General features: G+C 49.1%; 3 protein-coding genes and 1 non-coding gene across 4 annotated transcripts; 3 read left to right on the forward strand and 1 right to left on the reverse strand.

Moving 5' to 3' along the window:
- The first annotated feature begins 31,950 nt into the window (after positions 1-31,950).
- LOC130480454 (dual specificity protein phosphatase 10-like) lies at positions 31,951-51,560 on the forward strand. The gene is made up of 4 exons (XM_056852985.1): positions 31,951-32,029; positions 44,272-45,440; positions 50,723-51,022; positions 51,285-51,560. The coding sequence occupies exons 2-4, from the start codon at positions 44,285-44,287 to the stop codon at positions 51,548-51,550; spliced, it is 1,722 nt and encodes a 573-aa protein (XP_056708963.1). The 5' UTR covers positions 31,951-32,029; positions 44,272-44,284; the 3' UTR covers positions 51,551-51,560.
- Positions 51,561-59,715: 8,155 nt separating this feature from the next.
- On the reverse strand, positions 59,716-69,822 carry SPINDOC (spindlin interactor and repressor of chromatin binding). Its single transcript, XM_056853471.1, has 8 exons — positions 69,712-69,822; positions 67,176-67,190; positions 66,292-66,601; positions 65,060-65,167; positions 64,876-64,971; positions 63,214-63,333; positions 60,836-60,895; positions 59,716-60,137 (listed from the first exon to the last, which is right to left on the reverse strand). Exons 1-8 carry the CDS (start codon positions 69,820-69,822, stop codon positions 59,716-59,718), a joined length of 1,242 nt encoding a protein of 413 aa, XP_056709449.1.
- Positions 66,584-66,663, forward strand: TRNAS-GGA (transfer RNA serine (anticodon GGA)). Its single transcript has one exon. It is a non-coding gene; the product is annotated as a tRNA-Ser (tRNA).
- A 12,975-nt stretch (positions 69,823-82,797) lies between the features above and the next one.
- LOC130480849 (zinc finger translocation-associated protein-like) lies at positions 82,798-96,151 on the forward strand. The gene is made up of 5 exons (XM_056853472.1): positions 82,798-82,843; positions 85,542-86,012; positions 87,739-88,161; positions 90,766-91,191; positions 95,616-96,151. The coding sequence occupies exons 1-5, from the start codon at positions 82,798-82,800 to the stop codon at positions 96,149-96,151; spliced, it is 1,902 nt and encodes a 633-aa protein (XP_056709450.1).
- The last annotated feature ends 11,117 nt before the right edge of the window (positions 96,152-107,268 follow it).

Here is a 107,268-nt window from a genome sequence, read left to right on the forward strand (position 1 = left end):
TGACTGTGAGCACGGCAGATTCTTTAAAGGGAGCGATGAGTCTTTATTTCAGGAAGGTGTTAATTATAAACTGGTGAAATGTTTCTGAACTTAAAAATAACTGTTCTTATTCATCTCGTACGTTTCTGCAGCTAGCAATTCAAGGCCCCTCAGACAGACACAGACATTTGACAACGTTCTAGAAGTCTCGGTGGGTTCAGAGGGAATTGTGGTTTTCCCATTCGTTCCTTTGAGATCCGCCTGGAAATGTGGCATTCCCACCTACTGAATAAAGCCAGCTAAGGTCACAAAGAAGTCTTTGTCTCATATGACTGCAGCTGACCCTACCCTAGCGTGGAGAGGCAGGTGACTCTCCATGTAAAGAATCTGAACTCGCGGGAAATTCTGGTTATTCCCACTTTTTGTTGTTGTTGCTATTAATATTTTTTATGAGCGAGCAAGTGTGATGTTAACACATGAAGTTGCCTTATCCTGAATCAGAACCTTGTTCCTGCAAGGTTAGTATTGTCTACTCTGAGTGGCAGCCGCTCTCCAGGGTTTCAGGCCAAGATAGGACTTTCACATCGCCTGCCGCCTGGTCTTTTTAACTGGAGATGCTGGGGATTGGACCTGGGACCTTCCACATACCACGCAGATGCTCTGCCGCTGAACCATAGCCCCTCCCTCTGAGGTGATTACTATTTCAAGCTGCAGCTTGAGAGATCTGGGTTCGAACTCACCCACAGAGGAGACTGTCCCATCTCTTAGCTGAACCTACCTCTCATGGTTGTTGTGAGGGCAAAATTGGGGAAGGAAGAAGGAATCTAGACAAAACAGTAGCTACGCCACACCAACACTGTAGTTAAACCTCAAAATACCAAAGTATGTGTCTGAGGGACATATACTCATAAATATAATTTATCATGTACAAACATTATGACTTCCTATACAAAGATAGGACATTTTGGAGGACTTTCATTCATAGGGTCGCCATGAGTCGGAAGCGACTTGATGGCACTTAACACACACACATACATACTGACTAAAATACATCCAAGGTTACAGTCCACAACAATTCAACTGGCATAGAATCAAGAGTCCTGTTGCAATCCTTTAAAATCCTAATCCCTAATTCCATTGACCTTGGTCTAATGGAATGAGGAGTTTGTCAGATCATATATTATTCTGGACAAATAAGACAAATGTGAAGTTCCGACGAAGATCTTTACGAAACGGGATTAGGAACGGGCAACCCGTCATATTTATCTCATAGTACTGAAGAAGATTATTTATTGCTATTTTTCTATTAATACTGAAGAGATTATTTACAGCTTTATTTAATAACTGATCTACTGGTGTTGCATCATTGAGGAAATATCCAAGACATATGAAAGAACAAATTTAAAGGATTGCAACAGGACTCTTGCTTTTATGCCAGTAGAATTATTGTGGATTGTAACCTTGGATGTATTTTAGTCAGTATATATAGGTAGTCATAATGTTTGTACATGATAAATTATATTTATGTATATGTCCCTCAACCACAAACTTTTGTATTTTGAAGGAGGAAAGAACCCATTCATGCTTCGTGGAAGAAGGGGGTAGAATGAAACCACAGAAGTAGATGGACAAGAGTTCAGCACACAGCTAGTTACAATCAATAAGTTCATCATGCTTATTTTAGCAATGTCTAATGGAAAAAGGCCGCCCCCACCCACAAGAACAAATGCAGGAGAACAGAGGTGTGGGAGGGGTTTTGGCATACACTTCCCCATTCAAAAACATAGCATTGAAAATTCGCCAAAAGATAAGGGGGAAATAGCCCAATAAGAACTGAGTATGATCCAGGTGGCACAGCAGGTTAAGAGTCTGTTGGATTTATTGATTGACTGGTGGTGGAAAGGGCCGTCAAGTTGAAGTGGACTCATGGCAACCCCATAGGGGTTGCAAGGCAAGAGACAGTGGCTTGCCATTGCCTGCCTCTGCATAACAACAACCCTGGGCTTCCTCAATGGTCTCCCATCCAAGTGCTAAACAAAGCCAACCCTAGGGTGGCCCAGCTTCCAGGTGGGACCTGAAGATCTCTCTACCTGAGACCCTGGTGAGCCGCTGCTGGTCTGAGTAGAGAATACTGACTTTGATGGACCAAGGGTCTGATATCTCTCCTGAGGAGAGATATCAGTTTCCAAATGGCTGCTTTGGAGGGTGGACTTTATGGCATTATTCCCTGCTGAGGTCTCTCCTCTTCCCAAACCCCACGCTCTCCAAGCTCCACCACCAAAATCTCCAGGAATTTCCCAACACGGAGATGGCAACCTTAGCTGACCTTGCTTAGCTTGCAAGATCTGATATGTATTTACCTCATTTGTAGTTTGCCTTTCTGGTTGAGAATCCAGGCAGATTACTCAATTTAAAACAATATTGTAGGAACGACTGAAAACATACAATCAAAGGTGAATAAAGCTGGGTTACAAAACTGGAGAGCAATGCACTAAAAACAGGATAGAAATACAAATAATGTAACGGGGGTTGCCCGCTCTGGGTTGGAAAATACCTGGAGATTTGAGGGGTGGAGCCTGGGAGGGTGGGATTTGGGGAGGGCCCCCCCAGCATGATATAATGCCATAGAATCCATCCTCTGAAGAAGCCATTTTCTCTAAGGGAACTGATCTTGGTTGTCTGGAGATCCACTGTAATAACAGGTGATCTCCAGGTGCTGTATGGAGGTTGACAACCCTAAATGTAACAGCTTAACCGCAACATTGGCCAACGATGCAATAAACTGTGTAATATACATGTGTGTTAAGTGGCGTCAAGTCGCTTCTGACTCATGGCGACCCTATGAATGAAGGTCCTGATTTGTTTTTTTGGCCGTCCACGGTATCCGTAACCCTCTCCTCCAACACCACATTTCAAAGGAATCTACTTTCTTCCTATCAGCTTTCTTCAATGTCCAGCTTTCACACCCATCCATAGTAATATACATACAAGGCACCTAACAATGAAAACTGGAAAAAAAATTTACAGACGTCAAATGAACTGCCCAAGCCCCAGAGTGTTAATGGAATCCTGGAGGGGGAGGTTGTGTGTGTGTGTGTGTGTGTGTGTGTGTGTGTGTGTGTGTGTAGGGGGAGAATTCCCAAATTGTCCCCATCCTCCAATTCCAACTGAACCACCAAGCCATGGCATCTCCCCAAACGTAGCCTGAGGAACGTAACTCTCCTGTTTTCCTGTATCTGACAAAGAGAGGAAAGGATCGCTACAAGCACATGATCCGGACTTGCAGGAATTTCTGGTTCCCCCTCAGGGTGATACCAGCGACCAATTAAATTGCTTTCCCCCTCCCAGCGTAAAGCAGGAGAGGTTATATAGGGAGGGGATGTCAGCACAGACAGCTTTGAGAAAACCGGCTCTCATATTTTCCTGCATTTGGCCCAGGGGGGGGGGAGGAAGAGGAGTTGTTTTATATATGCTGACTTTCTCTGCCACTTAAGGGAGAATCAAACCAGCTTACAATCACCTTCCCTTCCCCTCCCCACAACAGACACCCTGTAAGGTATATATATATATTCCCCCAAAGGTGTGAGATATGACAATGGCTTCCAGTGAATCCTAGAGTTACCCATCAATTCTGTGTTTTCCCTGTAAGTGACATAGGGCGAAAACGCCCGGTTGCTTTAGCCTCCTTTATTCCCTGTTTCAGCCAGGATTCAGACAGGATCAAACGCATGCGTCTCGCCAAACGTGCGTTCGATCCTGGCTGAATCCTGGCTGAAACAGGGAATAAAGGAGGCTAAAGCGACCATGCATTTTTGCCCATAATCTCTCCCTTGTTGAAGGATCGATTCTCTCTGCCAAGGCCTTCCGCAGTGAAATCCCTGAGTGGGGAATGGATACGTCTTGTCTCTAAGTGTATGAGCACTAAGGCGCAGAGTCGTGCGCTGCCTCCCATTTTATGCACCGCTACTGCTGAGGCCTATTTGGAACGGTTGTTAACAGCCTGTGGGAAAATTCTGTTTTGCTGGTGTGTCTTTAGCCAAAAGAATAAAGAGGACTGTGAAAGGCAGCTATGGCAGAATGGAAGGATACCATATTCAGCTGGTAGAGCGGAGCCTTCAGCGATACCTGAGGTATGGGGATGGGTGGGGGGCTCAGTTAGCGATCCTTGTTATGGAAAATGGTGGGTGTTATAGGCATGTCCCGATTTCCACCCGTGAAACATTTGGCAAGCGCGAGAACATCCGTTTCTAACGAGAGACACAGCGTTCTCCCCAACCCCCCAAAAAACGCACATAACTACCATAGCAATAAAACCATTGTGAATATTTAAAAAAATCATCTGAAGTCCCCAGCATAGAAAAATTCAGCCCTGCTGAAGCAGAACAGCTATCATGAATTCATCGGAAGACCACGCCTGCAGAAGAAAATAATCGAGGTAGTCTAATAGGTTCTGTGCGATGTGATTTATTAATCACAAAACAGTTTATTAATACTAGCAATGTGTTTATTGATGATGGCATGTATCCAACAGTCCACGCACGTGCAGCTTTCCTGCATTCCTCTCCATTCAAAGCAACCCTGACTCACCCTCAGCAAAGAGGTGGAAACTGACCCCTTTCTCATGAACACATGAAGCTGCCTTCTACTGAATCAGACCCTCGGTCCATCACAGCCAGTATTGTCTACTCAGACTGGCAGCGGCTCTCCAGGGTCTCAGGCAGCGGTCTTTCACATCACCTAACTGCCTAGTCCCTTTAACTGGAGATGCCGGGGATCCACTGTGTGAACACACTGCTGGACTTGATGGGCCTTGATCAGATCCAGCATGGCTTTTCTTATGTTCTTAATTAAAACCATAAAAATCATTCTGAAAATTAATTAACTAAAAGCACCGTATAATATGGCGCCCACTATAGCAAGAGTGCCGACACCAAGGCAAAGTTCATCAAGCGGAGTCGACAGACCCCTCCCCCAATGTCAGTTGTCAATAACAGTTGCCAATAGGGTTGCCAACCTCCAGGTACTAGCCATAGATCTCCTGCTATTACAACTGATCTACATCCGATAGAGATCAGTTCACCTGGAGAAACTGGCTGCTTTGGCAATTGGACTCTATGGCATTGAAGTCCCTCCCCTCCCCAAACCCCACCTCAGGCTCCGCCCCCAAACCCTCCTGCCGGTGGCAAAGAGGGACCTGGCAACCCTAGTTGTCAAATAAGGAGGGAGAGGAGTAGGGAGGCGAGTACTGATATCACCTGCGGCTAATCTGGAGAACCGGGTTTGATTCCCTACTCCTATACATGAAGGCAGCTGGATGACCTTGGGCCAGTCACAGTTCTCTCAGGGCTCTCTCAGCCCCACCTTCCTCACAAGGTGCCTGTTGTTGGGAGGAGAAGGGAAGGTGATTGTGAGTTGGTATGGTTCTTCCTTAAGTGGTAGAGAAAGTCTCCAGCTAGTACCTGAAGGTTGGCAACCCTAACTTAAATGGACTTAGAAGGGCATGACTCTCAAAAGGTTTGCCTTGTATAGCGCTTCTTCCCCCCCTTCCCTTTGCCCAAGTTGTCAATTTGATCAGAGATCTCCAAGCAGCCATCCCCAAACAAATGTATTTGGCAACAGGACAGGAATATATTATGAAAACTGACTGGGGCCTTTTATGCAGGGACGTTTCTCCGCTGTCACCCCCACCTACTGCTTCGGGGCTTCCTTTTGATTATGCACACCTTTGCTGCCCGTCAGAGGTCACCTTGCTTTCCCTGCGCATTTTGCCCGCATTTTCCAGATTCTGGCTAAAACAGCCTCTGGAAAACACAGGCAAAACATGTGGGGAGAGCGAGGTGACCTCTGACGGTCGGGAAAGGCATGCATAATCAAAAGGAAGCCCTGAAGCAGTCAGCGGGGGTGACTGCGGGAAACGTCCCTGCATAAAAAGTCAGAGTTAATCAAGGCCTGAACAAGGATTATGGTTTCTTCTCACACCATGAGAGCAGAGATTGTTTCTGCACCCTTGATTCCCTTGGGATATCATCCTTATTAGCAAACATCCCTGTCAGGATCTCGGGGTTGGTTAGCATAGTTAGGCCTTAGGCACTTGCTTCCCGAGTAAAAGAACAACTCGTTTCTCTTCAGATCCAAACAACGGAATCCCTTAATGGATAACACCAACTTGATAACAATAGAAAAAAGCAGAATTGTCCTTGTTCTTTTTTTTTTTTAATTTAAAAACTTTATTACATACATAAAATCGGGGGAAAGAAAAAGAAACAAAAAATATCAATCAAAATCACATACTGATACAGATAAAAGTAATAATAATAATTTAAAAAGATAACGAACTCAGCTATGCATATTAAAGCCAGCAAAAACATTACGCGTCTTTCTCTCCACGTTCTAGATTTTTGAACGTTTTTTCCATCCTGGAGATTATTGGGATCCAGACAGCCTCCAGATCTTCCATAACTTTATTGTTTTTATAATAAGTCAGCTTAATTAATACATAAGTTTGTTCGATCTTATCTATCCAGTTATTTATATCCGGGAATTTGTTTCCTTTCCAATATCTTGCATGCAAGATGTCCTTGTTCTTATTCTATATGTTAATTCAAATTTACAATCTTCGGAGGCCTTTTCTGCCAGCGTTCTCATGGGGAGGAGAATTCTCCTCTTTCCTGCACTTCAATGTAGCAGCTTCCTTCGTGGACTCCCTTGTGACTGGCTATTCTGCCCTCCCCAGTCCACAACTTCCATAGCTCTCAGGCTCCTTCCACCTCCAGGGGGAATTCTCTGCTGCAGGTATCTGGACTTCAGCTCTGCTCCTGCCTTCTCAAGCCCTTCAGAGCTCTTTCTCTGTGTCTATTTTTCTGGCTTACTAAACTAGTTCTACTTACAGTTTGAAGGGGGACCTGAAAACTCTTAACTAGTAATGGGATCTTATCACTGTTTGCTAAAAGGGACAATAAGATTGCCCCGTTCCCCCTGCTGCCTGATTGGTTCTTTTCTTGCCAGGCGAAGGGTCCAAGACAACAGCTCTGTTTTCCTTCCTTCTTCTCTAATTGGTTAGCTTTACAAACCCTGGTTTGCTTGTTAGTGTTGCCAACCTCCAGGTACTATCTGGAGATCTCCTGCTATTACAACTGATCTCCAGCCGATTGAGATCAGTTCACCTGGAGAAAATGGCCACTTTGGCAATTGGACTCTATGGCATTGAAGTCCCTCCCCAAACCCCACCCTCCTCAGGCTCCCCCCGAAAAAACCTCCCACCGGTGGCGAAAAGGCACCTGGCAACCCTATGTGGAGGAGTGGGGAATCGAACCTGGTTCTCCAGATTAGAATCTGCTGCTCATGTGGAGGAGTGGGGAGTGGAGCCCGGTTCTCGAGATTAGAGTCCGCTGCTCTTAACCACTAAACCATGCTGGCTCTCTTGGATTTTCTAACAGAGCGGTTCCTCAGTGGGAGAGGCTTCCTCGGGAGGTGGTAAGTGCTCCTTCCCTGGAGGTTTTTAAGCAGAGGCTAGATGGCCATCTGTCAGCAATGCTGATTCTATGACCTTAGGCAGATCATGAGAGGGAGGGCATCTTGGCCATCTTCTGGGCATGGAGTAGGGGGTCACAGGGTGTGTGTGTGGGGAGGTAGTTGTGAATTTCCTGCACTGTGCAGGGGGGGTTGGACTAGATTCCAACTCCATGATTCTATGATTGTTTTACTGCACTCAATGCCATGCTTCCATGACTGGGCAAACTGCTATGTTAACCAGGTACCCCAATACTAACCTCACACAGGCCCTTATCTGGTGAATTCAGCCTGCATCATTATCTCCGATACACCACCCTGCCCACCTTGGTCCAAGGTGTGAGCAATTCCAAGGAGGCGTTATGTTCTGGGAACGGGTGGCGGTGTGGGGGGGGGGAGGTCACCTATCATGTGTGTGTTAAGTGCCATCAAGTCGCTTCCGACTCATGGCGACCCTATGAACGAAAGTCCTCCAAAATGTCCTATCTTTGACAGCCTTGCTCAGATCTTGCAAATTGAAGGCTGTGGCTTCCTTTATTGAGTCCATCCATCCCTGGCTCTTTGCACGCGCCTATGCACCCAAGCAAACGCCCACACGTCACCCACACCTTCTAGTCCCCATTTCCTGTGGCAGGAGCTCTCACATTCGGAGGCTGCTAACAAAGGCAGGTGGGAAGTTATGCAGCGCAAACCTTGTGCGGCTGAGCATGGGCTGGGGATGAAGGGCTGCGAGTCCTGCACCCGGTTCGCTCAGAGGCAGGGTGGGAGGGAAGGCTCAGCCCCAACCCGGTTTTCTTTCTTGAACAAAAGCACACCTGGGCTGCTCCTGAACGAGGGCCCGCCTGCGAAAGCGGAATCCGCAGGTGTGCTCTGCCCCCTGGTGGGGAATGCCCAGCATTGCAGCTCTATTATTGGAAGTGGACCTTGACAGGGAGACACCCTGCCCCCTCCTCGTGAAATTGTGTGTTAAATTGCTTCCCACTCATGGCAACCCTATGAATCAACGTCCTCCAAAACGCCCTATCTTTGACAGCCTTGCTCAGATCTTGCAAACTGAGGGCTGTGGCTTCCTTTATTACTGAGCCGATCCATCTCTTGTTGGGTCTTCCTCTTTTCCTGCTGCCTCGTGAGATTGCCGGAGGAAAATTTCTCCACAAGCTTGATTTTATTTATCCGAGCCTTAATTCAGATGAAGAGTTTATCTCCCATTGCAGGTATTAAGTTAGCGTAGCAGAGATCCACCTTTCTAGTTTGAGTTACTGAACGAGAACAATTTTCTATTGGGATTTTAGTTGTCTTTTTTTTTTTTTACTGTCTGAACCACCTTCATTGGCTTTCTTTTTACTTTTTTAAATTGTACTTAATTTATACCCCACCTTTCTCCCCAGCGGGGACCCAAATCAGCTTACATTGTTCCCCTCTCTTCCATTTTATCCTCCCAACAACCCTGCAAGGCAGGGCCATCTTAACAGCATTATAGCCTATAGGCTCCTGGGCAAAGCAGTGCACTGGAGCCCCTGTCTACATAACCACTTACAGGAATAAAAATGTAAATGGTTGATAAAATTAAAAATATATTTATTGCTACTTCCAACAATTACCGAAGAATCATTCAACTTTAAGGTTGACAATGAAAAAACTGAAATTGTTCAAGATTTTCTATTCCTTGGCTCCAACATCAATCAAAAGGGAGTCTGAAGCCAAGAAATCAGAAGGAGCTTGAGACTGGGAAGGGCAGCCATGAAGGAGCTAGAAAAGATTCTTAAGTGTGAGGATGTTACAGGCAACCAAGATCAAGTTAATTCATGCCATTGTGTTCCCTATGAGGGCCAGTATGGTGCAGTGGTTAAGAGTGGTGGTTTGGAGCAGTGGACTCTGATCTGGAGAACCAGGTTTGATTCCCCACTCCTCCACATGAACGGCGGAGGCTAATCTGGTGAACTGGATTGGTTTCCCCGCTCCTACACACGAAGCCAGCTGGGTGACCTTGGGCTAGTCACAACTCTCTTAGAGCTCTCTCAGCCTCACCTTCCTCACAGGGGAGGGGAAGGGGAGGTGATTGGAAGCCGGTTTGAGTCTCCCTTAAGTGGTAGAGAAGGTCTGCATATAAAAACCAACGCTGCTTCTTCTATTACTGTGTAGGGGTGTGAAAGTAAACAATAATATGGGGGTGGTGGAAATTTCAATCAGCGTGATGGTGGAAAGCGTCACCAAGATGCAGCCAACTTAGGGCATCCCCCACAGCAATTTCCATGCAAGAGATGAGCAGGGGTAGTTTGCCATCGCTTGCCTCTGCATAACAACTCTGGCCTTCCTTGGTGGCCTCCCATCCAAATATTAACTCAGGCAGACCTTGCTTAGCTTCGGAGACCTGATGAAATAGCCTGGCCAATCCTCCTCAGGGCAGAAGTATGTTGACCTAAAACATCACAGAGCCACGAGCAAGCTTCTGAGTCCCACAGAACATTTCTTCCGGGTAGGTGTTAAGGGAGAAGTGGGGGGAGGGAAAGAGGAAAATATATTGATGTGCACACTGGAAAAGCCTCAATCTGCAATATTTGAGAAGCCACAACAGAGAAAGGAATCATGGAATCATGAGCAAGCTTTTGGGTACTGCGTAGATTATCAGTTTTACCACTTGAGTGGATTGTGGAGTAGGTGGCCTGTGGCAGGATGTCCCCTGCTGCACCCCAAGATTGCCTGCCCTTAAATCTGCTTCCCTGCAATTCTTCGCCAGCCTCCACTTTATAGTTTAAATATTTACTTACTTCGTTTATACCCCACCTTTCTCCCCAATGGGGACCCAAGGGGTTCCCACCACTCCCCACTGCTCCATTTGGTCCCTCACAACAACCCTGTGAGGTACATTAAGCTGAGTGCATATGACTGGACAGAGGAAGAGGAAGAAGAAGTAGTAGTAGTAGTAGTAGGAGTAGTAGTAGTGTTGGTTTTTATATGCCGACTTTCTCTACCTTTTAAGGAGTCTCAAACTGGCTTACAATCTCCTTCCCTTCCTCTCCCCACAACAGACACCCTGTGAGGTAGGTGGGGCTGAGAGAATTCAGAGAGAACTGTGACTGGCCCAAGATCACCCAGTAGGCTTTCATGTGTAGGGGGGGGGAACCAACCCGGTTCTCCAGATTAGAGTCCACCACTCATGTGGAGGAGTGGGGAATCAAACCACCGCTCCTAACCACTACACCGCGCTGGCTCCCATCCAAGCTCCCATCCATGGCAGAGTACGCATTGGAACACAACATGAAGAGAGAAAAAGAGAGAAGAAGAGTTGCTTTTTATATGCCGACTTTCTCTACCACTTAAGGGAGACTCAAACCGGCTCACAATCACCTTCCCTTCCCCTCCCCACAACAGACACCCTGTGAGGCGGGTGGGGCTGAGAGAGCTGTGACTAGCCCAAGATCACCCAGCTGGCTTCATGTGTAGGAGTGGGGAAACCAACCCAGTTCACCAGATTAGCCTCTGCCGCTCATGTGGAAGAGCGGGGAATCAAACCCGGTTCTCCAGATCAGAGCCCACCGCTCCAAACCACCGCTCTTAACCACTACACCCTGCTGAGGAAAAGACTATATACCTGACAAAGACATTGGCAACAGTTTTTTTGCTGCAATAGACGCGTTATTCTTTATTCTTTTCCACAAGGCTGTTTACGGCTTCTGTCGCAGGAGTCTTCTGTGATGCCTCCATTGTCTGTGTGCATATTTGTTTAGAATATTTCTATGACGCTTCTTCAGAGTCTGCTTGAGACGGCTTACGATTGAAAACCCCGGTATTAAAACGCAAGCGGTTGAAGCCTCGGCCGCATAAAAACTACCCACGAAACAGAAGCCGACCATTAAAAAGCTGATAAGGGAAAGCCCCGCCCTCCCCACCCCTCCCGAATCTTCCAGAATTCCCAAACTTGAATTTGGCAACCCTATAAAGTGAGTACAAAGGTCTGTTTATAAAAGGAAATAAGCTAACCTGAAAAACAGAATTCATGCTTAAGAACAAAGAGATGAGAACAAAATCCCAAACAGAAAACGGAGAAAACGATAAGAATCAAATACGGAAATTCTCAGAAACACTTCTGAAAAACCTCCACAGCCGATAGTATTTCAGCTATCAAAAGCCTTTCTGAAAAAGGAGGACTTGGTTATTTCCTAACTTGCTGGGGTTACCTGGCCAGCTCGGCCTCACATGAACACACAAAGCTGTCTTATACTGAATCAGAGCCTTGGTCCATCAAAGTCAATATTGTCCGCTCAGACCGGCAGCGGCTCTCCAGGGTCTCAGGCGGAGGTCTTTCGCATCACCTACTTGCCTGGTCCCTATAACTGGAGATGCCATGGATTGAACCTGGGACCTTCTGCATGCCAAGCAGATGCTCTACTACTGAGCCAAGGCCCCTCCCCTAGAGCCACAACCTCCTTCCAAAGGAAGACCTACTGTGAGGGGCTGTGTGGCTCAGTGGTAGAGCCTCTGGTTGGTACGCAGATGGTCCCTGGTTCAATCCCTGGCATCTCCAGTCTAAAGGACTCAGGGAACAGGTGACGTGAAAGCCCTCTACCTTGAGACCCTGGAGAGTCACAGCAGGTCTGAGTAGATTCACTCTTGTGGACGAATAGCCTGATTCAGTCTACATGGGTTTTGCGAGGTTCATTGGAGCACATCACTTGCATGCAGAAGGCCCTGGGTTCAATCCTCAGCATCTCCAGTTAAAAGGATCAGGTAGTGGGGATGATACTTCTTGGCAGATTCTAATCTGGAGAACCAGGTTCGAAACCCCATTCCTCCACATAGGGTTGCCAGGTCCGCCACAGGCGGGAGGTTTTTTTTGGGGAGCCTGAGGAGGGTGGGGTTTGGGGAGGGACTTAAATGCCATAGAGTTCAATTGCCAAAGCGGCCATTTTCTCCAGCTGAACTGATCTCTATCGGCTGGAGATCAGTTGTAATAGCAGGAGATCTTCTGCTATTACATGGAGGTTACCACCTCAAAAAGAAGAACCTAGGTAGTTAGAATGATAGTGTTCTAGCAAAAACAACCTATTATAGTGTAAATCAAGTTGCAAAATCTAAGTTGCAAGTGTTGTTGTTACTACCCTCCTGGACGAATCTAAGGAGGAAAAAACCTCAGTTCCCAACCTCCAGGACTGGCCTGGAGAAAAAAATTGTTTTTGACCAATGCGGCTACCTGTAACTTCTGTATTCAAGCCATTAGAAATTGGCTCAGAGGTAAAGGCAATGCCACATGTCCACCACCAGATGGCAGACTTCAAAACAATTAAGGACTCCTCTCCGATAAGTAAGATTGGAAGCACCATAAAGAGTACTTTTTATTTAATAAGGGGTAGGTTGCCAACATCCAGGTGGGGCCTGGAGCTCTGAAATGACAACTGATCTCCAGATGGCAGACATCAGTTCTCCTGGGGAAAATGGCTGCTTTGGAGAGACTCTACGGCGGAGGTCCCTAACCCTCCCCAAACCCTGCCCTCCCCAGGCTCCACCCCCAAATCTCCAGGAATTTCCCAACCCAGAGTTCACAACCCTGACGGGCTGATTCACACATTACAAAGTCTATGTGTTCCCCCACATGGACTTTGTCAGACACGTTCTTGGAGTTCCCCGCCGAGGACTTAATTCTCAGTGGGAAACTCCCAGGGCACATATGACTGAAAGTCTTTGTGGTGGAGGACGCAAGGACCTTGTAAGGTGCGAACCTGCCCTACTTGGACATGTGACACTTCCTTATACTGAATCAGACCATCGGTCCATCAAGGCTAGGGTTGCCAACCTCCCGCCGGGCTCGGGGCGGCTTACAATATAGACAATAAACTATAAATAGATTTATAAATATAAGATTAAACCATAAAATTAAAACCATAAATCCTAATCTAATCCCATGAGGACTGGTGTTCTGTGGACAGCTGTAAGGATCTGGGTTCAAATCCCATCTCATGCAATGGACAGCACATGGCAACCCTCCCTCACTTTCCCTATGTGTAAAATGGGAGCGATCGCAACCAAAAGGACGATGACGGTGTGAGGGTAGAAACACTCAAGCTTCTACAGCTACAGAACAGCAAAAAATCGAATGCTGGACTGCTCAGGGGAATGCTCAGGGGCGTCCTACACGGTATCCGGGCCAACGAGAAGTCCAAACGTTCTGGCCAGATATCTGCACGAGCTGATTGTGCATCCTAAAATGTGCCCCAGAATCCTTTGCAACGGTCCTTCAGGCGTCCTGTCAACACGGCAAGGGTGAAAGCCGCGTCCTCCGTCGGGTACGGCAGAAGCGGCTACTGGAGTCATTGAATGCACAGAAATAAAGAAACGAGCCGCTTTCTGGTTTCACCAGCTGTACCCTGAGATCCTTACTGGGGAAGAACAACTGTTCAAACGTGGGAAGCAACAACGACATCGACCTTCTCTTCTGAGGTGGCGTCTCCTTGTCACACACCTCTCCTCTGTCCAGAACTCATTTGCCTCTTTCTTTGCTCAGACTGTGGGACCACCCTGCTCAAATGCAGGGGGTTTCCTAAGGAAATTTTAGAATTGTGCCAGGGTGGATGGAGAATTTGGATGTGGGTGGAGCTGGCACAAGAATGCATGAATGTTAAGCCTGTGCTGGAGCACGGCTACAGTGGGACGCTGCTTGCCTGTCTGTCTTTCCTCTTTCCATGGCATAATCACATGAACACATGAAGCTGCCTTATACTGAATCAGACCCTTGGTCCATCAAAGTCAGTATTTACTCAGACCAGCAGCGGCTCTCCAGGGTCTCAGGCAGGGGTCTTTCATATCACCTGCCTGCCTAGTCCCTTTAACTGGAGATGCCGGGGATTGAACCTGGGACCTTCTGCATGCCAAGCAGATGCTCTGCCACTGAGCCACAGCCCCTTCTACCTGCTTGATTTCTAGGGTTGCCAACGTACAGGTGGGGCCTGCAGATCCCCTGGAATTACAACTGATTTCCAGATTTGAGAGCCACAATCATGGGGCCATTATTGTTTATTGATAATCCAGTGTTTTAATTGTTTCAATTATATTTATGATTTTAATTGTAATTCTGTGCTATCAGCTGCCTTGAGCCCGGCTTTAGCCGGGAAGGGCAGGATAAAAATATAATAAAGAAATGGTTGAATAAATGAATAAAATAAATAAAAGATGACAAAGATCAGTTTCCCTGGAGAAAATGGCTGCTTTGGACGGTAGACTTTATGGCAGAGGTGTCAAACATAAGGCCAGAACCACCAAACAGCGCGATTGGTTGCTCAGGTTTGTACCCAGGTCTGTAATCATAGAAAAATTGAGAAGGGCCTTTAATCCTGAAGAGTGGCAGAGACTTTCCTTCCTGAAATGACTTAATCGCTAATATTTGCCCAGGAGAATGTCGAAATGTTAAATTGCTGACAGATATGTGTAGTTTCAGCTTGTATCTATTAGGACTATCCAGTGTTTATCAAGATCATTTGTATATAAATTCTATTTTCTCTAATTAATGTTTCCTTTATATACCTACTGGTCATGGATTGTAATAATAAAGAACTAAACTAAACATAAGGCCCGCGGGCCGGATCCAGCCCCATGAGAGCTCTTATCCATAGGGTTGCCAGATCCCTCTTTGCCACCAGCGGGAAGTTTTTTAAGGCGGAGCCTGAGGAGGGCAGGGTTTGGGGAGGGGAGGGACTTCAATGCCATAGAGTCCAATGGCCAGAGCAGCCATTTTCTCCAGGTGAACTGATCTCTATCGGCTGGAGATTGGTTGTAATAGCAGGAGATCTACAGCTAGTACCTGGAGGCTGGGAGGAAAAAAAGCACCACTGTACCAATATCAAAGGATAGGGAACTTAGTACAGGAGCGAACCATGTAATACTGTGCAAAGGTACAAATTTAATATGCTACAAAAAGTCCAAAAAGTTTACATAAATACTACACAATATATAACATACAATATCCAATATAAATACTGTGGCTAGATACAAACAGCAGAGAGTGACTCCAAGGTTCATCAGTCCTTCAAAAATCTCTTGTACAGTCATGTATATACGTTCCCATGCCGGGTAAGGATTGAAGCCGCAAGGTTTATAATTTCCCCAGTAGGGTAAATAATCAAAACGTCCCAGAAAGGGTACGAGTCAAAGTGTAGCAGTAATGATAATCCAACGTTTACCTACTGGGGAAATTATAAACCTTGTGACTTCAATCCTTACCCGGCATGGGAACGTATATACGTGGCTGTACATGACTGTACAAGAGATTTTTGAAGGACTGATGAAAGTTGCTCTTCTGAGACTCGAAACGATCGTCTCCTCATCCTGTATGTGAAGGCTCCACTTCTCTTCTTTGGATCCCTCACGTTTGGAGGGTATACATCTACCATGGAGTCACTCTCTGCTGTTTGTATCTAGCCACAGTATTTATATTGGATATTGTATGTTGTATATTGTGTAGTATTTATGTAAACACTTGTTACTTTTTGGACTTTTTGTAGCATATTAAATTTGTACCTTTGCACAGTATTACATGGTTCGCTCCTGTACTAAGTACCTGGAGGCTGGCAACCCTACTTATCCGGCCCACGAACCAGCCACCCCCCCAACTCTCAATCTGGGCTGGCAAGGTTTGGCTCAGCCCCCACCAAGTGACATTTATGTCATATCCGGCCCTCGTAACAAATTAGTTCAACACCCCTGCTCAATGGTATTTTACCCCGCTGATCTCTCTCCCCTCCACAAGCCACGCCCTCCCAAGGCCCTATCTTCAAATCTCCAGGTATTTCTCAGCCTGGCGCTGGGAACCCTACCCTGTCCACCGGATCAGTAGCTTCATTCATATTCTTAGCATGACCAACCTCCCGGTTGAGTAGGGTTGCCAGCTTCGGGATGGGAAATACCTGGAGATTTGGGGGGGGGGGTGGAGCCTGAGGAGTTTGGGGAGAGGAGGAACTTTAATGCCATAGATGTCAGCTTTGGGCTCGCCATACAAATCCCACAAACGACTTCTAGGCAGGTTCTCTGTAGAAAGTTGATTTAATGGAAAATATACAGCAAGTTACAGAAACCAACTTGGAAAGATCAAGGACACTAATAGGGGGAACTCTAAGCGTATAGGCAATATATAATGAAAGTGAACATTCTGGACACTACTGGTTGCCCTGATAATACTTGCCCTTCCCATGATAGAGTAAGATAAAACAACCTCAGAACTGAATAACAGTACGACCTTGGAATACCACCTGGCTTAACCGCTGAGTACCAGGCCAGTGCCTGACAATAGAGTCCAATTGCCAAAGCGGCCGTTTTTCTCCAGGGGAACTGATCTCTGTCGGCTGGAGATCAGTTGTAATAGCAGGAGATCTCCAGCTCGTACCTGGAGGTTGACAGAATCACAAAACAAATTACCTTCTGTCCTAGAGTGTGACAAACCAAATAACAGCAGTGTACGGCTTGCCAAATAATAGCCCTATATATCAGCTAAATTCACACTTACAGATCAATTGTAATTGGAAGAATATGTGGAAATGAACCAAATGGAAATGAACTGTATGGATTATATATAAGGATTTGTTTTTGTGGCATGTATTGTCATTTGTAAAAATATTTAGGTGTTATCCTTACACTATGTAATTCATGTGGATAATATAATTAAATGTAGCTGAAATATAGTGCTATTATTTGGCAAGCCGTATACTGCTGTTATTTGGGTTGTCACCACCTGGAGGTTGGCAACTCTACTTCAATGCCATAGAGTCCATTTGCCAAAGTGGCCATTTTTCTCCAGGGGAACTGGTTTCTGTTGCCTGGAGATCAGTTGTAATAGAGGGGGATCTCCAGCTACCACCTGGAGGTTGGCAACCCTAAGGTGGAAGCTGGAATTCTCCCAAAATTACAATTGAGCTCCAGACTACATAGATTAGTTCCCCTGGAGGAAATGGCATCTTTGGAGGGTGGAATCTATGACATTACAACCAAGCTGATCTACCTCCCCTTGGCAAATCTGCCCTCCAAGGCTCTTCCCCAAATCTCCCGGAATTTCCTAACCCTGTCTGGAAATGTTCAGGTAGAAAGTCCTTCTGAATGTCTGTGCTGTGAGTCCAATTGCCAAAGTGGCCATTTTCTCCAGGGGAACTGATCTCTAACGGCTGGAGATCTCCAGCTATTACCTGAAGGTTGGCAACCCTACTTTTTGGTCATTCTTTTCTGAAATCAGCTGCAAAGAGAATAGCAGTTGGGGTTCCACATGGCACAATCCTTCGCTATATTTCCCATTTAAAAATAATAATAATCCAGCCATAAGCATCCTCACAGGCAACATTCTGGGAAATGTTTGCTTGCTATTAACTCCTGTTCAGCTTCTCCCTGCAATTTCCCTTTTGATCATTTGTTTACAGCCCAGCAAATACTTCCTGTTCTCTCACAGCCCTGGCATTCATGAATCAAACATTAATCTCCAGGTCCGGTTTAGCTGCTTTGGCTGCCTTTAAAGCAACAGGAGACCTGGGTTCAAATCCCTGTAGTGAGGAAGGAAAGCCTCACAGCTAGGGTTGCCAACCTCCAGGTACTCTCAGGAGATCTCCTGCTATTACAACTGATCTCCAGCCGATAGAGATCAGTTCACCTGGAGACAATGGCCGCTTTGGCCATTGGACTCTATGGCATTGAAGTCCCTCCCCTCCCCACACCCTGCCCTCCTCAGGCTCTACCCCCAAAAACTTCCCGCCAGTGGCAAAGAGGAACCTGGCAACCCTACCAAGAAGTACAGAAGGATCTCAGAGTGGAAGCGGCCCATTTTCCCTAGTCCAGCTCAGGCAAAGGATCCACACTTGAGGATTTCTTTCCCAATCCTCTGCCTCACAGTATTATGCCTGTAAATGAAGAAAGGAAACCAAGGTAGAGAAAAGTAGGGTCTTGCAGTGGTGACAAGACTTGCCCCCTGTTATTCACAAGGCAGCCTGCTGAGGCCCTCCGAACGAAAGCAAGCACCAGCCTAGCTAGGGTGCTTCAAGGACAGGAGACTGCCGGGGCGGGACTCACCTGAATGGCGATTTTCCAACACCATGACATCACTTCTGGCAATGTAACCAAAAGGGACGTCACTATGTCGCAGGATTCGAAACTCTGTGGTAAAAACCATAGAGTTTCGGGTGAATCCCAGCATGTCCCGCAATGTGGTGACAAAGCTTCTTGTTATGTAGCTTGAAGCGACGTTGCAGCATCGAAATATTAGCTTTGCCCCTCCTCCAGGCCGTGGCAGGAGATCTCCTGCTATTACAACTGATCTCCAGCCGATAGAGATCAGTTCACCTGGAGGTAGGGTTGCCAACCTCCAGGCCGTAGCAGGAGATCTCCTGCTATTACAACTGATCTCCAGCCGATAGAGATCAGTTCACCTGGAGGTAGGGTTGCCAACGTCCAGGTGGTAGCAGGAGATCTCCTGCTATTACAACTGATCTCCAGCCGATAGAGATCAGTTCACCTGGAGGTAGGGTTGCCAACGTCCAGGTGGTAGCAGGAGATCTCCTGCTATTACAACTGATCTCCAGCCGATAGCGATCGGTTCACATGGCCGAGGGAGAACAAGAAAGGACGGACGCCCTCTTTATCCCCTGTTTCCGAGCTTCCCTCAAGCAGTTGCCAGGTTCACTACTGATGGGCATCATAAATGCTGGACGTAGAGGGCCCTTCGGTCCCATCCAGCAAGACTATTCGCCTTACAAAGGAACGATTGAATGCTATACATTGGCACGTGATCTCATAAATAATAATAATATAATTTCTGTAAGATTTTCTGTAAGAGTACACCTGAAGCAATGTACAAAATAAAAAAACCATGCATGTATTAAAAAAAACAACAGTGTTTTTTTGTTTAAAGTGTTTTTTTTGGGGGGGGAAACTGTTTTTTTGGGGGGGGAATTGTGGCCGGATTTTGGCACCTTCTAAATCTGATAACAAAGGCAACAGAAGGGGTGCTAAATGCTTTGTGTGCGAATGAAAATCTCCCTTGAGAATCACGGCCCCAGCTGGCCTTTGTGTGCTGGCACATAATAAAGACCCCCCCCTCACCTCTCGGTTCCCCCCAGGACTTAAAGCATGATGTCACTGCCAACCAATCAGAACACATCACTCTTGCCCTGGGTTGTAAATCTTTTCCTTCTGATTTTTTTTCCCTTTCAGGAGAAGAAGGGAAGGGCGGAGGGGAAGAAAATTCTTGGGTTGTTGTTCTATTGTTTGTCTCAAAATGGAGGGGCTACGAGACCTTTCGTTTTTGGTGGTGGGGCTGGCCGGGATCTGATTCTTTCGTTTCTCAGGGTTCCCTCTCCTACTAGATCTTCTGAGCTGCCAGAGGTAGGGAGGAGTAACCCTGAATTGCTGGTTTAATTTTAAAACACGCTTATCGAAATTCCCTGCGTGGTTGTCAGTCATCCTGGTATTTTTGCTTTCGTTGGCCAGAGCTCTAAAAACCAGGAGCAAGTTTAGCTTTTAGTGAGAGAGGCTAAGAATCAGTCCCCACCCAACCCCACTGCAAGGTTGCCAGCTCTGGGTTGGGAAATACCTGGAGGTTTTGGGGGTGGAGCATGAGGAGGGGGGGTTTGGGGAGTGGGGTATAATACCATAGAGAGCCCGCGTGGTGTAGTGGTTAGGAGCGGTGGTTTGGAGCGGTGGACTCTGACCTGGAGAACCGGGTTTGATTCCCCGCTCCTCCACATGAGCGGCGGAGGCTAATCTGGTGAACTGGATTTGTTTCCCCGCTCCTCCACAAGAAGCTAGTTGGATGACCTTGGGCTAGTCACGCTCTCTCAGCCCCACCCACCTCACAGGGTGTCTGTGGTGGGGAGGGGCAGGAAAGGTGATTGTAAGCTGGTTTGATTCTTCCTTAAGTGGTAGAGAAAGTCGGCATATAAAAACCAACTCTTCTTCTTCTTCTTCTTCTTCTGCCATTTTCTCCAGGGGAACTGATCTCTGTCACCTGGAAATCAGCTGCAATAGCAGATCTCCAGCCACCACCTGGAGATTGGCAACCCTACCTGCAGTAGCTGTGCGGCTGTAGGGAAGGGGAGTCTTTAAACAGTGTTACAACTAGTTTGGCCCTTTAAAAATCTAGCTTCCATGTTTGAATATGTACGTTTGTTCCACTCAGATTGCTGCATTCGTGTATGAAAAGCCTAAGATCTCTAAACCTTTGGGGTTGCCTTTTCGTTCACTTGCATAATTTTTATTCTTTATATTTATTCTTTGACTTCCAGCCCTAATTTTTATCTGGCATGCCACTGAGCTCTTGCAGAGGTGCTGAGCTTTTGAGTGGATGCGGCCATGAGGGCTAGAAGCTTGATACGTTTTTTGTTATTTTTTCGGAGAGTTACAGGAAACCACGGCATGAGATGCCCCTGTTAGGGACGCAGCATATGGGGAAATGCAAGACAGAAAACTGTTCTGTCTCCGTTCTTGGCTGACACACTCCTGTCTGTCTCCATCGCGAAGACCGGGGTGCCAGAACAGAAGGTTTTCGGAATCAGGCAAGGGGCTAGTTACTAAGCCGGCCACTCAGTCGATGTCTGACGCCAGCGATCTCCCTGAAGATGGGTCAGGCCTAAGAGAAAAATCCATACAGCGCCTTGGCTTGTTCGGCCAAGCGGAGGAGGCCCCCTCCCTCCTTCCCCGGTTATGGCACTGCTGCGTCGCGGTATCTTTTATACATTCCAAGCAGATACGTCTATATCCTGTTAATGCAGCTTGCGTGCTGCGTTCATAGCTGTCACACCCCGGCTTTCCCGGGCGGCTTTATGGAATCAGTTTCTTTGTGAGAAGACGAGTCCCAGAGACTTGTGATAACGAAGAGATACGCCGCTTCCAGGAATCCTGTCACTCTTCCGCCGTTCTGTCACTCTCTACTGCACTGGTTCCCAACCAGGGGTCCATGGACCCCCAGGGGTCCGCGAGAACTAAATTAAGGTCCGCGAAACAAAGTTATAAACCCATAATAAATTAATATTTTTAATTAAAAGTTCTCTATTATAAAAATAGATATTCAAATATTATTCTAAGTTTAATGTTTAACTAACAGTTATGATTAAAGTTTATTTTCAAATTCCCAGAATTTTTATTTTGAACCTTGGGGTCCCTGCACTGAACAAAAAAGTCCTAGTGGTCCCTGGTCAAAAAAAGGTTGGAAACCACTGCTCTAGTGTGACCAAGAAATAGAACCTAAAATGAGGCTATGTAGGTGAAGAGGTACCCTCGTAGCTGGGGTCACCGGGGAATATATTGGTCCTGGGGAGGGGCCGTGGCTCAGTGGTAGAGCATCTGCTTGGCATGCAGAAGGTCCCAGGTTCAACCCCCGGCATCTCCAGTTAAAGGGACTCGGCATGTAGGTGATGTGAAAGACCTCTGCCTGAGACCCTGGAGAGCTGCTGCTGGTCTGAGTAGACAATACTGATGGACCAAGCGTCTGATTCAGTATAAGGCAGCTTCATGTGTTCATGTGTACTTAACAGTTTTGACCCGGACTGCATCCTTCAGTTTTCTCTCATGTAAGTGAAAATGTTGCAGTGGTGGGCAGTCAAGATGAATCTTGACCTCTTCCTCTGAAGGTGGATAGGTTAGGCCTAGGATTGCCAGCTCTGGACTGAGAAATACCTGGAGATTTTGTGGATAGAGCTGGGAGAGGGGAAGAACTTGCCATAGAATTCGCCCTCCAAAACAGCCATTTTCTCCAGGGGAACTGATCTTGGGCTTCTGGAGAGCAATTGTAATAGCAGGAGATCTCCAGGTACCACCTGGAGGTTGGCAACCTGACTACTCATGGGGATCCTTTGGGAGGAAGAGGAGTAGGAGGAGTAGGAGGTGGTTTTTATATGCCGACTTTCTCTGCCACTTAAGGGAGACTCAAACTGGCTTACAATCACCTTCCCTTCCCCTCCCCACAACAGACACCCTGTGAGGTAGGTGAGGCTGAGAGAATGTGACTTGCCCAAGGTCACCCAGCTGGCTTCATGTGTAGGAGTGGGGAAACAAAACCCAGTTCACCAGATTAGCCTCCGCCGCTCATGTGGAGGAGCTGGGAATCAAACCTGGTTCTCCAGATCGTACTCCAGTGCTCCAAACCACCGTTCTTAACCACTACACCACGCTGGAGTGAACATGTCCCACTTATCTCAGGTCCTTCTGAAAAATCCTACATCCATATACAGATGTCAAAACAGGGGCTGTCTTATATGAAGCTACTTTACACCCGGTCATGCCATTAGCTCATCTAAAGTAACGTTTACTCTGGCGGTTTATGCATGGGTACCTTCACTCACATTCGCCCCCAGTCTGTCTCAGTTGTTCCTTGGAGTTACACATGAGTTTCCTGTCCATTAGAGATGCCCTCGCTGCCAGCCCTCATAATGTCTGGGTCTGCATTAAGTGAAGGCCTGTTTAGGCAGGCAACGAGGTCAGCGATGTGTGGGAGCAACTTGTCCGTCTGCAGTCACCTCCTGCCTCCTTTATTCTCTGGACTTCTGGACTTCAGTTACCCTGACCTTGGAACTGAGCCTGACCTTGCGTTTGGATTGCCCCTCCAGTACTGATGCCGAGGAACTGGACTTGAACAGCACAGTGCCTGACCTCAGACTGGTTTCCTGATTACACTGTCTGCCTCTGGCCCTTGTATCTGCCAGCATTCCGGACAAATGCATTAATGTTTTTACGTTCCCCACCTTGTGGAAAGGCGGCATAAAAATATTCTAAATAAATAAGATAAACGGTTCTTGTAGGCTATCCTACAGCCCGGATAACCTACAAGAACCGATGAACTCTGACCGTGAAAGCCTTCGACAATAAATAAGATAAAACCTACCGATTCTAAATGGAGACGTTATCCTGAGTCTCTCCCATGCTAATCGAGCACTCTAACCACGAGAAGACACTTGCTGTCAATAGAACAACTACTGATAGAAGTTCTTAGCATAGGGGTGCCCTATAGAAGCCCTTGACATTGTTTTGTAAAAGCAATTCACTGTGGTCGTTTATGCATGGGTACTTTCACTCACGTTTGCCTCCGATCTGTCTCAGCTCTTCCTTGGAGCTATGCATGAGTTTTCCGTCCATTAGAGATGGCTTCTCTGCCAGCCCTCACAAATCCTGGGACTTCCCGTTCCTCTGTTAACGTGATTCTTCCCTCTTCCCTGAGCTGAGCCCAGGTGGAATCTCATTGCATAAGGCAAACCGTGGGACACACAAGCTTGGTTTCTCTCACAGCCAATTACAAAGCAGCTTGTAAAGAGGCGGGGATTCAAATGCTTCCTGCTTCCTGGGAGCTCTTTCTGAGCAGAAGAAAGGCTTTTTAAAACTGAGGCTTGGATTTCCCCCCCCCTTTCAGATTACTCCATTTTTTGTTTTGTTTTTTTGTTTTTCATAAAATGCTTTTTTATGCATCAATTGGGTTTGGGGGGGGGTTCTCTCACAGTAAGCTCTACAAAGTAAGCCAATTACAAAGCAGCATTTAAAGGGGTGGGGACTTGATTTGAGCTTGGAGACTGCTGGTGCAGAGATTCCCAACAGGAAAGTGTGGGTCCAGCGAGCAACAAACCTCAGTTAAAACTCCCATGCATAAAACCATTTATCCTTTTTTTGTTTTGTTATGGCCTCTTATTTCCCCCTCAAAAAAAAAGAAAAAAAAAAGTTCGGGCCCCAGGCCCCTATTTATCTCTTTCTCTATGCAAATGTGCTGAGAATACATAGATGTTCATGCAAATACACAGACGCTGATCACATCACAAGCAAACAAAAGAAACCCTTTCGCTCACAGTCGTATACTCCCAGCTGTTCCCGCTCCCTCCCACCATAATCAGCACAAATGTGAGCGAAGGGAAAATCCAGCCCGGATGCTTCCCGAACATGGACAAGTCTCTGCCAGACCCTGGTAGAGCCTTAGCAGGCATCGAATGCTCTGATCTGGACTGCGGCAGGGCCAAACCCCACCTTTTGGAAGGAAGCACAGCGAGACTTTGCCCCACTTGGACTCCGATGGGGAGGATTTTGACCCCCCCCACACACAGAGACATTGTTTCCTAGTTCCAGATGAGCCGGTTTAATTCAGCACAAGGGTGTTAACCTGGTGACTAACACACCATGTTATTTAAGCCAACACCTGCTGTGAAGTCCCTAGAATGAGAAGTAGTTCATTGTAGCTGCAGGAAAGAAAGAGGGTAAGGGCTCTGTACAAGGATGCCAGCCTCCAGGTGAGACCTGGGGGTCCCCTGGAATTACTGCTCATAGAATTGGAAGGGGCCATACAGGTCATCTAGTCCATCCCCCTGCTCAATGCAGGATCAGCCTAGAGCATCCCTGGCAAGTGTTTGTCCGGCCTCTGCTTAAAGACTGCCAGTGAGGGGGAGCTCACCACCTTCCCTAGGGAGCTGATTCCACTGTCGAACAACTGTTACTGTAAAAATGTATCTCCTAATGTCCAGCCAGTATCTTTCTGCCCATAATTTAAATGCATTATTGCAAGTTCTATCCTCTGTTGCCAACAGGGTTGCCAGGTCCCTCTTTGCCACTGGCAGGAGGTTTTTGGGGCGGAGCCTGAGGAGGGTGAGGTTTGGGGAGGGGAGGGACTTCAATGCCATAGAGTCCAATTGCCAAAGCAGCCATTTTCTCCAGGTGAACTGATCTCTTTTGGCTGGAGATCAGTTCTAATAGCGGGAGGTCTCCTGCCACTACATGGAGGTTGGCAACCCTACACGGAAGTGGTCTATAGGGTGCTTCCCCAGCAAATTAAACAGTCTAATCTACTTTAGGTCAAGTCTGGAGACTGGCACCCCTCCAAATCAGCAGCCAGCCTCTCTCCTCCTTGTCCCTTCTTTCTTCCTCTTTCCCTTCCCTTTCCTTCCCTGGGTCCTGTCCTTAAATTTCCCTTAAAATTATTTCCCTTACTTTTCCATTTCTACCCCCCCTCCCAAGATTGAAAAACATCAACAAAGGGACAAGGAGACACAAACACCCTAGATTCTCCCTAAATGTAGAGATTTTGGTGTCATCGGGTGGGATTGTATTTATTAAATTGATTATAGTTGATTGTATTTGTTTTATCAAATTGTAAATACAATGTTGTACTTGATGTTAGCTGCCCTGAGTCCAGTTAGCCAAAAGAGAGCAGGATACAAATAAAAATAAAAATTATTATTATTATTATTATTGGCTTGGGATGTATGGGGAGGAATAGTCACCCTTAACCAGGATGGCTTAGAACTTAAGAATGTAAGAAAAGCCATGCTGGATCAGACCAAGGTCCATCGAGTCCAGCAGTCTGTTCACACAGTGGCCAACCAGGTGCCTCTAGGAAGCCCACAAACCGGACGACCGCAGCAGCACCATCCTGCCTGTGTTCCAAAGCATCTAATATAATAACAGGCATGCTCCTCTGATCCTGGAGAGAATAGGTATACATCATGACTAACATCCATTTTGACTAGTAGCCATGGATAGCCCTCTCCCCCATGAATATGTCCACTCCCCTCATAAAGCCTTCCAAGTTAGCAGCCATCACCACATCCTGGGGCAGGGAGTTCCACAATTTAACTTCCAGCCTGCAAGTCTGTTTCCATCATCTGGTCCCTTTATGTCATTTCCAAAACAAAAACAGGAGATTTCGATTGGCTGTCCGAGATGGGCTGATGAATCTACCGGGGCCACTGTTAGAAGCAGAATGTTGCTTGGGCCCTGTCCACTGAAGGGTTAATGTGTAGGCACCAGCCAGAAGCTGCCCAGGGAGAGCACCCAGGCGCCAGTCCACAGGGCAGAGTGACGTTTGCATGACACACACCTGGGATGACACAAACAATCCCAATGACCAACACGCACACTCATTCTATTGTGGGAGGCCCACGAGGCGCCTGCCTGTTGAGTCACACAGCAAATGATGTTTTTGTACTGCAGTACAAGGCAAAAGGGCCACCAGATTCAGGACGCAGGGAATCAGACGTGTGTTTTTCTCTCTCCTCCTCAATTTTGTTTCTTCTGATCAATTCCACCTGCATAATTTTGCATGTAAAAACATACATGCACACCCTCTCCTTTGTTCTTCGCCACACACACCCTATCACAATTGTTTTAAATGGGCTATATGTTTTTATATAGGCTTTCCGTCATACTTTAAAGTAGGGTTCCCCAACAAGTGTTCATGGGTGCCACGGCACCTGCGGACACCCTTTCTTGTGCGTGCCAAGTGTGTTTAGGAAGTGGGTGAGTAGGGATGCCAGCATCCAGGTGGGACCTGGAATCCCCTGGAATTACAACTCATCTTCAGACTACAGAGATCAGTTCCCTCGGAGAACATGGATGCTTCGGAGGCTAGACTCTATGGCACTGTATCCGACTGAGGTCCCTGTCCTCCCCAGGCTCCATTCCCAAATCTCCAGGAGTTCCTCAACCTGCATCTGGCAACCCTACCTCTCCATCCTAGCCAGTGGCCAAGGGGTACCTGGCACCCCTAGGATGGGGCCAGGTAGGGCTTTTGCTTGCCAGGTCTTCTGAATGGCTATCGGAGATTCGATTGGTTGTGGAGATTTTTTAAAATATTGCTTTGGCAGCAGCTGCCCTCCATAGTTCACAAATCTTCACTGTGTGACTGAAGCAAAGCTACGTCAATCGTTTTGTGACTGGCTCCGCCTCTTGCGGCAGCCCTTTTGCGCCTGCGTCCACCATGCTGTGTCAGAAATCCAAAGGGGCCCGCAGGCTCAGAAAGGGTGAGGAGGATCCCTGCATTAAAGCTTTGCCTGGACTGCACCGCTTTAGGATGGGGGTAAGAGCCGGTACGTCATAATGCTATCCTGCAAAAAAAATTCCACGTACTTAGAAAAACAGCATTCCACGAGAGAAAACTGGGCTGGACCATTCTTGCTGAGTCTGACATGTTTGCTTTATCAGTACAAGAAGCGGGCTTTGAAGTGTACAGAGATGTCAAACTCCTCCTGAAATCAGAAGTGTATTAGTCCAGGAAAAAAGAACTTCACCATATATCCTGCCGCAATATAAAAATGAAAAAGGGATTCACTCTGGTGTACAAGAAAAAAGGTGGATGCCTCTTACAAGGAGGTACTCTCAAGCTACAATGGATGTAGGGAACGGGCCATGGCAGAGTATCTGCTTTGCATCCAGAAGGTTCCAGGTTCAATCCCCAGCATCTCCAGTTAAAAGTACCAGGCAGTAGTTGATGTGAACACATGAAGCTGCCTTATACTGAATCAGACCCCTGGTCCTTCAAAGTCAGTATTGTCTACTGTGCCTGGCAGCGGCTCTCCAGGGTCTTAGGTAGCAGTCTTTCACATCACCTACTTGCCTAGTCCCTTTATCTGGAGATGCTGGGGATTGAACCTGGAACCTTCTGCATGCCAAGCAGATGTTCTGCCACTGAGCCACAGCCCCTGAAAGACTGCTGCCTGAGACCCTGGATAGTCATGGCCAGGCACAGTAGACAATACTGGCCTTGGATTGCTTCACCTTTAAAATAAACATTAAAAATCTGTTCCCCAATTAATTAAGAGCTCCTTTGCAAAAAAATAATAATGATCAAATGGTTTTAATCTATTAACCTGATCTATATGATGGACTAAATGTTGCAGCCCTGGGTTGTTTGTTTTTTTTTAAATCCCAAATTTAAGTGAAATAATTCAGGTTTATGGGATTCTAAGGAGTTACTTAAGAGCTCAGTAGACCAAAATGGAATTCTCTTAAGATCCAAACAAGTAGGCACAACTCCAAATGGCCGAGATTTGGCCACGAGCCAATAGGATAACAATAATTAAACAAAGAAGAATTTCGCTTTCTTAAACAAATATGAAACCTTGGAGAAAATGGTTTTCTCAAGGGGCTTGTATGTGATCTAGAAGGAGAGGAGTAGCAGAGAAAAAGAGCTGGGGATGGGGAGGTGAAGGGGGGGGGGACTGATACCAAGATGAAGAAGAAGAGGCATATTTGGAGCATAAATAGCAGTGAAGGTAGGTGGTAGGGTTGGGGCTTTGCTGGAAATGTCATGATGCCTAGTGGAGATATTAGAGGAAGGTGAATAGGACTTTTGAAAGTGGCAGATTGCGCAAGAAAGAAAGGGGCATTCTGCGATGAGGACACAATATAATATTTGGAAGGGGAAGTTGTAACAAACAGTTACATCTAAAGGATTAATAGTGTTTATGTTAATGGCTGCCTGCAGGGTACTCCGAATTGTGGCAAATAGCTATAGCGGAAAAATTGACACACCAACTTAATCAAAGGTAAAGCCAATATATCAGACTTTCATGAAACATGGCATGATTTTATTTCATACACAAATGAGAAAGATATTCAGCACGCATCTAAGCCATTCCGTAGATTATGGAAGAGGAATTAAAGTTAAAAAATATAATGATCTTTTCCCCCTCTGCTTTTCATTTTAACTTTGTTTTCTCTCTTTCGAATCAACTATGCCATTAAAGTATTCCTCTCATACCTGTAATTGTACAATATACAAGAATATGTATCAAATGTTAAGCCCTCAATCAATAATGATTCAACTGTAGTTATGTTTTGTGTTTTTGTGAGTATTGTTTGTTGGTGGCTGGTGTTGTATTGATGTTGTTATTTTGTGCGTTTTGGGGACTGTGTTTTGTTAATAAAAATAAAAGAAATAAAAAAGGAAGGGGAGGTTGTCCGATTATTTTCTGGTGGTGCATTTTCAAGGTGGTGCGTTTTCTGTAGACTAGGGGGTCCCCAATATGGTGCCCGTGGGTGCCCTTTTTCTGGCACCTGTCGGGTGTTTTTAGGAAATGGGTGGGGCCAGGTAGGGCTTTTGCTCAGCAAGGCTTCTGATTGACTATTGGAGATTTGATTGGGTGTGCAGATTTTTTTTTTTAAATGTTGCTTTGGCAGCAGCTGCCACCGCAACACAAGGGTTTTCACCAGGGGTGTCAAATATCCACCCCACAGGCCGGATGCAGCTCCTGGAGAGCATTTATCCGGCCCATGAGCCAGCTGAGGATGCCAGACCCCACAGTCCCGATCTGGGCAGGGCCCGGCCCAACCAAGTGACATTTATGTCATATCTGGCCCTCATAACAAATGAGTTCGACACCCCTGATCTACACTGTGTTACTGCGGTTAAGGCGTGGCAATCATATTGTGGCTGGCTCCGCCTCCTGTGGCAGCCATTTTGTGACTGCGCCCACCATGCCTTGTCAGACTTCCAGATTTGCCTGCAGGCTCAAAAAGGTTGGGCACCCCTGCTATAGACAGACAAGCATCCTTTGGCAGTGAGCATATGAACACACATTTAATTTTTTTAAAATTTTACTTCTTTCTCCCCAATGGGAACCCAAAGCAGCTTATGACATCATTTCCCCTTCTCCATTTTATCCTCACTTCAACCCTGTTAGGCTGAGAGTGAGTGACATGCTCAAAGTCACCCAGCAGTTTTCCTTGGCAATGGGGATTTGAACCTGGGACTCTCAGATCCTTCTAGGGGAAGGTAAAATGACTAAACTGAGGCTGTCGTATTTTGGTCACATTATGAGAAGGCAAGAGTCACTAGAAAAGGCAGTCATGCTAGGAAAAGTTGAGGGCAGCTGGAAAAGAGGAAGACCCAACAGGAGATGGATTGACTCCATAAAGGAAGCCACAGCCCTCAGTTTGCAAGACCTGAGCAAGGCTGTCAAAGATAGGACATTTTGGAGGACTTTCATTCATAGGGTCGCCATGAGTCGGAAGTGACTTGATGGCACTTAACACACACACACACTCAGATCCAACACTCTAATATATCCTATACCCAATTTAGGTGAGATATTCCTGTTCTTTTTTTTTATCTCCTGGCCCTGGCGACCAGGATCGCTATGGAGAGGAAGGCAATGGCAAACCACCTCTGTTAGCCTCTTGCGTTGAAAACCCTACTGGGTTGCCATAAGTCGGCTGTGACTTGACGGCACTTTACACACTCATAACAAAGTAAGCACAACACGTACCATTATTGTGGGCTGGATTGTTTTGCAATTTAATCTTGCATAATTGGAGGCCTTTGGCTGGCACTGAAAAATATCCCTTCTCTGTCATTGAGATCTCTTTGCGTCCCTCCCCACCTGAAATGCCTTGCATTGAAAAGATGCAGATCAGCGCTTTTCCTCCCACGAAAATAAAGAAACGGGAACACCTGCTTCATGAAAAGAAACTTTACTGTTTACAATTTGGGTGGGTAGTGGTGGTAAAACTAAAACGAAAGTTGCAATCTCATCCCCCCCACCCACAAACAAATAAGGTAAAACAATGATTTGTTAAAAATTATGATCGTTATTAATCATAACAATTGTTACTCTGATATTATGATTGAAACCTAATTTTTCTCCACAAGTAAACTAATCGTTTTAAAACGCTTCCATGTGACTAGTCATAATAATAATTCTGACATTTATTATTATTGATTCACAATCAAGGTGATGAAAAATTCTGTTATCAGGCTGATGTGAAAAGGCACAAAAGGACCGCTGGGGGGTGGGGAAGGTGGCAACCCCTCCCCCCCAGCCCCAATTGCCAACCTCCAGGTAGGCATTCAAAGTATGGCACCAAATTTTTTTTCCAATATAGGAAAGAGACAAAGCAATAGCTCTACGTCTTGTTTCCGTTGCTATGTGATATATTTATGAACTCTATAGACAACAAACTGATATGAACTGAGCGTTTACGCCGGCATATTTTCACAACTGTGTTTGTTTTGGGACGTCACCCATTGTTGTATATTTGTTGCTTTAGAAGTGTGCCTGTTTTCAATATTTTCATTATATTCTTCTAATTGCAAGTATTGTTTTGCCTCTTTCCTATATTGGAAATATTTATTTGGCGCCATACTTTGAATCCCATGCTCCTGTAAGCACTTGTAAGCCGTTTGTTTGATTACAACCTCCAAATAGGGGCTGGGGATCTCCCGGAATTACAGCTGCTCTCCAAACGACACCGATTATTTATTATTTATGTATTGAAAACATGCATTCCGGTTCTGCTGGAGAAAAATGGCTGCTTGGGAAGGTGGACTGCACGGCATTACACCTTACCAAGGTGAAACCCCATTTCCCCAGGCTCCGCATTCAAACCTCCAGGTATTTCCGGACCTGGAGTTGGCAACCGTACCCCCCATGTCCCCTGTACCCCCACCCACGCACCCCAGGCCGGGATTGCTGCTTAGCCAGCCTCTTTCCCAATGAATGGAGGAGCCAGCCCGGGTCACGTGACGCCCTCCTGCGTAACATTCGCCCGGAGAGCCGGGCCGCCTTCCTATTGGCTGCCGATGATGTCACCCTACAACCCTTCTCTCTCTCTCCCCCCCCCAGTTCTGTTTCCCTCTTCCTCTCCCTTCAAAAAGGTTCTTCAGCACCAAAGGCAAGGAGGAAAGGGGGTGTCCTTAAATTGGGTGCTCTGGGGGGTGTCAGAAGGTCCTCCAAATCCAGATCTGTCCCCTGATCTGAGCATCCCCCTCCCGTCCCTTCCCAGCCAAAAGGCGACCCCAAAGCCTCATGGATTTCACCCTTAGGATCTGATGCAGGTGAGTTTTTTTGGGGGGTGGGGTGGGGGGAGAGCGGTTGTGCAAAGCAAGGTGGAGGTGGGAAAGGTGACATTGCGATTGCAAACACCTGCTTTTGTTTTTTGTATAATTTGGAGGGGGCGAGCGGTCCCCAGTGTCTGGATATATGTATTTGCAATGATGGGATTGCTAATTTGGGGGAGAGGGGCAGAGAGATGGCGTACATGCAAGGAGACAGAGGTGGGGGGGTTGACCGGTCTGTGGAGGGGGGGGGTCTTCCAGGTTTTGAGGATGGCAGCTGCAACGTCAAAGACTGGGAATTGCAATGGGGGGGGCAAGAAGGGGGGAAGGCGCTGGGATCCTGCTTTTTTCCTAAGGTGACAAGGAGTAGGTGTTTGTTTGTGGTGGCTGTCGCCTTAGTTTGTTGTGACAGATTATTCTTTTGGGGCGCGTAGGAGGTGGAAAGGGGGGAGGGAGCTGATGCCGGGCTGCCAGGAGGGTGGAGGTGGCATGGGGGGGGGGGACAGCGAGAGAAGAAAAATTCTGTTTCCCTTGGTAGGCAACAACACGAGGTTAAAAGAAGGAACGGGAGGTTGTTCGGTTCTCCCCTTACAGGTATCTTTACGCCTCCTGAATACTCACGATGACATCAAGGGCTTATTTTAGGTCGGTGATGCCACGGCAATTCTGGGGACACCAAAGGGTAGGTTTTATGTAGAACTGGGCGCAAACTGCCGCTGTAATTCAGGCGCGCGTTTACACGTGCGCACCAGCTCTACCTGCAGGGATTTGCATGCGCCCACCACTGTGGATAACACACGTGTGAAGAAATAAGCGGGGATTTCCACTGGCAGGCCAGTAGCTAGTCCCAGATAACCTTCGGGCTGTGTGAACTTTGTAGACCCAGGATGGGCACAAAATGCATTTGCACATGCGCCCGTGCACAGGTTGCATGTGCAAGTGCGCACACTTCCCCATATGTCAGCAACGTTTGAGCACACCTTATCATGCACCAGATGTATGCCGCTTTGTAGTTCTTATTCATAAAATGTAAACCCTGCCTTTAAAAAATACATCGGCGCTGTCATGAGCTGAATAGATGATCCGAGGCGAGCCATAATCCCTCAGCGATGGGGGGCGGGGGAGATACAAATACTGGTCTTCCTTATAAGGGTGTTGTCGGGATTACTGAATGTGTGAAGTGTTCTAAGCATGCAAAATACCGTGTATCTAAATGCAAACATTGCTATGATCAAAACAGATTGCCTTTAGAAAAATTTACAAGCATATTTGTGCCTGCTTATTTATTATTTCTATTCGTGGAACAGGCTTGTACTCCTTCAGAACTGTCAAGGAGGGGATGATTTTTGGGGATCATGCTTGAGGGACACTGTGTAGACAATGGCAGCTTGTTACATGCACAGTTTGCAGATTCTCTGGTTTTTACCTTAAAGATTCCCCACTGACCCCCTCCCCCAATCAGATAGGTTGCTGTTATCTCTGGGGTAGACCCACACTTACTTTTAGCAAAGGGCGCATGGGATTTTATTGATCACTTGAGGAGTGCAAGCCCTTTCATGTGAGAATGCGCCGCCGTGGACCAAGCAAGACGGTTAAAGCCTCCTTATCACCTTAGGCCCCAAATAGATGTTACATCTGGAGCGAGTCGGGGTTCCCCCAACCCGACTCTGCTGTTTGCACAGCCAGCCATGACGTTGGGGGTGAATTCATCTCTGGATGGCAGCGTGCAGGAGGAGGGGAGAGCTTCAGGCTCCCTCCCACAGCCTGGAGGGGGGTGCTCTTATTTGCCCCACTGCACATGAGAAACTGAGTACTGTATCTGCTTGTGTGAATCTACAAATACCACAAGGTCAATGCAAGGGGAAGGGTGTGTGTAACAATGAAATCGCCTAAGCGGGTTGCTGGCAGAACGGGTGTGTTATAAAGATGCCTTATATAGATTTTATGGTTTAGCCCAATATTGCAAACTCTGACCAGTTATGGCTCTCCAAAGGCCGTTTATGCTTGGTAATTAGCAGCGCGTTCCAGGCTGAAGTGCCCTGCATATTTTTTTATTTCTTCACGCTGAACCGTCATTCCAGATTTCACTGCGAAGCCTGCTTTGCATTTCTTAAGAGCCCCTTTAAGGTGACCTTTTGTATTTGCTCTGCCCCGCGTCAGAAGCATTAACTGAAGGAAGCATGCAGAATCCCAGCCGGCGCTTAGCTATGGAAATGACTATTGCTAATGGCTATGCAAACGAAGGAGCAGGCGAATGGTGGGGTGGAATTTGTTTGACTTGCATCGGGACCCTGAATAGTCATTTTAAAGGTAGGATTAAAAAAACCCAGCATTGAGCAAGGAGCGGAATCGACCCTGCATAAATGGCCAAAGTCTCAGAGGGGTCTTTACCAGTTCTGCCCTTGAGATCCTGTTAACAAGATGTCAGGGTCTGAACCTGGAATCTTCTGCAAGCAAAGCAGAAATTCGACCCCTCGGCAGTAGTGAGTTGTGGGAAAGGTTGTGGGGGTCTAAGCTGGTGGGAAAAGGAGGCCCTTCTAGACAGAGAGAAACGAGAAACTCCCCCAGGTGGATAAGCCACTTTTGGCTGGGTGGGGGCAGTATGGCGGGGAGGACAGTAGTGTGTGCGGGGGCTGGAAGAGCTGCTGGTTTACAGCTGACTCTTCCCCTAGCAGAAAGCACTTCGTGCGAATCATCTCAGAAATCCTTACAGCACCCCTGTAAAGCAGGCCAGTTGCATACCCATTGTGCAGATCGTCCGGGAAACACCCTAGCTTATACCAGAGATCACACCTTCTAGGAGTAACCAAAGACCATACCATCCAGAGATAGTGATTCCCAGCTGGCTTAGTTCCAATATCAAGCTAAACCATGGTTTTCACTGTCCGTAGGTGGGAACCCAAGCCATGTTTGGAGCTTCCAGAGAAACAGCAGGCAAACCTTGGTTTATGGCTGCTATTCCACTTTTGTTTTCCATCTTCTGAGTGCTCCAATATCTAAGAACAGAGGCCTCAGGTGGCAGAGTAACACTCTGGTTTGTCAGTTCAGATGTCCTATCAAACAATGTTTAGTCTGAACCAAGTTTTGCAAACGCACTTCAAAGCCTGGCTTCTGAGTGGTTGTCTGATCGCAAACCATGGTTTCTTTACCTCCTGCCAAACCATGGTTAAGCTTCCTTAACCGTTGTCTGGCTTGGTGTTTGAGCTGAGCCAGTGACTCCATGGCTGAGCTGAGATTTGAACTGGTAGCTGCCAGCACAGAGTGGATGCTCTTAACCATCGCACACCAGGCTGTTGTGCACCGAATCACCCATAGCCACCATTGTGTCCGTTTCTGTTGTGTTCATGATTACAAACTCATGCATTTTGCCCATTGGTTTGGAAAGACTTATTGATTTATTGACTTCACTTTAACAGTCCACCTTTCTTGCTGAGACACCAGATGGATTACAATCTTTAAAGATGCAATAAAGTAATAATATGGCATACAATAAATAAAGGAACCCCATCCTGATCAAATCACAGCTGACTTACGGCGACTCCTTGGGATTTTAAAGACAAGAGACATTTAGAGGTGGTTTGCCATTGCCTGCCTTCACGTCACGTCCCTGGTATTCCTTGGAGGCCCCCCATCCAAATACTTGCCAAGGTCTAGGCTGAGAGTGTGTGACTGGCCCTAGGTCACCCAGCAAGCTTCCATGGCAGAGTGGAGGATTCGAAGCTGGGTTTCCCAGGTCCTAGCCCGACACTTTAACCACTACACCACGCCGGCTCTCAAATAATACAGTAGCACTGCCTAAACGTTGGACAGCCGTTAAAACAACATTTGATAAAAATGTCCTCCTGGATAATTCCATGGTCAGTGCCCCTCCGCCCCATCTCTTTAGGCTCAGGGTCTGTGGAAAGTCCCTTGGCCTCCCTCTCTCACCACCACCCCCATTAACCAACACAGCACATCTGGGGCCAAATGATGAGCTCATGGGGTGAAACACGAGGAGCAGATGCCCTCATTGGGCGGTGCTGCCATGCCGTGAGCTCAGGGTGGTATTTTTAGAGGCAATACCTCTTCGCTCGGTTGAGGGAAGAGCTGAACAGCCGCCCAAAAGGAAACCAGGAGGTTACAGGGCCGCCCTGTGCTTTGGGGTGAGGGTGGGGCCATTTATATGTGCATTTTTAAGGCGCGCTGATCTGAACCTGAAGGGGGTTATGTGTGAACAAGGAGAGCTGCGCGGATGTTCAGGGGAAGAGTGTCGATGTGTGCAAGAACCCTCTTGCAGACGCTAGTGCGATTTCTGCGTGACGGCTGAAGAGAGCATATACTTGTGCACGTGCAAGCACACAAAGGCACAAAGGAGTTGTGTGCATGTGTGGCATTTTTGAGCCTTGCAACTGTGTGCGCGCGTGCCCTCACAAGAGTCCTGCAAGGTAGGTCAAACTGAGAGACAGCGACTTGGTTCTGGGTTTAGGGAGAGGGGATTTGAATACCTTGCTGGGTGTTAACTCTTTGGGTGTGAAGTGTACAGAAGAACACAACAGTGTAGACCGTTCGTGGATCGGGCGCGCTGGACAGAATGTGCATGGCAGCTGGGGTGCGCGTGTCTGTGTGAGCACCTGTGCATTGTTGCGCTACAGGGGAGGAAGGCGCTTTGCACAAGGGTACATGGGAATATATGTGCCTGTGTGGGGGCTGTGACTCAGTTTGTAGAGCATGTTCTTGGCATGCAGAAGGTCCCAGGTTCAATCCCCGGCATCTCCAGTTAAACGGACCAGGCAAGTAGGTGATGGGAAAGACCTCCGCCTGAGACCCTGGAGAGCCGCTCCCGGTCTGAGTAGACAAAACTGACTTTGATGGACCGAGGGTCTGATTCAGGATGAGGCAGCTTCATGTGTTCATGTGTTTGTAAACAAGAGGGACTTTTGTGCTCAATTTGGGGAGGGGGTGGCATACATCTATGTTCCGTACATTATTATAATATTTGCAGGCCCATCAAACGAAGAGGACCCTTTCCTGATTTTCTTGAGCCCAACTGAACTTCTCCGTGAAGAACACAATATAAACGTTAGATTCAAGTCCGGCAGCCCCTCTGATCTATTTTACTGCGGACCGACCGGGCTACCCTCTGAGAATATAAACGTTGATGGTGTTTGAGGGGAGAGCACAGGAGCTCGAGCATGCAATACATTATTTCGGAGGGACAGGGAAGGGAAAAATCTCGCACCCTAATGAAGACCTCGCCAGTCTGAGGAGGGGAAGCCCGGGAGGGAGACCTTAAGGAATCCCCTGGATGGTGCCGCGTCTGGAGGGAGGAAAGCCCCTGGGTTTCTGGTTTAGGAAGAGGGTGGACGCCTGCAGGGAAGACTTGCCATAGGTAGGGGTGAGAGGGGAACGAGGCTGGGCGGAGGTGACGCTTCCCTGTCGGGGAATGAGGCTGGGTGAAGGCGACCCTTTTCTGTTTTGAGAGCCCTTTCCCTGCCAGGCTGCGGTTGCCCTCCACAGCTTGCAATGTGCGGTTGAAGGGAAGGAGAGGGCTGTCACCCCCTGTTAGTGTCGGAGGGGCTCCTGAGCAGAAAGCGAGCCTGTGGAGGGGAAGGCGGCTTGGCGCACTGCCGGAATTGGGGGGTGGGAGGTTGAGGTGGTTTGGGAGGGAGAAGGAGGAGGCCGAGAGCAAGAGTGACATGGGGGGGCGCTGGGATAGGGGTGATGGGGAGGTGGTCTGGAGAGGGGGAAGAGACAGCTGGGCGAGGGTAAGAGATTTAGGGCTGCAGGCTGTGTGTGTTTCAGTTTCTGGATTTTAGGATTGCCATCCTCCAATTGTAGGGTTGCCAACCTCCAGGTACTACAATAATAAGAAACACCTGTGCCGAAATAACATACGTTAGAGATGGGCAGCACCTCCAGGTACTAGCTGGTGATCTGCTATTACAACTCATCTCCAGATGACAGAGATCAGTTCCCCCGGAGAAAATGGCCGCTTTGGCCATTGAAGTCCCTTTCTCCCCATACCCTGCCCTCCTCAGGCACCGCCTAAAAATCTCCAGCTGATGGCGAAGAGGGACCTGGCAACCCTAGCCAAGTGGTAGCTGGAGATCTCCTGGGATTGCAACTGATCTCCAGGCGACCGAGAGCAGTACCCCTGGAGAAAATGGCTGCTTCGGAAGGTGGATTCTATGGCATTATACCCCATTGATAGGGTTGCCAACCTCCAGGTACTAGCCATTTTCTCCATGTGAACTGATCCCTGCCACCAAGAGATCAGTTGTAATAGTAGGAGATCTCCAGCTACCACCTGGAGGCTGGGAACCCTGCCATGGAGTCCACCCTCCAAATCAGCCCATTCCTGCAGGGGAACTGATTTCTGTTGTCTGGAGGGCTGGGGTGGTGCAGTGGTTAGAATGTAGGACTAGAACCTGGGCTGACCAGATTCAAATCCCATGCTCAACCATAGAAACCTACTGGGTGATCTTGGGCCCGATGCAAGCTCAGCCTAATCTATCCTCACAAGGTGGTTGTTGTGCGGATTGAGGAGGGAGGGAAAAGATGTGAAAGGCCGCTTTGGGTCCCCGATCAGTAGGGTTGCCCACCTCCAGGTACTAGCTGGAGATCTCCTGCTATTACAGCTGATCTCCAACCCATAGAGATCAGTTCCCCTGGAGAAAATGGCCACTTTGGCAATTGGACTCTATGGCATTGAAGTCCCTCCCCTCCCCAAACCCCTCCCTCCTCAGGCTCCACACCAATAATATCCCACCAGTGGCGAAGAGGGACCTGGCAACCCTACCTATCAAGGACAAAAGCAGTATACAAAAATAATAATAATAATAAAAGCTGTCATTCTGGGAGATCTCCAGGCTTGATCTAGAGGTTGGGAACCCTGTTGGTTTTCTTGATGTAGCCAAACTGTGTAGGGAATTTGTCCAGGGCGGGCACCTGATTTCCCTCTATCTCTGGTGATACCTGTGACCCCATGGGGACGAATCAAGGCCCATAAAGACGCTAAGAAGTCAAGGGGACAATGGATGCAAATATGAATTTACTGTTTGTGGTAGTAGGGAGAAATGTCTCTTTTGGGAGAGGGGGGTCTGCCAAGCTGGGGATGTTCGGTTGGGCATTTGTGCTGTGGTTTTAAGGCCATGTGATGCACACCCATAAATACCAGCATCCGTTCCGGCTTCTCCACCTCCGACCCCCTTCCCCAGGCGCATGGACGAAGGTTTTAAGTTTCCAGCTGACATCGCAAGTGCTCCGTAGCTGCGTTGCTGCCAGAGATGCGTTTGCAACGTGTTTGATGGGCTCTGGCATTTCTCCCGGGCTCAGATGGCACAAAATGCCCGTAACCCCAAAACGCACGCAGATGCAGGCCCGTACTTTCAAAGGCCTGCCACACACGCACGCACAGGCAGCTTTTTGGACGAGCCAGTTTTGGAAGGGGATTTTTTAAATCTCTCCTTGGCACGCTGCTGGGTGCAAAATAAATGCCTTTGAACCTTCCTCAAGAACGGGGCAGGGAAGTGTGGAGAGAGACTTTATAATATGCTGTTAATGGGGACGGGAGAGGGGGCGGGAGGAAGTGCTTCAAGGATGCTGGAACTGGGGTGGGGGTGATGGTGGGGTGGGGGTGGGATCCAGAATCTTCTACGACGTGCCACTTTCAGCTCCTCGGGAAACCCTGCCATGTTTTCTCTTACATCAGAAAGCGCTTTTTGCTAAATTCGACCCAATTTCTACCCAGAACGTTGTGTGTGTTTTTTAAAAAATGAAAGAAAAATACAGTGAGGGAGGATAAAGGTTTAAGAAATTATTTCTTAGCCCTTATAGGCTTTTTTTTTTTAAATCACATTTGATGCTGACAACGCCTTTTTTAAAAAGCAAGTTGTGCGGATGGTATTAAAACAGAAGGCTTTAAAGGTCTGTTTGTTTCAATGATGAGAGATCAGCTCATGTATGAGAAGGCAGGATCCCCCTGAGAGCCAAATTTCACTCAGATCCCACTTCTGTTAAGGATTTAGGGTTGCCAACCTCCAGGTACTAGCCTTCTATCTCCTGCTATCACAACTAATCTCCAGCCGATAGAGATCAGTTTCCCTGGAGAAAATGGCCACTTTGGCAATTGGACTCTATGGCATTGGTCCCTCCCCTCCCCAAACCCCACCCTCCTCAGGCTGCACCCCAAAAATCTACCGCCGGTAGGGAAGAGGGACCTGGCAACCCTATAAGGATTTGATGTGAGGTTCTGGACATGCCGGATCATTGTCTGGTAGACCCTCATCCCCCAGTCCTTAAAATGGGGGCAAAATAGTACCATTTAAGCACTTGCTCTCAATCTCATAGTCTTTCCAACAGCCCTGTATGGTAGGCCAGTGTTATTGTCTCCGCTTTGCCGATTGGAGTGTTGAGGTTGAGTGTCTTGCCAAAGACTACATTGTGAGTTTGTGGCAGAAGCAGGATTTGAACCAGGGAGTTCCCAGATCACGGCTCATCCTCTTAGGCACAGTAAGCTCCTAGTACTGACCCAGCATAATGACTTTGCCAGGACAAAACATATCCCAGACTGAGAAGCAAGTATGTAAAGCACAGAGCTGCATGGACACCCCAGACTAAAATTAATGTTCTGTGTCAGGGGGATGCAAATTCTGTGCCGGGAAGTGCTGAATTCTAAGCCCCGTGTAAATAGATGCACGTTTGCTCTTTCTGTGTATGTCTCTAGTCTATACAACTATGGGATCAATCCTAAGCAGGTCTACTCAGGACGAATTCCCATGTTAATAAATGGGGCTTCCTCCCAGGAAAATATCCTTAGGTTTGCAGCCATCACGTTGCTAATGTACAAAGTTTATTCTTAAGGTACAAAGAGTCTTGGGCCCCCTAAAAGAACAACAATCACGTGAAGATTTATTTTTTACTTACCGTATTGTAATACAATAATGGGGAGCATTTCTGATTGTTCTTGCAATCCTTTATAACACTGGTTCCCAACCAGGGGTCCATGGACCCCCAGGGGTCCGCGAGAACTAAATTAAGGTCCGCGAAACAAAGTTATAAACCCATAATAAATTAATATTTTAAATTAAAAGTTTTCTATTATAAAAAATATATTCAAATATTATTCTAAGTTTAATGTTTAACTAACAGTTATGATTAAAGTTTAATTTAAAATTCTCAGAATTTTTATTTTGAACCTTGGGGTCCCTGCACCAAACAAAAAAGTCCTAGTGGTCCCTGGTCTTTATAACAACCCTGTAAAGCAGATCAGTGCTATTATTCCCATAATTAGGGTTGCCAGGTCCCGCTTTGCAACCAGCAGGAGGTTTTTGGGGCGGAGCCTGAGGAGGGCAAGGTTTGGGGAGGGGAGGGACTTCAATGCCATAGAGTCCAATGGCCAAAGCGGCCATTTTCTCCAGGCGGACGGATCTGTCGGTTGGAGATCAGCTGTAATAGCAGGAGATCTCCAGCTTGTACCTGGAGGTTGGCAACCCAACCCATCATGCAAAGCAGAAGGCTTATCTTGCTGCAAATCTTTGCAACAGCCCTGTAAGGTAGGCCAATGTTATCCTTCTGTTGCAGGCGAGGCTGAGAGATTGCAGTACACCTAAGCCTGTCGAGCAAGTCCTGGTCGCAGGCAATATTTGAACCTGGGACTTCTCCGTTTGTAGTTCATCCACTTAACCCGTTTCCCGCGATGCGTGAAGGGCAGCCTCCGCTGGCTGACGTACGTACGCAGCTGCAGAGCAGAAAAACAGTGAGCAGGGGAATCAAGCGGCAGTGAAGCACAAGAGGTCTAGCCCGTGAGATTTCTACGCAAAGCTGAATCAGACGCACACTGATCCTTCACAGCAGAAGTGTGTGTGTGGGGGGCGCGATAACGCAGCCTTGTTCAGCTAATTTAACACCTGTACTTTGAGAGGAAACCATTATCGCGACCGAGGCGTAATTGCATAGGCTGGAACTTCCGGATAAATTCTAAATCAGCTGTTTCACGCTGGAATCTCCCTTTTTGGCTCTGCCATAACATATTCTTGTTTTTTTCCAAAACAGGCATTGCAGGAAGTCCTGTTAGTCCAAAATAAAAAAAAACGACGACTCATGGAATAACTTTTATTAATTAGGAGCAACCCAAACCAATATTTTAATATAATTAATAAAAGGTATCCCATGGCTTTTGTGTTCTTGTAGAGTAGCAACTGGTGTGAAATCTGTGTCAGTCATCTCTCTCTGGCGTGCCCTAGGGTTGCCAACCTCCAGGCGGTGGCTGGCGATCTCCTGCTATCACAGCTGATCTCCAGCCGACAGAGATCAGTTCCCCTTGAGAAAATGGCCGCTTTGGCAATTGGACTCTATGGCACTGAAGCCCCTCCCCAAACCCCGCCCTCCTCAGGCTCCTCCCCAAAAATGACCCTGGTGGTCCCATCCAATTCTATGATTCTTCCTCTCTGCAGTGGCTTTGAGCAGCCGAAAGGCAGCTTAAGAGGGCCTTCGGATAGTGCTGTCCGGCCAAGCAACCAGTGTGCGGGCAGAGGACCATCTTTTCCACGCAAGCACGCAACTGGCTGTGAGATTCATCCTAAGCGTCTCAGTGCCGTGGCAATCTTTTAAACAAACAACCAGGCTTCTAGCCCTCATGGGTGCCCACGATGAGCCTGAACGAGTGAGCTGCGGCTGGTGAAATCTCCAGAGCCGAACGGGCTTGCTACGATTGCTCGTTGTCAGGGCCAGGACTCTTTGCTCCTCTCCCTGGCTGGCAGGAACCGAATAAATTAAAGCATGATGCAAGCGTTCTAAATTACCGCCGCTGGAATCCAGGTTCCTTTTTTTCCTCGAGGCACAATTTGGCAGTAATTATTATTTTGAGTAAACACACACACACACACACACCGAACTGGTTGTCTTGATATTGGCTAACAGGCAGAGACTCAACTGGATTTATCTCACCTGCATCATTTTGGATTCCATCCCCATCACGACGATCTGGTTATGTTTTCATCCTGCCCTTCCTCCAGTGATCTCATGGCAGTATACTTGGTTTTATCTTCTCAACCAGCCTAAGTTAGGCTCTGAGCGAGACCGGGCTGCGAGGCCAGGCGGTGAACTTCAGGTCTGAGTGGGAATTTGAACCCAGGTCTACCTGCTCAACATCCGGGATTTACCACACTGGCTCTCAAGGAATATTGCCAGCTGAGATCTAGTGTGGTGTGGTTAGAATGTCAGACTAGGATCTGGGGGATCCAACTCTCCACGCTGCCACGGAAACTTGCTGGGTGACGGGTCCCTCGCTGCCATCCCAACCTACCTCACAGGGTTATGGTGAGGATCAAATAGAGAAGAGACCATGTAAGCAACTTTGTGTCCCCACGGAGCAGAAGGGTGAGATATAAATAAATAATTGCAGTGGTCAGGAAGGCTGAGCAGGGGTCAGACTACAGTATAAATAAGGATCCATAATGAGGGAAGTGGGACTGAGACGTTTTGGCACAGAAATGAACCAAGAACAGGGGTGGAGGTAGATGTAGAGCCAGCATGGTGTAGTGGTTAAGAGCGGTGGTTTGGAGCGGTGGACTCTGGACTGGAAAACCGGGTTTGATTCCCCACTCCTCCACATGTGTGGCGGAGGCTAATCTGGTGAACTGGATTTGTTTCCCCACTCCTCCACATGAAGCCAGCTGGGTGACCTTGGGCAAGTCACACTCTCTCAGCCCCACCTACCTCACAGGGTGTCTGTTGTGGGGAGGGGAAGGGAAGGTGATTGTAAGCCGGTTTGAGTCTCCCTTAGGTGGTAGAGAAGGCATATAAAAACCAACTCTTCTTCTTCATTTGGCTCCACTTGCTCCTGGCTTCCAGCGCCTCTCGAGGAAGTATCCCACCAGGAATTTTCCCAGTAAATTCAAGGACCAATCTGCCCCGATCTTAAACTATACAATGAATTTCCTGCATTGTGCAAGGGGTTGGTCTGGTTGGCGGTCCCTTCCAACTCTATGATTCTATGATCCGTCATCATGCAAACCCAGAATGCCGAGTGTTAGGAACAGATAAGATGTTGGCTTACATTTTAGGAGACCTGTCTTGGGAGGTATTACTTCTGTCCAAGTATTCCAACAGGGTCAGAGCAGCAAGTTTTGCCCCAAGCGCATTTCTAAGTTTCCTTTCAATGACCCCGACTAGAAATATAAGGCTGTCCTTGAAGAGTTAAGACTCTTGGCCCGTGCTCTTCTAACCAACCTATCACCTCTCTCCCCTTTCTTCATGTGCAGCTCACCTTTCCCAATGCCTCCCTCGCCCCTGGAAGAACGGATCGGCGTGTTGCAGCGACCCAAGACCTTGGCCCTGCGCCTCAACCACAGCTTCTCCAACAACGGTGGCGGCGAGAAGCAGCCGCCGCGGCAGTCTCCGGTCCGCAAGCCGCCGGGCCAGGCCTCGCCAGCCCCGAAGGGACCCAGCGAAGAGGCCCTCAAGACTGTTCTGCAGCCCAACCAATCCCACCCCGTTGACCTCAAGTTATCGGCGGGGGGGACGCAAGGCCGGGCGCCGGAGAGGAACCCTTCCCTGCAGCTGGGCCCCCCGCTGAAGGTCTTTCTGCCCCAGTCCAAGCTGAAGAAACGGTGCTTCAAGGAGAACTCCAAGCCGGTGCTGGACACCTCGGCCAGCTCCTCCTGCCTCTCCAGCCCCGCGAGCACCATGCACCCCTTGAAATGCGGCTGCCGGGGCTGCTGGCGGCTGGTGCGCTGCGACGACGCCAACCCCAAGTCCGGCCTGCGCTCTCTGGGCTGCCTCTCCTGCCGCTCCAGCCTGCGCTCCTTGAGCTGCTCCAGCCCGCCGTCGGTCAAGAAGCTGGGCTGCCTGCCCTGTGCCCCAGCGGCGGCCCTGCGGTCCCTGGCGTGCCTGGCCTGCAACCCCTCGGTCACGTCGGTCAGCTCCTCCTGCAGCTTCTGCAGCAGCGACCCCATCGTGGCCTATGACCCCCGGGGCGGGCCCTCGCCGGCCCCCAGCTGCTATGGCGGGGACGATGACGACGACTACAGCGTCCGCACCATCTGGCCGGACGAGCTGGCCAAGAAGATGACCAAGTCGCGGGCCCAGCAGCAGCCGTCCCCCCTAATCCTGGACTGCCGGAACCTGATGGAGTTCACCAAGAGCCACCTGCAGGGCGCCATGCACTTTGGAGCGGCGGATGCTGCGGGGCGGCGGCGCCTCCAGCAGGGCAAGCTGGCCATGCTGGATTTCATCTCCTCCCGGGGGGTCGGCGACGGCAGGGACTCCTCGCTGCAGCGCCTCTGGCCCAAGGAGCAGAACGGCTGCGCCGGCGCAGAGACGCAGACTCTGACTCTCCCCAAACCCAGCAAACCCCAGCAGTCCTCCCCGAATCTACATCTGGTCTTGGACCTGGTCAACAAAGACGGACAGGAGGGGACGGGTAGGAGAGGTAAGCAAGGGTTCACAGAATCATAGAGTTGGAAGGGACCGCCAGGGTCATCTAGTCCAACCCCCCCTGCACAATGCAGAAAATTCTAAACTACCTCCCCCCCACACACACCCCCAGTGACCAGAAGATGGCCAAGGTGCCCTCCCTCTCATCATCTGCCTAAGAGGTCATAGAATCTGCATTGCTGACAGATGGCCATCCAGCCTCTTCTTTTCTGCTGTTAGAGGGTGGAAGCCTTAGACCTTGGTGATGGATCACAAAAGGACCGGTCTCTGGCTTTCGGGCTGCACCCCCAGTGGCCCAGCTGCCCTCACCCCTTAGAATAGAATCATAGAATCATAGAGTTGGAAGGGACCACCAGGGTCATCAAGTCCAACTCCCCTGCCCAATGCAGGAAATTCACAACTACCTTCCCCCCCACACCTAGTGACCAGAAGATGGCCAAGATGCCCTCCCTCTCATCGTCTGCCTAAGAGCTCATAGAATCTGCATTGCTGACAGATGGCCATCCAGCCTCTTCTTAAAAACCTCCAGGGAAGGAGAGTATACCACCTCCCGAGGAAGCCTGTTCCACTGAGGAACCACTCTAACTGTTAGAAAATTCTTCCTAATGTCTAGATGGAAACTCTTTTGATTTAATTTCAACCCGTTGTTTTCTGGGGCAACAGAAAACAACTCTGCACCATCCTCTCCATGACAGCCCTTCAAGTACTTGAAGATAGTTATCATATCCCCTCTCAGTCTTCTCCTTTTCAGGCTAAACATACCCAGGGGTTGGGGAAGGGCTGTGGCTCAGTGGTAGAGCATCTGCTTGGCATGCGGAAGGTCCCAGGTTCAATCCCCGGCATCTCCAGTTAAAAGGACTAGGCAAGTAGGTGAGATCCTGGAGAGCTGCTGCCGGTCTGAGTAGACAATACTGACTTTGATGGACCTTGATGGTCTGATTCAGTATAAGGCAGCTTCATGTGTTCATGTGTACTGGGGTGGGGAAGCAGGGGTGGGAAGCGGGCGAGGTGGCGGTGTGACCTCTGGTGGGTTAGGATCAATACAAGCTGAGCTGGGGCCTGTGTCTCCCTTACGTGAGATGCGATGACGTTTGTTAGCTCGGATGACCTCGAGGGAGAATTAAAAGACAGAAGATAAAGCCTCTAGAGGGTGACGTTGCCTCTGATCTTGGAACCTCCATGAACAGAGGCAGTATACCTCTGAGAACCAGCAGAGAGGTGTAGCCTGCATGTTGTCCGGTGGGTTTTTTGGAGCATCCAGCTGGCCCCTGTCAGAAGCAGGAAGCTGGACAATGTGAACCCTTGGTCCAATCCATTGCGGCTCTAGTAATAGTGTTATTACTCACCATTCTCCCCAGTGGGGACCCAAAGTGGCTTATATCATTCTCCTCTATCTTCACAACAACCCTGGGAGGTAGGTTTGACTGAGTGACTGGCCCAAAGTCACCCAGCAAGCTTCCATGACAAAGTAGGGATTAAAACCTGGGTCTCCCAGATCCTAGTCTGACATGGTAACCACTACACTACGCTGGACAATTCACAGAGGATAGGCTTATATTGACTGCTGTGATATCTAATTGGAATCTCCATGCACAGAAGCAGTCTACCTTTCAATACTAAACATTGGGGACACAAAAAGGGATCCCTGTTTCCTTGATGTCTTGCTGGCGGGCTCCATGTAGGGTTGCCAGGTCCCTCTTCACCACTGGTGGGAGGTTTTTGGGGCAGAGCCTGAGGAGGGCGGGGTTTGGGGAGGTGAAGGACTTCAATGCCATAGAGTCCAATTGCCAAAGCGGCCCTTTTCTCCAGGGGAACTGATCTCTGTCGGCTGGAGATCAGTTGTAATAGCAGATCTCCAGCTAGTACCTGGAGGCTGGCAACCCTAGCTCCCTGGCTGTCCTCCGTTGGAAACAGGGCGCTGGAGCAGAGAAACGTTTGGTCCAGACCAGCAGGACATCACCATTGTCAGGAGAGAGCAGAAAGGCACCCGAGTGGAGGGAAACACCGAAAGCAAAATAGTATTTTTCCCAAGCGTGTTTGTCAAACCAAGTTACATTCTGAAAATCTAGGACATTTGGGGTTAACGCTTCTCCCTTCTTCTTTCGGTGACCTCATCCCAACTGGGTGACCAGATGGCAAGAGGAGGGGGAGGAGGAGGGGCAAATTTCACCACCCCCAGCTCAGCCCCCCCCCTTTAGCACCTGCTCAGAACCTATTGAACCGAAAGAAACTCTGCCCAGCTGGGACCGTGACATCATCTCTTTGACCTTCTTGCACAGTTCGGGGACCCCCCCCCTCCCTGGTTCCTTTTCCCCTCCCCACCCCTACCTAGAACTTAGAGTCACAAGGGGTTAGGGTGTCATTTTACCTAGCAGATGTTTCGGGGCAGGGAAACGGAGGGCCCGGCCCTGCCAGCGTCTGCAAGCAGCTAAGGAAATGTTCCAAAACAAAAAATTTGGCCGAGACCGCAGCAAGTTAGAGGGGAGCGGAAGAAAGGGGGACGAGAACAAGCGACACAAAACAGGAACTGTTCTTGCGTAAAGGAGCAGCTTTGGAAATACACAGTTGCCTTTGGCAGGGAATAGGGTTGCCAACCGCCAGGTACTAGCGGGAGATCTGCTATTACAACTGATCTCCAGCCGACAGAGATCAGTCCACCTGGAGAAGATGGCTGCTTTGGCAATTGGACTCTATGGCATTGAGTCCCCTCCCCAAACCCTGCCCTCCTCAGGCTCTGCCCCCAAAACCTCCCGCCGGTGGCGAAGAGGGACCTGACAACCTTAGCAGGGAAGATCACTAGTTCTCTGTTGACTAAGGCTGCCCAACTCCAGGTGGGGCCTGCAGTTCTCCTGGAAATATTACGGATCTCCAGACTACAGAGATGAGTTCCCCTGGATTAAAAAAGGCACGTTCAGAAGGCTGACTCTATGGCATTGCATCCCGGCTGATCTCCCAGCGTGGTGTAGTGGTTAAGAGCGGTGGTTTGGAGCAGTGGACTCTGATGTGGAGAACCGGGTTTGATTCCCCACCCCTCCACATGAGCGGCGGAGGCTAATCTGGAGAATAGGGATGGTTTCCCCTCTCCTACCCATGAAGCCAAAATTTTTTACAGTAAGAGTTCTCAGTGGAATGGGCTGCCTAGGGAGGTGGCGAGCTCCCCCTCACTGGCAGTCTTTAAGCAGGGGCTGGACAAACATTTGTCAGGGATGCTCTAGGCTGATCCTGCATCGAGCAGGGGTTGATGGCCCATATGGCCCCTTCCAACGCTATGATATATGATTCTTGTAGGAGGGAACGGATCTGCCAGATCCAGCCCGTCTTCTTTTATTTCTTAAAGCTAGCTCCTACTTCAAGGAGCGCACACTTTCGCTCTCTGTCTTTCCCCTGTGCAAAATAATCGCTTGCATTTCTACCAGCAGTCTGAACCGGATAAACCAGTCGTGTCTGCAGGTTTACTGGGATTGCCTGGGCTGAGGATGGTAATTGCTTTGGCCTGAATACGCCCCCATGCTACGACACTGGTTTTTGCAAGGAAGCCCAGGGGGTGGTTTTTGCCAGAATTCTGGCATGGTTATTTCCCCCCCTTCCCCACCCCACCTCCAGTCCTCTGAACCCTACAAACACTGAGCTGTTTTCATTGCTATGGGTGACATGGGGGAGCTAGAGTGGTGCAGCGGTTAGAGTGTTGGACTAGGATCCGGCAGACCCAGGTTCGAATCCCCACTCTGCTGCGGAAGCTTTCTGGGTGACCTTGGTCCAGTCTTACCCTAACCTACCTAACAGGGTTGTTGAGAGGATAAAATGCAAGATAGGAGACAGATGTAAGTTGCTTTGGGCTCCCCCGTGCGGGAAAAGGTGGGGTACAAACGAAGTAAGTAAATAAATACAATTTAGCCCAAAGGTGTATGGTGCTTTTGGGGTTGAGGAAGTATAGATTTAGAAGTAGCAGTTTTGGAACAGCAAAGGTGTAGTGTAGCAGCCAGAGGCTGAGCCATAAAGCAGCAAGTGCCCAGTTCAAATCCTGCCTCTCCCATGCATGCATGCCTTAAGCCAGGGGTGTCAAACATAAGGCCCGTGGGGCGGATCCAGCCCCTTGAGAGCTCTTATCCGGCCCATGAGCCAGCCGAGGCAGACACATACCCCCTCCCAGCATGGTATAGTGGTCAAGAGCGATGGTTTGGAGTGGTGGACTCTGATCTGGTGAACTGGGTTGGTTTCCCTACTCGTACACACGAAGCCAGCTGGGTGACCTTGGGCTAGTCACAGTTCTCATAGCGCTCTCTCAGCCCTACCTGTCTCACAGGGTGTCTGTTGTGGGAGGGGAAGGGAAGGTACTTGTAAGCTGGTTTGATTCTCCTTGAAGTGGTATAAAAAGTCGGCATATAAAAACCAACTCTACTTCTTCTCCCGATCTGGGCTGGCAAGGCATGACCCAGCCCGACCAAGCGGCGTTTATGTCATATCTGGCCCTCGTCACAAATTAGTTCGACACCCCTGCCTTAAGCCCTCCTGCCTTCATCAATAGGACAATGATGTCGGCCTCCCTTACAAGGTTGCTTGAGGGTTTTATGGTTACAACACCTTGGAGACCAACAAGATTTTCAGGGTCTGACGGAGGGAGCTTTAATTCTCAAAAGCTTGTACCCTGAAAACCCTGTTGGTCTCTACGCGCTGCTGGACTTGAATCTAGCGGTTCTACTGCAGACCAACACAGCTACCCTCCGAAACCATCTTGAGGGTTTTATTATGCATGCTAATGTAGACAGCTGGCATGGTGTAGCATTTAGAGTGTCAGAGACCCAGGTTCGAATCCCCACTCTGCCATGAAAGCTCACTGGGTGATCTTGGGCTAGGGCTGCCAGGTCCCTCTTCACCACTGGCGGGAGGTTTTGGGGCGGAGCCTGGGGAGGGGAGGGACTTCAATGCCATAGAGTCCAATTGCCAAAGCGGCCATTTTCTTCAGGGGAACTGATCTCTATCGGCTGGATATCAGTTGTAATAGTGGGAGATCTCCAGCTACTACCTGGAGGTTAGCAACCCTACCTTGGGCCAGTCATGCCAGACTCACGAACCGAACCTTGGGCCAGACTCACGAACCGAACCTACCTCACAGGGTGGTTGTTGTGGGGATGAAGCAGAAGAGGGGAGAAGGATGTTCTGAATTGCTTTGGGTCCTGCACTGGGGTGAAAAGTGGAGTGCAGATCTCTAAATAAACCTGTGTGGCTTGAACACTCAAAATGCGGCCTGTGAAACGCTGACTTCTATTTCGACCGCAGGCAGCCTGGTGACGCCGGAGATCGCGGACGGGCAGGACGATTTGGGCCCGCCGCTCACGCCGGACCTGGAGAACGCGGAGCTGAGCCCCATCCTGCCCTTCCTGTTCCTGGGCAACGAAAGAGACGCGCAGGACCTGGAGCGGATGCTGAGCCTCAACGTGGGCCACGTCCTCAACGTCACCACCCACCTGCCCCTCTACCACGCCGAGAGCGGGCGCCTCCGCTACAAGCGCCTGCCAGCCACTGACAACAGCCGCCAGGACTTGCGCCAGTACTTCGAGGAGGCCTTTGAATTCATTGGTACGGCCTGCTTGGGGGTCGGCAAGCCGGGGTGGGGGGGTCACAGCTGGGTAGAGGCCAACCACACGAATTCCAGGGAGGCCCAGGTTCAAACCCCTGCTCTGTCTAGGGCTGCCGGGTCCCTCTTTGCCATTGGCAGGAGGTTTTTGGGGTGGAGCCTGAGAAGGGCAGGGTTTGGGGAGGGGAGGGACTTCAATGCCATAGAATCCAATTGCCAAAGCAGCCATTAACCCTGCCCCGTTTCTCCCTCCCGCTCCTGCAGAGGAGGCTCACCAGAGTGGCAAAGGCGTCCTCATCCACTGCCAGGCGGGCGTCTCGCGCTCGGCCACCATCGTCATCGCCTACCTGATGAAGCACACGCTGATGACCATGGGCGACGCCTACAAGTACGTCAAGGGCCGGCGCCCCGTCATCTCCCCCAACCTCAACTTCATGGGCCAACTGCTGGAGTTCGAAACGGACCTCAACGCCGGCATCACGCCCCGTATCCTCACCCCCAAGCTGGCCGGGGTGGAGACCGAGGTGTGAGCAAGACGGGCCGCCGTCAATCTCAGGACCTGGGAGGGTGGGTCGTGCAATAAGGGACCGACGGACAGCGCGGGGACGGAGGCCGGGCCCACCAAAGCCAGGCGCACGGGTTGTGGGGTGTGTGGGTCGGGGGGGCCCACAGCTGCTGGACAAGATCCCTCAGAACACCAAGATGAACTTCATCTGCCTTCAGGCCCCGCTGACTCACAAGTGCTCCAAGTACGACAAAAGTCGGTCTCCGTAGGCCTGGCTTCAGCTTGGCAGGACACCTCCTTTCTATGGCCGGTGTCGGCTTCTCGGAACTTTCTTACCCGGGGTCAGGATGGGGAACGGGTGGGGTTTGTGTGTGGGTGTGTGATGCTTCTGGGCTTAATTTATTGGGTTGGGGAGTGTGTGTGTGTGTGTGTAATTTTGGGGGAACTCTGTCCCTTTCCCCCCTCTCCCTTTCATCGAGATGCTGCTTTCCCCCCCCATTTCGACCCTTTTGGAGAAAGAACGGAGGGGGCAGAGCCCCTCTAATGATTCAGATGTGCTTGTAACAGGGAGCGATGCCATCGCCTTTCTCCATTTATCAGCTTTTAATGCTCAGGACTGCAGAATCTCTTCTGGATACAAATTTTCGTGTGGAAGGAGGAGAGGATTTTGGGGAGGGGGATGCAACCTATAACACCTTTCCCCACTTCTTGCCTAGTGGGGACGGGACCTCATACCTTATTTATTTATTGGAACTGCACTGCTGGGTTTTTTTTTTATTTTGAGGTTCGTTTATACCCACCAACCTATTGATAATATTGGGGTGGAATAAGATGGGGAGGCACCGGGCATCTCTTTCCTCTGTCCCTCCCATAAGAGTTTAGATGCTTCCCTCTGTCCCTCTTCTCAGGACAATATAGTATATGGATGAGTCTTCCACTTTTAAGGCCATGGGGTAGGAACACTGGAACTCTTTTTGGGGTGGGGGGACAGGAGTAAGGAAAGATCTCCCTCCTCTAGGGTTTACTCTGGATTTCCTGGAGCAAAGATCCTGGGGAATCCAGTATGGGGGGGGGGGTGTCTTTCTAATTGATCTTGAGATGCAATATACTTGTATGTTTTGGGGGTGGATTTTCGCTGTTTTGTTCCTTGCCGCCTGGTGCTGGAAGGCCAGGGTATGTTTGTATGTGTGTGTCATCAGTTGGCCTGGTTCCCTCGTTTTTGTTAGTCTTCCGGGCATTCCTGCTGTTCCCCCTTGTGGCATTTGAACCCATCACCAGCAATTACTTCTGGAAGGGCAGGGGTGGTGCTTGTGTATGGAATTGGTGCGTCGGGGTGTGTGTGTGTACAGGCAGACCTCATCAAACACTGCCAAAATGGAGGCATCTCCGCCCACAGCTGTGAGACAGCATGGAGGACAGGGGGTCCCTTCCCACAGGAAAAAGTACTACCCGTTGATCAGGATTATCATGTGCCCGTTTCCCCCCACCCCCCATTGTCAGATTTGGGAGGTGTTCCCATCATTCTTCCAAGCGGCCCCTAAGAGTTCTACCCGCAAGCTTTAGCATCAACTCTGAATCTCAGCAAACTAGCATTCCCCGCCAGTGGCGGGCCTACATTTTTGGGACCCTGAAGCTTGAACTGTTAAGGCCCCCCCCCTTGCAACCAGCAACAATAGGGCAACATCCAACGAGGTCCAAAGGGCCTTGCTGCCCTTGCAAGGACCCTGAGGCCCAAATGGCAGAGAACAGGGTGGTGGGGTGGAGTCCTTGAAAATGGGCCATACAGTGAGCCCCTTCCCACCAGCAACAAGGTCTGGGTAACCGCTGATATCTTCTTCAGTGGGGTTGCTCTGTGGCAGATGTATTGGTTCATTCTCTAATAGAGAGGTAGAAGGTCATCAGAGGGGTTCGTTAGGATAAAGAGGTGAAAATCTGTTTTTTGGTGTTAAGATGCACAAGCGCGACGAGTGCAGCCTGAATTGAGAATTTCAGATGTGTTTTTATGGTTCCGATTGGCTCTAGCCTAAGGGCTGAGCTATAGAACTATGAAGCCGTGCACCAACGAAGGATTTGAGGATCCAGCTGCCAAAATGTAGGCTAGGAATAGATTCTGGGGAGCTCAGCAAGCCCTTACAGCTGGGGGTTTGGGCGCTGCAAGTCCCCGAGAAAATTTTGAACTTTGACCAATTACAGAGATATTTTGAGGCCATATGAAATGGGTATTAGAGCATATCCTAAGGTCAATATTAAGTACAACCCATTGGCTTATGATCCTATCACTAAAACAGCCTTATTTTAATAACAAACACTTTAAAATACTCCATCGATTTGGTTGAAAAATTCACTCATTAAAAAAAAATATTGCTTCATGGCCCCTCCGGAATTAAGAGCCCTGAAGCTTCAGCTTCATTAGTTTCATAGTAGATCCGCCTCTGTTCTCCAGCCTGGAAAATGTACAGTTGCATCAGGAGGTGATTCCATAGGGTAGCCGGTACTTCCAAGAAGCTAGCCTGTCCTGACCCCCACCCAGATGAGAGGGTGTTTGCCGGAGTCAGTTTGACAACACGCAATTGTGTAAATCAGTTGTGATAAGATTCCCTGATGTGCACCCTGATTAATCTGGGGCCACGTCTGAAAAGACCGTTGTTACAAAAGGCCACAAAGATGCATTTACAAATAATCCTCCCTGCAGCCATCATAGGAAAGCTGGATTTCTCTCCAACCCTGCCCACTCACTTGACGCTGGTCTTCAAAATCCCTGTTGTAAACAGTTGAGCATGGGCTGTGGGTGGGGAGACACCTATAATTATATAATTCAGTTCCAAAAGTAGATGGTGGGGAAAGTGAAGGGCTGGATTTGTTCTGCTAATATCAGTGCCAGAGGCAGGAAGGAAAGCATCCCCATTTATGGAACAGGAAAAAAAAATTATGGCTGTCTCAGGCACGCACACATCTCAGCAGAGGGAAATCTCCACACTTGTCTTTTTGAAAGTGAGAAATATGGACATTTTGATCATACCCAGCCTTGCTAATAGGGAAGGGCTGTGGCTCAGTGGTAGAGCATCTGCTTGGCATGCAGAAGGTCTTAGGTTTGATCCCTGGCATCTCCAGTTAAAGGGACTAGGCAAGGAGGTGATGTGAAAGACTTTCTCTGCCCAAGACCCTGGAGAGCCTCTGCCAGCCTGAGCAGACAATACTGACTTTGATGGACCAAGGGTCTGATTCAGTAGAAGGCAGCTTCATGTGTTGCTTGCACAATATATGCACCACGACAAAACATTTGTGGGGTTGGTTCCGGACTAGTGTTTCCATGGATGCAATAACGTCCTGACTCATGCTCCTGTGGATACAGTAACTTCCACTCTCAGCATCGGATTTTGCTGCCTCCCCCATTTTGTGGCAACCCCAAATGTCCCCCCCCCCATCCTGTTCCTGGGGAAATAGAAATATACTATTGTCCCCCAGGAATAGTATTTCGGGGCCGTTTGTGGAAGAGGTCAGCCTGAAAAATCATTAGCGTTGTTAAGCGAAATTCCCTTTACTCCTTTTCTCCCTGAACTCCCAACAGTTTGCAGAGAAATTTTTTTGATCAAAGAGAAAAGGGGGGGAAAGGGCAGGTTTTTCAGAATTCCACTCTGTACGTTCTCAGAGGGAGGCTGTGTCTTTCTAAACCTCCCAGTCCTCCTACTAGAGCACCACCCTGTGGTGTGTAAAAACACAACGGCAAGGGCTGAAGTTGCAAAAAGGGGCGTTGATTTTTCATCAAAGAGAAATCCCTCTTTTAAAAAAGAATGAGTGCACTCAATGGCTCTGTCTAAAAAAAAAAATGTGGAGAAAAAAGAAATTCCCCTCCCAATAAACAACACCCCCCCCCCCCGGGTATTGTCATCCTTTCCTGGGAGATCAGAAGCAGCGAAAGTTTCCCTTCTCTTAGCAGACTCCTCTCAGGAGATAACCACTCAAGTGGCCAAATTTTGCCTCCGGTCTAGTGGGATTCGTAAGCGGCTGACTGAAAACCTTTCCCCATAGAACGGGTGGGGAACATCGGGGTCAGTTTAAGGCCCATGGAATCATTTGGCCTGGCCCTTCGTGGGTCCTGGCAGATCTCTCAGAAGGATCTAAGACTGGTGATCCACCCCCTCCCGTGTACAGGAATAGCCTCTGTTCAAGGCAGATGTGAGTTTGTTTTGCCGAGAAAAGGAACATTTTGCCCCCTTTGCAGAAGAGTCGTTAGCTATGGAGCTGCTAGGACTGCCCAAGAAACTAATTTTTAAGTTGATAATTTTGTATGGCCTGCGAATGATGTTATAAATATCCAAATGGCCCTTGGCGGAAAAAAGGTTCCCCACCCCTGCCATAGAAGATCTTTCCTCCTCTTCCTCAAATCATCCCTCCCAGAATCATCACTTTTATTATTTTATTCAGAGCTGCTATTGTATCGAAATAAAATTTGATTGAACGAACAACAACCCATTAACATAAAACAAGTATGCTCTGCAAGCAAATTTCCTTGCACCCATGGTGACGCTAGCCGGGATCCAGACTTTGGTGTGTCCTCATGTTCTCTGCCACCGTTTCAACTCAACGCCACCCCACACCAATTGGTGGCAGTTGCACAGCAATGTGCATACCATGGCTTCCCCTTTTCTTAAAAAAGATTTGTCCTTCAAATAACTGGAAACACCTTCCCCCCATGCAACTGGGCAGGAAGTAGATGCAGTCGGAACCCCGTCAGGGTTTTTCTTCCCCTTCCAGCCGTTTTTCTTTGGCTCTTGTCTTTGTTATTTATTGGGCCCACGTGACGGGCCTCCGGTGTAATTTATTAAACGTGATCTCTGTTTTGTAACAAGGTGGTCTTTCTCGGGGAGTGGGGACAGGCTGTGTGGGGGGGAAGAGGACGGGGACCAAAAAAAGTTGGGCACACAGGCAGAGCTACAGTAGGGTTGCCAACCTCCAAGTACTAGCGGACGATCTCCCGCTATTACAACTGATCTCCAGCCGATAGAGGTCAGTTCACCTCGAGAAAATGGCCGCTTTGGCCATTGGACTCTTATGGCGTTGAAGTCCCTCCCCTCCCCAAACCCTGGCCTCCTCAGGCTCCACCCCAAAAGCCTCCAGCCAGTGTCGAAGAGGGACCTGGCAACCCTAAGCTACAGGGACATCTCCACAGAAGCAGCAAGTGGATACAGAAATATGCTAGTGTCCGGTGGGTAGCCATGTTGATCTGCAGTGGCACTGCTAGATTTGTGTCAAGTAGCACCTCAGAGAGCTACAGCTTTTAAAAGCTGATACCCTGAAAACCTTGCCGGTCTCTTAAGGTGCTACTGGACTCATATCTAGAAATATACCAGAACATGTCCATGCATATCCCTTCATGACTGCCCAAGGGATGTAGGGGGGAAGATAACAGTTTGCAGCTGGCTTTAGTAATCTGTGCCAGATCACCGGCTAGTTGGTCAGCAGTTCTGTCTACACCTGCATTGGCAACCATGGGGCGTTTCCCAGATCACAACACCAAACGGACCATCACCATGCAAGAGCTCCATACTCGGACTGGAGCCCCTGTACAAGAACTTACAGAGCATCGCATCTAGGGACCTCATTTTGGTGCAGCATGGTTAACGCTGCAAAGCTATTATATTGGGAGCAGCATAAGAAGTGGTACATTTTGAACGAAACGTCTATGGACTGGATCTCATGGTTGTCTTCTGACAAGGACAATACTTTCCCACAGCAAAAGGAGCCCTGCCCCGGACTCATTGTCCTAAAGGAAAACTTCCTCCTTAGTGGAACATTCAAGCCACACCAAGCTGAGCTCCCTGTGTCTGGCTTGAAATTGTCTGTGAGCCTGGCTCGAAATCTCACCATCCATGCAAGACTGCTCTGATTGTCCCTAGGGTGAAGGATGCCTCCTGCTGGAAGCCAACAAGGATAGAGCAGCGGTTCCAAACTTTTTGGTATGGTGACCCACAAATCCAAATGTACTTGGTGTGGTGACCCATCCAGAGCCAACCCAAGGTGTTTTTGGTACCCTGGGCCAGTGTTTCCCAACCTGTGGCTCACACCTCTTTCCTCCTCTTGAGAGCCAGCTTGGTGTAGTGGTTAAGAGCGGTGGACTCTAATCTGGAGAACCAGGTTTGATTCCCCACTCCTCCACATGAACGGCAGACTAATCTGGTGAACCGGGTTGCTTTATCCACTCCTACACATGAAGCCTTCTGGGTGACATTGGGCTAGTCACCATTCTCTCAGCCCCACCTGCCTCACAAGGTGTCTGTTGTGGGGACGGGAAGGCGATTGCAAGCCACTTTGAGGTTCCTTAAAGGTAGAGAAAAGCAGAGTATAAAAACCAACTCTTCTTCTCTTGCTTTTCAGTGCACTGAATAGCGTCTACCAACTCTCCATCCTTTCCCCCTCTCTTCTTCCTCCTACCCTAGTTACTTCTTGCCAGACAGATTCCCTTCCCCATCATTGTTGAAAAGAGAGGTGGAAGGCAAGAATGTGAGAACTTGACAAGGAGAATAGAGAACAAATGATGCAAAAGGCAGGAGTAGCCATTAGGGACAGCCATCCTTCAGGGGCTTTGCAACCCACTTTTGGGTCCCCGACCCACAGGTTGGAAACCACTGAGGCAGAGGTGGTTAGAGATTTCAGCTCCACCAGAATCCAACCACCTAAGTCGATCTGCTTCTTAAGTCTCAAGTCCAGTAGCAGCTTAAAGACCAATGGGATTTCCAGAGGATAAGTGTATTAAATGCCATCAAGTCGCTTTGGACTTATGGCAACTCAGTGAATTCATGACCTCCAAAATGTCCTATCATTAACAGCCTAACTCAGGTTTTTGCAAACTGAGGGCCGTGGCTTCCTTGATGAAGTCCATCCATCTCATGTTGGGTCTTCCTCTTTTCCTGCTGCCTCTCACTTTTCCTAGCATTATTGTCTTTTCCAGTGAGTATCGTCTTCTCAGAATGTGACCAAAGTACAATAGCCTCAGTCTAGTCATTTTAGCTTCTAGGGACAGTACAGGCTTGATTCGATCTAGAACCCACTTATTTGTCTTTTTGGCAGTCCACGGAATTCATAAAACTCTAACACATTTCAAAGAAATTACTTACCTCTGAATGTGGAGGCTCACTTAGTCACCAAGGCTAGTAGCTATGTACAGCCCTATATTCCTCCGTGCCCACATGACCTTGCAGACGGGGTTTTTCCAAGCCCATTCCATTGAGCATCATTTCTAAAACCTCTGGCCTACATCAGAGGGAAACACACCCCCCCCACCACCAAAGCATCCAGAAAAAGCCACAGGGCCTCTGTGCTGGTCAGTTTGGAAGGGGAAAACGGAGAGCAGCAGCCAAGAAACAAAAGCTATGATATATCATAAAAAATAATTTATTGTCCCTCGGAACAATTCATCCCTGTGAAAGGCCTACAAAAGAAAGGGTCACAGCTGGGCTCCAAACACGGTGCCTAGTCACAGCTACAAATGGTGCGTGGCACTAGCTCTGGGGTCAGTGGAAAGTCGGGTGGGTGGGAGGAGAAAAACTGGAAGAGGGTATTATTGCCAATGCAAGAGACAGGTTATTGCTTGACGCAGGAAACAGGAACCCCACTAGCGGACTCTCCTGCCGTACATTTGCAAAACCGGTCGGTTACAACAAACAGTTCAAAAGACCACTCCTAGCCAGTGCAGCCCCGGCTCCTTGCCCGCTTCCCTCCCAGGAGACACAGAAGCACAGAGGGTTTTTCAGATTGACACAAGAAAGGGGGCTGCGGTGCATTCTGAAGAATTCACCAAAAATTTAACATTTGCCTCAGAGTAGATGACAAGGCAGCTCTGGATTCTCCAGTCTGTAGAATTTGCCCAGCCTACTGACCTCAAAAAGGACTGCCGGGGGGTGGGGGGAGGAGGTGAAAAGCAGTAGGCGAGAAGATAGGGGTTGGGGAAGCCACTACTGCTGCCTCATCTCATAATACTGCAGTGATGAAAAGAGAGAGAAAGAGAACTTGGAAACCTACATACAGGTACCCCGACATCTGCATAAACATCCAAAAGGGTTACGGGCCCAGTTCAACAGTGGCTGTCACCATCTTCTTCTCCAGCCCTTAAGACTGCACTATCCGGGATAGCCAATTAATTTCCCCGGTATCCCAGAGGCCAATGGGGTAGGAAATAGTCTGGTCAGCCCTTCATTTCCGTAGAGGCGGAGTGGGAGACTGTCCTCGGGACTCCCAGACTTCCCGGATGGTGCGGCGAACCTCGCGAGGCAAGTGGAGGGTCTCGGCATGGCACTGGAGGATGTGCTGCTTGACAGTGGCCAGGCACACTTGGCGCAGGGCGTTCTCGCAGACCATGCACACCAGCCGGCCAGTGACGGCGTCAAAGTCCATGAGGAAGCGGGCTCGCCAGGCGGGGTCAAAGTTCTTGGGTGAGGGATCCCCTGCTTTGACCTCTGTGGCTTTCCGCTGGCCCAGTTTGACACCACAGTCTTTGACATTGCCACGGGCAAAGGAGTTGCTGAGGGGGCGGGGGGCAACGGACTGGGTCAGTCCTAGGCGGTGAGGAGAGTCTGTGGAATGAAGCCGCAGCAAAGAGACGGAGCAATCGCGATCTGGCAAGAAGCGAGTGAGACAAGGAGTTATTTAGTTACCCCAAAAAACCCATAATTCATTGGGGCAGAGATTCATGGTAAGAGGCTTCAAGCAAATGAACCCGTTTTAAAAATTCTCTCGAACACTGAAACTGCATTTCTCCAAAGACATAAACTTCATAAAGAAAGACCGTGTGGTGTAGTGGTCAAGAGTGTCAGACTAGGACCTGGGAGACCCGGGTTCAAATCCCCACACTGCCATGAAGCTCACTGGGTGACCTTTGCCCCAGTCTCACTCTCTCAGCAGAACTTACTTCATAGGGTTGTTGTGAGAATAAAATGGGCAGAGATGGATCATATATGCTACTCTGAACTCTATGGAGGTTGGAAGGGATAAAAATGCACTAAATCGATTCTACTTTTCCCCCCTAAAAAGGGTGGCCAGGTTCTACAATGGATGCTAAATTATTTATCTAAGATAATGAGGACTAGCAACTTTTAAAAAGGAGGGGGTTAGGGAGTTTCAGAAAGCAGAAACTTGTTCCTTGGATGAGAGAGTAGCTTTTTATCTTCTGGGACCCTCTAACTTAATGCAGAGATGCAACTCCCAGTGGATACCAGCTGTAAGCCTTCCTTGCAATGAAAGGCAATGGCCCCCTCCCACTGCCCCCCCTTTCACTTCTACAAAACTCCCTTTCAGAGAGAGGGTAACAACTTACAAGGCTTATCCCCTGTTTTCTTCTTGGCAGCCGGTTTCGCTGCTGGGTCCTGGGGCGCTTCTGAAACAAAAAGGATGGTACACTTGTCCGTCTGCAGGGCTATCAGAAGGCCCAGCCCCACCCCCAGATTCCATAGCGAGCATCATAGCGGGAAATCTGCCATGTGATCTTCCAGGTTAACAAAGGAAGGGAGTGAGGTGGCAGAGGCCTAAGGCAGCTGAACAGATTGTACCGCGTCAGCCTGTAGGCGATTGAGCCCAACGCCAAATGCTCCTTTGCATTAAAAAAAATTTTTTTTTTCAAAAACAAAAAGCGAACCCAGCGCAAACACATCAAGGAACACAAGAAGAGCCCTGCTTGATCAGACAGTGGTCCATCGAGTCTGGCATCCTGTCTCACACAAAGGCCAGCCAGTCGGCCTGGAGGGCCAACAAAGTGGCACAGAGGCCAAGGCCTTCCCCTGATGCTGCCCCCCACCCGAGCTCTGGGATTCACCAGTGTGCTGCCTCTGTATATGGAATAGAGCCAGCATGGTGTAATGGTTAAAAGCAGTGGTTTGGAGTGGTGGACTCTGATATGGAGAACCGGGTTTGATTCCCCACTCCTCCGCATGAGCGGTGGAGGCTAATCTGGTGAACTGGGTTGGTTTCCCCACTCCGACACACGAAGCCAGCTGGGTGACCTTGGGCAAGTTACAGCTCTGTTAGAGCTGTCTCAGCTCCACCTAACTCACAGGGTGGCTGTTGTGAGGAGGGGAAGAGAGGGTGATTGCAAGCCGGTTTGATTCTCCCTTAAGTGGTAGAGACAGTCGGCATACAAAAACCAACTCTTCTTCTTTTACTCATCATGGCTAGTTGCCACTGATGAACCTCTTCTCCATGGATCTGTCTAACCTCCTTTTAAAGCGGTCTGTGCTTTTGGCCATCCTTCAAGTGAATTCCATCATTTAAGTACTTGTTGTGTCAACACCCTGACCCAGATAGCCCATAAGAACATAAGAAAAGCCATGCGGATCAGACCAAGGCCCATCAAGTCCAGCAGTCTGTTCACACAGTGGCCAACCAGGTGCCTCCAGGAAGCCCACAAGTAAGACGACTGTAGCAGCATTGTCCTGCCTGTGTTCCACAGCACCTAATATATTCGGCATGCTCCTCTGATACTGGAGAAAATAGATCTGCATCATTACTAGTATCCATTTTTACTAGTAGCCATGGATAGCCCTACATGAATGTGTCCACTCCCCTCTTAAAGCCTTCCAAGTTGGCAGCCATCACCACATCCTGGGGCAGGGAGTTCCAAAATTTAACTATGTGCTATGTGAAGAAATACTTCCTTTTATCATTTTTTAATCTCTCACCCTCCAGCTTCTGCGTTCTAGTATTATGACAGAGGGAGAAAAGCTTCTCCCTGTCCACTCTTTCCATACCATGCATAATTTTATAGACTTCCTTATCATAGCTCCTTAACCGCCCTCTTTCCAAGATGAACAGCCCTAAGTGTTTTAACAGCTCCTCCTGGGTCAGTTGCCCTTTTGGTTGCTCTTTTCTGCACCTTCTCAAGCTCTGCAATATCCTTTTTTAGGTGGGTGACCAGAACTGTACACAGTATTCCAAGTGTGGTCTCACCATAGATTTCTATAAGGGCAGTATGATTTATTTATTCATTTATTCATATTTATAACCAGCTTTCATCCCCAGCGAACCGGGCTCAGGGCGGGTAGCAACAATTAAGAACATAAATATCTAATATACCTCCTTAAAACCGTAAACATTAAAACCATTAAAACCTAATCAGATGGCCATAACTATACCTAGGTGCCACAGCAGGTAAGTGTCAGCAGATCAGCCCCCCACAGATTTCAACAGTGGGGGCGAGATGAGGAGGCCAGCAAAGATGGGAGTTTCATTCTCTATTCCTTGTCTAATTATGGCCAGCATGGAATTTGCCCAGGTTAGCCCGATCTCAGAAGATCTCGGTCAGTCCTGATGAGTATTCGGATGCGAGACCTCCAAGGAATACCAGGGATGTGACGCGGAGACAGGCAATGGCAAACAACCTCTGAACGTCTCTTGCCTTGAAAATCCTTGACGGCACTTCTTACTGCCAAACACTATTGCCTATCATTTTTGTTGGGTGCCCCCAAGATCTAGCTCAGCCTGCTCCGTGCTGTACAGGTTTTCTTCTTGCAGGGGGATTTTCCGATGGGGTAGTATCTGTCCTCCACACACACACACACACGCACGCATAAGCCAGGTCTGAACCTAACAGCCTTTGGGGTTTCTTCATGAGTACAATTTAGTTTGCTCAATGTTACTGTTCCCCATTTAGTTTTCTTAAATGACAACCCCCCCCAAAAAATATGGCAGAGTGCACCTCACCTGGCTGAGTTCGGCAGTACAGCTTTAAGGCAAAGCCAGCGGGGAAGCTGCCGTCCGTGAAGATCCGTATTTCGGCAGGTGCTGAACCCGGGACGCCGCATTCTGACGGCCACTCTTTCCCTGCCATGCAAAGAAACGTTGTGAAGTGGTGGGCAAAGGCTGCTGGATCCTTCCCCACCCCGTCCCCCAAAAGTAACTGTCTAGAATTTGGCCCCGACTCCTTTCCCACCTCATTCTACAGGTAGAAGTCTCAGGAATTATCAGGATAGGAACGAGTGATTCAAACACAACAGGAAGGACAGGTGGAGAAATGACTCCCCTCCCCTTATGGCTTCTCCTATGGCAAAGCAGCTGAATGAGTAGGGTGCTCTGCGGCTGAGGTCCCAGTTAGGTGCCTTGCTTGAGATCATTTCGAATGAGCCGGCGTTCCGGTGGCAGCTGCGGGACAGCTTCCTGTGCCTTTTGCTCCCCACGAAGGGCAAGCACATCCGGAGTTCCATTGTGCTTTTACGAAACCGGGCAGTGGCCATCTGGCCCAAGATCACCCAGCAGGCTTCATGGGGAGGAGGGGGAATCGAACCCAGTCCTCCAGATCACAGTCCACCGCTCTTAACAGCTACACCACGCTGGCTCTCAACATGAATATATACAAAATGAGATATCAGCATTATCTGCAATAAATTTTGGCTGTTCCACCTTGAAAGCGCGAATTGTCTTCCGATGTTATGTGGTGCTGTTTTGTCTGGAAATCAGATAGTCTGCAATGTTTTTGTGTCATTTCTGACTTGCACAATTCATACTGGTCTTGGCCCCTACTTCATTGTCGCATGTGATTTTGGACACGGCCTTCGCTCTCCCCCCAAGGGATAATGAGAGCTGTCCTCATAATCCTTCCCCCTCCCAACTCAGTTTACCAAATCAGAAGCCAATTTAGCAGCTCAGTAGCAGAGCATCTGCTTGGCAAGCAGAAGATCCCAGGTTCTATCTCCAGCTAAAAGGACCTGGCAGCAGGTGATGTGAATAACCTCTATCGAAGACCCTGGAGAGCCGCTGCCAGTCAGAGTAGACAAAACTGACCTTGATGGACCAAAAATCTAACACAGTATAAGGCAGCTTCACAGGGGAGGGGGTATGGCTCAACGACAGAGCTTCTGTGTGGCATGCAGAAGGTTTCAGGTTCAATACCCAGCATCTCCAGTTAAGAATCAGATAGTAGGTGATGTGAAAGGCCTCCGCCTGGACAGCTGCTGCCAGTCAGAGTAGAGAATACACACCTGGATGAACAAATGGTCTGATTCAGTATAAAGAGGTTTCCTGCATTCAAGCAGCGTTCTGACACGGGTCAGGGGCCTCTTGGGCAGGAAGGTGGATCTGAAGAGCCCCTTTCCTTTCTCAGCAGGAAAACCCAAGTGGTGCTTGAAGGACACTCAAAATTAAGGCTTCTTGGCCACCATAAGAGCTAGGAACTTGGGTTGGGGGGCGCAGAAGGGGAGCAAGTCTTCGGCTGCCGAATCCTAATTTTTTGTTCGCTACCACAAAACTGTGACACGCACAAACACTCAAGCTGCTATCTTGACTCGTACAGAGGGGAAAGGGGCCAGGAGAAGATGGAGGGAAGATCCTCCTGCAGCCAGAAGTGAACACATTTGTAGCCTCCACTACCTGTGACTTTGCCAGGCTGGTAGTCTTTGGCCTTGTCCGAGCTGTGCGGCCTTCGTTGACCTTGTGATCGCTGCCCAGCATCTGAGCGTACCATCTCTGCAACAGAAGATCACAGGATCGGATGAGTCTGGGGTGTAGACGGCCCTCAGCCCTCGCTCCCTCTGCCCCAGACTCTCTGACCCACCACTGCGTGCTTTTGGCTGCCTGTGCTTCCGACTTGCCGGCTGCTCCTCCAAATCGATCAGCACATCGATCTCCGCTGGCTCCTCGTGTTTCCTTGTGGGGTCGTCTGCTGTTGGGGAAGGAAGGACGTGTGGTAAAACGGGAAAGGAACTCGAAGCCATGCGTCAGGTGGCGCACGTTTCAGAAAAGTATTGGGCAAAAAGGCGGGCATGGAATTTAGCCAACTGGGCCGCGGCTGTGACCTGGGCCTCCATTGACTGGGAGGCATCCCAGGTCACACCCAGGCTCCTGATGATGGGCGTAGACCCGGGCTGAGCCACAGGACCTCAGCCCTGACCCCGGCCTGGTTTTACTCTCTCTCCAGCGAGACTAGGGCCCTGCAGGATTTGATACAGTTCTGCAGGGCCCGTAAGACCGAGATGTTCTGCCAGGCCTATGGCTGAGGCAGCAACAGTGTGTTAGAAGAAGAGTTGGCTTTTATATGCTGACTTTCTCTACCACTTAAGGAAGAATCAAACCGGCTTACAATCTCCTTCCCTTCCTCTCCCCACAGCAGACACCTTGTGAGGTAGGTGGGGCTGAGAGAGTTCAGAGAGAACTGTGACGGGCCCAAGGTCACCCAGCAGGTTTCATGTGTAGGTGTGGGGAAGCCAATCCGGTTCACCATATTAGCATCCACCGCTCATGGGGAGGAGTGGGGAATCAAACCCGGATCTCCAGATTAGAGTCCACTGCTCCCAACCACCACTCTTAACCACTACACCACACTGGCCTCCCTCCCCCCGTTCTTTTTGTTCCTATTGAATTTAAGGGGGGGGGTCCCAACTGCCCTCCCCTGGCTCATTATGGAACAGTGTGAATTTTGTTAGAATTTTATTGGATTTTATATGTTATGTACTGTATTTCTGATGGATGTGAGCCGCTCTGAGCCCAGCCTTGGTCAGGACAGACAGTGGGATCAGGAAGCACTGCCAGTTCCACCCTTAGCTTGGAGCCACCCCCAGGTCTAACTGCTGCCAACATCACAATCCACACACTACAAAAGACAGGTGTGAGTGGGAGAGAGAGGGGTTGATAAAGAAGAGGGAGTTAGCCAAAGCATTCGTGCAACTATCCCTTTCATCTCCAAGCCTTTCAACAGAGCGCTCTTGAGAATGCAGAGCTTTTTCAGCACTGCTCAGCTCCAAGGAGAGAAGCCAAAACTCTAACACACAGAAAAGAGACAGGCTGTACCTTCGTGGGGAGACTGCATTTCTCCATCTGTAAGCGTCACTCCTTCACTCCAGGCCTCCAGGATGTTTTGCTTCTCCTCCAGGCTGAAGTCCAATGAGTGGGCATGGTGCTGCAGGATATGCTCCCGCGCCGCTGCCGGACCAGAGGCACTCAGGACTCCGCCGCACACCATGCACACTGCCCGGCCTGGTGTCGAGCTCTTGGCTATCAGGTACTCCTCCCTCCAGGAACTGCCGGGTTTTGCTTGACCATCCCCGGCCATCAAGTTGGGCACCGACTGCTCCACTAGAGGGGAGAACGAGGCATGTGGCTCAGTGGTAGAGCATCTGCTTGGAATGCAGAAGATCCCAGGTTCAATCCCTGGCATCTCCAGTTGAAAAGACTAGGTAGGATGTGATGTGAAACACCTCTGACTGAGACCCTGTAGAGCCGCTGCCAGTCTGAACAGGCAATACTAACTGTGATGGACCAAGAGTCTGATTCAGTAGAAGGCAGCTTCATGTGTCCATGTTATGATGGAGTCCAAATGCACCTCAGATATTCTTGGATAGCCCCTGCTCCCTTCCATTCTTGTGAGAATAAGCTGCCTTATACTGAAGCAGACCCTTCATCCATCAAAGTCAGTATTGTCTACTCAGACTGGCAGAAGGGTTTCAGGTGAAGGTCTTTCACATCACCTACTTGCCTGGTCCCTTTAGCTGGAGCATCTTTCGCATGCCAAACAGATGTTCTACCACTGAGCTATGGCCCCTTAACCCACACACAGGAACACATGAAGCTGCCTTATACCGAATCAGATGTTTTGGTCAAGATCAGTCTTGTCTACTCAGACCGACAGCGGCTCTCCAGGGTCTCAGGCAGGGGTCTTTCACATCACCTGCTACCTGGTCCTTTTTTAACTAGAGATGCCAGGGATTGAACCTGGGACCTTCTGTATGCCAAGGAAATGCTCTACCACTGAGCTACAGTGCCTTAAACGCACACATGAAAACATGACGCCACCTTATACAGAATCAGACCAAGACCTGATCATCATCAAGATAAGTATTGTCTACTCAGACTAACAGCAGCTCTCCAGGGTCTCAGGCAGAGGTCTTTCACATCACCTTCTACCTGGTCCTTTGAACTGGAGATGCCGGGAATTGAGCCGGAGATTGAACCAAGCCTTGTGCATGGCAAGCAGATGCTCTACCACTGAGCCACAGTTCCTCCCTCAAGCATCAATCCCTAAGATCTTCCCAGAGTGCTAAGTCTCAAACTACCTGCTACCCACTCCTTCTCTTCCCCAATCAGGAACGTCAATTAAGTAGACCCAGCTCATCATCCTATTCTATGGGGTCACCTCCCTTTGCCCCAAATCCTTCACTGAACTAGTCCCTTTGGGTTTCTTTTCCTAGTCCCTTTGGGTTTCTTTTCCTACAGCTGGTTTGCTGCTCCAGCTGCTCTGCCATCATTCCAGTCTCTTCCCTGATGTCCTTTGCAGGAAATCTAGGGCAGTTGCTGCAAGCAAGAGTAGACCATACTGTAGGTATAGAATGGCTTCATAGAAGGAGAGTTGGTTTTTATATGCCAACTTTCTCTACCACTTAAGGAAGAATCAAACCAGTTTACAATCCCCTTCCCTGCCCCACCACAGTCACCCTGTGAGGTAGGGGGAGCTGAGAGAGTTTGGGGAGAACTGTGACTAGCCCACGGTCACCCTGCAGGCTTCATGTGTAGTAATGTGGAAACCAACCCAGTTCACCAGATTAGCCTCCGCCGCTCATGTGGAGGAGTGGGGAATCAAACCCGGTTCTCCTGATCAGAGTCCACAGTTTAAACTACAGCTCTTTATAGAAATCTGAGATTATTTTTTTGGAAATGAATAATCTAACAGGATTATTTACTGGCTAAGGTGGATCAGCAATTAACCAGGTAATTGTGTATGCACAGGCAGCAAAGAAAACTGAGTTCAGCGTGTGAAATCCCTTCCTGTTCCTTATCAAGGCGGTCCCGTTGGAAACAAGGTTTCGTGTTAATAAAGACAAGCGTTTTGAAGTCTTACGGTCTAATTTATATTATAAATTTGCGGTACGGCATAGACTTTCTTCTGCATGAACACTTCCCGTTCTTGCATGATGAGGCTTGTAGGGTTTTTTCGCAAATAAAAAAGCAAAAGTGGTCATACTGAAACACTGATCCTGAGAGTGACTTTTCCCCTCCCCAAAATTGGGAATATTTTATTTGGCTGTGATCCACCCTGTGCCCACCTTGGTGGGATAGAGTGGAATATAAATAAATTATTATTATTAGAGGAGTTTTTTATACCCTCTTTTCTCTACCTTAAGGAGTCTCAAAGCAGCTTACAACACAATCCCTTCCTCTCCCCACACAGACACCTTTTGCGGTAGGTGGGTCTGAGAGAGTTCGGAGAAGTCCAGAGGAGGGCAACAAAGATGGTGAGGGGTCTGGAGACCAAGTCCTATGAGGAAAGGTTGAAGGAGCTGGGTATGTTTAGCCTGAAGAGGAGAAGACAGAGAGGATATGATAACCATCTTCAAGTACTTGAAGGGCTGTCATAGAGAGGAGGGTGCCGAGTTGTTTTCTGTCGCCCCAGAAGGTCGGACCAGAACCAATGGGTTGAAATTAAATCAAAAGAGTTTCCATTAGGAAGAATTTTCTAACAGTTAGAGCAGTTCCTCAGAGGAACAGGCTTCCTCGGGAGGTGGTAAGCTCTCCTTCCCTGGAGGTTTTAAGAAAAGTTTAGATGGCCGTCTGTCAGCAATGCTGATTCTGTGACCTTGGGCAGATGATGTGAGGGAAGGCATCTTGGCCATCTTCTGGTCACTAGGGTGTGTGGGGGGGGGAGGTAGTTGTGAATTTCCTGCATTGTGCAGGGGGCTGGACTAGATGAGCCTGATGGTCCCTTCCAACTCTATGATTCTAACTGACTAGCCCAAGGTCACCCAGCTGGCTTCAAGTGGAGGTGAGGGGAATCAAACTTGGTTCACCAGATTAGAGTCCGCTGTTCATGTGGAGGAGTTGGGAATCAAACCTGGTTCTCCAGATTAGAGTCCACCGCTCTTCTCTACACCACACTGGCTCTCCATTAATAAATGCCAGCTGTTTAACCCACCCTAAACGCCATTCCAAACTCACTCTCCAGAGGTGTGAACAGAATTTTGGTGCTTGTACCCTATCCAATGTTATCAACATTCTCTCCGTCACTGGGCCAACCCCCACCTCTGCTTTGGCAATGGTACCCACTCGTTCTGATTTCTCAGGCGCGTTTCTGTAACGATTAGTTTCCACTTTGTTTCTAGAGCCAGCTATTTAAGAGCCCCATGGAGGTAAGTGAAAAAAGGAGGGGAGAGGTCCTTTCTTTGGGGCACACTCCCTACCTCTGCCCACAAGGGCTTTGTTGGCTCCATCCTGGATAACCGGGTCTGGGACGGGCACCAGAGGATTGGCAACCATTTTCTCTTCCTCTCTTTTGCACTTCAGAGATACCTCGATGTAATCCAGTAGGGGAATGTCTGCCTTTAATGCCATGAGCAATTTGCAAAGGGGGCCACAGAAGCCCAGCTGCGGAAGAATGAAAAGCATCAGAGAGGGGCCCTCCTCCCCGAATATAGTCATGTTTCCCATTGCTGACCTTCCCTGGAGGTTTTTAAGCAAAAACTAGATGGCCATCCGTCAGCATGAACTTAGGCAGTTCATGAGAGGGAGGGCGTCTTGGCCATCTTCTGGTCACTAGGGGTGTGGAGGTGGGAGGTAGTTGTGAATTTCCTGCATTATGCAGGGAGTTGGACTAGATGACCCTGGTGGTCCATTCCAACACTATGATTCTTCATGATTCCTCTGAGATTAGAATGAGTGAGATGGAAGACAAGGCAAAGGACATACACTCCCAGCACACCAGAAGGGAAGCGCTCAAGATATTTACACTCCACTTTTATCCCAGCATTTTATTCTCTCAACAACTACCCTGCAAGGTAGGTTAAGGTGAGAGGGTGCGGCTGGCCCAAGGTCACCCAGCAAGCTTCCATGGCAGAGCGGCGATTTGAACCTGGGCCTCCTCCCCTACTCCAACACTCTAACAAGAATTTATAGTTTCAATACACAAAGTCCATTCTTAGAAGGAAAGGCTGTCCAGTCTGATGTACTGGTTCGAGTGCTGGACTGAAGAGATCTGGGTTCAAATCCTCACTGAGCTATAAAGCTAACTGGATGTCCATGGGCCAGGCACTCACCCTCAGTCCTTGCAGGAATGTTGTGAGGACGAAAACAGACAGAGGAACGCTGTCTGCCACTCCATGGGCTCACTTGAGGAATTTAGGGTTAAAATGTGATTGATTAAAAATAAAAACATATCTTGGGATCCTGGAGAGAGACACACAATTATTCTCCTTGCTTCTCCACCCAAAGCTATTTACTTATCCCTGCTCACAAAAGTATCTTTGTCTTCAGACCACAGAAACCAGGATGTGGGCAGAGATCCCACACCTAATAAATCTAATAAAGAAATATAATCCGGGCAACCAACTGAAATTGGAAATGTTATCACAAGGTGAAAGGACATAGCCAATTGGTTGCCCAGCCCATCCACTGCACATTTTAAATATGATTTGGAAGAATAAGAAATCATGGTTTGCTCAAGGTGTGTGTGGGGATAGGGAGAGGCAGGGACCCCCCCCCTTTTGTTGATCATAGGAGTTCAAAAAGTCAAAATTACCTGCTTCCTTATGCTTTCCTTTCTGTTAAGAATTGTTTTAACAGATGGCCTCATATTTTTGAACACAAGCTTCTAGCCCTCATGGTGGCTAAAATTACTTCCCCCCCAAAGAAAATAATGAGGTTGTCCTTATGTACCCACAGCAACTACTCAGCTACAGAAGGAATTAATTTATTTTGCCAAATTTATACTGCCTTTCAGCCCTCATAAGGGCCACCAAGATAGCTAACAAATGAAAAACATGCATCACAAAACCACATCTTACAAGCCATTAAAACCAACAAAACCCACACCATTAAGACAATTAAAACCAGAGCTAAAGTACACACAAAAGCATAAAAAAACAAGTGTTAGGTAGGGAAGGCTGGGATTTTACCTGAACTTAAAATTTCTTACCTCTGTGTGGGTGTTGGGGGAAAGGGGGATCTCACCGTAGCAGAGGACGGAATCCACTCACTGCTGGTTGAACAAGGAGCTGGGAAGGGAGGGTTGTAAAGTCACAAACCACTAGGGGGGAAACGGAAAAGAATCACTTCCTTAACTACCTCTCACAGGGTAGCCCTTTTAGTCTGCAGTAAGACGGTTAGATTCGAGTCCAGTAGAACCTGTGAGACCAATGAGTTTTAGAGTACATGTTTTTGAGAGTCAAATCGCCCTCCATCAGACACGAGTCTGTTTTCTTAAGCTATGGAGCCCTGCCTCCCTAATACTACACCCCAAGAACCCCCACTTTCTCAACTAGGGATGCCGGTCTCCAGGTGGGATCTGGGGATCCTCCAGAACTACAGCTCATCTCCAGACTACAGAGATCATCAGTTCCCCTGGAGAAAATGGACGCTTTTGAGGGTGGAATCTGGCATCGCACCCCACTGAGGTCTCTCTCCTCCCTAGACTCTATGCCCAAATCTCCAGGAGATTCCCAACTCTGGCAACCGTAGCTCCCCATCCCCTGCTGGTGGCCAGGGGGGAACCGGGCAACCTTATTTTCAGTTCTGTATTCAAACCCCACTGACTTCCTCTTGCCCACTTCAAAGGCTTATATTCTCCTCTCCCCCCACCAACATTATCTCTGGCTCTCCATCTTTATTCTTCCTACATTCAACGCCCCCCTCCCCCAGCTATATTCATGCCCTCCATGTTCTCAGCCTCCCCGCCCCCCAACACCAGCAGGCCCAGCGTCTCCTTACTTTTCTCCCGCTGGCCCAATCCCTTTTTGAACCCCACTCAGGCGCTTCCTAGCACTGCCTTCCCCCAACCATTCCTACCTGGCTCCCAGCCACCTGAACCCCTCCCCCAAGAATACACTCACATTTCCCCCTCCCCCACTACCTTTCCCACCCACACCTGACCTCCCCCCCCCCACACTCGGAGCCTCACCTGCACTTTAACGCAGCCTGCGACCCCGCCCCCAACCCATAATGCCCCACAGGCCAATCTCCTCCTGCCCCCCCCCATTAGGATTCCCACCTGGGCCTTGGCTGACCAAAACCCTTTCCAAACATACTTTCCCCACTAACCGCCCCCAGACAATATCCTCCTTTCTCCCCCCCACACAAGCCATTCATGTGCTATTTGAACCCCCCCCCCAAAACCTGGGCCTTGCCCAGCCCCTCCCCCCAGCCCAGGTAGGGGGGACGAGGACAGCCCCCCCCATCCCTAAAGCTCCCCCCACCCTTTGCACAGCTGCTGGAAGCCCCTCCTTGGCTCTGCTGCTGCAGCTGCTGGCGGGACTGGTCCCCTCGCACCATCGAGGCCCCTGCTTCCAGCGAGGCAGAGCGGCTCCTCCGCCCTGCGCGTCGCTCCCCGCCTCCTGTCCACTCTATGGTTTCATTGTCCGATGGCTGGGCCTGGCCATAGAGCCAGAGGCGCTAGAGGGGCGCGCCCCCGGCTTCCTGTTTCAGGGCGGTGCGGGAGGGTGGGGGAAATGGCTCCATCTTCCAATTAGGGGGGCGGCGGGTTCGTGCAAGCGAATGGGGTGGGGGGAAAGGCTGCCAGCGCCAAACCGTTTCTGGTCTGGCCGGAAGTGGGCCGGTGGTACAACTTCCACCGGTTCCCTCGTTTTTCTGGGTGTTGTTGCTAGGGTTGCCAGCTCTGGGCTGTGCCATTCATGGCGGCTTGGGGGTGGAGCCTGGGGGAAGGCGGGGTTTGGGGGGGAAGGGGTGGCATCTCAGCTGGATCTCATGCCCTAGAGGCCACCCTCCAAAAGCAGTCGTTTTCTCCATGGGGACGGACCTGTGTCTGTACATTGTGGAACTCCCTGCCCCAGGATGTGGTGGCGGCTGCCAATTTGGAAGGCTTTAAAAGGGGAGTGGGTATGTTCATAGAGGAGAGGGGTATCCATGGCTACTGTGTGTGTGAAGTGCCGTCAAGTCGCTTCCGACTCATGGCGACCCTATGAATGGAAGTCCTCCAAAATGTCCTGTCTTTGACAGCCTTGCTCAGATCTTGCAAATTGAAGGCCGTGGCTTCCTTTATTGAGTTGATCCATCTCTTGTTGGGTCTTCCTCTTTTCCTGCTGCCCTTCCTAGCATGAATGTCTTTTCCAGTGACTCTTGTCGTCTCATGACGTGACCAAAGTACGACAGCCTCAGTTTAGTCATTTTAGCTTCTAGGGTCAGTTCAGGTTTGATTTGATCTAGAACCCACTGATTTGTTTTTTTGGCAGTCCACGGAATCCATAACACTCTCCTCCAACACCACCTTTCAAAGGAATCTATGGCTACTAGTCAAAGTGAATACTAGTCATGATGCCTGTCTATTCTCTCCGGGATCAGAGGAGCAGGCCTGTTATTATATTAAATGCTTTGGAACCCAGGCAGGATAATGCTGCTGTAATCGTCTTGCTTGTGGGCTTCCTGGAGGCACCTGGTTGGCCACTGTGTGAGCAGACTGCTGGACTTGATGGACCTTGGTCTGATCCTGCATGGCCTTTCTTATGTATCACCTAGAGATCAATTGTAATTCTCCACTTGGAAGCTGGCAACCCAATGTTTAACAACCTTGACTGTAATCCAACGAGGTTTACTGGATCTTCCAAAGGGACCTTGTGCTACATTGCAGGGTTGTTGTTGCAGATGTATCTCAGCCTCAAACACAGCCCAGAATATTGGGGATAAGAACACTGGGCTGCACTGCAGGGTTGTTGTATACCCTTCTCAGGCTAAAGCATACCCCCCACAATATGGAAAATAATACTGGGCTATATTGTAGGCAACCAAGATCAAGTTAATTCATGCCGCCTCATTCTGGCCCCAGCCTAATGGAATTCTCTCTCTAATGAGACCAGGGCCCTGCAGGATTTAACGCAATTCCGTTGGGCCTGCAAGACCGAGATGTTCCGCCATCCCTATGGTTGAGGGCAGCAACGGTTTCACATGAACCAGGGGTCTGACTCAGCAGAAGCTGCCTTCTGCTGAGTCAGACCCCTGGTCCATCAAGTTAGTATTGTCTACTCACACCGGCTGTGGCTCTCCAGGGTCTCAGGCAGAGGTATTTCACATCACCTACTTTAGGGTTGCTATCCTCCAGGTACTAGCTGGAGATCTCCTGCTATTACAACTGATTTCCAGCTGATAGAGGTCAGTTCGCCTGGAGAAAGTGGCCACTTGGGCAATTGGACTCAAGAGCACTAAAGTCCTTCCCCTCCCCAAACCCTGCCTTCCTCAAGCTCCGCCCCAAAACCTCCCGCCTGTAGTGAAGAGGGACCTGGCAACCTTAACCTACTTGCCTAGTCCCTTTAACTGGAGATGCCGGGGATTGAACCTGGGACCTTCTGCATGCTGAGCAGATGCTCTACCACTGAGCCACGGCCCCTCCCCATCATAACTATCCTCCCTCCCTTTCCCTTCTGACTTTTTTCCATCAGTTTCTTGAAGGGGACCCTGATTGCTCTTCTTCGGGCCGGCTGCGGTCCTGCGTTGTTGGCAATGAGCACTTGTTTTAACTCAGAACTGTTGGTTTTAAATTTAGGATTGATTTTTTCCCGTCTTTTATTGTCATTTTATGATGTTACTGGATGTTAGCCGCCCCAAGCCTGGCTTGTGCTGGGATCGAGGACGGGATAGAAATCCAATAAATAAATAAATAAATCTCCTGCATGTGTAAACCAGACCTAACATAGGCTGCTGTTTTAAAAAGTACCAGACTGATCATTTCCTTGTCTAGAGATTAGACTTCCTGGTTACCCTGGATACCATGGAAGAGGGGGGATTGAGTCCTCTACTGAAGGCTGTTCAGAAATGTCATCTGGAACAAGGAGGAATGATGGGATTTTGCCAGAGCTATACCAGTAGCCAGTTTGTTTCTGGGCACATTTCAAAGTCCTGCTTTTGGACTAAATTGTCCAGGGATCCAGGGTACCACTTCCTTTCAGCCTAACCTACTACACAGAATTGTTGTGAGGATAAACAAGGTAAACTGCTTTGGGTCCCCATTAGGATGAAAAGCGGGCTATAAATGAAGTAAAATGGTTTTTTTTAATTTTCCAAACAACATAGAAACAACACACACTCCATATACATAGTGAATGCTCCATGCCTAAAACAGGATCTTCATCTATGAGCAGAGATACATCATTCTGTATGTAAAATAATTATATTTTGTAAGGCCAGGCTAGCATGATCTCGTCAGATCTCAGAAGCTAAGCAGGATCAAACCTGGCAAGTATTTGGGGAGGGACTGTGGCGCAGTGGTAGAGCATCTGCTTGGCATGCAAAGGTCCCAGGTTCAATTTCTGGCATCTCCACTTAAAGGGACTAGGTAGGTAGGTGATGTGAAAGACCTCTGCCTGAGACCCTGAAGAGCAGCTGCCGGTCTGAGTAGACAATGCTGATGGACCAAGGTTCTGATTCGGTATAAGGCAGCTTCATGTCGATGGGAGACCTCCAAGGAATACCAGGGCCGTGGCGTGGAGACAGGCAATGGCAAACCCTCCTCTGAATGCCTTTTGCCTTGAAAACCTCACCAGGGGTTGCCATAAGTCAGATGTGGCTTGATGGCAAAAAGAAAACAACCTATTAGGCCACAGAGGAAATTAAAACTGTTTTCACCTGGTGCTTATGATTGTTAAGTGCCAGACAAACACCTTTGGGGATGGGGCCAACACGGGAAAGGCTTCTGATGCACGTGACTTCCAGAAGATGCCACTCAAAGATGAGCTCCCAACAAAGACTTTAACAACTAGGCAGGCTGAAGCGGTTCTTTAAGATTATTTTATTTATTTACTTCATTTCATCCAGCCTCCAATGCAGAATGAATATGCCATGCCTGGAGGTTTGGAACTGAAATTAGAAGGGACTGAATTCTGAAGCAGGCTGAGGAAGGAAAACAAAGTCTGTAATAAAATGGAATAATCAGGGAATCTTTATTGAGGAGGATTGGGAGGATTACAGGCAGACAGCCAGAGCAGTTCTTCAGTATGCTTCAACAGAAAATACCATATCGCCCATCCACACCAGTGCCTAATTCTGAACCCCACCTAGTATTTACTCTCCCAGTATTATGTACCCCAGACAGTAAGTGGGGCGGGGGGACGACGACAAGAAATAAGCAGAGGAGGGAAAAGAGGCAGGGAGAGAGGGAAATATGATGTATTCCGTGTTGGAGGAATCATCTAACTTTGATCAATTATTAAGAACTGTGGGTCTATACTACAGTGTATAGCTTGCTGCAACTAGGATGCTGGTATGTAATTTTTGTATCATTTAATATGTGAATACTTCATTCTTTGCTTCAGTTCTGTTTTTAGGCTTCTGGTTGTTTCTACAACCCTAATTCCTATGGCATTGTTCATTTCATGTCCCATGCAGTTGATAGGATTGAAGAAGAAGAAGAGTTGGTTTTTATATGCCGACTTTCTCTACCACTTAAGGAAGAATCAAACTGGCTTACAATCACCTTCCCTTCCCCTCCCCACAACAGACACCCTGTGAGGTAGGTGGGGCTGAGAGTGTGACTAGCCCAAGGTCACCCAGCAGGCTTCATGTGTAGGAGTGGGGAAATAAATCCAGTTCACCAGATTAGCATCTGCCGTTCATGTGGAGGAGTGGGGAATCAAACCCGGTTCTCCAGATCAGAGTCCATCGCTCCAAACCACCACGCTTAACCACTACACCCCCCTGACTGAGACTGTTGTAATCCTCCTTGAGTCCAAGTGAAAAAGGCGGACTATAAATAACGTCAATAAATAAATAAGTTTTGTAGATCCTCAGACTGTGGAGGGAGGAAGATCCAGCAGCAACTCCAGGCAATTTATCCAGTGGGTGAGAGTGGGTATGATCCATGTGTCAGAACTGAGGGCATCCAGGAGGCAAAAAAGAGAGTAGGCCCATTGGCATGCATGCAAGTTGGCAGAGTGTGCATGCATGCACTGGCAATGTGCAGTCGGACACTGGGAGGGGAACTCAGTTACAGGGATCCAACACAAGCGACAACAAAATTTGACTTCAGCAGGCTTGCCAGCAGGAAGGGGAAAGTCTGGAAAGGTTAATATGAGCACTTCTGATTGGTGTAAAAAGGGATCTCAAGGTGGGATGAAGGCCTGTGCCTGCTCCAATCAGAGAAGGAGGGGAGGGATTGGAGATGTGAAAGAGATTCGATTGGTTGGTTTGAACAACAACTGGCTGAGATGGAAATTTTTGTATGAAGGGAGCCTGTCCCTAGACTAGATTTAGTAGCACATTAGACCAAGAGTTTTGGGATATAAGCTTTTGAGAGTCAAAGATTTCCTAGACTGTAGCTGGGAGTACTCGATCCGTTCAAAATATACAAAACAATACCCATGGTGCCCGTGCCTCCAGAAGATTTCTAAAGATCCTGTGCACCTGAGCGCTTTCCCTGTTTTATTTTATTTATTTTTATTTACAAAGCATTGACCATGCCTTTTTGCTCTTGTAGGACCATTAAGGCAGCTCACAAATTAAAAGACACATAATAAAATCTCCTCTTAAAATCAATTAAAATCAACCTACAAACACACCATTAAAACAATTAAAACCAGAGGTAAAATAAAACGAGTCTCAGAGATGGATGGATGGATGGATGGATGGATGAATGAAAACATTGGGGTGTAGGGTTGCCAACCTCCAGGTACTAGCTGGAGATCTCCTGCTATTACAACTTATCTCCAACCAATAGAGATCAGTTCACCTGGAGAAAATGGCCACTTTGGCAACTGGACTCTATGACATTGAAGTCCCTCCCCTCTCCAAACCCCACCCTCCTCAGGCTCCGCCCCAGAAACCTCCTGTTGGTGGCGAAGAGAGACCTGGCTACTCTGTTGGGGAGGGAGGAAGGATCACTGAGCTAATGAAAAAAACAAAACAAAATGTTAATCCTCTGGCAGAAGACAGCAACAGAAAGTGGCAGATGAGTCTTCCTGGGGCGAAGATTTGGTGCCACTGCTGAGAAGGCCCTTTTCCATCTTCTCACCCACCAAATCTCAGAAGGCAGGGGTACCTGATGAAGAGCCTCCAAAGATGACCACAGTGATTGGGTAGGTTCATAAGGGAGTAGGTGGTCTTTCAGCCAGACATTTCCACGGGGGCTCAGCTTCGATTATCCAGGATGGGTAGTCTCAGCCTCACATTCCTTTTGCCAGCCCACCTCCATTCTTGCCTAGTGAGTTCTGTAAAAAGCTGGCAGAATATGGCTGCAATCTTAAAGCACATTCCCGGGAGTAAGCCTCATTGAGCTTACTTCTCAGTAGACTTACTTAGGATTGCTTCCTGTATTGGATCTGGCAAAATCAAATGGGCCACGTGATGACTAAATGGAACCTCCAGGTCCAGAGGCAGTCAACCTCTGAAACCTGGTACTAGGAGGCAGCACTGCTTGGAGGTGCTAGAATGGAAGCCCTTGGCCTCTACACCCTGTTGTTGGCCCTCCAGAGTAACTGGTTGGCCACTGTTGTGAAACAGGATGCTGGACTAGATGGACCACTGGACTGATCCAGCAGGGCTGTTCTGATGTTCTTAACAAAATGGAGGCATATTTGTGCTGGCAACATGTGATACATCCAAAACACACTAAACAGCAGAAGCAAAATAAAAACCAGCAGTATTAAAAGGGCTACATTAAAAACTAAGCCAACAAAAACCTACTCTGCCCTCCCCAAAAAAAACACAACCCCCAAAGGGCAGACTTCATCTGGCATCTAGGTGGCAACAAACATGTTGCTAGGAAGCTAGGGGAACATTCTTTGTGAGGGATTCCCACCTGTAGGGTACCACCACAGAAAAGCCCTGGCATTTAAAAGCTATTGCCTCACTTCCAGTTTAGGCAGTTCTTGGGGAAAGATCTCAGATGATGATCTTCACTGGCAGGAAGTTTCACACGTTAATACTTTTGTGTAGCAGTTTCACAGCTGGCAGTAATACAACAGGTAATGTTTCTCCCCATTACTAGGATACTGTTCCGGGCTAAGCTGTATACCTGAGCTCCAGCTGTTATAACCACAGGAGTCTTGTCAGGTGGTTCAGCTATAAACCAAATGTGCCCAGCAGAAAACTCAACACACCAAGAGTAGGTTGGCACCAATGTATTAAATCAGCTGCAAGATCATTTCACCCCATGCCAAAAATCTGCACCGGTCCCAGGGCCATAGCTCAGTGGTAGAGCCGCTGCTTGGCATGCAGAAGGTCCCAGGTTCAATCCCTGGCATCTCCAGGACTAGGCAAGTAGGTGATGTGAAAGACCTCTCTCTGCCTGAGACCGTAAAATGTCAGGGGACGATGTTATGCGTAACTCTAATAGTAACTCTTCCGCCTCTCAAGCAGAACCTCTGCTTAACAGGATGCCCTTTAAAATGAATACATTTTTACAAAACATTATCTTGCTTGCACACAGCCTACCTTCAGTTACATCGTGAAGACCCTTGTGCTGGGAGGGCAGCTGCTGCTGAAGCAACTTTTAAAAAATCTGCATCGCCTATCTCCAATGGCCAGTCAGAGGTCTGGCAGGCCAAAAGCCCTGCCCACTTCCTAAAAACCCTTCTCGGGCATCAGGAAAGTTGTTGGCGGGCACCATAGCGCCCACAGGCACCCCGTTTTGGGGCCCATGGCTTAAAGCAGGGGTGGGGAACCTTTTTTCCGCCAAGGGCCATTTCGATATTTATAACATCATTCGGGGGGCCATACATAATTATAATTAAAAATTAGCCTGCTATATTTGGTCAAACATTTAGCCAAGAGGCACAACCGGAGACGGCTCTGAGGGTCTGCCACATAGAGCGGCTCGCTTTTGAGCTCTGCCATCCCTAGCTGGGCCCAAGAGATCCAGGCAGGGCAGCATCCTTCTGAGCTAGAGCTCTACCAGGACCCATGAAGGGCCAGACCAAATTATTTTGGGGGCCTCATACGGCCCCCGGGCCTGACGTTCCCCACCCCTGGCTTAAAGGGAAAGTTCTTCTGTGCTTCTCCTAATGCTGTGCCTATCTCCAGGCTGTGAAAAGTGTCAGCTGCTCATTTCCCCAAGCCAGGCTTCTGTTAAAGGCACAAGAGCAGGCCAGGTCAGTTGGCAACACCATCTGGATTGTGCGAATTCTCTCTTGGTCCCTAACATTCTGTTAGGCAGGGAGGATCTAAATAGGAGGGCTGACTGCTCCTCTCCCAGTGCCAGAGCCAGCGTGGTGTGGTTCGGAGCGGCGGACTCTAATCTGGAGAACCGGGTTTGATCCCCCACTCCTCCACATGAGCGGCGGACTCTAATCTGGAGAATCGGGTTGGTTTCCCCACTCCTACACATTAGGTCTGCTGGGTGACCTTGGGACAGTCACAGCTCTCTTAGAGCTCTCTCAGCCCCACCTACCTCACAAAATTTCTGTTGCGAGGAGAGGAAGGGAAGGCAATTGTAAGCCAGTTTGATTCTCCTTAAACGGTAGAGAAAGTCGGCATATAAAAACCAACTCCTCCTCCTCGTCTTCTTCCCTTTGACGGGCAGAGATACAGCAAGGACCTCCCTCTTCCTATTTCGTTTGAAAGTTGGGACGTTGCACACTTTAATTTCTCCCTGTTGCCCAACTGTCAAAGACACAAGAACTGTGTCAGGCGGGAAATCTAGGAATGACAAATGTAGACCTCCCCCCCAAAAAAAACCTTAACTGGATTTTCCCCACCCCTCACCTATGTGTTACTCCCTAGTACGTAGTTTCGGATGGGTTAGAATCAAAGAATCATAGAGTTGGAAGGGACCTTGGTTAGTAATAGATGGGAGACCACCAAGGAATATGTGGGTCGCTGTGCAGAGGCAAGCAATGGCAAACCACCTCTGCAAGGAGCTTGCCTTGAAAACCCCGTGAAGGGTCGCCATAAGTCGGCTGCAACTTGAGGGCACTTCACACACAAACAGCTCTGTTGGTAGAATTGCCAGCTCCAGGTTGGGAAATACCTGGAGATTTGGGGGGGTGGAGCCTGAGGAGGGCGGAGTTTGGAGAGGGGAGGGACTTCAATGCCATAGAGTCCCATGGCCAAAGCGGCCATTTTCTCCAGGCGAACTGATCTCAATGGGCCGGAGATCAATTGTAATAGCGGGAGATCTCCAGCCGCCACCTGGAGGTTGGTAACCCCACCTGTTGGTCTGCAGTAGCAGAGCCGCAAGATTCGAGTCCAGTAGCGCCGTAGAGACCAACCAGATTTCCCAGGGTGCAAGCTTTCGGAAATAACAGCTCCCTTTGTCAGATCTTTAGAGCTCTGACTCTCGAAAGCTCAAACCCTTGGCCTTTGAGGTGCTCCTGGACTCAAACCAGGTTGAGTTTAAATCAAAAGAGTTTCCATCTAAACATTAGGAAGAATTTTCTAACAGTTCGAGCCGTTCCTCAGTGGAAGAGGCTTCCTTGGGAGGTGGAGAGCTCTCTTTTCCTGGAGGTTTTTAAGAAGTTAGATGGCCATCTGTCAGCAATGCTGATTCTATGACCTTAGGCAGATCATGAGAGGGAGGGCATCTTGCCCATCTTTTGGGCATGGTGTAGGGGTCAGTGTGTGTGTGTGTGTGGTGGGGGGAGGTAGTTGTGAATGTCCTGCATTGGGCAGGGGGTTGGGCTAGATGACCCTGGTGGTCCCTTCCAACCCTGTGATTCTAACCTTGCATATACCTATCATATGTTCGCATGCCCTGGTTTTGAAAGCCCTGGAGAAAATACAGTCGAATTGAATTGCGTGGGGGGGGTCAGGGGGCACCGCTCCCCCATGTTCAGGATCTGCGCTCCCCTAGGGGCTGGCGGGGGGGGGGAGAGAGAGAGAGATTAAAATATGGCTGGGAAGTGAGCTAGAACCCTAGAGGTGGATTTGCAGCCTAAGGGATAAAGAGTAGGGCGAGGGCTGGCGGTGTGTGCCGATGGATGCTTACGGGGGGGGGGGCGGGATCCCTTTCCCCCTCCGCTCCCTTCGCCCCCTTTCTCTCCCCTCTCCTGCAGAAATAGACCGCGGCCCCTTTAAATTTACCCAGGAGCCCTTAAAGGAGCCCCAGGGGCCCCGGGGGGAAGGCATCCCCACCCTGGCTAGCCGGAGCCTGCCTGGTTCTTCGGCCGCGGAGGGCCCCCCCCCTTTTTTTTTTTGCAAGCAGGCTGATAGGGGGGGATTGCAAAACCCGTGCAAAATAATTTATATATGTATATATATATGCATATCGATTTTATTTTTATTTTTTGGACATGGGTCTAAGACCAGATCGGTGAATCCCCGGCTGCGCTGCTGGCGAAGCCCTGCGGAGCGCCGGCCGGGGGAGCAGCAGCCGCCGGCCCCAGACCTCTCGGGGGGGCGACCGCGGCGGATGCCCCCCCAAAGACGCAGCGGCCAGGCATGGAGCCCCCCGGCTTCCCCGTCAAGAGGGAGCCCCGCGATCCAGGTGAGAACAAAAGGCAGGGCCTGCGAGACTCCCCCCCCCCACACACACACCAATCGCCCTCTCCCCACCCACCCACCTATCGCCACCTGCCGGCCTTAGGTGGGCGGCAAGGATGGGGTGGGGGTGGGGTGGCAGCTTGCACATCTGGGGAATGGGGGAGGAGGAGAGGAAGGAAGAGGCGGGGGAGGCGGTGGCCCTTTAAGACCCCCCCCTCTCTCCCTCCCTTTCTCCTCTTTCCATCTTCCCCTCTGCAGGAGCCTGGCGGATGACATCCCATTCAAAAAACATATTCTCTCCCCCCCCCCGGCTCTCCCCAAACGTCATAAGCAAAATGGGTGCAGGCAGCTGCTTGATGTGCATCCTCTATAGGAGGGAAATATTCTCTTCCTGTGTTGGGCACCCCGCTGCAGAAGATCTGTGGGGGGGGGGGAAGGGGCTTGGCCCACCCTTCCTTCCCCTCTGTAAGCTTCCAGGCCCCTGGGCCCTTTGGAGCCGGCCTCTCCAATGTTGTGCGCTTACCCCTTTAAGAACTCTCCCTTCTCTGTTCTGGGTGCCCCTTTAAGGTTAGTCTTCCCTCACCCACCCACCCCACTGCAATTATCAGGTTTCTTAAAGACATAGCGTGTCTGCAGTACCTGGCCAGGAGGCCTTTTTCTTTCCCCCTCCCTCCACTGTCAGATTTTAGAGCAGGGACCCCGCTCATTAAACTAAACCTATTGGTCATAACCCTCCCCCCAGTATCTCTTAGATTTTTCTCCGCCAGATGGTAATGGCTCACTAGTTTGATGCCTGCCCCTTTAAGAACCCCCCATGTCCCTTTAAGACTGTGGTCCTCCGCACTTACAACCTTAGCTCAGGTTTCTTAAAGGAAACTTGCGCTCCAGTCAGCAGAATTAGCATCTTCCCTATTACAATATTTTGGCACTCTATCTAAAGAGGAGAATGTTATAGTTAAGAATTGCTTCACTGCATCAGGTCCAGGTCTGATTATTCCAGCCTGCTGTTTCTACCTTGGTGATGGTGTTCCCTGATTGTTTGTGCCCTGGTTTTCAGAGATAGAGTGCCTCTGCACTGGGAGTTTCCATTTTGCTTTTATGGCTTTCGGATGGAGATGGTGTCATGTTAATGCATTCCAGTTTAATCATATTTTTTCTCTAAAGAAGCATATATAGATCTCACTCTTTCCCTTTTATACTCACAACCACCCTGTGAGGTAGGTTAGCTAGGATGGGAGACAGAGACTGCCCAAATAAAACATACAAAACACACCCAGTGGACTTTGTCTCTGAATGGTGATTTGTACTCATGTCTTTCCAGCTGCTACCCTAGATAGGGTTGGCAGCTCCGGCTTGGGAAATACCTGGAGATTTTGGGGATGGAGCCTGGAGAGAGTGGGGCTTGGAGAGGGGAGGGACCTCAGCAAGGTATAATGCCATAGAGTCCACCTTCTAAAGCTGCCATTTTCTCCAGGGGAACTGACCTCTATTGCCTGGAGATCAGTTGTAATCCCTGGACACCTCCAGTCACCACCTGGAAGTTGGCAACCCTAACCCTAGACCCGCCATCTATTGACGGTGTGCCAAATCCAGAAGTCCCGGGTTCGAATCTCCCATGTCATATGACCACACGAGGTGGCCTTAAGCAAGTCATTCTCTCTTGGCCTCAACCTTTCCTTCTGCAATATGGGGATAATAAAACTGATCTACTTTACAGAGGCTTTATAAACAGTGGATAGGACTATGTACATGTGTTGGCTTAAACACTCTGAAGCATGATATCAGTCCTCTGAATTATTGTTAATCTGTTCAGTTTTAGTAAGTTGAGTATCCCTTATCCGGACATCTGATATCCGGACTGATCCAAAAACCGGACCTTTTGAGCCGGCATGCAGGCAATACTCACAGGCCCTCAGCAGTGCCATTGATGGTTCAATGTAAACAAAATTATTTAAAATATTGTTTAAAATTGCTTTAAGGCTATGTGTATAACATATATATAAAACTTAAATGAATTTCGTGTTTAGACTTGGGTCCCACCCCCAAAATATTTCATTATATGCAAAAATTCCAAAATATTCTAAAACATGGAAAGAAGAAGAAGAGTTTGTTTTTATATCACAACTTTCTCTACCACTTAAGGGAGAATCAAACGGGCTTACAATCACCTTCCCTTCCCCTCCCTGCAACAGACACCTTGTGAGGTAGGTGGGGCTGAGAGAGCTCGGAGAGAGCTGTGATCATTTCATGTCCCATGCAGTTGATTGTATTGAAGAAGAAGAGTTGGTTTTTATATGCCGACTTTCTTTACCACTTAAGGAAGAATCAAACCGGCTTACAATCACCTTCCCTTCCCCTCCCCACAACAGGCACCCTGTGAGATAGGTGGGGCTGAGAGAGCTGTGACTAGCCCAAGGTCACCCAGCTGGCTTCACATGTAAGAGTGGGGAAACCAACCCGGTTCACCAGATTAGCCTCCGTCGCTCACATGGAGGAGTGGGGGATCTACAGATCAGACTCCTGGTTCTACAGATCAGACTCCAGTGCTCCAAACCACTGCTCTTAACCGCTACACCACGCTGGCTCCCAGATCCAAAATACGGACCACTTCTGGTCCCAAGCGGTCCGGATAAGGGATACTCAACCTGTATTGTTATTCCCCCCAAGGCACACTTACAAGTCATGTGTTTGTGTCTTTCCAGAAGAGTCATTTGATTCTCCAAATGATGCTGAGCTGAGCGCAGGCCGTCCCCTACGACCTGCCGGGAATGGCTTGCTGCGTGGGACCCCGAAAGACCCTTCTCTCCTCCTCTCTGGAGGGCGGAAGTACTCAGACCATTGTGAAGAGCGGGCCTCGAGGCCCGGCAAGAGCCGCATTCCCGGCCGGGACCACCGGCGCTACTACCACGAGCACTGGCGGGCCGAGTACCTGATGGATTTCAACGCCGCCCGGCACGGCATGATCTGCATGGTGTGCGGCAGCTCCTTGGCCACGCTCAAGCTGAGCACCATCAAAAGACACATCCGGCAGAAGCATCCTTACTCCCTGGCCTGGAGTGCTCGCGAGAAGGAGGGCATAATGAACAGCTGGGATGCCCACTTGGGCCTGGAGGCCGAGACAGATGGCGCCAGGGACCCCGCTGATGGAGCCGGCGCCCAGCACAGGGGCCAGGGTAGGGTGGGTTTAGCTTTCTGGGTCTTCAGCGGGCGGATCGCAGCATACAGACAGCTCCGCGCTGTCCAGATACCTCAGAGAAGCCCATAATCTAGGTTTGCCAGCTCCAGGTTGAGAAAAACCTGGTGATTTGGGGGGTCAAGTAGGGTTGCCAGGTCCCTCTTCACCACCGGCGGGAGGTTTTTGGGGCAGAGCCTGAGGAGGGTGGGGTTTGGGGAGGGGAGGGACTTCAATGCCATAGAGTCCAATTGCCAAAGCGGCCGTTTTCTCCAGGGGAACTGATCTCTATCTGCTGCAGATCAGTTGTAATAGCAGGAGATCTCCAGCTAGTACCTGGAGGTTAGCAAAAATATGACACCTCTGTGTTAACAAACGAAGTTTAACAAAAATCCAACACAGATGGGCAATACTACCTTAAACACTATACAATATTACAAAACCAACATACAGCATGACAATTATTCTTCTAAGCACTCTCCTAGAAAGACAAGTTACTCAAATGAACTGTTGGGACTGTAAACTCCAATAAGTTGGTGAGCTTTGAAGCTCATGTTGGTGTGTAGCGGATTTCTCTTCATGTATAGGTCAATGACCAGATTCTCTTATGTGAATAATTGTAATGCTGTATGTTGGTTTTCTAATATATAGTACCTGGAGGTTGGCAACCCTAGGGTGGGGCCTGAGTAGGACGGGGTTTGGGGAAGGGAGGGACCAATGGGCTGTTCTGCCAGGCCTATGGTTGAGGGCAGCAACATTTTTTCCCAACATATCTGGCCCCCCTTCCTGTTCCCCTGCTGTCTTCTAGGATTTGGATTAGGGGACCCTGGCTGCTTCAGGCTGGCCAGTCTTTGGCCTCTGGGCATTGTGATGAGCGCCATCTGGTTTTTAAACATAGGTCTTTTATGCATAGCTGTTTCCCTCGCTGTCACCCCTCCAACGACTTTGGGTCTTTACTTGGATTATGCATGCCGTTTCCAGCCATCAGGGGTCGCCTCGCTCTCCCCCTGCATTTTCCCGCGTTTTGCCCGTGTTTTCAAATTCGAGATAAAACAGGTCCCAGAAAACGTGGGAAAAACATGGGGAAACACAGAGGGAGAGCGAAGCGACCTCTGATGGTCAGAAACTGCATGCATTATCAGCACAAAGACCCGAAGTTGTCAGAGGGGTGACCGCGAGGGAAACAGCCATGCATAAAAGACCTTAGAGAGTGTTGGTTTTAACTTAAATATTTTATATGCTGTTATGTTTTATGTTGTTTTATTGTTGTGAGCAGCTCTAAGACTGGCTTTGGCTGAGAGAAGGGCAAAATATAAGATGATGATGATAATAATAATGCCACATTGGCCACCAAAGTGGCCATTTTCTCCAGGGGAAGAGAGATGGGTAGGGGCTGTGGCTCAGTGATAGAGCATCTGCTTGGCATGCAGAAGGTCCCAGGTTCAATCCCTGGCATCTCCAGTTAAAGGGACTAGGCATGTAGGTGATGTGAAAGACCGCTGTCTGAGACCCTGGAGAGCCACTGCCAGTCTCAGTAGACAATACTGACTTTGCCGGTCTGAGTAGATAATATTGACTTTGATGGAACAAGGGTCTGATTCAGTGTAAGGCAGCTTCATGTGTGCATATATCTCTGTCGCCTGGAGATCAGTTGTATCTCCAGCTACCACCTGGAGGTTGGCGACCCTCAGGAAGAGTAATCCCATCTCCACCTGCCTTCCCTACAGGAGAATCACCACTGGGCATCGGCCGCAGGAAGCGGCGTGGCCCAGGCCCCCTTTCTTCTCGTGGGGCTTGTCGGTCCCCCAGCTTGGCCCTGAAAGGCTCTTCGGTCGGGGAGGCCCGCAACCTGGAGCGGTACCTGAAGGAGTCCCTGCAGAGCTGGTTCCAGTCCGAGTTCCTCATGGACTACGATCCGCAGGGCAACCGTCTCTTCTGCATGATGTGCGGCTCTTCCTTGCCCAGCCTCAACTTGGACGACATCAAGCACCACGTGATGGAGTCCCACCCCAGCTCACTCGGCTTCAGCCCCGCTGAGAAAGCTGCCATCCTCGAGGCGTGGAACTCCCGTGAGTCGGCACCGGTTGCCGAGGACCCGAGAGGAGAGGACGCAGCCGTGGGTGAGATGGGAAGGGGGCAGAAGTGGGGAGGTAAGGGAAGGAGCTGGCAGGCTGGTTGCCTGGTGTTCACATGCCTGTGTGGATATGATGCCATTTTGAAGTTTGTTAGACTGATTTCCACACAGGAGAATTGCTTGTTTACTTCGTTTATGCTCCATCTTTTTCAACGGTGGTGACTCGAAATGGCTTACACTCCTCCCATTTCACCCTCACAACAACCCTGTGAGGGAGATTAGGCTGAGTGTGTGTGGCTGGCCCAAGTCATCCAGCAAGCTTCCTTATAGGGTTGCCGACCTCCAGGTACTAGCTGGAGATCTGGTATTGCAACTAATCTCCAGCTGATAGAGATCAGTTCCCCCAGGGAAAACGGCCACTTTGGCAAGTGGACTCTATGGAAGTCCCTCCCCTTCCCCAAACCCTGCCCCCCTAAGGCTCCCCCCAAAAAACCTCCCACTGGTGGTAAAGAGGGACCTGGCAACCCTACTTCCATAGCCAAATGGAGATTAAAACCTGGGTCTTCCAGATACTAGTCTGACATCTAACTACTATACCACACTGGCTGTTTGGGTATTTTGTTTTATTTTTATTAAATTTGTTTATTTATTAACATTACCAAGCCATTTTATAAATCTGGGCTCTGCCTACTTTGGGGGACAACGTTTCCTCACAGTTCTTTCTGTCCCCTCAGGTCTTCTGTTAATGTATTTATTTATCTGAAGCACTGAAAAGCCTCTGTTAGCAGCAGGGCCCTTGAGGGGGTTTAGAGGGGGCGGGAAATCAAAATCTACAATAAAACAACCAAGTTAAATGACTAAATTAAACAACAGTGTGGCGTAGTGGTTAAAGTGTGGGACTAGGAAACCCTAAGATCTGGGAAACCCAGGTTCAAATCTCCACTCGCAATTGATCTCCAGCTGATAGATATCAGTTCCCCTGGAGAAAATGTCCGCTTGGGCAATTGGACTCTATGGCACTGAAGTCCCTTCCCTCCCCAAACCCCGCTCTCTTCAGGCTCCACCCCAAAAATCTAGGTATTTCCCAACCCGGCAACCCTACCTCTTTAGCTCCAATAAAACAATAGGAAGGCCATATTGGTACGGAGTCATAAGAACATACGAAAGGCCCTGCTGGATCAGACCAAGGCCCATCTAGTCCAGCAGTCTGTTTACACAGTGGCCAACCAGGTGCCTCTAGGAAGCCACAAACAGGACGAGTGCAGCAGCACCATCCTGCCCGTGTTCCACAGCACCCAAAATAATAGGCATGCTCCCGATACTAGAGAGAACAGGTATGCAGCATGACCAGCATCCATTCCAACTAATAGCCATGAATACCCCTCTCCTCCATGAATATGTCCACTTCCCTCTTAAAGGCCTCCAAGCTGGCAGCCATCACCACATCCTGGATGAGGCTCGTTCGTTTCAATCAGGGGGGCCAATCTCTTTCTCCACCCCCCCATAATTTAGAACAGGGATGGGGAACCTCAGGCCCGGGGGCCATATGCGGCCCCCGAGGACATTTTTTGTGGCCCTCGGGAGCTCCGGGGCCCCGCCGCAGAGGCGCAGCACAGGGCGGCCCTCCCTGAGGGTGTTCCTGGGGCCACGGCTTGCAGGGGCGCTGCGGCACCCTTTGGACCACCTCTCGCCGACTGACGGCTGTTGGTCGGTGATAGGAGGGGGAGGGACGCTTCCCCCAAGGCTGCCCCCTATAGCTGCAGCGTGCAGGAACTCCGGGGCACACTGTAAGCCCTCTTGCTGCCTGTCGGCTGTTGAGCAGCGGGGGGGGGGGGAAGAGGCCCGCGGCTCCCGGCGGCAGAGCATGCACACAGGAGCCGATCGGGCTTCGGGGGGCCCTTTTGTGGTCGACTCTGGGGGGCGGAGGGCATGGAGCCTGGGGCCAGGTCGTGTGGGGCTGGCGGGTGTGTGTGTGTGTGTGGGGGGAGGCTTTTCTCTCTCCCTCTCTTTCTGTCTCTTTCTTTGTCTGTCTCCCTCCGTCCTTTTCTTTCTCCTCTTTCTTTCTTTCTCCTCTTTCTTTCTTTCTCCTCTTTCTTTCTTTCTCCTCTTTCTTTCTTTCTCCTCTTTCTTTCTTTCTCCTCTTTCTTTCTTTCTCCTTCTTTCTTTCTTTCTTTCTTTCTTTCTTTCTTTCTCCTTCTTTCTTTCTTTCTTTCTTTCTTTCTTTCTTTCTTTCTTTCTTTCTTTCTTTCTTTCTTTCTTTCTTTCTTTCCTTCCTTCTTTCTTGCCCCCTCTCTCCCTTTTCCTCTTTCTCTGTTTTCCTTCCTCCCTCCCTTGCCGATCGACCGCGGGCTGTGCCCCCCTGGCGTCTTGTTTGCTTGGGCCAACTGCTGGCTGCCCTCCCGCCTGGGAGGGGGGGGGGAGCGGGGGCGCCCTCCAAGCCTTCTCTGCATGGCCTCCCCTGGGGTTGCTAACCTCCAGGTGGTGGCCAGAGACCTGGCAACCCTAGCCTCTCTCCCCCCACCAGGAGATCTACACCTGGAATGGCCCCCGAATGATGTTATAAATGTGCAAATGGCCCTTGGCAGGAAAAAGGTTCCCCACCCCTGATTTAGAACATTGTAAGACCTCACAGTGTCCATTCTAAGGTTTAATGTCCATCTCGTCCTCCCCGGAAATGCAGAATCAGAAGGCGAAGCAGCCCCTCAGGACCTGAGCATGAAGGAAGCGGACCCGTCGCTGTCTCCCGACCCCCCGGCTGGCGAGGAAGGGTCCGAAGGGGCCGGCCCGTGGGACTCGGAAGGGAGCGGCCCGCCCGCCCCGCCCCGGGGCAGGGACCACCGACGCTACTTCCAGGAGCACTGGCGGGTGGAGTACTTGATGGACTACAACGGCCTGCGCCACGGGCTTGTCTGCATGGTGTGCGGCAGCGCCCTGGCCACCCTCAAGATGAGCACCATCAAGCGCCACATCCAGCAGAAGCACCCGGACTCCACGCAGCTCAGCCACCAGGTCAAGGCCCTCATTGTGAGGGAGTGGAACCGGAAAGTCGCCCGCCTGGCGGAGGCTGAGGACTCCCCGCCCGAAACGGATGCTGAGCCGGACAAGGGTGAGGGGGTGCGATCAGGGCGGGAACCGTACGATCAGAATTTGTGTGGCTGCCTAAAGTTGCCAACCTCCAGGTACTAGCTGGAGATGTCCTGCTATTACCACGGACCTCCAGCTTATAGAGGTCAGTTCACCTGGAGAAAATGGCCACTTTGGCAATTGGACTCTATGGCACTGAAGTCCCTCCCCTCCCCAAACCCTGCCCACTTAAGGCTCCGCCCCCAAAACCTCCCACTGGTGGCGAAGAGGGACCTGGCAACCTTATGGCTGCCACAGAGGGTTGCCAGTCTCCAGGTGACAGAGGTCAGTTCCTCTGGAGAAAATGCTTGCTTTGTAGGGTTGCCAGCTCCGGGTTGGGAAATACCTGGAGATTTTGGAGGCGGAGGCTGAGGAGGGCGGGGTTTGGAAAGGGGAGGGACTTCAATACCATAGAGTCCAATTGCCAAAGCAGCCATTTTCTGTAGGGGGACTGACTTCTATCCTCTGGAGATCAGTTGTAATAGTGGGAGATCTCTAGCCACCACCTGGAGGTTTGGCAATCAAATAGCTAGAGCACTTGTGGTAAAAAATAAAGCTCATAAGCCTATCTTTTCTTGAACTATATAATATCTCGGCAGTTAGTCTTAATCAACCAAAATTACAGTGCAATTTACAATCCAGAACTATGCCTTGCTTGTACATACAAAGTCAAGGTCAGTATACAAAAGCATTGCATTAGCAATTCATCCCAGAAACCACCAACATAGGATCGCCACGACCTGAGAAGCAGACGCGAAATGGGACACTTTACCGGAAGCCCATTGTGGTGGCCACTATGACCTTTGGTTCTTGTCAAAAAGCCACAATACATGTATTGCATGTTGTTAATATACAATTGCTATGATTACAAGCATTGTTAAGAAATATTACTCAGTGGCTTTTGTATACTGACCTTGACTTTGTATGTACAAGCAAGGCATAGTTCTGGATTGTAAATTGCACTGTAATTTTGGTTGATTAAGACTAACTGCCAAGATATTATATAGTTCAAGATAAGATAGGCTTAAGAGCTTTATTTTTTGCCACAAGTGCTCTAGCTATTTGATTGCCATACTTCCTTTATTGGGGCACTAGCTTTATTCTTTTGACTACCTCCTGGAGGTTGGCAACCCTGTTGCTTTGGAATGTGGACTCAATGGCATTATACCCCACTGAAGCCCCTCCCCTCCCCAAGCCCCACAAGAGCTGGCAATCCTACTGCCACATAGGGTTGCCAACTGCCAGGTAGTAGCAGGAGATCTCCTGCTAATACAACTGATCTCCAGCCGATAGAGATCAGATCACCTGGAGAAAAATGGCCGCTTTGGCAATTGAACTCTATGGCATTGAAGTCCCTCCCTTCCCCGAACCCCGCCCTCCTCAGGCTCCGCCCCAAAAATCTCCCACCTGTGGCGAAGAGGGGCCTGGCAACCCTACTGCCACAGTAGGTGAAGGGGGTGGTGGAGGAGTGTGACTTCCTCTCACACAGTTCTTTAGCCACATGACCAAAGGAGCTGGAACAAAGTCGCCAACCTCCAGGCTGGTTACCAGGTGAGGCCTGGCAACTCTAGTTCCCCAGGCAGAATGACTGACTGCTTTGTTGTCAGGCGCTGCCTGGCAACCAGTGGGAGACATGGGGGGGCAGGACTGGGGGGATGCTGTTGCCGACGGTGTGCCATCGCATCCGGGGGAAACCCAGAAGTGACATCACACTTTGTTAGGAATCGCCAGAAACTCTATGGTTTTACTGGTGCCTCTCAGACGTCAAAATACAATGAAGCATGAGTATCGGAAATGCACACGCCAAGTAAGATTGGTTATTTTTGGCTTCAGCAGTGTTTTCCTGATTGTAATGAACATTCAAATATATATATATAGATAGATATAGATATAGTTTCCTTTCAGTTGACTTCCTTTCAGCAGCTGGGTGTAGTGGTTAAGAGAGGTGGTTTGGAGCGGTGGTCTCTGATCTGGAGAACCGGCTTTGATTCCCCCACTCCTCCACCTGAGCGGCGGACGCCAATCTGGTGAACTGGATTGGTTTCCCCACTCCTACACCTGAAACCTGCTGGGTGACCTTGGGCTAGTCACAGTTCTCTCAGCCCCACCTACCTCACAGAGTGGCTGTTGTGGGAAGGGAAGGTGATTGTAAGCTGGTTTGATTCTTCCTTAAGTGGTAGAGAAAGTCGGCATATAAAAACCAACTCTTCTTCCTCCTCCTCCTCTTAGGAGGAGGTAACTCTTCTGCGCTCACTGTGATTAAATGATCCAATGCAGACAGGCAGCAGCATCTTTTCTTCAGAAGAGGTTTCCTGTTGTGTCTCTGCATGAATATCTGCCTCATGAGGATTCTGGCCTAGAATCCAGTTCTAGAGAAATGCATGTTTCCAATTTTAAAATGTCACCTATTAGACATTTGGGACAGTCTTTTAGAAGTTAGATCAGTATTTTACGACAGGATGGTTCCTGGCTATGACACTGGTGCTAATATTTATCAAAGAACTGGATGCCTTGGAAACACAAACCATGCCAAGAGCAGGCAGAATAAGCTCTTTCCTTCTATCTGGGATGGTCGTACTCTTCCCCAAGTGCGCAGCTTTGGGAGGGATGCACCTGGAGTAGTGAGGGAGGTAGGGGACATCCTCCGAGTCAGCCAGATCAGCCAAATCAACCCTGGCGATCAGTGGGGTGACAAATGTCACAGCCAGATTACTCTCACATCCAAATGCCCATTTTGTCCAGATCCAGTAGACTCCCTAGCCCATATTGTTTTAGCCTGTTCACAAAATAATATTGCACTTGCCCCATGGCGCAGAGTGTTAAACTGCAGTATTGCAGTCAAAAGCTCTGCTCACTACCTGAGTTCGATCCTGATGGAAGTCGGTTTCAGGTAGCTGGCTCAAGGTCGACTCAGCCTTCCATCCTTCTGAGGTCGGTGAAATGAGCCCCCAGCTTGCTGGGGGTAAAGGGAAGGTGACTGGGGAAGGCACTGGCAAACCACCCTGTAAACATAGTCTGCCTAGGAAACGGCAGGATGTGACATCACCCCATGGGTCAGGAATGACCCGGTACTTGCACAGGGGACCTTTACCTTTTAAATAAATATATCACTCCTGGATAAAACAGCTAATGACACTTTCTGAGAAGTGGATAGTGCGATGAACACACATACATTAAGCTGCCTTATACTGAATTGGACCCTTGGTCCACCAAAGTCAGTATTGTCTACTCAGACTGGCAGCAGCTCTCCAGGGTCTCAGGCTGAGGTCTTTCACATCACCTACTTGCCTAGTCCCTTTAACTGGAGAAGCCGGGGATTGAACCTGGGACCTTCTGCATGCCAAGCAATATCTGCTATTTTAAAAAGGGTGAAATGGCAGATGAATAGCTAATGACTGTTGAATCTAGGGAAAGGAAAAAATAGGCTCTCCTAGAACTCAGATCAGTTTAATATGCAGTTTGCAGACAGCAGTCTTTCCCTCAGATACTAAGGTAAAAAGGTAAAGGTCCCCTGTGCAAGCACCGGGTCATTCTTGGCCCATGGGGTGATGTCACATCCCGACATTTTCTAGGCAGACTTTGTTTTACGGGGTGGTTTGCCAGTGCCTTCCCCAGTCATCTTCCTTTTACCCCCAGCAAGTGGGGTACTCATTTTACTGACCTCGGAAGGATGGAAGGCTGAGTCAACCTTGAGGCGGCTACCTGAACCTGACTTCCTTTGGGATTGAACTCAGGTTGTGAGCAGAGCTTTGGACTGCAATACTGCAGCTTAACACTCTGCGCCACGGGGCCCCTACCCTCAGATACTACCAAACACATAAAAGTGCCTAAATGATTTAGAGATAATATTTCTGTGCTGACGAATGAAGCAGATGGAGCTACATGAGGCAAAAACCCAGCAGAGGTGTGAGAGGGAATAAATTCAGTACAAATTCAGATCCAGACAGACACAGGATGATTAGAATTTTTGTTAGAAGCAGCTAACGAATGCATAAGTCTGTATCTTACGACTCTTTGCCAGCACAGGAAAAACATTATGGATTTAAGATGACTGTTACAAAATAATCTCAGTTTTCATTTTCTTAAATATCAGGACCAAAGCAAGTTTCCAGCCCTCATGAAAAAGTTTGCTGGGCTAAAGGGAGGCTCAGTTGCATATTGAGAAATCACCTTCTGTGCCCCTCAAACTTCCCTCCACATTCCTCTGCCATGACAGATATTGAATAAATTCTGCAGAATATGCAATTGGAGCTTCTGAAGCTTTAGTGTGCAGAATTCAGTACCGTGAAATGCATGATTTAAGTCAGTGCCCCTCCCCCCATTGAGCACAAAAAGAGCTGGCTGAGGCTGTATACACACCTGGCTACATGGGGGTGATTCGCGGGTTCCTGTTTTTTGCCATTCCAGTTGAATCCCGGCCTGCCCTCAAGATGCCCTCGTCCCCCAAGAAGTCCCAAGAGGGTGGCACAACGGCTGTGCGGGAAGAAGAGGACGAGGAGGAGGAGGAGGAGGAATCGGCTGTCGCAAGACTGGCTCCCTCGCAGCAACCCGCGGAAGCTGTCTCGCTGCTGGCTGGCACCCCATCCCGCCGGGGTCAGCGCCGGAACTACCAGCCGCGCTGGCGGGTGGAGTACTTGATGGACTACGATGAGAACCGGCACGGCCTGATCTGCATGGTTTGCGGAGGCACGCTGGCAACCCTGAAGGTCAGCACCATCAAACGGCACATACTGCAGGTCCACCGTTTCTCGCTGGAATACACAGCCCTGGAAAAACAGACGATCCTCGAAGCTTATGCGGAAAACGACCAAGCCCTGAATGCTGGCCAGCCGGGCCCCAGACGTGCAGCCAGACTTGACTCTGAGCCCCGGGATGTCAAGCCGAACATCCAAAGGGCAGGGAAAATGGCGTTCGGTTACAATCTGCCAGTATGTACGGCGTAGCCGCAGACTCGCACCACCCTGCCGTGGAAGCAGGGTGGGCTTTGCTGCACAATGGGCGGGGGGCTGCGTCTCTTCCTCCCCACCCCTTGTCATGAACTCGAGAGAACTCTGGAATTCTACATTTCAAAAGCTGGGCAACTGGATTGAGTTGTGCCGAGGCTCGGAAGAATTTGTTTGTTTGTTTGCAAGATGGTGGTTTAATTTGCATGTTCTGTTCCAGCCACGACAAATTTAAGGAGTTTTAGATTTATTTATTTCTACTCCAAGAATTGGAGGTAGAGGAAAAGGGAGGGGTTTTGGGGGGGAGCAATAATCAGTGTGTCAGTTTCTGTGGTGGTACTGGTTGTTAGTGGGTAGCTGCTTCAAGTCGCAGCCAACTTGTGGCGATAGGGTTGCCAGCCTCCTGCTATTACAACCGATCTCTAGCCGATAGAGATCAGTTCACCTGGAGAAAATGGCCGCTTTGGCAATTGGACTCTATGGCATTGAAGTCCCTCCCCTCCCCAAACCCTGCCCTCTTCAGGCTCCACCCAAAAAACCTCCCGCTGGTGGCGAAGAGGGACCTGGCAACCCTATGTGGCGACCCCATAGGGTTTTTTCAAGGCAAGAGACAAACAGAAGTGGTTTGCCATTGCCTGCCTCTGCTTAGCAACCCAGGTCTTCCTTAGGGGTCTCCCATGCAAATACCAGCCATGGTCAACCCTGTTAGCATGGTGTAGTGGTTAAGAGCAGTAGACTGTAATCTAGAGAACAGGGTTTGAGTCCCTGCTCTTCCACATGAGTGACGGATTGTAATCTGGTGACCTAGGTTTGTTTCCCCTCTCCTCCACATGCAGCCTGCTGGGTGACCTTGGGCTAGTCAGTTCTCTCAGAACTCTCAGCCCCACCTACCTCTCAGGGTGTCTGTTGTGGGGAGAGGAAGCAAAGGAGATTGTAAGCCGGTTTGATTCTCCTTAAAAAGTAGAGAAAATCGGCATATAAAACCAAAGCTGCTTCTTCTTGAAACAAAACTGGTACCTGGAAGTTCCCAGGTGCAATCTCTAGCATCTTCCTTTAAAGGGGTCATCCAGGGTGTGATGTGAAAGACCTCTCACTACCGGTCCAACCTTGATAGATGAGTAGTCTGATCTGGTGTAAGGGTACAATGGTAGCCATGCATTTGTAGTCAGAGGTCCCCTATGCTCCAATCTGCCTGGGATAAAACGTTGGCTACTTTTGTGGTAGTTTTACTCCCTCAGATGCTGTTTGAAGTGGTATATTGTATTTACCTTTGTCAAGCTACAGGCCCTCTAACCCACCAAATTCAGAAGCCTGTCTCCACAATTCCACGTTGACTCTACCTTCTAGAATTCTAAACCCACCTTCCAATTCTTGTACGAAAGGACACCCTGAATTCTTGTGCTCTCTATGAGAATGGGTGCTTATCAACCCAGTGTTGTGTAGTGGTTAAGAGCAGTGGTTGGGAGCGGTGCTCTCTGATCTGGAGAACTGGGTTTGATTCCCCATTCCTCCACATGAGCGTCGGAGGCTAATCTGGTGAACTGGGTTGGTTTCCCCACTCCTCTACATGAAGCCAGCTGGGTGACCCTGGGCTAGTCACACTCTCTCAGCCCCACCTACCTCACAGGGTGTCTATTGTGGGGAGAGGAAGGTGACTGAAGCTGGTTTGATTCTTCCATAAGTGGTAGAGAAAATTGGCATATAAAACCAACTCTTCTTCTTCAAGCAAAACTGGGAGGGCTGTCTGATGGTACTCTGGAAATTCCCAGGTTCAATCCCTAGCATCTTCCATTAAAAGGGTAATCCAGGTTGTGCTGTGAAAGACCTCCCACTGCCGGTCCGACTTTGAAAGATGAATAGCCTGATCTGGTATAAGGGTACAATGGTAGCCATGCATTTGTAGTGAGAGGTCCCCTATGCTCCAATCTGCCTGGGATAAAACATTGCCTATTTTTGTGGTAGTTTTTACTGCCTCAGATGCTGTATGAAGTGGTATATTTTATTTACCTTTGGCAAGCTACAGGCCCTCTAACCTCTGACCCTCCAAATTCAGAAGGGTATCTCCTCCACAACGACTCTACCTTCTAGAATCCTAAGCATTTTCCAATTCTTGTACGCGAGGACACCATGGATTCTCGTGCTCTCTAGGAGAATGGTGGCTTATCAATTGATATGAACAGGTCCTAGCCCAACCGATTAGCCTGAAGGGCAGGAAAGGAAAATAACTTTGCTCTAGCAGTCACTAGCAGAATTCTTCTTCCGGGTCAGAGTTTACGAAAGGAGACCCCCGCCCCCCGCCCCCCAGACTGTAGCTTGTATCTGTGATGGCAACTCACGACCCATCCCAGTGGAATCCTATTCCTTTGTGAAGCTAGATGTGAGATACTTGATCAGGGATAGCTGTTCCGATGTGCTGTTAAGTCACAGCTGACTTGTAGGATTTCCAAGGCAAGAGATAATTTGCCATTGCCTGCCGCTGCAGAGCGACCCTAGTATTCCTTGGTGGTCGACCAGGGCCGACCCTGCTTAGCTTCCAAGATCGGGCTAGCCTGGGCCATCCAGCTCAGGGCAGTTCCTCCAATAGCAAGTTATTATTTTTTTTAAAAGCTGCAGCCTCAGCATGGAATGAGGAATCCCCCCCCCAAGTGCCTACCCCAGGAGTGTGTGTCCCATATCCCTAGACTGACTATTCTTCGCTCTAACCAGAACCAAAACAGGGACAGCCAGGAGAAACATAGAATCATAGTTGCAAGGGGCCATACAGTCCGTCTAGTCCAACCCCCTGCTCAATGCAGGATCTGCCTAGAGCATCCCTGACGAGTGCTTGTCAAGCCTCTGCTTAAAGACTGCCAATGAAGGGGAGCTCACCACCTTCCCTAGGTAGCTGATTCCACTGTCAAACAACTCTTACTGTAAATTTCCCCCCCTAACATCCAGCTGGTACCTTTCCGCCCTCAATTTAAACCCGTTATTGTGAGTCCTATCCTTTGCTGCCAACAGGAACAACTCCCTGCCCTCCTCTGTGGAGGAGTCCCAACAATGGGCAAGACAAACCCCATTATCCAACCCAACAGTTAAAGTGACATGTGAGGTTGGTTACATTGAAAATTCCCCCAGTGGTTGCACTTAGATTAAGGGCCAGTTTATACCATCAGCAGAACCGAATTAGCTAAATTGTCCCGTCCCACGGTCCAGGCAGTCTTTCTTCTTCTGAATGGGCTCCTGTGAATGAGGTTTCCTTGTATACAGAAAGTCAGGAAAAGGTGAGGCTGAACCCTTCTCTGGGATGTAACAAGATTTCTATATGCAGGGAAGATTCAGTTGAGGCACGAGCCAGGGAAAGCTGAAGCTCAGGTCATGGTATTATGGATGTACCGTATGTGCCAGTGAGTCACAACCAGCTTATGGTGACTCTCAACAAGGGGCTTTCAAGGCAAGTGAGAAGCAGAGGTGGTTTGCCATTGTCTTCCTCTGCAGAGCCTTCCTTGGTGGTCCCCTGTCCAAATACCACTTAGCTTCTGAGATCTGATTAGATCAGGCTATACTATACCATCTGGAGGGTGAGAGATTCAAAACAGATAAAAGTATTTCTTCACACAACTCATATTTAAATTGTGGCACTCCCTGCCCCAGGATGTGAGGGCTACCAACTTTGAAGGCTTTAAGAGGGAACTAGACATGTTCATAGAGGAGAGGGCTATCCATGGCTACTAGTCAAAATGGATACTAGCCATGATGCATACCTATTCTCGCCGGGATCAGAGGAGCATGCCTATTATATTAGGTGCTGTGGAACACAGGCAGGACAATGCTGCTGCAGCCGTCTTGCTTGTGGGCTTCCTAGAGGTACCTGGTTGGCTACTGGGTGAACAGACTGCTGGACTTGATGGACCTCGGTCTGATCCAGCATGGCTTTTCTTATGTTATCTGAGATCTGATAAGATCAGGCTATACCATTCCAAATCCCGCTGCTGACGGTAAAAACTGCCCTATTTGCTGATCAGTCTTCCCTTTAGCTTCAGTGTTAGGTTCCTTGCTCCCATCTTCCACATTGCTTATAACTGAATAAGTAACCGAGGGATTCTCCGCTACCTCTCTGTGGAAACAGAAACAATGGTAGGACATTCCATGCTTTCCCATGCATTTACTTGGAAGGAACAAACACCTGTTGTTCCTAGGTACGGAGGGCGGAGCCAAACCTCCCTATATTTGGTAATTGGGATTATCTGAGGGTTGGGTTTTCACAAAATATAACATCTTTTTAAAATAAAGGATTGGAGAGCCAAGTTATTCAGAAAGAGACTGGCAGAGCCCAGAAACTGTCAGCATCTGGCTCCCCCAGTTACTAAGCCTTCACTAGCTGTGGGAGAGAGGTCAGAAGGGTAAATGTATTGGCCAGTTGTAGCACTTGAAAAACAAACCAGTTTTTATTCTGGCTTAAACTTTTGTGGTCAAGAGACCTCTGCATCGGATTCACCTTTTAGGTTCCTTACTGGGCAGACAATATATTTATAGTGAGGTTATGAAAAAAAAAATTGGAAATGGCCGGCCAAAGGGCCACGAAATGCTAAAAGCACAGGGGGAAATGTATTTATGAAAAATTCAAGTGTGCGACCATTTAATACAGCAGTAATTTGCAGTTTAAAGTCTCCCTACTTTTGATCAGCTGGTTCATCCCCTTTAACGAGGACCTGGGATTCCTCATGCACCACAGATGTTAACCCGTTGAGCAAAGCTAGAGAAATTTATTGCTAATTACTGCAATGGCAAAGGGGCTTTGCATTTTTCTTGGTTATATTTGAATTTGCGTTTCACCCTATCATTCCTGCATTTCATATCCCTTTGAATTGTCTTGCTTTAATATATATGCATTCATAAAGTGGGCTTTGGTGGCAGAAAGTGCTGTCAAGTTGTGGCCGACTTATGGCAACCCTGTAGGGTTTTCAAGGCAAGAGATGAAGAGAGGTGGTTTGCCATTGCCTGCCTCTACGTCATGTCCCTGGACTTCCTTGGTGGTCTCCCAACCAAGTATGAACCAGGGCCAACCCTGCTTAGCTTCGAAGATCTGACACTATCAGTCTAGCTTGGCCCATCCAGGTCAGAGCTTTAGCCAGAAGCTTATACTGGAATAGATCTGTGTTAGTTTTTTAAGCCAGCGTGGTGTAGTGGTTAAGAGAGGTGGTTTGGAGTGGTGGATTCTGATCTGGAGAACCGGGTTTGATTCCCACTCCTCCACATGAGCGGCAGAGGCTAATCTGGTGAACTGGATTTGTTTCTCCGCTCCTCCACATGAAGCCAGCTGGTTGACCATGGGCTAGTCACTCTCAGCCCCACCCACCTCACAGGGTGTCTTGTTGTGGGGAGGGGAAGGGAAAGTGATTGTAAACCGGTTTGAGTCTCCCTTAAGTGGTAGAGAGAGTCAGCATATAAAAACCAACCCTCCTTCTTTTTCTAAGATGGCAAGATAATCCAGTTTCCCCCCCCAGCAGTGCTGCATCTGGAGGGGAAAAAAATCTCTGGAAATCAGTGAGGACTAGTACCTTGTTCCCTTTCCCTGCAGTGTTTAAAAGGCGAGCCTTGTTCTGAGCATTGTCTTGTGTCAGCAAGAATACAAAGAAAACTTGCACTTATAATCCCATTCATCAAGTACTTCGATGCAGAGGGGTTGTCCCCCGACTCTCCCAATTGCCCCATTTTGCACTTGCCTTGTTCACCCCTGAACCTTTTCAGTTTGAAAGCTCAGTTCTTTCTCTAGTTACTCTCACGAACCATTTAACGCAGAGGTGTATGAGCGACGCTCCCCGTTATGACCTTGTGACTGTGTCGGAAACCTTGTCCGTGTCTCTTGTGAAACAGTGTTTTGCATCAATATGAGGTGTGTTTTTTTATAAATATTATATATAAGCACTAAGTTTTGTAAAACAAGTATGTCAAAATAAATCCTTTAAAATGAGTATTTTAAGACGCAATCTCAGAGGTTCCCGTTGTCTTTGTAAAAAACTCAGGGGTGCCCAACTCAATTGTTACGCGGGCTGGATATGACATAAAAGCCACTTGGTCACGCCGGGTTTGACACCCCTGCTCTAAATGCTTTTCGGGTTGCCTACGCCAAGATTGGCACTGTTCTTTCTAGAAGCAAGCTTCTCACACCAGTGGGCACTGCAGCTTGGTAGATTTTACTCTTTACTCAATGAGTGATTTAAAGGTGGAATTCGTCGCCTGAGGATGAAGTGACGGCCACAAGGGCAGACGACTTTAAAAGATTCACAGAGGGGAGGGAATCTATCTGTGGCTACTAGCCATGTTGATTAAAGGGAACCTCCACATTCAGAGGCAGTCAACCTCTGAATCCCAGTGCCAGGAGGCAACATCAAGGGCAAGCCGCAGCATGGTGGAGCGGTTGATCTGGTGAACCGGGTTCGATCCAACACTCCTCCACATGAAGCCTGCAGGGTGACCTTAGGCTAGTCACAATGCTCTCTGAACTCTCTCAGCCCGACCTACCTCACAAGGTGCCTGTTGTGGGGCGGGGAAGAAAAGGTGATGGGGAACGGCCATAGCTCAGTGGTAGAGCATCTGCTTGGCATGCAGAAGGTCCTGGGTTCAATCTCCGGCATCTCCAGTTCAAGGGGACGGGCAAGTAGGTGATGTGAAATACCTCAGCCTGAGACCCTGGAGAGCTGCTGCCGGTCTGAATAGACAATACTGACTTCGATGGACCAAGGGTCTGATTCAGTATAAAGCAGCTTTGAGTGTGCATGTATGTGTGCTCATGTGACTGTAAGCTGCTTTTGAGACTCCTTAAAGGTAGAGAGCCCCGTGGCACAGAGTGGTAAGCTGCAGTACTGCAGTCCAAGCTCTGCTCACGACCTGAGTTCGATCCCGACAGAAGTCGGTTTCAGGTAGCCGGCTCAAGGTTTCCACCCTTCCAAGGTTGGTAAAATGAGTACCTAGCTTGCTGGGGGTAAAGGGAAGAGGACTGGGGAAGGCACTGGCAAACCACCCCATAAAAACAAAGTCTGCCTAGTAAACGTCAGGATGTGACGTCACCCCATGGGTCAGGAATGACCCGGTGCTTGCACGGGGGACAATCTTTACCTTTAAGTGAAATATTGGGTCTGACTCCAGTGATCATCCCCCTGGCAAGCCAACTGTATGTCAGGAAGATGCTTTAATTCCACTATATGAGGCACTGCTTGCTAAGAAACCCTTATCAGCTGAACAGCGCTGTGCCATTCCTGGAGCCAGGTTAGGCTCTTCAGATACCCCCCCCCCCAAATCAGGAGACCTGTGACTCGGCGTGGGACCCCTGCTTTAGTTCAGAAAAACTGGGATGAGTGCAGAAGAAGTCAAGAGAGCAGCTGGTCTGAAGAACAAGTCCTGCAAAGGGAGGCGGACGGGGTGACGCGATGGCACTCTTCAACTACCCACAGGGCGTTCAGGCAGAAGAGGCAAAAGGCTTGTTTTTTGGCTACTGCCAAAGGCGAGACTACATTTAATGGGCTTAGGCTACAGGTCAGAACATTTCGGTTGTACATTAGTAAAAGCTTCCTGAGGGTAAGAGCAGATCAACAACGGAACCAATTATCTTGCGGTTGAAGAGTTCTCCTTTGCTGGAGGCCTTGAAGCAGACGCTGGATTATTGTCTGGCCAGGAGGCTCTGGATCTCCTGCATGGAGCATGCATGTTGCATTAGAAAGCCAAGGAGGCTCTTTCCAATTCGAGGGCTTAAATAAGGCATTCATGGCTCCTTTAGAAGGCAGCATTCTGCCAGGTATCTATATATCAACAGCGATGTGGGGCTCCCATCAGCAGATACCCAAATCCATGGACTGGGGCCACCCAGATGCTAAAAAGACTTTTCTGCAAATGTGGGGGACTCCCAGGTTTGCAGAAAAATCTGAAATGTTGACATTTCCCCCAAAATCAAAATAAATTGAAAAAGTGTTATCTGCGCATGCGCAAACAACACACTTACTTTGCTGCTGTGGCTGAGCCTGGCAGCAGATGCAACAAAACCCTGGAGTCTTTCCGCAATGGCAGTGGATGCCGGGAACCATTCTGGGCTCGGAGCAGCTCCCAGAAACCACCGCTGCTGGGCTCCAAGGTGAGTGGTTGAATCTGGACTCACACCAGCTCAGCAATGGAGGGGGATGGAATTCCCCCCTCTCCACCTCTACTATTCTCCTATAGTGTAAGAAACATAGAATCAAAGAGTTGGAAGGGACCACCATCTAGTCCAACCCCCTGCACAATCCAGGAAATTCACAACTAACTCCCCACACACACCCAGTCACCCCTACTCCATGCCCAGAAGATGGCCAAGATGCCCTCTCTCTCATCATCTGCCTACGGTCATAGAATCAGCATTGCTGACAGGTGGCCATCTAGCCTCTGCTTAAAAACGTCCAGGGAAGGAGAGCTCACCACCTCCTGTGGAAGTCTGTTCCACTGAGGAACCGCTCTGTTAGAAAATTGTTCCTAATGTCTACAGAAACTCTTTTAATTTCAACCCGTCTGTTCTGGTCCGACCTTCTAGGGCAACAGAAAACAACTTGGCATCATCCTCTATATGATAGCCCTTCAAGTACTTGAAGATGGTTATCATGTCCCCTCTCAGTCTTCTCTTCAGGCTAAACATGCCCAGCTCCTTCAACCTTTCCTCACAGGACTTGGTCTCCAGACCCCTCACCATTTTCCTTGCCCTCCTCTGGACACATTCCAGCTTGTCTACATCATTCTTAAATTGCGGTGCCCAAAACTGAACACAGTACTCTAGGTGAGGTCTGACCAGAAAGAAGTAAAGTGATACCATCACTTCGCGTGATCTGGACACTACACGTCTGTTGATACAGCCCAAGATCTTGGGCATCTTCTGGGCATGGAGTAGGTGTCACTGGGGCTGTGTGTGTGGGGGAGGTAGGTGTTAATTTCCTGCATTGTGCAGGAGGTTGGACTAGCTGACTCTGGTGGTCCCTTTCCAACTCTATGATTCTAAGATCGCATTTGCCTTTTTAGCTACTGCATCAGAGGGAGAAGGGCAGGCCGATCCACCCCCATCTTGAGTGGTCACCTCAACAACTGACCAACCTTTAAATAACCTCGCAAAAAGGGCTGGCTACCAGATTCTCCTCTCCTTGATTTTGGTCAGCAAAAGATATATAAAAAAACCCCACACGAGACAAAGGTATGGAATTTGTACTTTGTGCTCTTTTATTAATACCACATCAAATTCCATTTCTCTTATTTACTTCTCTTGAAACTGCAGCCAGGTCTCTTGTTCCCTTGGTGCCACCGGCCTTTTCTCCTTTTTTTTAAATTTACCGCTGCACGCACAGTACAAACACGCACACAAATGCAAGAGCTGAGTTAGTAAAGGTTTCTGTCATTTTTTTCCTCCATTTACGTACATTTTTTTTGTATTAAAAAAAAAAAAAGCCCGCCCGGCACAAAGAGGTCTGTTCATGGTATTCAAACACAGCAATAACAGAAGAGATGGAAAGAGGTGAGCCGAAGGGCTTCCAGTGCAGAGGTAAGAGCTCCTTGGAAGGGCTGGGGGGGGGGGGAGATTTGGAACGAGGCAGTGCAAACTTCCTCCATGGGCTACCAGAGGGGAAGTGGGAGGAGGGGTGTGTGTTTGTGAGCAAGAAGCACATAATTCGGACACAGGTGCGCCTCTCCAAGATACACTCCCCCCTCGAGTGTCTGGACACTGATGCCAACTGCTGGAACGATAACGGCCGTTGCTGGCTCTCTGACTCGCCAACCGCGAGGGCGTGGACTGTGGGCCTCTGCTGCTCTGACTGGATGCTCACGCTGAGCAACTTGCCGCGAAGCAAGCGTGCCAAGAGGCAGCGTGTGCCTGCGCGGTTTTCAAAACGACTGCAACGTCCACGTTTGTGCACACGAGGTCTGCCTCCGACGCTCGGCCCATGCCTATTCTGGCACCCCCTCGACCCGCAAGTTGCAACGTAAGAACGAGACTAAGGAAACGTTGCTTTGCGAAGTGCGGGAAGCCGACTCCCCGTAGGGAACGGCGACAAGACAAGCTGCCTCCTATACCCTTTATGCTCTGGGAACTGTCACAGTCACGGGAGCTTATCTTTGTCAGTTTTAGCTGCCAATTTCGCTTCTCTCTGGTCCCCTTGCCCAGCCTCCAACACAGGATGGGTTCCCCGGGTCAGGCTGGATGCCAAACTGACCCTGCACCCCACTGCTTTCGCTCAGGTTACTCGAGGTTCCTTGTCTTACTTTGACATTAGCAAGGGATGCCGTGGTAAGATTTTAACCGGGGGTAAGCGGTTGAGCCAGGCCAAGTTCTCAATGCTCTTCCAGTGACACCTTGCCCACAGCCCGCGTGTTTCTGTGGCTCCACGTCCTCTCCTCACTTCTCTTAAAGACTGCATCAAGCTTATGGCAGCTGAGGAATAATCACATGCGTATTCTTTCAGTAGCTTTAAAAAAAAACGTGTACAGCAGTTACAGACATTTTTGTTTCGAAATCGGGAAACGGCAGCCTTACTAACCTCAGGGGAGGAAAAGACCGAAGGACTGGTTTGTCTGGATTGCGAGGCGAGGCTGGGCCGGGGGGGGGGGGGTAGGTTGGGGGGGGGGAAGACAGTCTGGAAGGCTGACCAGACTAAAGAGCGGAACTGATGTCATTAAGGGAGACGGGGCGGAGAATCCCCCTTTCCTTCAGTGGGGTAGACGGGGGTGGGGGGAACACAGGCTGTGGCTTGGAAGAAAAGCTCCCTTAAGCTTGGCTTCGCATTATAGATTAATCCATGCCAGAAAGACCGTACAGCTGAGAGACACAGGCAGGCAGACACGAGTGGACACACCTTCAGCTTTAGCGGAATGCTGCTCTGATGCTAACCCCCGGATTTCATTCGTGGGAGGGGGGGAAGGGAGGGAGGGAAGACAGAAAGAAGGGATCTACCATTATCACACAGCTATTTCCGCCGGACAGGTCACCATGCGAAAACAAACACCCCGGCTGTCCCCGCCGAGCAGAGCCACGTGTCGCTAGCCAAGTAACAGCACCCACTTCCCGCAGCTTATTTTAACACGCTCCAAGGCAGGACCACCCAGAGTGCCAGTCCCCCGCCCCCCCCCCC

Source organism: Euleptes europaea, chromosome 7 (assembly GCF_029931775.1).
Source record: "Euleptes europaea isolate rEulEur1 chromosome 7, rEulEur1.hap1, whole genome shotgun sequence".
Lineage (NCBI taxonomy): Eukaryota > Metazoa > Chordata > Lepidosauria > Squamata > Sphaerodactylidae > Euleptes > Euleptes europaea.

Excerpts from the sequence above, each read along its gene's own strand:
- LOC130480454 (XM_056852985.1), top strand. The coding sequence starts at position 44,285 with ATGCCTCCCTCGCCCCTGGAAGAACGGATCGGCGTGTTGCAGCGACCC. Across the intron at positions 45,441-50,722 it reads GGAGGGGACGGGTAGGAGAG|GCAGCCTGGTGACGCCGGAG; the intron begins GTAAGCAAGGGT and ends TTTCGACCGCAG. Across the intron at positions 51,023-51,284 it reads GGAGGCCTTTGAATTCATTG|AGGAGGCTCACCAGAGTGGC; the intron begins GTACGGCCTGCT and ends CCGCTCCTGCAG.
- SPINDOC (XM_056853471.1), bottom strand. The coding sequence starts at position 69,822 with ATGGCATTAAAGGCAGACATTCCCCTACTGGATTACATCGAGGTATCT. Across the intron at positions 64,972-65,059 it reads GCAGCCAAAAGCACGCAGTG|AGATGGTACGCTCAGATGCT; the intron begins GTGGGTCAGAGA and ends CTTCTGTTGCAG. Across the intron at positions 60,138-60,835 it reads GAAAACAGGGGATAAGCCTT|ATCGCGATTGCTCCGTCTCT; the intron begins GTAAGTTGTTAC and ends GCTTCTTGCCAG.
- LOC130480849 (XM_056853472.1), top strand. The coding sequence starts at position 82,798 with ATGGAGCCCCCCGGCTTCCCCGTCAAGAGGGAGCCCCGCGATCCAG. Across the intron at positions 82,844-85,541 it reads GAGGGAGCCCCGCGATCCAG|AAGAGTCATTTGATTCTCCA; the intron begins GTGAGAACAAAA and ends GTGTCTTTCCAG. Across the intron at positions 86,013-87,738 it reads CGCCCAGCACAGGGGCCAGG|GAGAATCACCACTGGGCATC; the intron begins GTAGGGTGGGTT and ends CCTTCCCTACAG.